General features: G+C 56.8%; 13 protein-coding genes across 19 annotated transcripts; 6 read left to right on the forward strand and 7 right to left on the reverse strand.

The window, feature by feature from the left end:
* The first annotated feature begins 475 nt into the window (after positions 1–475).
* Positions 476–4,179, forward strand: GPRIN1 (G protein regulated inducer of neurite outgrowth 1). The gene is made up of 3 exons (XM_059860321.1): positions 476–559; positions 1,503–1,596; positions 1,800–4,179. Exon 3 carries the CDS (start codon positions 1,840–1,842, stop codon positions 3,229–3,231), a length of 1,392 nt encoding a protein of 463 aa, XP_059716304.1. The 5' UTR covers positions 476–559; positions 1,503–1,596; positions 1,800–1,839; the 3' UTR covers positions 3,232–4,179.
* A 1,093-nt stretch (positions 4,180–5,272) lies between these two features.
* Positions 5,273–14,572, reverse strand: CDHR2 (cadherin related family member 2). The gene is made up of 31 exons (XM_059859995.1): positions 14,514–14,572; positions 14,092–14,157; positions 13,874–14,013; positions 13,592–13,645; positions 13,290–13,379; positions 12,616–12,705; positions 12,224–12,346; positions 11,998–12,141; positions 11,780–11,855; positions 11,482–11,588; positions 11,172–11,402; positions 10,929–11,084; positions 10,538–10,705; positions 10,225–10,286; positions 9,905–10,145; positions 9,559–9,795; positions 9,211–9,280; positions 8,509–9,123; positions 8,204–8,275; positions 7,880–7,929; positions 7,614–7,765; positions 7,316–7,418; positions 7,148–7,236; positions 6,873–6,947; positions 6,681–6,758; positions 6,541–6,601; positions 6,309–6,433; positions 6,036–6,149; positions 5,848–5,925; positions 5,687–5,744; positions 5,273–5,479 (listed from the first exon to the last, which is right to left on the reverse strand). Exons 1-31 carry the CDS (start codon positions 14,557–14,559, stop codon positions 5,360–5,362), a joined length of 3,891 nt encoding a protein of 1,296 aa, XP_059715978.1. The 5' UTR covers positions 14,560–14,572; the 3' UTR covers positions 5,273–5,359.
* A 1,395-nt stretch (positions 14,573–15,967) lies between these two features.
* Positions 15,968–16,986, reverse strand: LOC132334444 (basic proline-rich protein-like). Its single transcript, XM_059860517.1, has 2 exons — positions 16,564–16,986; positions 15,968–16,054 (listed from the first exon to the last, which is right to left on the reverse strand). The coding sequence occupies exons 1-2, from the start codon at positions 16,984–16,986 to the stop codon at positions 15,968–15,970; spliced, it is 510 nt and encodes a 169-aa protein (XP_059716500.1).
* Positions 16,500–34,460, forward strand: RNF44 (ring finger protein 44). 5 transcript variants are annotated; one of them, XM_059860047.1, is made up of 11 exons: positions 16,500–16,690; positions 28,403–28,583; positions 28,967–29,183; positions 29,683–29,850; positions 30,024–30,200; positions 30,388–30,549; positions 30,627–30,751; positions 30,902–30,989; positions 31,132–31,253; positions 31,344–31,443; positions 31,626–34,460. In XM_059860047.1, exons 2-11 carry the CDS (start codon positions 28,477–28,479, stop codon positions 31,686–31,688), a joined length of 1,329 nt encoding a protein of 442 aa, XP_059716030.1. In that variant the 5' UTR covers positions 16,500–16,690; positions 28,403–28,476; the 3' UTR covers positions 31,689–34,460. The 5 variants fall into 5 exon arrangements, with proteins under 5 accessions (XP_059716030.1, XP_059716031.1, XP_059716029.1 ...); XM_059860048.1 differs by lacking the exon at positions 28,403–28,583 and having other exon boundaries at positions 16,539–16,690; XM_059860046.1 differs by lacking the exon at positions 28,403–28,583 and having other exon boundaries at positions 16,671–16,690; positions 29,064–29,183.
* An 817-nt stretch (positions 34,461–35,277) lies between these two features.
* On the reverse strand, positions 35,278–50,104 carry FAF2 (Fas associated factor family member 2). Its single transcript, XM_059860043.1, has 11 exons — positions 49,299–50,104; positions 43,406–43,474; positions 42,864–42,998; positions 42,317–42,393; positions 41,029–41,167; positions 39,652–39,737; positions 39,480–39,571; positions 37,922–38,099; positions 36,978–37,149; positions 36,652–36,795; positions 35,278–36,089 (listed from the first exon to the last, which is right to left on the reverse strand). Exons 1-11 carry the CDS (start codon positions 49,359–49,361, stop codon positions 35,907–35,909), a joined length of 1,338 nt encoding a protein of 445 aa, XP_059716026.1. The 5' UTR covers positions 49,362–50,104; the 3' UTR covers positions 35,278–35,906.
* Positions 50,105–50,179: 75 nt separating this feature from the next.
* On the forward strand, positions 50,180–56,608 carry CLTB (clathrin light chain B). Of its 2 annotated transcripts, XM_059860050.1 has the most exons (6): positions 50,180–50,447; positions 51,995–52,038; positions 53,152–53,269; positions 53,559–53,670; positions 54,038–54,091; positions 54,581–56,608. In XM_059860050.1, the coding sequence occupies exons 1-6, from the start codon at positions 50,264–50,266 to the stop codon at positions 54,750–54,752; spliced, it is 684 nt and encodes a 227-aa protein (XP_059716033.1). In that variant the 5' UTR covers positions 50,180–50,263; the 3' UTR covers positions 54,753–56,608. The 2 variants fall into 2 exon arrangements, with proteins under 2 accessions (XP_059716033.1, XP_059716034.1); XM_059860051.1 differs by lacking the exon at positions 54,038–54,091 and having other exon boundaries at positions 50,183–50,447.
* A 1,466-nt stretch (positions 56,609–58,074) lies between these two features.
* Positions 58,075–58,756, reverse strand: HIGD2A (HIG1 hypoxia inducible domain family member 2A). The gene is made up of 2 exons (XM_059860352.1): positions 58,590–58,756; positions 58,075–58,413 (listed from the first exon to the last, which is right to left on the reverse strand). The coding sequence occupies exons 1-2, from the start codon at positions 58,702–58,704 to the stop codon at positions 58,247–58,249; spliced, it is 282 nt and encodes a 93-aa protein (XP_059716335.1). The 5' UTR covers positions 58,705–58,756; the 3' UTR covers positions 58,075–58,246.
* A 69-nt stretch (positions 58,757–58,825) lies between these two features.
* NOP16 (NOP16 nucleolar protein) lies at positions 58,826–61,098 on the forward strand. Its single transcript, XM_059860351.1, has 5 exons — positions 58,826–58,990; positions 59,128–59,239; positions 59,836–59,905; positions 60,394–60,500; positions 60,735–61,098. Exons 1-5 carry the CDS (start codon positions 58,884–58,886, stop codon positions 60,876–60,878), a joined length of 540 nt encoding a protein of 179 aa, XP_059716334.1. The 5' UTR covers positions 58,826–58,883; the 3' UTR covers positions 60,879–61,098.
* Positions 61,099–61,666: 568 nt separating this feature from the next.
* On the forward strand, positions 61,667–68,684 carry KIAA1191 (KIAA1191 ortholog). The gene is made up of 7 exons (XM_059860350.1): positions 61,667–61,825; positions 61,903–62,093; positions 63,348–63,471; positions 64,627–64,751; positions 65,903–66,009; positions 66,312–66,448; positions 66,898–68,684. Exons 1-7 carry the CDS (start codon positions 61,798–61,800, stop codon positions 67,104–67,106), a joined length of 921 nt encoding a protein of 306 aa, XP_059716333.1. The 5' UTR covers positions 61,667–61,797; the 3' UTR covers positions 67,107–68,684.
* A 660-nt stretch (positions 68,685–69,344) lies between these two features.
* On the reverse strand, positions 69,345–77,809 carry SIMC1 (SUMO interacting motifs containing 1). 2 transcript variants are annotated; one of them, XM_059860349.1, is made up of 10 exons: positions 77,533–77,809; positions 75,547–76,266; positions 75,177–75,397; positions 74,508–74,577; positions 73,965–74,110; positions 73,334–73,498; positions 72,734–72,862; positions 71,604–71,760; positions 71,442–71,526; positions 69,345–70,120 (listed from the first exon to the last, which is right to left on the reverse strand). In XM_059860349.1, the coding sequence occupies exons 1-10, from the start codon at positions 77,752–77,754 to the stop codon at positions 69,900–69,902; spliced, it is 2,136 nt and encodes a 711-aa protein (XP_059716332.1). In that variant the 5' UTR covers positions 77,755–77,809; the 3' UTR covers positions 69,345–69,899. The 2 variants fall into 2 exon arrangements, with proteins under 2 accessions (XP_059716332.1, XP_059716330.1); XM_059860347.1 differs by having other exon boundaries at positions 74,451–74,577.
* A 36-nt stretch (positions 77,810–77,845) lies between these two features.
* Positions 77,846–81,313, forward strand: THOC3 (THO complex subunit 3). The gene is made up of 6 exons (XM_059860187.1): positions 77,846–78,071; positions 78,480–78,636; positions 79,383–79,587; positions 79,909–80,070; positions 80,159–80,259; positions 80,589–81,313. Exons 1-6 carry the CDS (start codon positions 77,889–77,891, stop codon positions 80,750–80,752), a joined length of 972 nt encoding a protein of 323 aa, XP_059716170.1. The 5' UTR covers positions 77,846–77,888; the 3' UTR covers positions 80,753–81,313.
* A 1,007-nt stretch (positions 81,314–82,320) lies between these two features.
* On the reverse strand, positions 82,321–97,920 carry CPLX2 (complexin 2). Its single transcript, XM_059860318.1, has 5 exons — positions 97,787–97,920; positions 93,211–93,307; positions 84,577–84,684; positions 83,913–84,088; positions 82,321–83,744 (listed from the first exon to the last, which is right to left on the reverse strand). Exons 3-5 carry the CDS (start codon positions 84,605–84,607, stop codon positions 83,547–83,549), a joined length of 405 nt encoding a protein of 134 aa, XP_059716301.1. The 5' UTR covers positions 84,608–84,684; positions 93,211–93,307; positions 97,787–97,920; the 3' UTR covers positions 82,321–83,546.
* A 17,123-nt stretch (positions 97,921–115,043) lies between these two features.
* HRH2 (histamine receptor H2) lies at positions 115,044–127,128 on the reverse strand. The gene is made up of 4 exons (XM_059860277.1): positions 126,924–127,128; positions 120,300–121,812; positions 117,079–117,244; positions 115,044–115,321 (listed from the first exon to the last, which is right to left on the reverse strand). The coding sequence occupies exons 2-3, from the start codon at positions 121,418–121,420 to the stop codon at positions 117,226–117,228; spliced, it is 1,140 nt and encodes a 379-aa protein (XP_059716260.1). The 5' UTR covers positions 121,421–121,812; positions 126,924–127,128; the 3' UTR covers positions 115,044–115,321; positions 117,079–117,225.
* Between the last annotated feature and the right edge of the window lie 5,848 nt (positions 127,129–132,976).

Raw genomic sequence — 132,976 nt, forward strand, 5'->3', positions numbered from 1 at the left:
CGGGCTGACTGGGGCGCAGCCCCGTCCCCGGTAATGCCCGGGAGGGAAGCTGCCGTCTCCATCACCAGGTAGGAGGGGGACTGGGCTCTGTGTGGCTGTCACCCCCACGCACGGGACCTACGCTAAGGTTTGGGATCCCCTGACTCTGCCGGTGCCGGTTGTGTGTCCTGCTGTGCCCGAGTGCAGCGGGGAGTGCCGGGATGCTCGTCCCTGGGGCACAGGGCGCGTTGATGCTTTGGGGGTACCGGGGGGAGCTGAGGGACCATGGGGGGCTCCCGGGGCGGGCCGTTTTGGTGACAGCGATGACACCGGGGGACATGCGGTGTGCCAGGACCCCCCCTCCCCGCGCGGAGCCGGCTCTCCCTCGCCTCCCCACTGCTGCTGGGGGTGCCGGGGCGGGCGGCAGCCGGGGGGAGCGGCCCGGGGCACGGTACCGCCCCCGCCGCCACCGCCCTACGCATGCTCGCCGCCGCTGCCGCCGCCGCGCCGAGCCGAGCCGAGCGGGACGGGGCCGGACGGGACGGGACAGGACGGGACCGGGCGGGAGGATCCGCCCCAGGTACCGGCGGCCCCGGGGCGCACGTGGCGGGACCGGGCCGGGCGTTGCCGTCGCTCGCCCCGTACCGGCACCCCCGGGGGGGGGGGGAGTGTTTGGGGGTGGTATGCAGCCCCGGGACGGGCGGCGGGGGCGGGTCGGCCTCCCCCGGCCGGGGCTGCCGCGGGGCCGGCTTTGTCCGGGGCTCGGCCGGGGAAGAGGGGCCGGGGCGTGCACACGCGTGTCCGTGCGTGCGGGTGTGCCCGTGGCCATGTGCTGGCGTGTGCGTGCCCGTGCGTGTGCACACGCGTGTGCCGGGGCTCGCAGCTCCTTCGCGGTGCATCGGTACCGGGCACGGTACTGATCCCGCGGGATCGGGATGCTGTCGGGGCAGGTCGGGGTGCCGGGCGGCGTGGCCCTCCGGGGATCGGGGTGCTCCGTGGGAACCTACAGACGGGGCGAGGATCATCGCCTCCGGGCTCAGCCCTGCTGGGGGACGTCGGTGACTGCCTGGTCCCCGCTCCTGTCGCCTCCCTTTGGGGGAACTCGCTCGGCTCCAGCTGCGTCCGCTCGGCTCTGCCTTTTTTGGACCCACGAGTGGCCGTGTCCGGAGGCATGGAGTGCCCCAGGCCTGCGGGACGCATGTGTTCCCAGCTCTTCAGGGACTCCCTGGCATTGCCAGAGCCCCGGAATGTTTGGGGCTTCCTACCGTGCTTCTGCCCTATGGGGCTGGGAAGGGTTTGGGGACAGCCAGGTGACTCTGGACCGTGTTCCCCTCAGGTGGAGAGGGAAGGGCTTAGGCTGCCCTGTGCTCCTGCCCTTCTCTGCAGCCTCTCTTGGACCCCAGGCCCAGCTTGCTCTCACACCTCACTGTGCCCTGCTTCCCACTGACAGGAGGGGGCTGTTGAGCCCCCCGGTTCTCAGCCTGGTGCCCAGGACCATTCTCCAGCTAACACTCTCTCTGCAGGAGTGCCTGCACCGCGTCTCCCGCTCCACCAGCCCCAGCAGCGCCTGGATCCCGCTCCCGGTCCTGCTGCACTGGGAGAAGGCTGACTTTTACGGTAGGCAGCCGACACTGCTCCTCCCTCCCCATGTGCCTGGGCACCGTGTGCCACCACACAGGCTGTGCCAGGGACAGCGAGTGCTCCAGGTGGCCACCCAGCCCGTTGTCAGGGGTGGCATGGAGAAAAACAGTTCCGCAGCTGAGGTCTAATGGGGGTCTGTGTGCTGCTCGCTCCTCACTGCCCCATCCTCTCTCTTGCAGACCCGTGGCGGGAGTAGCATGGGAGAAGCCTTCCCTGGGCATGGGCAGCGCTAAGGAGCCCGAGGGGCTGCAGGTGCTGAGCTGCCAGGCTGGGGCTGAGGACGCCTGCGAGCCCAGTGCCAGCTCCCCTGGCTGCCCCGTGGCAGGCGAGTGCCTGCCCGGCTCTGGCTGTGCTGCGGGAGCCCGTGCCATGAGGACCTGCTGTGTGGCTGAGGCAGAGTCTCAGGGCACCAAGGCCAACTCAGTGGCAGAGAAGAAGGTGCCATCACCAGCAGGACCAGCTCCTGGCACACTTCTCCAGGACACCAGCACAGAGCAGAGTGTGGCAGCAGCAAAAGGGAGCTGCGGAGGACCAAGTGGTGCTGCCTCTGCCTGTGGTCCCACAGGAATGGGGGTCCCCAACACCCAGAAGGAGGATGCAGCAGCCCCCACTTCCCCTGTTTCTGATCCCTGCCTCCAGGCAACCAGCAAGGACATGGGGAACATGCCAGCTCTTGCCAAACATGTGGCATTCATGGAGTCCTCTGCAAGCACTGGGACAGCTGAACTTCCAAGCCAGGAGCAACCCCAGGACAGCAAAGGGACATCCCTGGGTGCTGCTCCCCAGACAAAGAGCAGTGAGGCTCCCAAGCACCCCCAGGGATGCAAAGCAGACTCCCCCAGCACCAGCACTGTGGGGATTGGGGGTCAAAGTGAGGCAGGACCAAGCTCCACTGCTCTGGGCCAGGGCAAAGCTGAGGGGAGCTCAGTCCGGGATGTGGGTGCTGGGAGCAGCCAGCAGCCCCAAACAGCCAAGCAGCTCTGTGAATCCTACTCCTTTGAAGTGACCCCACCCCAGGACACTGGGACACAAGACATGGGGACGCAAGTGGACAACCGTGTGTCCTTGGTGTCGGTGGCCTTAAGCCCCATGAGTCCCCCATGTGGGGCTGCTGCCTTCACCTTCCCCAAGAGAGAGGCAGCCTCTGCAACCCCACGCCTCGAGCCCTCCAAGAAGGATGCGGAGATGCAGGTGTCCATGCCTGTGGAGACCCGCTCAGTGGCCACGGGGCCGATGACGCCGGTGGCCAAGTCCCCGCAGACCTCGTACCCTGAGGTGCAGGTGAAGGGGACGGTGCCGGAGGTGGTGGAGGAGGAGCCTCCGGAGCCCATCCGGGAGGTGAGCTGGGATGAGAAGGGGATGACGTGGGAGGTATATGGGGCCTCCATGGAGGTGGAGGTCCTGGGTATGGCCATCCAAAAGCACCTGGAGAAGCAGATTGAGGAACACGGGCGGCAGGGGGTGGTGACCCCGCAAGCCACCCGCACTGGCTCCGTCAAGGGCGGGCCCCGCAAGGGCGAGGCCAAGAGGCAGCCCAGTGTCTTTCGGGCTCTGCTGCAGAGTGTCCGGCGGCCCCGGTGCTGCTCCCGTGCCGGCCCTGCCATGGAGTGAGCTGCTGCCTATGCTGGCAGGGTGGGGGTGCCTCGGGGCTTCTCCGCAGAAAGTGGGGATGGGTCACTGCCCTGGCATCCTGAGACACCCGGTGCCAGTGTGCAGGGCTGTGGTGGTGATGGAGCACTGCACACTGGGACAAGGTATCTCCTTTGCTGGGGTCCTCCCTGTCAGCCTGGGGTTCCCCCATGAGTGTAGCCCCATGGAGGTGCCCTGGGACATGAGACTGGTGCCCTGTCTTTGTGCTTGGTGGCTTTTTTCAGCACGAGGAAGCACGTGGCTCCTTCCAGATGAAGGCAGCTGCTCCTGTGTGTCTCCTGCCCGTGGCACGGGTCTGAAGATGGCTCAGTGTGCGTGCTGCTGGCTGCCCTGAGCTCTGGCACCCCGAGCAGCAGCATCACTTCCCATGCTGGCGAGACACTGGTGCGTCGCCCTGCCATTGCTTTGCCTGTCCAGGGCTTGGCCGCACTCCAGCAAGCCCGTGGCTGTGCATCAGTGGGTCCCCACAGCCACCCATGGCAAGCACCAATCCCCCAACTTCCCTGTTCTCTCTGCTCCACTGCCATGTTGTGGGTGCCCTGGAGCTGGGAGGATGTGGCTACACAGAGCACCTGGACAGATCTCAAATGAGAGAGAGACAGGGGCCAACCATGTGTGTGATGGAGAGCTGCTCATCCCTATCACCATGGCTGGAGGTGCTTGGGGAGTCTGTCCCCATGGCCCCCAGCTCCACCTGCCTGGAAGCAGCACATCCTTGCCACGGCTGGTGGTGGACATGAGGCCTGCCCTGCTTCCGGGCCTGTCCAGCTGCCCCAGTGGTGCTGGGAAGGCCCCATGTGCTGGGGACGTGGGCATGTGTCCTGCTGGGCTTGCTGGCTTCTCCTCTCCGATGGCAGCTGGGGACACGACGACTGCAAAACGCTGCCACTTTTTACAGCCGGGGTTTTACAGGGTGGGGGGGAGGGGAGCTTTTATTGAACTGTGTTTGCATTTTTGGAGCTTTTTAAGAGACACTTTGAGCCATGAGCGTCCTGCCTGCCTGGAGCCACCTCCCCTGCGGTGGCCTGTGGGGCTGAGACCATCTTTTCAAACACTTTTCCTATGTTGCCTGTGCTCTGCTAGGCTGAAGAGCATTGGGAGTGAAGGGTCAGTCTGCAGGGGGGTGAATATCCCTGTGGTCAGGCTAACATCCCTGTGGCTGGCAGCACCTCACGGTCCTGCCAAGGTGTGGATCTTGGCCCCCCAGCCTGGCCCCATACAGAGGACCAGCCCCACAGTGCCACAGCAAGGGGGGTCCAGGCCATGTCCAGCATCTGATGGGCAGGAGGCTGCAGACAAGGGGTGCTTGGAGAGCTGCACCATCCCCTCTGGGCAGAAGTGCAGGAGGGCTCAAGGTGCCAGAGTCACCTCTGCAGCTGTTTTCCCTTATTAAGGTAAACTCTTGCCAACCTAAACCCACTGTACATCCTGGGCTTGTTTTGTTCCTGTGGGGCTGCAAAGGGCTTGCTGAAGTGCCAGCTGGCAGCCAGGGCTGTGGCAAGTGCCCACTCAGTGCCGTGGAACTCGCTGGGACCTGGCTCTGCTCAGTGCCTTGGGCTGTGGGACCGGTGCCGCGGCCATGCCAGGGAGACCAGGAGCCCTGGGGCATCCCCTTGCCACCCTGCCCCAAGCTGTGCTCACCTCCAGCCCTGCACTGCCAAACTGTGGCACACCAGCACTGCAGCTTCATCACCTATTTTCTTTCTCTTCATTTCTTTTGGGGGTGGGGCGGGGGGAGGAAGGGCGGGAGGATCAGTCTGTCAGTGTGGATGTTGGGTAATAAAACCTTGCACAAACCTCTTTGGGGGCTGCCTGCACCTCCCTCCCCCGGGGCAGAGAGGGTCCTGGGGACAAGAAGCCCAGCTGAGCCCAACAGTGGCACCTCCCCTCTGGCACCAGCTGGCCCAAAACCAGCACTTCATGCTGGGAGAGATGACTCCAAGATGACTGAGCCCCCCAGGCAGATGGGCTGATGACCACAGGACACTGTAACCCCCGTGGAACAGTTTTATTGCTAGACACTGAACATATCAACACTGAAGCTGCTGCCTGAGTCCTGCTCTGGCCCTGCTGCACCCTGTGAGCCCACTCACAAGTCCGTGGTGGTGAAGGTGGTGTTGAGGTATGCTGTTTTGGTGGGCTCCTTCAGGTTCAGGGCAGCCACCAGCACCTCCTTGTCAGTGGGGTCTGTTGGCCGCATTTTGACCTGCTGCAGGAGGAGAGTGTGGTCAGAAGGGATGGGGACAGAGATGTAAGGCAGGGACAACTGTCCTTCCTTTCTCCTCTGTTGAGGGGTGCAGAGTAAAGGACACAAAGAGTCCATGAGGTGCTGGGGACCACAGCAGAGAGAAGAAGGTGCAGAGTGCTCTGTCAGGACTCCCAGCTGCCAAGCACTGGCAGCTCTTTGCACACTTACCTCGACCTCAAAGTCATCTGCTGGTGCATTTACTGTATTTTCATCCAGGGAATTCATGCTGTGGAGAATGGAGGGTGGGAGGTAAAGAAGGACCCAGGCACTGGAGAAGTGAGGTATGAGGTTACAGCCTGTGGCCTTTGGAACCTGCCCACAGAGCTCACCTGGTCACAGAGATGGAGTCCTCGTGGAAACCCAGGTCGTGGGAGGGATCCAGCGGGTGGTTCAGCATGGGGTTGGCCCTGGTCAGGGATGGGTGGCAGGTAAGTGCTGCCCCTTGGGGCACTGCAGCCCCTGAATGTGGGGACAAGCCTGGTCTCTCCCCACCTGCTGCAGGGAGTCCCTCACTCACCCCTCAGCGTTGTACTGGTTGGTCCCAGGGATGCCGGCTCCCTGCTGTACTGTTGCAGGGTTGAATGTTGTGGCCACCTTCAGAGCCTTCATGGCATTCAACTTCCTCTTGTAGCTGCAAAGCCCAGGGATGGGGAGGATGAGAGGGGCAGGGAGGAGCTGGGCTGTGGGATGGGGTGGGCAGAAGCGGGTTGGAGGACGGGGATGGGTCTGGGGGTGCTGGTGAGGAAGGGGTAGTGGAGGGTGGTAGGAGGGGGTGCAGGCAGTGAAGTACCTCCTGGTGGTGAGTACCAAGACCAGGGTCATGATGAGTATGAAGATGAGCAGGAATGCTGCCAATCCTGCGATAATGCCAATCAGCTCCACCTCCCTGGTGGGCTTTGTCACCTCCCCGGGGCCCTGGCACAGAGCAGGGGTGAAGACACAGTTCCAGCCAGGGGAACCCCTTGGCGAGCCCCAAAGGGGTTGCTGCCCTCTCCCCCTGCCCTTTGCCTGGCTATACTCACAATGACAGCCAGGCCCAGTTTCACCAGCTCAGCCAAGCCCACTGGATCGGACTGTATGAGTCTGCCAAGGGAAGCAGAGGTGTGAGCAGCTGGGCTGGTTCCAGCACGTGGCAGTGCTCATGCACAACCCCAGCACTCACATGCTCAGGTCATTGACATCCAGGGCTGTGCCATTGCTGTACACGAAGTAGGCCTCCATCACTGACTTGGCATCCACGCTGCAGAATCACAGAGATGGGGGGAGTGTGGTGCTGGGGTGCCGGGCATGGTGCCCTGCCCCAGGGTGACCCCCCTGATGCCCCCACCATGTCCCCTTCCCCACCACCACTCACTGGGTGTCACGGGTGTCCTCCACGCTTCGGATGGCCACCACGTAGACTGCTGCCTTGGTCACTGTGGTCAGGGCCCTAAGAGCAAGAGAGAGGGCGGCAAGCTGGGCTGGACATCCTGCTGTTCTGGTCATGGGCACAGGAAGCAGACTGACCCCCTGAAGCCCCCTCCTCTGGTGAGGACCTGCCTGGCCCACCCTGTTCACAGTCCATGAAGCTGAGAGACACAGTTGGTGGGTCCATCCGTGCACCCCCAGCCCCGGCCCAGCACCCCTTACAATTTAATATTTTCGGAGTTACTCTGGACTTCTTCCACAGTTGTCACGAACAGGAGCCGAATGCGGTAGCTCTGATCCACCGTGAAGATCTGTGTGTGGGAACCAGGGGTGAGCAGAGCTGGGCTGGGTGGGTGGTGTCCTGGGACAGAGGTTGGGGGTGACACTCACACTCAGCTCGGTCTGTGCTCTGTGCACCGGTTCCTCACCATCCTCAGCCTCCACCGTCACCTTGTACTGCCCCTTCAGAGATTCATCAAGGTTGCTGGCAACTCTGTGAGGACAGGGACACCAGTGATCCCACTGCACTGCACAGCATGTCCCCTGCCATCCCTCAAGCTCCATCCTACCTCCATGCCTAGGACTCCAGAAAGGCTTTGTCCCCTTTCCAGCCTGTACAGACCCTGCAGCAGGCAGGAGCTGAGCTGCATCCCTCTCACCCCACCCCAGCCCAGCCCCACAGCCTCACCGGATACTCCCGATGTAGACGCCCTTGTCAGGAGTTGTGGAAATCCCAAAGAGGTTCTCGAAGGGCCGGCTGACCCCGCTGTCCTCCACAAGCACCACACTGACGATGGAGAAGGTGATGATTCCTCCCAGCCCTGAGTCAGCATCTGTGGCCTGCAGGGATAGAGCATGGCAGGAGCATGGGTGAGAATGGCTCCTGCCTGCCCACGGTGGGGACAAGTGAACAAGGCTCCATGGACTGACAGATACAGGTAGGCAGCTCCTCACCTTCACAGTAGCCACTTGCAGTTCCACAGGAGAGATTTCGGGGACAACCACTGCCAGGAACAGACAGATGGATGGTGCAGTCATGCTGGTGAGCAGCCAGACTTGCTGCAGACCCCACACCCACACAGCCCCAGGGTTCCAAGCACCCACTGCTGCCCCTTGGCCCCACAGCCTTCATGGAAAGCACTGAGTAACCCCAGCCTGGCCCCTGCACTGCTCAGCCCTGCCCCATGCTTGGGGAAGATCCTCACTGCTGGTGAATGTGGCAGGGCATGTGTGGGTGCAGTGAGGAGCCCACGTGATATGCCAACCCCAACTGCTCACCAAAAGTCTCTGAGATGGCCTCAAAGACCGGTGCGTTGTCATTCACATCAGTAATGATGATCCTCAGGGTTTCTGCAAATGTCCCAAAAGCAGAGCTCTGATCACCAACAGTGCAGTGCTGCAGCACCATCCTCTGCTTCCTGTGGGAGCTCTGTCCTCCCAAAAGGCTCAGGTCAAAAGAACTGGGGACACCCTCCCTCTGTAGCCAAACCACGCAGCTCACAGCTTCTTGTGGAAGGTGGGAGAGGCAGTCCCAGCACCTGCCATGCCCAGTGGTGGGGAAGGAGGGGGCAGTGGGGCCGTACCGTTCTGGCTGTAACGGTTTCCTTTCTCAGTGTAGAGGTCCTCCACCCTCAGCGTGAGCAGGACCCTGTCACACACCTCGTAGTCGATGTCTGAGCTGTTCACCAGCACTGAGCCATTGGGTGCCAGCACAAACCAGTCCCAGCACACGTCCCCAGCACTGCTGTCCCCCTTGAAGCAGGCGACCGCCAGCTCCTCAAAGACCAGCGAGTGGTTGGTGTCAGGGTCGAAGGCATTCAGAGTGCAGATCAGGCCCTGCTGTGTCCCGTTCTCAGCCACCGACACATCCTGCAGCGAGTCTGGCAGGATGGTAGGGGACTCATCATTGACATCTAGGATGTGGACTGTCACTGAGACGTTGGCCTTGTCCCCTGCATTGTCTGCAGCCGTGTTCTCTGCTAGCACTGTCAGGGTGAAGAACTTCTGCTGCAGTGTGTCGTAGTCCAGGGACATCTCAGAGTCTACGAACAGCTGCCCACTGTAGTTCCCTGGCCCCAGGCGGGTTGAGCGGATTAAGAAGTTGCTGGAGCCACTGCCTCTTTCAAGTCGGAATGAAATGCGGGAATTGATCTCCGTCCGGTCGGCATCTGTGGCATTCACATCACCCACAAAGGACCCTGCAGGTGGAGACAGACACTGAGTGGGCAGTGGGCACTGACTCAGGGCCATTGCGGGTCCCACAAACCTGGCCATGCAACTTCTACCTGGAGAGTCTTCAAAGACTGAGAACTCATAGGACTGGTTGAGGAACACGGGAATGTTGTCATTCAGGTCCTGCAGAAGACAAAGCCCATGGCTGTAGCCCTTCCAGGAAACAGGATTCCCCACAGCCAGCTGGGGACAGGAGTGTGGGCACCTGTCTGCCCACAGGCAGGAGCTACACAAGCCCTCTCCTGCCTCCCTGCATCAACTATTCACTCTGCCCCCACAGAAAGCCTGGAGACATGGCACCTCTGCCACAGCCAAGGATTACACAGCCCCACCCTGCCCATCCGTCCCAGTTCCAAACCCCAGCCTGCCCCAGCATGTCCCTGCTTGTGCCCAGGGCTCACCCCCACGGTGATGGTGACGTTCACCGTGGTGTTCAGTGGTGGCTCGCCGTGGTCATACACCATCACTGTCACCACCATCTGTCCATGCTCATCTTCCAAGGCTTCGCGGTCCAGTGGCTCCGTGCTGTGCATCTCACCTGTGTCTGCATTGATGGTAAAGTTGTTGCTGAACAGTCCTGGCAGGATCATGAAGCCCAATTTGCTGTTGAGGCTGTCAGGCATGTCATTGTCGATGGCCTGAAAAGGTCAGCGTTTGGAACAGGGCTGTCGGGCACCTCGGGCACCTCGGGGACAGTCCCTCCCCTCTGACAGCCCTGTCAACCCCCTCACTTCTGCTGGCTCATACCTGGATCTGTGTACTAACATTCTGCCCCTCTTCCACCGAGATGAAGTAGGAGCCAATGACAACGGGCACCATGTCATTGGCATCCAGCACGGTGATCTCCAGCACCGTGGTGCCCACCAGGCCGCCCCCATCCTTGGCCTGGAGGTTGGCGTAGTAGATGGAGCGAGTCTCCCGGTCCAGCAAGCTCCCGTTGTGCACCAGCAGTGCCCCGGTTGTGGCGTTCACCGTGAAGACATTACGGCTGTGGCATACACAGAGCCTTCAGTGGAGCCACTCTCCAGGATGATGCCCTGGTCGTGGCTGGCTGTGCCCTTACGTACATGTTCTCTGGGAACAGCTGGTAGGTGATCTGGCCCAGGACACCACTGTCTGGATCATAGGCCTGAAAGACAGAAGGAACCATCTGGTCAATCTGTTTCAGCCCTCAGAGCAGTGATGAGTCTGGGGCAGTGGCTGGTGGCAGTGAGCACCCCAAAAATGTAGTGCTGATAGGAAAGGGGTCCCACCCTTGAGTACTTCCTGTGTGTATGAAGAGATCAGTGCCCTCAGCACAATCTGTACTAGAAGTGCTAGGTGTGCCTAGTGCCCTTCTTGGGGATATTAGGTGTGCCCACTCCCTGCTCAGTGCCTGACCGTGATGTTTGGGGAGATGACGGTGCCATCCGGGCTGTTCTCCATCACAGACAGGTTGTAGGTGCTCTGGGGGAACTCAGGGATGTGGTCATTGCTGTCGATGAGGTCAATGGTCACGGTGGCTGTGGAGCAGCAGTCTGTAGGGTTCCCCGTGTCATTAGCAACGATCTGCAGGATTGAAAAGGGACTGTGTCTCACATGAGCCCCCAAACATTAGAGAGACCTGTCACACTCCAGCCCAGCTCCCCTGCACCAAACAAACTGCCAGGGCAGAGCCCTGTTCTGCTTTACTCCTGAGCTTGCAAGGGAAGAGCCGTGTCCCCACTGTGCCCCAATGCAGGCAGGGAGCAGGAACTGCCTCCACAGAGCAAGCCAGCCCTACAAGTCACACCTGCACCACCATGACATGGCTTATCTCGTAGTCCACCAAGGATGAGTTTTGCACCAGGATCTGGACTTCCCCTGCGCCTGCAATCATTGTGGGGAACACAGTGAAGGCGTTGGCATTTGGACCTTGCAGGCTCAGCTCAAAGTTGCTGTTGATGCCCTGTCAGGGAGGGACAAGAGCCAGAGTGAGTGGTGCAGCAAGGACAGGCACCGGCACCACAACCCAGCACCATGGACAGGCTCCTACCTTATCTGGGTCATAGGCAACGATGTTGAGGTTGGACACAGGCAGTCTGGTGGAGGAGTGCTCTATGATGTTGCCTGTGAAGTTGTTCTGAGCACTGGCGGAGAAGTTGCAGCTGGACAGGGAGCAGTTGTAGAACTGGGGCTTGTTGTCATTGACATCAGTCACCAGGATTGTCACCAGGGTGCTGGTCTGGGCCTTCTTGCCATAGATATCTGGGTGCTCTTCACGTGCCTGGGGAGGAGGAGAGAGCAGGTTGGAGGGGCCCAGGGAGAGGAAGAGGATGGGGTTCCCCTTGCTATCTCCTACGCACCGTGACGTTCAGCAGCACTTCATCACTTGGCAGCTGCTCACGGTCCAGGGGCTCACTCACAGTGATGGTGCCCGTTGTATTGTTGATAACAAAAGGAACATTGGCATCTAGGACAAGGGGACAGCAGGAACCAGTGGTAGCCACTGGGAAAGACAGGCCCTCTCTCTGCCAGCAGGTCAGACTGGCAGAGCCTGGGTGCCCAGAACCAGTTTCCAGGATACCCCTTGCTGCCTGACCACCCCTCCTGCTCATCCCACTGTGTACTCCCCTGCCTGACCCATTCTGCCCCATCACTCACTGGTGATGATGTAGGAGATGTTATCATTCACCCCTGTGTCTTGGTCCACGGCAGTGACAGTCAGCACAATGGTGCCCTGTGGGGACATGGCCATCAGGGAAGGACCTGTGACATCTCCAGCTGCCCACAGGCCTGGTGGCCCAGACATTTCAGGGCATAAGAGCCCCCTGGGAGGGCCAAGGGCAGGGACATGACACTGGGGCAGGCAGGCTCCTGACCAGGTCACAGTTCTCAGGCACAGAGCCTGAGTAGGGCTCATTGAGGAACCGTGGGTCCAGGTTGGGCACGTCTGTAATGGTCAGGGACAGGTAAGTAGAGCTTTTCTGGATGATCCATTCGTTGTGCAGCCATCCTCCTCCATCCTGAGGAGCAGAGCAGAGCACCTGTCAGTCACACAGCCCTCTTACCTGGCAGCCCTGCACCCCCAGCCTGGATGGTCCCCACCTGCGCGAGGATCTTGATCTGGTAGAAAGTGTTCTTGGCATAGTCCAGGGAACCATTGAGAACCAGACTCCCATTGGTCAGGATGTAGAAGAGCTGGAGGTTGTTCATGTTGTCTGGGATCACCTGAGGAGGGGACATCAGCCTGTGTCACCAAGGCAGGGAGCAGAGATGGGGGCTCTATCCCCATCCTTCTGCCAGGCCTGGCCCATTGGGATCCCAAGCCACCTGGCTCATCCCCGGCCTGAAACTGAAAGCACCTTCCACCCATTGCCCAACACCTCTCTGCATCCCCAGAGATTTGAGCCTGCCCTGGCCATATCACCCAGCACCTCAGCAGTACAGGGGTGGCCCGGGGGTGGGGTTTGACCCACTCCACAGTGCCCTGTGCTCACCTCCTGGATGCTGTAGCTGACTCTGGAGGCGTTCCCAGTGTCGCTGTCGTTGGCAAACACGGTGTAGATGATGCTGTGCACAGTCGTGTTCTGGGCACACAAGGGATGGTGGTGACAGAGCAGGGGGGTGATGCTGGGCCTGGACCCTGCCAGCCCTGCCCTGGCATATTCTGGCCCTGCAGGGCTGCGGGTACTACCCAGTGCCATGGGACACTCAGGGATGAGCTGCTGCCCTCGCTCAGGCTGGGCAGAGGCTGGAACCTCCCCACCCTCCCTCAGCCTCTTGGGAACAGAGGCTACACCCCAGCCCTGGAGCTGCTGGATGGGGGTCAGACCCAGCCCCACGCCCCATCTACACCTTGATCCAGTGTCACGGTGTCCTGGGCTGACAGGTAGCTTGGGCACACCCTGAGTTCATTGCAAGGGCAGAGTCCCAGTCGTCTCAGGGTGACGCAGAGGCTCCCATTGGGAATTGCCCTGGTCACAGAGTGCTCCCAGGTGCTGGCTGCACCATGGACAACTCCACGCCCAGACACACTGTCACCACACACCCAGGTGTGGGCTCACACTGTTCCCAGCCTGTTTTGTCCCACTGCTGGCACACCCATGCCACAGGAGCCACCCAGCACCCCTGCCCTGCTGCCCATGGGAGCTGGGAGGTCCCAGAAAGGTACCTCGGGGATGACAGCATTATATGGCAGGTGTTGGAACACAGGGGCGTTGTCATTGCGGTCCTCCACAATGATGGTAACTTTTCTGGAAACCTGCCAAGTGTCAGAGAGGGCACAAGGATGTGGTTGTGGGAGATGGTGGCCAGCAGAGCTGGGTGAAGTTCTGGCACCCCATGCCCACCCTGGCTAGCCAGCCAGCATCACCCACCAGCTTCCAACTGCCTTCCCACTGAGCCTTGTCCATGGACTTGTCCATGGGGGCTCCCTTCCCCCTGCAGCCACCCAGCCCTTGCCCCAGCACTCACCTCATTATTCACACCATCCCACACTCTGGCAGTGATGGTGAGCCTGGCCTGGAGCTGAGGGGACACAAGGCAGGACTTGGTCAGGGCCAAGGTGAAGCTCAATCCTTGGATGGCTGAGCCCCAACCTCTGTGTACGGCTGAGCCCCAGCTTCTGTGAGGACAACTTTCCTTCCAGGAGCTGGGTTCTGGGGCCAGGAAATGACCCACAGGCTCTGCCCTCCATCCCCAAACCCCCAGATTCCCACTCAGGCAGGGATATCTGACCCCATCCTCTGCCCTCACCTCACGGTCCAGGGAGTTTCTCAGTGTCACTCTGCCTGATTGGGAGTCAACAGTGAAGTAGAAGGCGTCTGCCCCTTCGATTTGGTAGGTGAGAGGGTCATTGTCTAGGTCATAAGCCTCCAGCTGGAAAGCAAACTGGCCTGGGGGCACAGGCAGTGTCAGAACCCCCCAGTCACTCCTCTGACACCCCAGACCCTTCTTGAGACCGCCCTACTCACCCAGCTGCAGGTCCTCAGGCACGTAGAAGATGGTCGAGTTGAGGATGGGGACTGTGTTTCCTGAAACTAGAGGGAAGAGGAGCTGAGCACCATCACTGTGCTGGGCAGACCCACGTCTGGCAGCACCTCCTCAGCTCCAGCCCAGGCTCCCAGCTGTGGTTTGGGTCTCCATGGCAGGCAGGGGAACCCCCAGCCCTTGTGCCCCTGTGCTCATCCCACATCTCCAGACTGTGCTTCTCTTCCAGCTGCAGCCCCCACGCTTTCCCTGCTGTCCAGCCCCGCCCTGCCCTGGATCTCCAGTAGGGCAGGCAGCAGTTTTGGGGTTGCAGCTTGCCCCAGGGAATGGAGAAAGAGTATTGGGGGTTGAAAGCAGCTCCAACACCTCCCACCCACCCATGCCAGATGCCAAAAGGAGTCCTTACCTGTTGCCAGGAGGAAGGGGAGCAGCACCAAGGAATGCCATGCCATCCTTCCAGGATGCCTGTGGGCAGACACCAGGGAACAAGCACCTGAGAGACTGTGGCCTGCCCCCCAAATCCCTCCTGGAGGGCAGCCACAGCAGCCGCCAGGGCAGGAGAGGTGCTGATGGGGACAGTCCCCTCCGCTGAGCTGGGCTGGTGAGCAAACACCAGGCTCCTCACTGCACACCAGGTAGAGGAGGCTGTAGGTGTGCCTGGGGGACCCCAGGAGCCTGTCCTGGGCATGGCTGGAGGCTCCACTGCTTGTGCCTCACAGGGCCTCTCCAAGCAGTGCTTGGAGTCCAAGAGTAACCCATGGCATGACCACGGTGTCTCCCTCCTTGTGCCAGGGTCTGTGGGCAGCTCCACAGCTGACAGACACTCCCACCTCCCCCCCATGCAGCACGGTGCCCGTGGGGGCCGGGATAGGGGCTGACATCCCTTACCTGTGGCTGTGTCCCTGGGGATGCTGCCTCTGCACTCTCATCTTGACACCGCCAGACCTTTGCCTCCTGCAGTAAACATGTTCATCAATCATTAACTGCAATTAAGGGGTGAGAAATCCCTCTCCCGTCTTCCGTATTCCTTGTTCTCATCCCACAGCACCCACCCAGCTCAGCTCCAGGCTCACTCCCCAAAACCAAGTCCCCAGCTCTCCATGCTGGTGCTGTCCCTCAGGATTCAGCCACCCCAACCTACATCCATGGGACCCCCAGCTCCCAGAAGGGGTGTGGAGCCTGCAGGGATGCAGAGGGATCCCAAACGACCCCAGGAGACCAAGGGGGGGGCTAGGGAAATGTCCTGCATCCCCTGGGCTGGGAACACTGGGGTCCTACCAGGACAAGGGGTGGGCACCAGCCTTGTGGTGTGGCCACTGGGGCGGTTGCCTGGGGCCCTCTGCACCCCCTGCCACCCACTCCCCTCCCCAGGAGCTTGGCCCAGCCTCCCTGACCTACTTCAGACCAGCGAGGGACAAGGGTGGATTGTCCAGCTCTGCTCAGGCAGAAGAGGGCTGGGAGGTGGCAGTGGGGGGGCATGGCCAGCCTGTTGGACCCCTGCATCCGTGTCCCTATTCCCTGGGGAGCACACAGGGCCTGGATACTGGAGAAACTCTGGAGTCTCTCCAGACACTCAGCCTGCTCTGAGGTTCCCATCTCACCCTACACCTGGGTCAGAGAACCCCCAGAGAAGGGGCTACAGGGGACAGACTGTGACCACCCTTTAGCAAACCTCTCCTGAGCTGGTCAAGGACCACCCCAGCTCCTGCAAAGGCTGCTCCAGGACATCCTCATAGACGCCCCATGAGCTGCCTGCGGTTACCCCTAGAGTCCTCCAGGGCTGTCCTGGGGTGCTTCCCCCCCAGACTCCTGGGGCTGGTGCTGGGCACTTTCCTGCAAACTGTCCCTTGCTGTCCTGGGTCACTTCCACACCTCCCAGGGCTGTCCCGAGACATCCACAACTACCTGAAAAGAGGTTGTAGCCAGGTGGGAGTCGACCTCCTCCCCCTGGCAACCAATGAAGGTTTAAGCTGGACATCATGAAGAATTTCTTCCCGGAAAGGTTTGCGAGGCATTGGAAGGGGCTGCCCAGAGAGGTGGTGGAGTCACCGTCCCTGAAGATGTTTAAGGAAAGACTGGATGGGGCACTTAGTGCCACGGTCTAGTTGACATGGTGGTGTTGGGTCATAGGTTGGCTGCATGGTCTCAGAGATCTTTTCCAACCTGATTCTGTGATTCTCTAGTTCCTGTGATCGTCCCAGCTCAGTTGCGGTGCCGTTGGTGCGCTGCCGCTCGGAGCATTACGGCCGGAGAGCTCCGCGGTGCAGTTTGTCTGCGCCGCTCTTGTGCTCATTACGGCAGGAGGCGGCGGGAGCGCCCATCGGGGCGGCGCGGGGGGGGGGGGGAGAGGCGGCGCTGCGCGGGGAAGGGTGTGCAGCGCGGCGCGGCCGGTTCCATCGGCGCGGCGGGCGCGGGGGCGCCATGAGGCGGGGCTGAGGCCGGAGCGGGAGCGGCACCGGGACTGGCACCGGCACCGGGACGGACACGGAGCCCGGCGGGCCCGGCCGCCGCGCCATGCGAGCGGGCTGAGGGGCGGGCAGCGCCGGGGCACGGCACCGAGCGCCGGGGGCGCGCCTCCCGAAGGTATGGGGCGCGGCGGCGGCCGCAGGCCCGGGCTGTGCGGGGCAGGGCCGGGGCACCAGGGGGAGGTGGCGGGCAGGGCCCGGGGCTGGGGGAAGGGGAAGGGCAGCCCCGGGGCAGCGGGACGGGGAGGGCGGCGGGCAGGGCCCAGAGCGGTGGGGCGGATGCAGGGCTGCGGGGCCCGGTGCGGCGGGCGGAGGAGCGAGCGCGGCCCGGTGCGGCGGGGGCGGCCGGGCCGGGCCCGGTGCGCGGAAGGGGCGGATGGACGGCGCGGGCGGGGGTGGCGGCTGCCGGGGCATTGGGGTTCGGGGAAGCGGCCGTGAAGCGCAGCCAGGCCCGGTGCAGCCGCAGGGCGGTGGGAGGAGCCCCCGCTGCTGGGGGAGCCCCGCGGGGACAGGGGGGGCAGTGGGGAGCCGGAGCGCGGCTGCCCGTGGGGGCTGTCCGAGCCTGCCCCGGCCAGAGCCGCTTCCTGGGGTCTCCCGCGACCCCGGCCGGGTGGGAGTCAGGGGCTTCTGCTGAGGCTGGTTGTCTGGCTTCAGTTAGGGGCTTCTGACTGGCTGTGTCCTCGTCCCGCTTGACACCTCGCGGTGTCCCGTCCGCCGTTCCCCCGGACCCGGTAAACTGTGCCAGCTCGGGACAAGCTCCGGTGTGGGATAGGGGACAGGAGGGGAAGTGGTGAAACTCTTTGGAAAGTTGTCCCTGGGAGGAGGTACGAAACAAATGAATCCGAGGTGACGGGGTGGGGGTAGTGGCACCCGGGGTGGTGGCAGTGGCACAAGCCGTGCTGCCGGCTCGGCAGGATCTGTGCTGGCACCGTGGGCTGTGTGTGGGACCGTGGCAGCCCTGTCCCACGGAGGACGTGTGGGACCGCGTTGTGGGCAGCTGGGATGCGCTCCAGGGTTTGCTCTCTTGGGCAGGAGTGGAGCTCTGTGGCTAGGCAGGTTCTTTTGCTCCATCTGGGGACAACCCCTCTTTCCAGGAGCGTGGCTCTGTTTTGTGCTGGTGCCTTGTCCACCCGCTCTGCCCCGGCCCCGTGCTCCAGCACAACTGGCTGTGTGTGCCTGCAGCGCCAGACATCATCCCTGTGCTTGCTTCTGGCTGTCCTGTGCCAGTGCCTTGCTCTGTCCCTCTATCACCTGCACCCATGTCGGCTCTTATGGCCCAGGAACTCGAGGCCCCCCTCGAGGTGGGGTCTTGTGGCCTGGGGAGATGCGCAGGGCAGAGCCCGGCGGGGCAGGTGGGTCCCCGGGGCCAGGCTGGAGCCCCGGGAGGAGGAGCAGCTGTCGGAGGAGAGCCGGCTGCGTCTGATGTCACTGCGGTGCATGGTGGGTAATTATGCACGTTGCAATGAAAATAATAAGGCCGGCTCCATAGTGGTGTCTAAAAATACTGCTAATGCGGAGTGCCTGCTGGGCGCCTTTGTTTGTCACCTTTGGGTGTATGCTCTTGGGCTGGCCAGGTGGTGTCACACCCCTCGAGCAGTGGGTTAGGTTTAGCAGGTGAATTGTGGCCCCTCCATTCCCCCCGCACTGGGACACGCTGCTGGTGGAGACAGGGCAGGTGTTGGCATGGGAGGTGAGGCAAGAGGCACCTGTGTGTGTTTGGGAGGCTCCATTGCAATCTCCCTGCATGCAGCCATACAAGGAATCCTGGTGGGATGGCAAAGCTTTGTTCCCCTAGCCTTGCTTGGAACTAGGCACTCTCCAAGTGATGAACAGAAATCTTTCCTTATATCCCCTGGCGAGTACCAGCTGGTTTGAGTACAGATCAGGATTTGGGCCCTGGTGCTGTGGTCTGTCCATCACTGGCATTGTGTGGCCAGGCCAGAGTTCACTGCCGGACCTTGCCTCTGTGGCTGCCACCATGGTGTGTCCTGGCACTGACAGGACTCAGACTGTGGCAACTTGCTGCTTTCTGGCTGTGCAAAGGTGGGAGGGAGGGAGGGAAGGAGGGAGAGATATGCACCTGGAACAGAGGGAGATGATGTGATAGGTGCCAGGGGGCACCTGGGTGCTGGCCAAGGGCTGCCCAGCACTTTGATGTCCACTCCGTGGGCTCTGCCTGGATGTTCTTGGTGCAGCTCTGGCTGCTGCTTTGTCCCTCTATCTGCTGCCAGGGCACTGGAAGATCCTGCTGCAGTGGAGGGAGAGGCTTGCAGGGGTGGTGAGAGCCATCTGGAGCCTACTGGCCTGGCAGGCTGTTAGGGGGAAGGTGTTGTGTGGCAGGGCAGCAGCAGAGGGCTGGGAAGGGCAGGAAACACTGAGCCTGTGTGCCTGGGTCTCAGTGACGAGTCTCTTCCGCTTTGTGTGCAGGGAGGTCAGAGAGGTGGTGGCTGCTCTTGGTTCCCAGCTGGTGCTTGTGGTGGGCTCTGGCTCCAGCTGTCAGCTGTGGGAGCTGAGTCTTGTCCCTCTTCACTGTGCAGCAAACAGGGAGATGTCACCCTGCTGGCATGCTGGACAGCTTTTCCTTTAGGTTCATGGCTGCATTCCTGGGGCCCTTCACTGGAGTGAGAGTGTCGCTGCTGCCTCTGTTCTTGCCAGGTGCTCACTCCAGCCTTTGAAGCCACTCATGTCAGTGGTGTTCCCCTGAGCAGTGAAACACACTGTCCCTGCCTGCTGGGCTGTGTGGCTCCCTTTGGTGAGTGAGGAGCAAGGAATGGGGCAGAAGACTTTGTGAATCCCATTGATCTGCACCATGGAAGCTGCGTGTTTGCATCTGCCTGTCCAGGACCAGGGCCCTGTGAGGGGAATTGATCAAGCTGTAAAACCTAGAGCCAGCTAATGAAATAGGGACTATAGATTTTTATTTTAAATGAAAGAGAGTTTAGGAGAGATTTAATTATCCTTGGTTTATGGACCTGTTAGAGGAATGAAATAACAGCTGGCAGGTAAGGGCTGGGCTTCATCTTGCATCACTTTCCTCCCAGGTTGTCTGCAGAACTGCCCAAGTCCTGCCACCCAGGGTAGAGTAGGGAATGATGTAAAGTCACTTGGAGCAGAGTTAGACAGGATGAAGACCTGCTTATCCTGCTGGGTGTCCCTGCTTCCTGCTGGGAGTACGTGTGCTGAAATAGCAGAGGGGCTGGCCCTGGGCAGTTGGGGCTGGTGTAAGAACAGCTGTCCTTGGTCCCTGGGGCTTGGTGTGGGCCGGTCCTTGTGCTAATGGACAGCAGAGAGTTCAGGAGCCCTGCACTCACTGGGTTGTCTCCCTGTAGGTGTCATTATCCTGGGGCTGTGGGCACTGAGCTCTGACTGACGCTCGTGTACCTGTGCAGTGTGTGGAGTTTGTAAAGAAGAGCTGCAGAGCGCTGGGATTTGCTGGGCTCAGCTGTGTGTTGGACACAAGCTGTAACGCTGTCACTACAGCCACTCCTCCTGTGTGCATCCACTCCACTGTCACGTGAGGCCGGCCTCAGGGCACGGCTCGGGAGGTGCTGGTGGCAGGCAGCACAGCGCTGGTTTTCGGCAGAAAAGCCTGGCTTCTGGATGCTTTTGGAGGTTTCACCTCTTTATTGAGGAGCTGGGGCACAACATTTTCCCACAAAGATGTTCCCCTTGGCTCCCTGCTTGGACCAGTCTGGAGAAGCATGGTTTCTTACCTGCTGTGTGTGGGTAATTGGTTGGCCAAGGGGTTTGCGTACCCACCTTGCAGGCACAGCCTGTATGGTGCCAGTGTGATATGCCCAGAGGCTGCTCAAACATCCGAGGAAGGTGCTGGTGCTGGGGAGCTCTCCCAGAGCCCTCCGACATTGATGCAGGAACTTGGGAGAGCCAAGCCGTGAGTCCTGTGGTCATGGAGCTGCATGAGGATGTTGTGTGGCTCCCTGAGACAGGTCAGTTCCAGAGGGGAGCAGTGTGGATCTGTGCTGTCAGCTCACAAGGGTGTTGGGAGAAGCCAGTCTGCTGACTGTCTGGGCAGCAGAGCTGCACCACGGTGCTTATCCTTTCCTCCACCCTTGCACCTGCAAGTCCTCAGCATTTCAGGGCAGGAGCTGTTTCCTGGAGAGCACAAGCAGACCATGGGTCCCATGTCCAGTGTGGCATGTCTGGGTTTTCTGGAGTGGGGTGGTTTGGGAGGGCTCCACACTTTGCTCTGTGCATGGTAGAGCGTGAGGTTGAGCAGTGTCGCCAACAAACAGCGCTCGTTGCAGGCCTTGGGAATATTATTTTCTAGCTGCAGGCTGGTCCCTGGAGACCTGCTCTCACTGGCTGCAGAGCTGTAGTTCTGGGTCTTCCATGGTTACCCTGGAAAGTAGGATTTTAGCTCAGCCATGCAGAGCAGAGGACTGGCCTGCAGTACTGTGTTTTAGGAGCTTTCTCTCCGGTGAGCCTGTGTCTTGGTGATCCAGGCCTCTGGCATCTCTCGCTGTTGCCCCTGGGAAGGGAGGGCCCATGTTCTGGTCCTTCTTCCCCCAAGCCTGGCAATGCTGAGGTGCGGTCCCCTCCGGCAGGCTGTCTTTCCCCTGCTGTGCTGGTGGGGCTCCCTGGATGTATTTGCATTTTGAGACAAGTGTCTTAGTTGGTTTTCTCTCCATGCCTGTGCTTTGGGAAAGTGGTGAACAATAAAAATCTGCCGTGGAGAGCTGTAGCAGAGGTCAGGCAGCTCCTGTGCCCCAGGCTGCTCTCTTGTCACCGCAGTTGTGCTTTGCGCACGGGGGCTGTCAGCTTGAAAGTCATGTTTTTGCTCTTAAAACCAACCTCAGGCACTGGTTTGGGGTTCTCTGAGTGATGTACGGGGACATATTGCAGCAAACCTCCTCTGCACTTAGGGTAGTGGTCACTCCCTGTTTTGGTGCATCTTATAAGCAGCCTCTTGGCAAATTTTTAATCAAGGACAAAGGAGGGTGAATGGTTGTTGAAAATCCTTAGTTTCTCTGAGCTCCTTTCTGAAATTGATCGTTGCAGGTTGTCCATGTCCCTGCAGGCTTCTTAAAATGCAAAACAAACCACCCAGCCCAACTTCCTGACTGTCACTAGTGCTTTCAAGAGACGCTTCGTTTTGCTGAGTGGTAACGAAACTGCTCTTCGCCATCTACCAGCTCCTGGCTCTGCCTGTATCCCTTTACAGGAGCTGCTCTGACTGAGAGCAGTGGGGAAGGTGTCTGGAGCCTGGCCCCTCCTACCCTCAGCCACTCACTTGGCAGATGCCAATTAACACTGTCCACAGCATGTAGACAGCAGGACTCAGAGAGATGCTTGTGGAGAGGTGGCAGATGAGGTGGGGACTCCGGGGATGCTGTGTGCAGAAGGAAAAGAAGGGTGATCCCTCCACCCTGTGCTGGATCTGTCTCAGGAGAGATTGGGTCTGGTTTAGGAAAGGCTGTCTGAAATGAGAACTAAAAGTGAAGGGCAGAGGAATATGGAGTCCTGAAAAGCAGTGTCTCGTAGCAGGAAGGAAGGACCATGGAGGCTACCCAGGCAGCAGGTTGGGGAGGGACATGATGGCATTTGCTCTTTTCCTGCCACCCATGTGCAGCTGAACTGTGGAAGTGGCTGCTGCAAGATGCCTGGACAGACAGAGGTGTGTGTAATTCAGCATGCTTCTGTTCAGGGGAGAAGAGGCCACCCAGGAGAGAGGAGGATACAACCCATTCCTTGATGCTGCTGAGCTGCAGAGGTGGCCAAGCTGGGCTCAGTTGCTGTACCTGCAGCCTTCTGGTCATGCTATTTAGGTTGTGCTGGTGTTTCTAGGGCAAAATGAAGGAAGGTGGAGATCTCTGCAGATTATTTACCCTGTTCTAAGGAAATAAAGGCTTGTTGCAAGCTTACTGTTTATCTGTGTTCATTCTGCTTTGAACTTGCTGGATGGTGTCAGTTGGGGTAGGTGTCAGGTGTGGATGCTGCCTCTGAGGTCTTGGCTTGCTACAGGCTCTGGCTCTCGGGGAGGAAGGTGCTGCTAGTTCTCCCTCTGCAGTGCAGCTCAGCCATGCTATTAGACATCAGAGAATCCACGTGGGAGAGATCGACAGGAAACTGGGCGTTATCAGTTCCGCTGCCTGTGCAGCTACTCGCTCCTCATGTCAGCATCCTCCACGTGTGTGTGGCTGGAGGCGTTTGATGGGAGTGCTGTCAGCCCGGGGGTGGGAGTGGGTGGCGTGTGATCACGGCAGAGGCGTCCTGCCTCCACTGCCAGTGAACTCAGCTCCACTGGGTGTGTGGAGCAGGGAGGGAGCTCCTTGCTCCCCCATCTCCACAGTGGAGAAGTGCTTCACCGTGCTGATGTTGGGGTGTCCCCTGTCCTCTGGTGCTCGTCTTGGGCCTTGGATAGGGTAGGGATACTCCCACTGCTCCTCCCTCCCTACAGTCTGAGAGCTTCTGTGTTCTTGGTGCCAGTTTCTTCACACTTTTTTTCTAGGCCCTGGGGAGAAAAGAGTAGGATCTGGGGCCTCTTTCCCTGGACTTTTGTGAGAGGCCCAGGAGAATGTGGAGATGAAGCATTGGCATGCTGAGTGTTGGGGAGAGCACAGGGCACATCAAGCCTCCAGTGGGAGATGTGCTCTCACCACTGGATCACCCTGGCTAATCCTGTGTCAGACCTGACCTATATATGGGGTGAGGGAGGTGGCATGTCTGTGGCAGCAGATGGTCTCTTCAAGAGCCTGGGCTCAGGGAGACTTTGTCCTTCTGGCCCCTGGCTATCCTGAAGGAAAGGATGGGCCACCTGTCGGCTATAGAGCATCCAGGTTCAGCCTGAGCAGCCCCTGCACGTAGAGAGCTATCTAAAGCTTACGGGCTGTCCCATTGACCAGGGGTGTCACAGGTCTCTGTGGCTGGACTGGAATCCCTTGTCCTGGCCCAGAAGCATTGACCAGCATTACCAGCCTTGCTGTAGCATCCTTTGGGCCCCTCACATGGCTTTTCAGGCAAAGCTCTGTACTTGGGACAATGTGATGTTGGAGACTGTGTGCATGGCTGTGTCGCTGAGACAGTGTGGGCAGAGCTGTTTCCACATGCTCTGATCCTGTGGCTGGATATGTGGTGCCCCATCCTCACTGGGCACAGCCATGTGCAGTGTGGCTGTGCCAGGGGAATGATCTAGCCTGGCTGGGCAGGGAGCGTGAGCAGCGTATGAGCTGTGTTCCATTGATGGCTTCTCCTGGTGCCGTCCTGAGGACATCGATAGCTGCTGCCCACGGGGAAGCTGGTGATGCTGGAGCGGGTCTGGAGGGAGTTTCTGCAGAGATATTCACCATCTGTGGCCTCTGCCTGCTGCCAGTGCTCTGCCCAGGATCAGACAGTGTCCTGGCAGTCTTGTCAAGGTGCAGTGCTGCCTCTGCCCACAAACAATGGCAAGGTCAAAGGACAGAGTTTTCCTTCTCTTCCCTGTAGTCCCCAGCTCCTGAATCAAAGAGGCTGTAGTGGAACAGACCCGGAGGGTGGTTGTTCAGGTTTGGGCTGATTCAATCCTTTGGCTCTTCCTGCTGGAGTTCTTGCCGGAGTGCGTGGCTCTGACACCATCATAGGTCTGCCCTGCTGTGCTGCCTTCCTGTCCTGTGTGTCCCCTTCCATGGGGACAGAAGCAGTTGGTCGTGGTCCTACTGACAGTCATGGTAGAGGGATCTTTCCCCAGAGTGCTCTGCATCCCGGAGGATCCTTGAGCCTGGTGTAGCTCCTCCTGCACGCCTGGATGTGGGGTGAAGAGGTGAGAGCCTTGAGAAGGGGCCTGAAGGGACCTGAGCACAGGGCTGGAATCGAGCAAAGCTGAATCCGACTGCTCATCGCAACAAGAAGATACTGAATTGTTAAATCGTCAATCTGAGGTTTTCTTTGAAAGGGGTGATGCTACAAATTAATTAGCTCCCTTTTGGTTGTTAGCACTTTAAAGCCCAGCTGTCAGGGGAGGGCTGGTTTATAGGCATTACATCAGGGCTGCCGGCTGGCTCGCTCGCCTACCTGGGAATTTCTAAGTGTGCGTTGTAACCGGGGGAAATTTGGCTCAGATGCAGCATCTGGCGCTCAGTGAAGCTGCTGCGATGTGCTGTCCTGAGCACGGGGATTTGACTGGTGCCTGAGCGGTGCTGCTGGGGCACACGGGGAGCCGCTGGCTCGGCCTCTCGGTGCGCAGCTCCCGGGGTGGCTCTGCCTCTCGGCGTCCAGCTCTCTCAGCGTTAGCCACCAGCCAGGTGACTCGCTCAGGTGAGCTGGAGGTGTGCAGATGGTCCGAGTAGTTCCTGCTTCTTGCTTAATTAACGTGAGAGAATAGGAGGCTTTTCTGAAGCCAAAGGGGCTTTTCTGGTGTGTAAAAGTTTGAACCGGCCACAGATGCCCTGGGAGAGCTGTCGGTGCGGGGAAAGGGTTCGATGTCCTAAGCGGGACCGGAGTAGCTCCTCCATGCTCCCGTCCGAGCGCGGAAGGTGGTGGGGAGCCGAGGCCCTGCTTTCCCACCCCGGTGCTTTCTGCCCACCAGCAGAGAAGCACGGCGACTGCCATCCCCGCGGCCCACCGGGCCCATGGAGCTGCCAGCCCGGTGAGCAGGGGCCCGGGAGGGATGCGGGGGCACAGCCGCAGGTACGGTGCCACCAGCCTTAGGGCCTGTCCCAGCGGGGCGAGGTGGCCGGTAGCGGCACCAGGCCACTTAAGAAGGGCGGTGGGTGCCCTCGGTTCTGGGCCCACCCCGCTGGTTCCGGACGGGGGTCGCTGCCCCGCGTGGCGGCCCCGCGCTCCAAGATGGCTGCGGACCGTGACACGCCTGGTCACGTGGGACGCGCGCGCGCCGCGCCGCTCCTCCCCCCCCGGTGCCCCCGGCCGCCCCCCTCCTTCCCCCCCTCCCCCCCCCCCGCAGCAGCCGCGCGCGCCCCCGGTGCCCCCGAGCGCTGTGACTCGGTCCGGTGCCTCCCGCTGCTTCTTAAAGGGACAGGCACCCCCCGCGCACCCGGCCCGCCGCGGCCGCCCCGCGCCGCGGAAAACAAAGAGGCACCGGAAACAGCGGCGGCGGGGAGGGGGCCGGCCCGGCGGGAGGCGGGCGAGAGGGAGGGAGGGGAGGGCCGGCGGCGGGCCGGCGGGGGGGGGCAGGCCCGGGCCCGGCGTCGGCGAACAAAGAGCGGCGGGAGGGAGGGGGCGGGGGCGCCGCAGCGGCACCGGAGCGGCGGCCCAGGCCATCGGTGCAGGTACGTGCGGGCCGGGGGGGGCGGGAGCGGGGCGGGGGCGGGGGCCGGGGCCGGCCCCCGGACCCCCGACGGCACCTGCCCCGGGCGGCGGCGGCGGGGTCCGGCGGCCGCCTTTGTTATTGCTTTTGTTTGGCGCCGAGCACATGGCCCCGGAGCGGCCGCTCTTAAAGCCACAGATCCGCACCGGCACCGGCAGGGCTCCGCGACGGGGGGCGCGGGCTGGGGTGCGCTCCCGGCTGCCGGTGGCCGCGGTGCCTCCCCGGGGTGCTGCACGGTGGGGCGCTCCGTCGATGCGCTTCGGGATGTGCTGCTCGCCCCGCCGTGCGCCGCCGTCCCGGACACAGAGGGTCGGGTTCGGGTCGGGTCTGGGGGTGGGGTTGGGAGTCGGGGTCGACCTTCCGAAGAGGCTGCCGGTGCGGCGGGGCCAGCGGTGACCCCGCTCCCGGGGGAGCTGGCGGCGCCCGCTTGGGAACGGCGGGGAAGGGGCTACGGGAGAGCTCGGGGTGCCGGGACGGAGCCGGCGGTTGGTGGCGGCAAGGTGGCAGGACCCTCAGGGCGGGCGGCAGCCCCGGAGCCCGGCTCTGCCCGAGCAGATGGCACCGGGCGTGAGCGCTGGCGCGCTGCTAACTTTGTTCTCGGCGGGGCTCGGGAGCCGCCTCCCCCCGCCCCTCCGAGGGGCTGCGGGACCGCGATCCCCTTCGTTTCGGAGCTGCAGTGGCCTCCGCGGGGTCACGGTCACCCTGCTCGGTGTGGCTGCTGGCTTCCAGCCGCGGGTGCGGAGGGAGCCAGGTGTGCCCGCTTGGGACAGGAGGGTGGGTGCTGCTTGTGGCAGGACGAGGGCCGGGCCAGCGCTGTCCCGCAAGTCGGGGGTGCCCTCCTGCCTCGGGATGCCGTCCTGGGATTCCAGGACCGCAGGCAACCGTCCGCTCTGGAGGTCTCAGGAACAGGCGAGCTCCTGTGTGACTTCAGTGTTCTTCTGTGGATGTGCTGCCCATCCCTAAGCCCACTGCTGTGGTGCCTGGTCTGGAAGGTGCCTGCTGGATCACACAGGGCCTTGGCACCACATGTGGTCTGAGAGTTAGGATGTGGAAGTGGAAGCAGTAACACCTCAGGGAGGCTTCTTCAGAGTGGGGCTGAACCTGGGTTATTGCTGCATTCTGGCTCCCAGCCCACTCAGGGGCATATTGCAGCCGGGCAGAGCTTCGAGGTGGACAGAATAAACTCCCTGTGGAAGGAACCTCCTGGTCAGGCACACCCCCTTCCCTGGTGACAGTCACAGACAGATTCTGGGAGGGCTCAGCCTGCGGCTTTTGCTTTTCTTCCTTTTTCCTACCAAAACAAAGAGAGAAATTTGCTTTCAGTTTCCACAGTAGTGTGGAGATGAAGGTGAGGTTAAGAAGAGACTTGTGTGTGGCACAGGACTTGTCCCAGTTGTTGTTGATACCCATCACCCAAAAGTGACATTGCAGCTTCTCTCTGCTGGGCTGAGATCCCCCAGCTGAGCAGCATTCCCCAGGCTCCAGGTCCCCGGTGTGTCTTTCCTGTCCCGGGCGTGTCTTTGCCATGGGCCCTGAGGAGGAGGTGGAGCTGAAGAAGCTGCTTTGGGGGGGACCTCACCAGCCTGCAGTGAGCTGGATTTAGGGGCGTGTGGGCTGTGGTGCCAAGCCATGGCTGCTGCCGTGTGCTGGCCTGATGCTGTGGAAGCTGAAGGAAGCTGGGCAATGGAAGGGTATGCAGGGAGGGTCTTGGATACACATTAAGGCAAGGAAGGCCGTTTTGGGACCTGGGAAAGTAGAGCCTGGGGAAACCCAGCCCCAAATGCAGATATCTCCTCTGTGCAGTGCCAGGGTTGATTGGGGGTGAGGGGTCAAGCTGTGTCCTGGGAAGGGGCTCTGGTGCAGGAACACCTGGGTGCAGGAGGGGAGATGGGGCAGGGCCAGGGCAGTGTTCCTACTGCCTTGGTGAGCATCTGGGGGAGCAGAGCTGCCTCCATGGCTTCAGCACAGCCCATGCTTGTCCCCTGCTCTGTGGGGATGTGTGGCTGCACCCTGTTTGCAGCAGGGAGCTGACAGAGAAGGGCCATGAGCCCTGCTGCCACCACTAGCCCCTGCACCGGTCACTGGAGTAGCAGTGTCACTCCAGAATAGGATGTGCAGGAGCTCAGCAACAAACAGCACCCCCCAGAGCAGCATCAGGGACCTGCTGGAAACTCCCCATGCCATGCTTATGTTCCCTGTTGGCCGGTGAGCAGGCTGGGATGCTGCCACAGCCACAGGGCTCTTCATCACTTTCTTTCCTCTGTGCCAAAACTAAGTGCAAAAATAAGTCTCTCTCTCTCTCTCTCTCTCTTTCTCTCTCTCTCTCTGTCTTTGTGTTGTGCATGGGAGGTGACTCTGCCCATGAAGGGGAGGAACAGTAACAAGGGAGTTTGGAACAGGCTCTTCCTAGCCCCTCTCAGGGCCATATGCAGCCCCAGGAGATGGGGTGGGTGCGGCTCTAGGTGAAGGAGTAGAAAGAGCTCCAGCTATCAGCACCACCATCCTTGTGAGGATGGAGCAGCAGCCTGAGCGGTGGCGGGACAGTGCCATGACCCGCTGTCCCTCTTGCAGAGTTCAAGGTGCTGGTGTCTTGCCCTGCCTGGAGCCTGAGGTCCCGTGTGCCCATCCGCCTCCCGACGTCACCAATGCGACCATGGGAACTGGCAGTGAATAGGCGGCCGCCCTCTGCCCCTTTTGCCCAGCGCCGTTTCTCGGGGGGACCCTGCAGCAGCCCCGACCACCTCCGGCGAAGGTACGGGCTGCAGGGCGGTGTGGAGCCCTGTCCCTTGTGGCACATGGGGTTCTGGGGCCGGTTATCTGGTCCTGCTGGGGCAAGACACTGTCTCCCAGTGGGGCTTGGGGGGACGTTGACAGGGAAGCACATCCACCTGGCCCAAATGAGGGGTCCCTGGGGAGCAGGGGTCCTTTTTATGCTGCGGACACGGAGAGGGCACTTGCAGGGTGAGCAAGCTGGTTCTGGAGCTGTCCAGCCTGACATGGCCTGGCACAATGCCCTGAGTATCTCACCCAGGGCACTGGGCTGATCATCCTGTAGCCATCCTGCCTGGGGCTGTGGTGCCCCTCTGGCCGGGGGGGTCACTCCTGCTCTGTTTCTCTCCTGCGGTGGCCCCACAGCCCCTCTGCCAGGCGTCAGTGGGGACGACGCGATCGACCTCTGGCAACCCTGCTGGGCCAGGATGAGCCCCAGGTGCACCCTGCCTTCCCCCAGCAGCCGCACGTCCCTGTAGATGAGCCCCGCGCCTACGCTCTTCCCAGCACGCCGCCACGAATGCTTCACCCAGCCGCTCACCCACCCCACCAGAACCCATTCATGGTGGATCTGCATGATCAGGTAGGTGCTGCAGCCCCCAGCCCCACTCCCAGGTGTGATCCTGTGGTGTTCCTTGGGCTGTTGTCTGGAGTGGTGACTTGTCATTGGGTCCCCTCTGGCCACTTGCTGCTGGGATCACCCAGTCCTGAGCCTGCTGGTGCTCTGATTCTCTGAGATTTAAATCTTGGGATCCCTCTGCCTTCTGGGTATGTCCAGGGTGATCCCCGCTCCCAGGGGCTGGAGACAGTCCCCTTGTAAGTTGTTCATGTGACAGCTGTCATCATAATCCATGGAAATGGTGATGTGTTGGAGGCTGTGTCAGCCTGTCTGTGCGGAGGAAAGAAGGACTCAAAACTCCCTCAAGTTGAGCCTTCACTCAGCTTGTTCCTCTGGCCACACCAGCGGGATGGGCATGCCAGTCCCAGTGCTGAGTACCCAACGTCCTGCTATGACCCTGTCAGGACAGGGGCAGCTCAGACAGGGCTGTACCCTGACTGTGCCCTCGGCACCTTGTCCTTAGGTGCACCAGGGACCTGTCCCTCTCTCCTACACGGTTACCACCGTAACGACGCAAGGCTTCCCCATCCACGCTGGCCAGCACATCCCTGGGTGCAGCACCCAGCAGCTCCCAGCATGCTCAGTGATGTTCAGCGGACAGCACTACCCGCTCTGCTGCCTCCCACCCCCGGTGAGTCACAGCGGGGGACGCCTGGGGACAGCCTGGACCGTGAGTGCCCAGAGGTCCTGTGGGTACCTAAGCCCATTGTAGTGCAAGTTTCAGGGAGTACAGGGTCTTTTGGAGGCCCTGGGGAGGGGGCAGGGGTGTCTGACCCTTGTTTTTCTCTCTGTCTCTCCCCACAGCTGATTCAGGCATGTGCCATGCAACAACTTCCCGTCTCCTACCAGACATTCCCCCCCATCATCTCCAGCGACCATTACATCCTACACCCACCCCCACCGCCAGTGCCCCCCCACCAGCCGCCCCACATGGCCCCCCTGGGGCAGTTCGTACCTCTCCAAGCCCAGCATCCACGTATGGTGAGTTGAGGTGGAGGGACAGGCTGGGGACATGATGCACCCACCACCTTGGGGTCTTGTCCTTCTGCAACCCCTGTCGGTCTAAGCTGGGGGTGGTGGGTAGGGTGCCCAGTGTGCCTCTGTCTTCATAATGTCGGGGAGGTGTAATTTGGGATGCTCCTCCCAGCCTCTAACTCTTTCCCCACAGCCTCTGCAGAGGATAGACAATGACGTGGACCTGCGAGGGGAGCAGCACCCCATCGCAGGCTTCACATACCCTCCGTCTCACCACGCTCCCACGCTGTCGCCCTCCATGCCGCTGCATTACCTCCCCCACGACCCGCTGCACCAAGAACTGCCATTTGGCGTGGTGAGTCCCCATCCTGGGGAGGGGTTGGGAACGCTGTGGGGCTGGCACGACTCTGAGTGCCCCATCTCTCCCTGCAGCCATACCCCCATATGATGCCCCGGCGGCTGAACACCCAGCGGTACCGGCTGCAACAGGCGCTGCCCCCACCGCCACCCCCTCCGCCGCCTCCTCCGTACTATCCGAGCTTCCTGCCCTATTTCCTGTGAGTATTGGTGGAATATTCTAGGATGCGTGTGGATAGGGGCCACAATGGCAATGTGATGGCCCCGGGGTCTGTGCCCCCTGGTAGGTGCCAGGATGGACATAGGGGTTTGTGGCCCCATGCTGACTGCCCTGTCCTTCCCCCCCCCAGTTCTATGCTTCCTGTGTCGCCAACAGCCGTGGGGCCCACGATCAGCTTAGACCTGGACGTGGATGATGTGGAGATGGAGAATTATGAGGTGAGTCTGCTTGGCTTCCTCACAGTTATAGGATGGGAGAGCTGGGGGGGTTTGCTGATTGCTCTGCTGGGAGGGGGAAGCCTGGAGGGGTGCTGTGCCAGAACAGGAGATGAGCTGTGCCGGCCTCTGCATCTCCCTCCAGGCACTGCTTAACTTGGCCGAGCGGCTGGGGGAGGCCAAGCCACGGGGACTCACCAAAGCAGACATTGAGCACCTCCCGTCCTACCGCTTCAACCCTGAGAGCCACCAGTCTGAGCAGACCCTGTGAGTGAGCTCGGGGTGCACATGGGGGGCCTGACAGGGATTGGGAGCTGTGGCTGGCAGTGGGGCTGTACTGATGGCTGCTTCCCCCAGGTGCGTCGTGTGCTTCAGCGACTTCGAGGCCCGGCAGCTTCTCCGCGTCCTGCCCTGCAACCACGAGTTCCACGCCAAGTGTGTCGACAAATGGTTAAAGGTACTGCCTGTGCCCGCTCTGGGGAGCGGGGTGACTTCTTGGGCTGCTGTGGGTATGGGGTGCTCCCTTTTGGGTGGCCTCAGTGCACTGCATGCCCTGGGAGCTGGGGCCAAGCACTGTGCAGGGCTCCTGGGATGTGGTTCCAGCCTTGCTCACTTGCTCCTATCTCTGGTTGCCCGCAGGCAAACCGCACGTGCCCGATCTGCCGGGCGGACGCGTCGGAGGTGCAGCGGGAGGCGGACTGAGGCTGGCGGGCGCTGTGCCGCACAATTCGCTAGAGGACAAGGACGCCGGGCTGGGGCGGGGGCTGCTGCCCGCTGCTAGGGCCTGACCCTGCGCTTACCCCCCCTCCCCAAAGCCTCTCCTCGGATGTGGTGAGCATTGAGCAGTCTGGGCTCCCGGCCAGCCCTCCTCCTCCCCGCCGGGGCACGGACTCAGCCGGACGCCTGCCCGCTGCGCTCCCAGGGCCCCGAATCGTGTTGTGCTGGAGGCGGGAGGTGCGTGGCCGTGCCCTCTGCGCTCCAAAGACGCTGTTGTTGCTCCATCACTTTCCAGGTCGTTGTACTCTACTAGGGAATTAGTGGTTTTTTCCCTTTGTTACTAATTTTTTTTTTTACGATAGTTTTTTTCCCCCTTATTTCCTTTTCATTTCCGTCATGTTTTTAGTTCCTTGGCCGTTTGCCCTAGGGGCATGCAGGCGGCTCCTCCCCTCAACGTTGCTCTCGGAGGACGCAGGGAGGAGAGAGGAGGGAGCGCTGCGGGTTTGATGCCGGCAGCACCCCGGCCCCGGGGACAGCCGGAGAAGGAGGCTGGCGGAGTGTGGCCAAGGTGTTACACCAGCAACCCCCCGGCGTGGCTGGGGCAGAAAGGCAGGAACACAGGAATGCCTCTGTCCCCACTCCTGTGTGCAGCCTGGCACAGCCTCTCTCCTGCCTTGGCTGCCCTGGGGAGCCCCAGAGGGCTCTGGCTGCTTGGGGTGTTTTGCCAGTGGGAGGATGGTGCTGGCGCAGCCCTGGCCCCTCTTTCATTCCCTTGTGCCTGGCCAGCGCAGCTCCCGGGGCCAGGCCGTGTGGCATCCCACAACGCAGCCAAACTTGAGGAGGGGACACCAACCCTGTCCCTAGGGCTTTGGGCATGTGGTGTCCCCGGTGTGCTGCCCGGCCCCCGGCTCCTGCTCGTATCTCTGTCCCGACGACGTAAATCAAGGTAGCCCCGTGCCCCGTCCTGCTGGCTGGACGACGCGGTTTCCCCGGCCGTGGGCAGTGAGGGGCCGGCTGGGCTGCGGCCCCCAGAGCGGGGGGGTTTTATTCATAACTTCGTGGAGTATTTTCAGTGCTACCCTGGCCTTGGCCCGGCTGGTGCGGGGGAAGCTGTGAGCGGTCCCCTTGCCACCGTATCCCCCCTGCCCTTGCAGGCGTTGGGGGAGAAGCCGCCACGCCGCCGCCCGGCTCCATCAATCCCGCGTGGCCGTTGTTTTGCATGATTAATTAGCGAGGAGGGTGACGGGAGGCGGTGGCAGGGGTGGTGGTGAGAGCACCGCCCTCCCCTCCCGGCGCGTCGCTGACGCCTGGGAGCTTCCGAGCGGACGCCAGCCCTATGTAAATGTTCACAAATATGCATGCATGTCTGACCAGCTTGGAACGTGGTCTTGGCTACGTCTAGCCGGCTGTGGGGTGAGGGGGGTGGGGAGAGGGGTTTTTGTGCTCAGCTGATACTGCCATGCACTGTACTGCACATGTCCGCAACGCCACAGCAGGACCGTGAGACTTTCAGGGCCGTCCCCGCGGGGTCCGCGCCCGCGGCGGCGGCGTGTGCAAGGGACCGGGGTGGGAGGGGGCGGCTCCCCGCGGGGCGGGGGGCAGGCGTGGGGCTGGCCCCCGGCGGTGGCTCGGCCGGGTGCGAGGTGAGGGGCCGCGCCTGGCACATGGGTGGGCACGGTGGTGTTCCCCACGCTGAGGGCCAGAGGGCAGTGCCAGCCACCGGTGGGCCGGCCCCGGACGCTGCCCGGTCGGGCGCGGGGGGGGTGGTGAGCGGTGGGGGGCTACGGGCCGGCTCCCCCTCGCCGCCCTTTCCCACCTCTCCGGCTGCCGCCCTCTGTGCGGAGCATCGAGGCCAAGGGCCCCGGCCCGGCGCCACCCGCTCCGCCGTGGCTCGGGTGCCGGCACCGCTGGGCTCGGTGCCCCTTGGGCAGGACCCCGGCCCCTTCCCCGTCCCTCACTCAGTGACAGATAACCAAAGGAGTCCCCGGCTTCGCGCCCCCGGAGACGCCCCTTCCTCCCCTCCCGCCCTCGCGGTGCCCAGGGAGCCAGGAAAGCCTTACGGTCCTTTGACGGCGACTCGAAAGCTCACAGCTCGTGTGCTGCAGAATTTATTCCAATGAGCAGCTAAAAGTATCATTTAAAAAAAAAATAACAAAAAGAAAAAATGACAAAAAAAATACTAAAAAACAATTATTTAGGGTGTTTGTGATTGCTGACTGCGCTGTAGATACCACTGTTTACCAATGAATTCCTGTGGTGGGATAGTGGACTGTTTACTGTTCTATTATACCAGTCCCCGGGCCCTCCGGTGGGACCCCCGCGTTCCCCGCGGCTCCCCGGAAGGTGCTAGGACGTGTGTTCTGTGTTAGAAAGTTTTTATATATATATATATATATATAAATATATATATATAATTTTTTTTGCTCTGTTACTTGCACATTTTACAGTTACCTCATTTTTCCCATGTATGTATTTGAAAAAAGGCTAATATATAGAAAAAAAGGTTCTTAAAGCTCTAAAAGTGTTTGTTTTTTTCCATTCCATTGGAATCATATTGGTTTTGTAGCATTTAACATAACTAGTATGTTGTATTATATATATGTGTATTATACTGATTGAAATTTTTAACAGATTTGTACTTTTTTTAAAATGAAAGTTGCTAGTTCTGCTTGACCAAGTAGTGCAATCATTATTTTTTTTAATGTTGTGGCTGATTTTGAGAGGGATATTCACTAATAAATGTATGATGTATACCAACACGCTGGGCCCAGCTCTTGTCTCCATGGGGGCTTGAGGGGAAGAGTGGGGACCAGGGATGGGAAGGAGCTGCTGCAGTTGGAAGGGCCCTGGAGAGAGGCTTGGAGGAGAGCCCAGGAGAGCCTGAGGGTGGGAGCAGGGACTGGTTGGCTGCTTTGCCCCCAGCAGGATCTAGTTTTGAGCAGCACCACACACCCCTTCTTCTCACCTTGCGACCCCCCCAGCTTGCACCGAGATGGAAAATTCCTCTGGCTTCTATCCTGGGACAGCAAAGCTCCCTGGGTGGCTCTAGCCACAGCAGTGGGACACCTTCCACCTCTCCTCCATCCCAACCCTCCACCATTCCCATGCTGGGCTAGGGAAGAGGCTTTCCTCTGTTCTTGCCCATGACATACGTGTGCTTTGAGATTCCTTCCACCCCCAACCATTCCTGGCTCCAGGACAGGTCACTGCAGGAAAAGGCTCCTTACCCCTCTGCCTTTGGGCAGCTGGTGGCATGGCGCCACAGCCCTGGCTGCACCTCTGGCAGGGACCAACCTTACACTCACCTCGCACCTGCTCCACGAGGGCTGACCCAGCCTCATCAGCTCCCTCCCTCCCTAAGCCCAGAGCTGATGCCACAGGAGGTGGCACAGCAGCAGCCCTAGCCCTGCCATCCCCTGTGCTGGGCATGCTCTCCTCTCATGCAACAGCTCCATGGGCACAAAATCACCAGTGTGAGACCAGAAGCTGAGTGCACCCCCACTTCTGAGAGCCACAAGTGGCAGAGCAGCTGACCCCCTCCCTGGGGCAGGGGCAGAAAGCATCAGCACAGACATGCTAGAGGCAGAGTTTATTACACTACGCAGGCTAAGAACCCTGGGCAAGGCCCCACATGGGTAAGAATTGAACCAGCTCTTTATCAAAAAGTTAATACTATAGTCAACCCCAATCTCCTTTGGTCATTACAAAGCAAGAGAAATATTAAAAGAACAGTATTTATACACAGAGGGAAGCTGAAGAGAGTCTGTCCAGCCCTTTCCCCCCACCCCAATCCCAGCACGTTCCAGTGCTCGGTCTTGTGTCTCTCAGGAGCAGCAGAGTATCAAATCTTCACAAGATGTTGGGTTGCTGGGGTTTTATTATTATTGTCATCAATAAAAGCAATAATTACCAAGAGCTGCCATTCCTGTTCCTCCCCAGGGAGAGCGGAGGGGCAACACCAGCTCCCCCCTGTGTGCCCCCCGGTGCAGGGGATGGCCGTGTGCAGGCGTCCTCTCGCCAGTGCGCACACACAGCACAGCTGGCACGGGCCATGTGGTCTCTGATCCCTCGTTTGTACGCAGTCTTTTAAAAAAAATATTGTATTATAATAATAATATGAATTTCTCTTTCCGTTTTGTGTCTTCTGGAAAAAAAAAAAAAAACGAAACAACAAAACAAACAAAAACAAAACCAAAAGAAGTGTCAATCGTCCGTGAGGTCCTGCACAAAGAGGACTTCCGTGTGGCTGAGTCCCGCCTCCTGCAGCGTCGGGGGGTTGGGCCACTCCTCTGTAGGGAGGCAGGGCAGGACACGGCGAGGGAAGTTGGCCTCAATCTGGAACTTCTCAGGGCTTTCTTTCAAGGAGAACAGGAAGTCGTGGATCACCTGGGAAAGGAGCACAGAAATAATTGCCAGCTGGGGGAGCAGTGACACAGCCAGAGTGAATCGCTGGCATCTCGTGGGGGAAGGCTCCCAAATTTGCACCATCACTGCACTGTAGACCTGAGACAGCCATTTCCTTGGCACACAAGAAACTGGGCTTGGCACAGGGCACAGAGCACTGGGGAGACCAGACACTGTTTCTGACTCTTCCTACACCTTTATTTCATAGGGAGCAGTGGAATTATAATAGAATATATATATATATTCTATATAATAACCAAATGTTAAGGGTTGGAAAGGATTTGAAATATCATCTCATCCCACCCTGCCCAGCCAGGGCAGACACCTTCCAGCTTTTCAAGAGGCAAAAAAAGCTTCTGCCACTTTGTTTGCTCTTCCAAGCTGGTAGAACCAGGCCCTATAGCACTCTCCTTACCAAGGAGCAGCTCTGCCTGCCAAGGCTCTCAGCAAATGTCACCATGTGGCATGTCCAAGGGAAAAAAGCCACCTGCAAGTCTCTTCAGCCCTTGCTCTGGAAGGCCCCTCAGCTCTGCCCCAAGCTCACCGTCAATGACTGTGTGAAGTGGAATCGCCGCTCCACTCTGGAATCGTTGGGCAGCTTGAAAATGATCTTGACGCTCTCTGGGTCGTCGGGATGGGGCTCTGGAGGAAGGCATTCCGACTTCCTCTCCTTCTCCTCCTGCAGTGTCTGCAAGGCAAGGAGGGAGCAGGAGCAATGGCTTTGCACTCAGCTGACCTTTGTGCCTGTGCTCTGCAGCTGCTCCAGGAGCCTCGGGAATGCTTAAGCTCCAAGCCAGACAAGCAATTCCTACAGCAGGCCAGGCACCCCACAGGACACTGCAGCCCTACCTGCAATCCCTCTGCTCTCACCTGCCGCCGCCTCTCTTCTGCCAGTTTTTGCTGCTGCACTTCCTCCTCCTTCTTCTTCTTCCTCTCCCTTTCCTCCTTCTTCTTGCGCTCCTTTTCCTGGTCCGCACGCAAGGATGCCAGGTATGCCTCGTCCTGCTGCTGCCTCAGCACTTGGGTTTGGTTCCTCTCTTCCCTGCAAACACGAGTGGGAAGTGGTCAAGGGCTAAGTCTGCACAGTCCCTCACAATTAAACTGCTTCCCAAGGGTGGGGAAAATTGAACTTAAAAGGCTTTTGAACCCTTGCAGCTTGACATAGCTGACAGACAGTACATGAACAGTGCCCAGGATTCCTGCCTCATATTTGAGATTCTTCCTGGTTTCATCTCCTTCAGGTAATCCCTTGCACATTTCATAAACTGGAACGTGTTACTGGTCCTCACACACAGAGCGTGGGGTAGAGGAGGGACAGATAGAAAGTTAAATGGTAGGATCCTGTTTTGGTTGCAACCTGTACATCCCTAAGAGTCACCAGGGACTTGTGAGGCCCCACCAGAAAAGCAGCCAGAGCTCAGCACGGCCAGCCCAGGCAGCAACACACAGCTGTGGACACCAGCTCTCCTGCCTGCAATGCCTTTGCTCCCACTTGGATCCTACTGGTTATTGCCCAAGCTTTCCCTGCAAAGCTCCAGCATGCCAAAGGTGTGCTCCAACTGCAGAGAACAGAGTACTCACATCCACCTTTCAGTGGTGGGATTGTGTGTGCAACACATCTGGCTCCCTGGCTAGAAGATGGCCTGAATTTATGGACTGATGATGCCCCTGGTAAGAGGAGAGCCCATGGGCTGTGTTACAGATCGGGAGGTGCTGAGCTAAGTGCCTACACACGGTGTCTGGAGGGAGGAAGGGGGCAGAGCAGAGCCTGCCTCAGCACGGTTCGTGCTGCTGGAGCTCTGGTCCCACCCTACCTTTCCAGGCGCTCGGACACCAGGTATGTCTGGTTGGCATCCATGATGAACATCAGCTGGTTGATGAGGTCATCAGCCTGGATGAGGCCCTCCAGCCGCCCAACCACGGTCATCCTGCGGTCCTTGAGCATGATCACGGCCAGGAACGGGTACGTGTTCTCCCGCAGGGCCTGCGACACTGGGAACAGGCACAAACGTCACCACCCCAGACACAAGGGCCACCAAGGGGTACAGCACAAGGGTTTCCTGTCACTGAGGGCCAAGGAAAGCACCTTCCCCAGATATTCTCTCTTCCAAGGCAAAAAAGGCCTCAGGATCCACTTTGAAAATCAAACCCTGTAAGTTAGCAAAGGGAGGAAATGACTGATGGGTAAAAACCCAAGCTTTCAAGTAACCAAAAAAGGCTCTTTTAACTCAAGCAGGAAGGAAGTAAATGGCCCTGAATGCCCACTGAAAATGGGACAAAGCCATGGGTTTAAACTGCAGGAAGAGAAAGGACAAGTACATGTAAACATCTGCTCAGGTGATTAGGGATGGTTGGACTCTGGAAGAAACTGTCATGGGGGGCATGGAAGTATGTCCACATTTCTGAACAAATTTAGGTTGGCTTTGCTAGAGGCAGGCTCTGTCTGAAGCAGGGAATGGAACAGATGATGTGCTTAAGTTACTGTTCATATACGGCTGTTGATTCCCTCCTTGAAACACACATGGTACATCATGCAACTTGGAGCCTTTGTTACCAATGGAGCCCCCCAAACAAAACCAGAGCAGCTCAGGGATTTAATGAAAGGTCATGATCCCTTCCAGCTCTGCTTCCCAGGCTGTGACTCCAAAGCACTGCAGCAATGAAATAGGAATAAGTCTAAGACTGTCTCCTCAGAGAGCTGTTCTCTCAAGCTGTTGGTAACTGGGAGCAGAACTATGGAGCCAAGAGTGACTCAAATGTAGCATTTTCCTGACCATGAAACAGAAATGGTGGAAACAACACAAGAGCCATGAACAGAACTTTGGGGAAAGGCTCCACTTGCAGCAAATCCTTACCAAACTGCTGTCTGGCCAGGTAACAACAGCTCTCAAACACTGTGGGCTTTTGAGGAGACACAGAGATTGGTTGTGGATTAAGGTGACTGTCTCAGAAAGGGAAAGAATGCACCTAACAAGTCCTTCCTGGCCTCAGGCATCACAGGAGCCAGGGTTAAGGACAGATCTAGTTGGATACTTGTTTCTCCACTCAGTTTATCCCCAGCACACACCCACCAACTCCCACTGACAAGACACTGAAAGCAGCCTAAATGCCCACAGCAATCATCACAGAACTACAACTGCCCAGAAACACACAGAATGGTGGAGGTGAAGATCAGAATGTATTTCCTTGGCATCCAAACCTTTGAGAAATTCCAGGAAAACAACATGTGTATTTCCCCATGCAATCCTGAAATCTGTTTTATTTTGTGCAAGTAGACAAGAGAGTGTTTTACATGTGTAAATCTGTCAAAGAGCATCTGGCTTGTTACAGAGACAGGAGGGGACAGGTAAAGCCCAGGAGGGACACACTCACCTCTGTATCCCTCTGGTTTATTGGTTGAGCAAGCCCAGAAGAGCATTCTAGTGTTGATGAGGGTGATGACCTCAGGTGCACACAGTGTATTGCTGGGGGATGAGAAGAGACCATGTGAGTGAAGCTGAATTTCAAATACAAAGACAGCTGTTTGGGAAATTCTCCTACCTACCGGCAGAACTCATCTGTGTCTTGGTGGTCATCCCCGTGAAGATAAACCAACAGGAAGCGCAGCTCCCGCTTGGCATCGTTCAGTGCCTTGGCATAAGAGCAGAGCAGGTAAAGTTACACGGTCTCTGGGCAAGGGGAATGCAGCACCCACAAGGCTGGTGTGACCCAGGCCTTTACTCTGCCACTAGAGTGGTTTGAGTGAAGCAGCAGTGGAGGATGAACCTGTCAGACCTTCTAAATGAGCCTTTATTTAAGAAGGCTACAGTGGTGTTCTCTCATATCCCCTCAGGATGTGGCTTTGAGGAACACTGAACTCAGAGTGAAACTGGGTAGGCAATGACATGGACTGACACCTCAGCTGCCTCACCAGACTCAGCTAGCAGTGAAGAACCTCCTTCACCCCCTGGACTCAGAGTGGCCAAGGCTGAGCTTTCCCTTGAGCCTGCACAGGACACAATCTTCAAATCACACCAAATGAAAATTCTATTGAAACAGGTAATAATAGTGCTGCAGGCCTCCCAAAAACCAGACAACAAAGAAAAGAATCCCTCCCTTTCTACATCTATAGTGTCTGGATTCCACCCACCCAAGAGCATTTTTAACAAGACCACAGGATAAGTGCACAATATGCTCCCTGTTTTACTGGCACTGAGCTTTGGTAGCCTAACCATTCCACAATTACTTGAGTTTGGATTCCAGGAATGACAGAGGAGCCTAAAAGAGCTGCAGAGGCGGTGAGCTCCATCACTGTGCAGTGTGGAGCAGACAGGCACTGACAGTTTTCCCCCAGGCACTTGGGAAGCAGTGCTGATCAAACTGTCTAATGGGATGCTCTGCAGGTGACCCTTCCCTTGGCCAGGCTGAGAGAAGCTGTGCAAGAGGCAGTGTCCATGGGGATATCCCTCTTCTACAGAGAGCCCCCTCAGATTTGATATATGGAACACTCACCTCCCATAAATTCTTAGGGGCTCCCTCTCAATTTTGAGTCCCTGAGCTGTTGTGAAGTTGCACTGTGATACAAGCCCAGGCAGTTAATCCCAATTTGGTGAACAGAAGGACAGACTCTGGCACAGCACACCAGTTTATAAAAACAAAGGCAGGATTACAAAGAAAAGCTGTCGGCTACAGAGTCACACAGACGGTCGAGGAACAGCCAGAGTAGCTTTGCTTTCCAACTTTACAGGCTTGGCAAACCATCAAGCCTGGCAGACACTGGTTTCCCAATACACTTGTTCACTAGCTCTCCATTACCCTGTTAAGAGAGCTTGGGGATAAACGCTGGGCTTGTAGATGTAAAACAATTTTGTCATGGAGGCCCTGATACCATGTGGCAAAATCACCACTCCCCAGGACCTAGGCACCAACACATGACACTGACCTGGCTGTAAGTTCCCTGGTAGAAGACAGGGTGTATCCTCCCATATTTTTCCTCAAACATATGAATAAACGAAATAATGTCACCCACTGGGTCGGTGACCCGACTACGAGGATCAGGGCGTATAAAACGCAGAGCAAACCTAGGAAGGAAGCAAAGGACACTGGAAATTCAGCTCACTGACTTCTTGAGGCACAGGTTTTCTTTTCTACAGATAGTCACTGGGATTCATAAAGAGGAAAAAAGTCATCGCTGAGACCCTTGAACATTTATAATCTGAACCTAAACTGGCATTCTGCTCCAAACTGATACCACTGCTACAGAACCAACCCCCAATGAAGATTCATCTCATGTCAGGGATCAGTAAGGATCCGAGTTCTGTGTGGTTAAACAGTTTCAGCTTCCTCTGAAGCATCAGGCATAAGCCACACCAACAGTAGGAGGTTTGAAGAATTTAGTCAAAGATGGGCTGTTAAAAGCCACACAGATTTGTCCAGATAACTTTGAAAACTGCATTTCTGCTAATCCAGAACTAACAATTCCAATGTACAAAGAGTTGCAGAAAGAGAACATTACACTATGAGTTCTATGAAACTGTCATTCCTCTGAAGCTGAAACAGCTTCACTGCAAGGCAGATATCAGTGCTGTTTAGTTCTACTGATGCACAGAAGATACACTGAACTTTGGAAATGTCTTTAATGGGGAAAAAGAGTAATACAACAGGGAAAACTGCCAAACCAGGGCAGATGGCAGGACTGCTGGCTATTTACCACCACTACCATCCCCTTCTCCCTCTATCAATGCTGCAAAGGAGACAAGGAGAATTAGTGCTTTGGGGCACTAAAGGGAGAAGAGGTAATAGACAGCAAAGGGAATAAAGCAGAGTTGTTTACAGTTTGGGTTTTGCCAAAAAACATCCAGGAATTAGGGCAGGTTAATCTTCAGCCCAGCCCAGTGGGACACGATTCTGGTGTTTGTCCAAGAATACCAAACAGCTGGACACTGTTTTGCAACCCCTTTGTGTGGCACTCTGTAAGGCTGAGTGGAGTTAGACATCCAATTAAACACTTCATTTACAGAGCTGCAACGTGCTCTTTTTCTCTGCAACAAGATTTATTTCTTACTAAACAGCAAAGGAACTTTACAAGGCCACAGATAATGCCAGTTAAGGAAACAAATGGAAAATCTGCCATGAGGCTTAAAGATCTAAGTGACAGAGATCCAGCCAAATCCGAGCTAGTGTGTTCCCTGATGCAGTCAATAAGTGAGTCAGCACAAACAAGGACTTACCTAAATATATCAAGTAATGTGTAATAGGTGAATCGGAATGGAAGCATTATGAAGTAGTAACCCCATCCTAACAGGCCCTGCAATCACAAATAAGGAATTAATTTTCTTAACTATACAAAAAGACTAACAGCACCAAGTCTTACAGGGGCTCATGCAAATTTGTTTGTAAAATACTAAGGAAAGTAATACTGTATTCCAGTTAATACACATTTAAGGGGGGGCTCTAAAAAGAAAAACATTATCACTGCCACATGGAGGGGACAGTCCTTTGTTCCAATTCCACTGATCAAAAGGCTTTACTACACCACAGCAAGACAGTCTATGACAAAAATAAATGTCCTCATACTGTGAATCACAGCGTGGAGAAAATCTCCACAGCAGTAACAGAAACTGAAGGAATAGCTCTACATTTTGTTTTTGTAAGATAAAATATTTAGAAAGGAGATAAGAGCATGCAAAGAAAACAATTTCTTTCCCTGCTTGCAAGTTCTGTATTCACAGAGAGTCAGCCAAGAAGCAGGACAAAATCCACTGTAAGATAACTTGCCCTTGGCTGTGGCCTTGAGACAACGTAGCTGTAGATCCTGTGGTCAGCTGTATTGACCTGCAACGGCCGCAGTGGAGGAGGATTAAAGACACTTGGGACACCCTCTTGCTCGTTCAGTCGGTCCTGCACAGCTGCCTTTGACATAAGAAAGAGCGAAGGGAGGTTTCAGGCATTGTATGTATTTAACTTTGGACAGTGACAGTGGGTATTACTTGTCCACAGCCCCAGGGAACTGGATAAGCACAGCTCCTGACAAACAGCAACCCCCCTCCACGTGGAACGCCTTCTCCACGGCGGCCAGCACACAGGCTCCATGGGAGGCCACATCATGCGCCAGTCAAGGGACTGTTCACAGCCATAACGACTCTGCTGTGTTTGGCTGAAACCAGCTCTCCAGATGTGTGGAGATACAGCTCTAAAGAGCTACTTGGGTAAGTCCAGGGGGGGACAGATTAATCTTACTGGTAGGCCTCCCCTCCCACAGAGGGCTGCATTTAATCCAGGTATTTGGAAACTGCTACAAGTCTCATTTTCAGTGGTACCTCTATGTTCCAGTTGTGCTGCTCCAGTGTGTGGCGACATTGGTCCATGGACTCTATGCCAGTCAAGTCCTAAAGAAGGAGAATAAAAGCAGATGAGTGCTAGAAGCGCTGCATTCTGACTGCTCTTAACAAGGCATGAGCACATGGTGGGAGTTACCACAACACATTATCACAATGCTCAGTTTTTAAGTGCCCTGCTCTAAGTTTAAGAGCAGAGTGACCCGTAAACACACAGGAAGCCTCAAACAGGCCTTTGCACTCTTCCAGCACCAGCCAACTCTCAGTGTGCCCAAGGTCTGTCACTACAACAGCACTCAGCACAGTCAAGGGTTTAACACAATACTGCCCACAGGCTCCACTCGGAAAAGATGTGCTGGGCCAATGCCCTGAAACATCATCTTGAACTCAAAATACAGACAAAGCATTTCTGAAAACTCAAGATGACTGTTACTCCACTCACTGCCAGCACAAACAGAAACTAAAACCAAAATGAGCCAGGCATTACTGAAGGTGATGTTCCCAGCACCACAGGGGAAGTAAAAAAGCATAGTAAATAGTGTAGTAAAAAAAGCAGGAACAGTCCAACACGGGGCCCGAAACAGAAAAAGTCCAAACACAGTGACAGACCTCAAAGCCACTGGGTGTATTTTAGCCCTGTGCCAATCAGAATTTCTGCACAGGAGATCAAACAATCGTGTCTGTTATTACAGGAAGCCACATCAATATCTCCTGAACAGAGACAAACGCTTGCTGAAAGGAAACACCCCTGTCACTGTGCCACAGAAACATCTCTCCCCACTGCACTTGCTTTAAGGTCTGAGCAGATGTTTTCCTTGCTTTCGTGAAAAGTCCCTGAGAGACTCCTGACAGGCTGACCAGTTAAGAATGCACTGAATTGTTTTTTTACTGGAGAAGGATGGTGCATCTATTCCTCTCCCTGCCCCCATTCATACATTCCACATGCCACTTCCACCAGAGTAACAAACACTGTGGACAAATGCCCTATTCAATCTCTGTGCTCAGTTCAAACTTTTGAGCATTTCTTGGCTTCTTTCTCACAGTGTGTCCAGATCACCACCTTCTCTCCAATCTACTGGGCAAAAATCATTGTTTCATTCTGCTGCAGAGATCAAATCAGACTGCTTAAAGCACTGTGACTGCAGAAGTTCAGAAAAAAAAGCACTTCAAGTCGCTGTTCAGTGGTGTATAAATATTTATTAAAAAGTAAGTCTGCCACAAGCCTTGCAAGGGAACGCTGCAGAATTGGATTTCATAGAAGAAATAAAGCTCAGTGAATTCAACTGTTGCTGCTAGAATACCTTTGATTATCACTCAGTTTCATCATTTAATGTTTTAGTTTAGCTATCTTTTTTTAAATATGTGCTTCACAGAGTAAAATTTAGGGTTTGCATTCTGACTTTATTTTTTAATTATTTTTTATTCAATTTATTTTGCATTCTGACTTTTTCAACCCGAATTCCTACAGCAGGCACTTCATTGTCTTTTTATAAGGACACCATTAAAGGCACCTGCAATCTACTCAATTAATTGATTTTACAGTGGAGTCACAATGTGTTTATTCCAGAGCCTTGAAAGTCTTCTGATCATCACTCCCCAATATTCTGGAAATTCTGCTGGTGTTTACAAAGTTTACAAGATTCAGAAACTCATTTACACCTTTGTCTCTACATGTCTGGATTATCTATGAGCACTAAGGACACCACAGAGCATTCCCTCCTTTTTAAATTACGCAAAATTCTTCTGCAGTTTTAGGTCAGAAAGCAGCAGAGCTACCAACAAGCATTTAACGAGCACTGAAACACTGCAGCATTTGCAAGACCATCTGAGTTCCACAGAGACACCAGAGCCAGCCAACTTCAGCCTTCCTGACCACCACCACAGTGACAGGCAGCTCTAGCCACTTCTCAGTCTGCCACATGAGCTCTCCAGGGAGGTGAATTTCCTTTCTTTTTTCTTTTTTTTCTTAGCATCTTAATTCAGCTGCTCTCAACTCAAACCAGAAGTGACAAAGCCACTCCAAGCAGCGCAGCGCCGAGCGCTCCCGCCACTTGTCTGATCAATGAGGCTTCACAATCAAACACTGCAGGAAAAGCTGCTGGGCAAAGGCAGCTTTTAACACTCAGCACCTTGCTGGCTGTTACCCTAACGTGCTCCACTGGATACACCACAGCTCCACCATGTTCTGGGAGACACACCAGGGCTCAGAATGACCCACACCCGATGTAAGGAATGGCAGGACCACAGTTCAACTGCCACTTCAGACAACTCTTGCTGGCAAACACTGATACTGGTCATTATCACCCCCATGGCATTCCTACGGCCCCTGCTTCACCAAGTCATGGAAACAGATCAGAAACTTGAAACTCCGCATTATTTCCACTGCCTCAGCACCTCTGGTGAACTCTGATCAGCTGCAAACTTACACACATGGCAAACCAGCATATTTTAGTATCATCAGGGCTAAGAGAATAACTGGCATCTTCAAACCTTGCTGCTCTGATCTCTTATTAGCTGTCTTTAGGAGCATGGATCTTACAGACATAATAAGTAGTTAAAATTAGTCCCATTAAACCAGCACTCTCAAACCTTCAAATAAATCCAAGCTCAACATAGTGGCCAATATTTCAAAAAACAAAATATTAAATTCCACAAATGCCAGAGAAGTTCAATAGTGCCTTCTCAACCGCCACACAAAGCGAGAGTGTTATAGTAAAGCATAAGGAAGCTTTTGCTGGAGGTAATTATTTGTATCTCTCACCTTTGAGACTGCTCAGAATCTTCTCAATACTGAAGCAGTGGAAAGTACAATTTCATGCTTCAAAAGTAGAAGGAATACCCTGAGTGGACAAAGGTTGTAAACTGGACTTACGAAACCGTTGCCTCTACAGATCCACTCCGATGTTGAAACACAGCACAGGAGATGCAAATCCATAGGACTAACTGGCACTGCTCTTACTTCCCAACCCACTGCCAAATCCAGAGAATTACTTTCCAAGGGTAAAGAACATCTGAGTTCTAACTGGAAAAATGCCTTAACCAAGAGCTTCTCATTGCATATTACAGCAAATGCCTTTCTGAGGGTTTTGATTGATTCACTGAGTGGGAAAGCTGCCTGGAGTTTCATGTTTCCTCCTTCCCCTAAATCAGAGCCATATCCAGCCTTGAGCATTCTGTTTTCCCCAGCTGAAGTCAGAGATTATATGAGTGCCAACTCTCTTGCAAATAACACTCCATTACTTTACATTAGCATATTACAATATCAGACATCAGCCCAAGTGTAATGGGCACAGATCAATAACCAGATCCTAGAAAAACTGCTCTGCTGTTTCTTCCATCTCCCAAATGAATCACAACTCCACAGCTTTCCTAAACTGTTCACAGTAAACTTCCCTCTCCAAATGTCAGGACAGTGAGGTCTTGACAGATGAAAAATTTAGATGCTTTTATTCCCTTACATTATTAGCCAGCTCTCTGGCAGTAAATGGGAGGCTGAAAGCATGCAAGAGGCTTTGTTGCTTTCATTTCAAGTTTATCCCAGTTCTCTTTACTGTTTTTTTCCCTTTACTAACCTGCCCCAGCATGGTGCAGATAGCTGCCCTGTTCCAGCCCTGCCCACAAGAAGGAAGCTGCTGGTTTCAGCTTTCTGCCAGCAAAGCTGTTTGTATGAGCACTACAGAACCCAGCACACAAACAGCAGCAGAATTAATGCAGAGCAGGCACTAACACAGAGCTGTGCCCAACAGCTCAGGCCAGGACAGGACAGCACATTCACCTCTGCCTGGAAAGGTGCATTCTCCAGCAGAAGTAGAATAAACAGTTTAGGGCAACTGTATCTTCACCCCAAAGAGCTGTTTGCTAGGTGAATGCTTCCCTCTATTTGGCTCCCTATTTCACTGAGGGGCTCCTACTATTCCTTACCTCATCCTTGTCATCCTGCCTTCTTTCCTGGTCTGCTCTGCTGCTCTCAGCACAGTGCAGTGGGATATAACCTTCTGTGGAAGTGCAGTGCTCTATCACCGTGGAATGCTGTACAGCCTACTTATGATGGTACATCACAAAGCGTGAAATTATCCTTGAAAACACTGAAGTGTTTGTTCCCTGCAAAGTCAGCAGGGATCCCTTGAAGGCTTTCCAAGCTGACTTGTAGCAATGTACAAATTATTTTAATGACACTTACTTAATCTCTCCAAACACTTCATTCTTCCTATTGGAGTCTGAGGAAAAAAAAAAATCTCTTCCAAGAGGACTGATTTACTTTTGAGGATACAGCAGGACTCACACCCAAGGCCTTCTCAGCTAGGTGGGACACATCAGAGGGGAAGGAATCACCAGTGGGGTCTGTCATTAGCCCTGGAGAGAGCTGATCCAACACACCCCAGAAGAGGGAGGATCCTGGCTGGTATCCAAGCCTTCTGTACCACAACTTTCACATCTGGCTCTGCACAGCAGTGGTCTAAGTAAAAAAATTTCTCCTTTTACAGCCTGAGGAGTGTTTCCCTGTGCCTCAAACCAGAGCTTGACAGAAAAGTATGAATCCTTCCTTCTGGTCCCCTGGCAGCCCTCTGTCCATGACAACACCAGGGAGCATTGGGAAACAGGATTATTTCACTTCACAGCTGCCCACAGGGGTTTGCAAACAGCAGCAGAGTCAGTGGTGAGAGCAGCTGGTGCTACCTGTCTAGATCAAATACATGAGCAAGAACCAGGATTTCTCACAGCAAGAGAATGGGACGTTTACATGTGCAAAACCCTCACCTTCTCACCAGGCACCACAGGGACAGCAATGGCTATCACTGCTCTGTGCCTTTTGTCTGTATTTAATTTGACTGTCCAAAGAGCTCAGTTTGCAGTAGACTTAGAGGGAACGTCTATAAAGTAAGTTTCCTCCTAGGTCCAGTCATGAGAAAACACCTCAGCACGTTAATTAAGTCAGGGGGCTGTGAATCAGGTGAAGGCTTGGGAAGTCAATGAGTGCAATGATGAATACCTGCACTGTGTCACCTGGGGAAGGCAGGGCCAGATGCCTCTGAAGTCCCTTTAAATCTACAGTTACATCACACCAAACCTTCAATGCACAGCCTTAAAAAAAATCATGTAAAGCAACAAATGCAGACAAAGCACTCTTAAAAGTGATCACAGTATTTGTAAAAGAACTGCAATCCAAAGGATGCCACATGGTGTCCTACAGCTCAGAAACAAACCCCATACACCTGAAAGTAATTTTCATTGCTCAGCACATTTAGTTACTCATCCCCAGCAACCCTAAGAATTTCAGCTGCCCAGCATTGTTTTCTCCCCAATAAGCCACATCTTCAGACTGCGTTTATGATCATTCATCTGCCACACAGCCCCAGGCCTCGCAAAGCAAAGGTTAAGCGACCTTGCCTGTGTTGTGTAGCAGACACAGATTAGATCATTACAGTCTCCAGCTGCATTACCCAACCGTAAGGGGCAGGAACCATGTTCCACAGCAACCCACTGGATAACTCTGCCTCGGTGCCAGGAAAGGCTCTCCAGCTACAAGGAAAATTTTCAGACTAATTAAAATGGCCGGGACTTACCAAGGAGTTTTTCCTGCAAGGAGTGTACTGAGCAGCCACCCCTCAATTAGCGATGACAGAACATCGCCCCAACGAAGCATTAGGGGCACGGAAATCTCACTCACCCAGGCCAGGACTCGGCCCACAGGTGTCTCTCCTCTCACCGTCCCCTCATGTCCAGCTCGACACCCCACTCCAGGACGGGCCTATCCGGCTCCGTGAGCCCCGTACCCCCCAGCGCCGGTGGGGCGGGCCCAGCTCAGCCCGTTCCGTGTCCAGGCACCGCCTCCCCCGATCCCACCGGCCGCCACGGGCCCCCCGGGACGTGGCACCTGGAACTGCAGCAGCTTCTCGGTCTGTTCCGCCGTCAGCTCCCGTTCCTCAGGCGCCGCCATTTTGCTGCCGCCTCTGACCCGCCGCTCCGTCACTCTCCGGAAGTGACGTCGCCCGCCCACACTTCCACCCCAGCCCCGCGCGGCGCTGCCAATGGCTGTTTATCGGCCACCGCCGGAACTGCCGGGCCGCATTCCGGACACAACCGAAGTGCTCTAGGGCCTGTCCGGAGATGCCCGAATCCCATCGGCGGCGGTGGCCGCTCTCGAGTGTCCCCGGTGGGCGCACGTAGAGTTCCGAAGTGTGCCGAGCACCTCTCGGGTGTTCCCAGCGGACAAACGAAGAGTTTCAAAGCGTGCCAAGGGCTGCTCAGGAGTTCCCGGAACAGGCCGGGGATGAGGGGGCAGCCTGTTGCTGTGGGAGCGGGCCCTGAGCCCGAGGGAGGCGGGGGGATATGAGCCGAAGGCCCCCGGGAGCTGGCTGTGTTCCCGTCACCGCAGGGGCTGCCGGACACCGAGTGGGTCCTGCCCAGGCACCTCCAGTCCCGTTGGGTGGGTCCTGCCCGCTACCTCCAGTCCCGCCGAGTGGGTCCTGCCCGGCACCCCTCGTCCCGCTGGGCCGCCCGTGCGCCGGGCCCAAGATGGCGGCGGCCGCTAAGATGGAGGAAGCTGTGAGGGGCCCCCGCTCCCACCCGCAGCTACGAGCGCCCGCGTGAGGGGTCGGCGCGGCGGGACCGCGGCCAGTCGAGCCCCGGGGGAGGCAGGCGGGCAGCCCCGACTCCCCGTGCCCGCTGCGGCTGGCGGGGAGGAGGGACGTGCCCTCGGGCCCGCCCCGGTGCTGATGTCAGCGCGGCTGCCCCGCCCGCCGCCGCAGTGACAGCGACAGCTCCGCCCAGGCACAGTCGGGCCCAGCCCAGCCGAGCCGCGCAGCCGGACCGGGAGCGGCGCGGGCTGGCCGGTCGGTCATGGCCGACGACTTCGGCTTTTTTTCCTCATCTGAGGGCGTTGGCGCCGAGGAGGACCCGGCCGCCGCCTTTCTGGCCCAGCAGGAGAGCGAGATCGCGGGCATCGAGAACGATGAGGGCTTCGGGCCGACCGACGGCGAGGCGGCCGCCGCCCCGGGCGGGCAGGCGGCCCCGCCGGAACAGGGTGAGCACGCCTGCGGGGGCCGCCCGACTGCGCTCCCGGTGGGTGCGGGCCGGCTCCCGACCTTGTGGGGTAATGGAGGGCTGTGCTCCCTTCTGCCCCGAAGGCAGGGAAGGGTCCTCTCGGCCGCATCCATACGGGGCTTGGGTCCCCGGGGTGATGCACTGCATCCCCGGTGGGTGATGGGGTCTGTGCTGCGTCTCATGGGCCGGTGGCGGGGTGACCCTATGGGCCAGGCTGGCATCCTAGGGTCGTCTGGGCCTGTGTTTGTCCCTAAAGGGCTCCTCGAATCTCGGGGATGTGGGGTAAATCCTGAGCTGGGATGTGCCAGCCATGGGGCGATTCCTCCCCCTTGTGCTGGGTTTTCCGGGTTGGATGGACTCCCGACTCCATGTTTCAGTGCTCCCAGCTATGGCAGTGTAAAAGGCATCCAGGCGGCACTGAGGAGCCATGACAGCCTTGTCACTGTCCCCACAGACAGGAGAGCCCTTTGGGATGCAAAATGGAAGACATTGCCATTGGGAACGTTGTGGTCCCAGGCCCTGCAGGTAGAATGTGCTAATTCTGCTCTCTTGTCTCCAGCCTGCAGGGGCTTTGGCGTCTGCTCTCTGTGTGGACATGGGGGCACTGTTGCCACAGGGCTCTGACTCTTTCCCCTAACCCAGCCCCCCAGGGTCTCCTCATGCTGTCTGTGGAGCAGTGGTTTCAGAGCTCTGCACACAGGGCCATGGAGGCAGATCTGGGCCTGGAGAGGTGTTGACAGCCACAGTGATAAATGCAGTTAGACAGGCTGGAGCTGGGTGTAGTCATGGGGCTGAGCGCTTTGGGGACAGTGCTGGCCTGAGCTGCACTGTGTCTGTGCCTGCAGCTGGCTGGCCAGGAGAAGCCCTGTGGTCAGTTGGGGAAAGCTCAGGGCCTGGAGTGTGACTCCTTCAAAGCCTCTTCTCTCCTGGCAGCAGAGAGCCCCCTGCCCGGGCTGGCCTTGTTACCCAGGTGTGCAGCTCTCTGGGGCTGTGTGGGTAGATGGGTGCCTCATTACCAACCCTGACCTTGCAGCTCATCACAGGTGGGCTCCCAAGGACCTCGGCCTGCAGGCATGCCCTTCTGTCCTGGTGGAGCACAAGAAGTGTTTCTATGGGCTGGGTCCCTGGAGAGTTGCCTTGGCACTTGGCTGGCAGCTCTTGGATCAGCTGTGTCCATCTGCACGTTGGGGTTGGTCAGGCTGTGTTTCTACAGTCAGAGCAGCAGCCTGTGTCAGTCTTGTGCTGGAACAGTTTCCCTAATCTTCAGATAAGATTAAATAGCAGTGAAAACACCATAAAGACATAAATGCTTGCAGAAGTTTGTGTGGGAGAGTGAGCGGTGCTTGCTGAATCCCACCAAGGACAGGACACTGGGAGGGTGTTGTCCCATGGGTGTGCTGGGCTGAAAAAGGCACAGACTAACTCCCAGAAGCTGATCTGATGTAGTTTCATGAACACCAGCCCCTCTGGATCACCTGCAGCTGCCATAGTTGTGTTTTTCCTTCTCTCTTCCTTTTTCTCGAGCAGGTTTCCAGAATGGAGGAGCCACTGTCAATGGAGATGTCTTTCAGGTGAGAGCTCAGCCTTTTGTTGGCCCAGGGCTGCTAAGGAAGATTGGGTGGGTATGGAGCCAGCAATCTGTTGTTCTGCCCCCAGCATTGACTGGAGTTTGCTGTCCAGCTGCAGAACAGCTACGGTGCTCCTGGAAAGGTCTGGGTCTCCCGTGGGAGTCCTGGCTGCTCCATTCTTTTTGAAGAGAAGATGTGTCCCACCTGCCATGATCTGCCCCACATCTGTTTGCAGGTGGCTTGTGCCATGAAGGAGTGCCTGGGCCCTAAGAGCAGGTGACAAATCGTCTGTTCCCCAAGAAGTCCCCTCTCTCCAGCCTGGGTAGCTTCTAGAGGCCTCTGGGGCAGGCAGGAGCATCTCTTGACAGAGGCCAGAGACAGGATAGGGCTGCCATGGGACTTGGATCTCCCATGAAAACCTCTTGCCCTGTGGCCAGGGGACTCTTGGAGGGACGCACCTGGGTCTCAGATCCCTTTGGGAGCCTGAAGCCCAGCTCTGCTCTCAGCAGTGCCAGCCTTTCACAAGCCCTTCATGCCGCTTGGTGCCCAGCAGTGGGGCATATGCACTGCCCAGGCCTGGTTTACAGGATGATAATCGCATCAGGAATGGGACAGACTTAATTAGATTGAGGATCTTGGAAGAAAGCTGTAATCCCATTCTCGAGCTTGGTGTCAGACTGGGCATCTGGCCAGTGGAAGGTGTTAGGGGAGGTGCTGGGCCTGGCAGGGCCCTCAGCTCAGATGTGAGGGAAGCAGCTCGGTCCTGGAGCTGCCTGGGCCCCAGTGAGGGCCAGGGAATCCCTGGGGAGCAGTTCCAAGGCCAGTGTCTGCCCTGTGCAGTGAGGCTGCTCGGAGGATACAAGAGCTGTGATGTCAGCGAGCAGCAAGTCAAGGAGGGAAATGCTGGGAAGGCTTTAGGTGACAGGGCCTGAGGCTGGGAGAGCAGCTTGAGCAGCACTTTGGGAATACATGTCCCAAGCTGTCACCCTTGCTACCTCCTATCTTGGCTTGTCAGTGCTAGGAGTGTGGAGTCCTGACTGCTTCCAGCCCTTGGAGGTGGCTGGGCTGGGCTCTTGGAAGCAGTGGTGCTGATAGTGAGGTGCTCATGTGCCGCAGGAGTCCAATGGCCCCACAGATGCCTACGCAGCCATAGCCAAGGCCGACCGGCTGACCCAGGAACCCGAGAGCATCCGCAAGTGGAGGGAGGAGCAGAAGAAGCGCCTGGAGGAGCTGGGTGAGACCCAAGGCCATGTGTAGCCCCCTGTGCTTGTGGCGCCTTGTGACATGGCAGTCAGGGCCCTTGGAGTCTCTCACCTCTTGGTGACCCTGCTACATCCCAGAGAGGTGTCTCGTGCCCCTGCCAAAGATCTGATATCGTTGGGGCTGTGGTGCTTTTTGGCCAGTATTGGTGGGGTCTGGGGACAGGTCTGAGAGGCTGCAGCTGTCCTGCCTGCCAAGGGGCTGCTCAGCACACCCAGCAGGTGCCAGTGTGGCTGATGGGCTCTGTCTCACTCGGGCCTTAGATGCGGCATCAAAGGTGACTGAGCAGGAATGGCGTGAGAAGGCCAAGAAGGACCTGGAGGAGTGGAACCTGCGTCAGAATGAGCAGATGGAGAAGAACCGAGCAAACAACAGGTATGTCAGGCTCAGCATGGCCAAAAGGACTGTCTGCCTTCCTGGGATGTCTGAGGGCCTCTTTCCCCACAGAGGGGTCCAGCCCTGCAGGGACAGAGCCTTGCCAAGCAAGGGGAGAGTCCCCAGGTCTTGGAGTGGCTCTGGTGGTTGTGCAGAGCCACTCTGGCTGGAACCACCCTGGGATCTTGGTGCCTCCTGCCCCTGCATGGGGCTCGCAGGGGGGGCAGGGTTGGGCTCCAGGTTCTCCTGGTGTGCTGAAGTGTGTGGGTCACTCTTTGGGAGAACTAACCCCCTCTGTTCTCTCTTTCTAACCCTCTGCCTGCCTGTTGCTCCGCTCCACTCTCTCTCTCTCTGTGCCCGGGGCTAGGATCGCTGACAAAGCCTTTTACCAGCAGCCGGACGCCGATGTCATTGGCTACGTGTATGTGCCTCTTACAGACCATATCCTGCCCCAAAGGCTCTGGGGGTCTTGGCCCCAGCACTGCCTGCCCAGCCAAGGGAAGGGGGGATGCTGGGAGGTACTGGCCTGGTGAGGTACCAGAGGGAGGATGATGCAGCTGAGTGTCTCCAAATGGTGGAGTTTTAGGACATGAGTGGAGCTCCTAGAAACGCCTCTGTGGGAGCTGGTTGAAGATACAAAGCCATGGGCTCTTATGCCTTTTTGGGGATGGCTCTGTGGGGGTGAAGTCTTGGGAGCAGGCAGATACTCCTGCACCCCTGGATGAATGATGTTTTGGGTGAGTGCAGCCAAAGGCAGACTTGAGCATCGCGTGTTGCTCGGTCCCAGAGGACGCTGAGCTCATCAGCTGGAGGAAATGTACAGGAAGCAGGGACACAAGGGTTTTTAAGACAGAAGGAAGAGTCTGCTTGGAAAGGGGTCTGCCAGTGACAACCCACAATATCTTTGCAGGGCCTCGGAAGAAGCATTCCTGAAGGAGTCCAAGGAGGAGACCCCAGGCTCTGAGTGGGAGAAGGTGGCCCAGCTGTGTGATTTCAACCCCAAGAGCAGCAAGCAGAGCAAGGATGTCTCGCGGATGCGCTCGGTGCTCATCTCCCTCAAACAGACACCCCTGTCCCGTTAGCTGTGCCTGGCACAGCTGGGAGCACAGCGGGCATGGCTGGGCTCACTGAGCCAGGTGGCTTCAGGGGCCGGCCCAGGAAGGGCCTCCCACTGCCTGCTCCGTGATCTGCGCCTCGGCTGTGCTCGAGTCACTGGTTGTATAACTCTCCCCATGGTTTTCCTTTGCTTAAAAGGTGCATTGGTCTCTTTTTACACTTATTTATAAATCACTGTGGCATTTCCCCGGGAAGCGGCACTGGGTGGCAGAGCTGAGTTAGTGGGGAAGCCCCAGCCTAGGCTCTTCAGGAGATTGTGTCTGAGGGCCTGGCTAAATGAGCAGGGAATATCCCATCCTGTGTTCCCCACTTCAGCCCTGTGCTGGGAATAAACCTGCCTGCAGCTGTCCTGCAGCCCCATGTCCAGGCTTCAGTCCTAGCCCTGAGGCAGGTATCCCAATGGGATCCTGGGCTGCTGTCTTCCTTTCCCATGGGATTTAGATCAGATCTGGAGCAGGGTTGGGAGGGTGGAGAAACAGCCCTGGCTTGTCTCCCCACTGCTGGGTCCTGCAGGGAGCGTGGCTGCAGCATGGCATTGCCAGACTGGCAGGGACTGAGGAATGTGAGTACAGGTGCCCAGGTTGGGCCTGGACTGCCAGCGGCTGCCCCAAGCCCATCAGAACTCTGCCCAGCCTGGCCATGCCCCAAAAAGTTGGTGCAGCTCCAGTGTCCATGTCCCATCCATCCTGCAGTGCTGGCAGCACAGTGGTGTGGACCACTGGGAGGGACTGTAGGGGGAGCATGCAGGATGTTTCCTGTCCTTCCCCCATGAACACCAGCAGTTGGGAATGTGGGATTACAAGCTTTGGGGGACCCTTGGCTTTGCTCTGCTCCTTCCCTTGCTACCAGAATGGGAGATGGAGGCTGTGTAGTTGCAGTGAGGTAGGAAGGTCCAGCTGCTGTGGGGCAGGTCAAACCCCCATCTTCCTAACCCAGGGGCCCAGAGCAGGGTTGGGCAGAGTTCTGGTGCTGGGGCTTGTACTGGCCCTGAGAACAACCTGCACATCTGTCTGAAGTTGCTCTGCCCCCTGGATTTGCCCACCTAAGGCAGCGTGGGGAGATGCCTCAGTCCTGCTCCCCGCTCAAACTTTTTCTCCTCTGCTTGGCAGGGATGGCACCAGTCCTGGGAATCTGCACAACTCCTGGGTAGCAGGAGAGGGACAGCCTTGAGCTGGTGCTCTGGGTCTGGTCTGAAGGGCTTGGGAAGGGCTTGCAGCAGCTTGGGGGCACATGGAGCAGAGCCCACAAAACATTCACTTGAGCCCCTCTGAAGAGCCCTGCTCAGCTGGAAATCCAGTGTGCAGAGCTCTCCTGCCCTGCAGCTGTGGCTTCAGGGCCAGAATGTCACCAGCTGCTGCAGCTGTGGGGGGTGCCTGGGCACCCATGGCTCTGGGGCATGATCTCACCAGTGGGCTGGAAGGTAAATGGGTGTGTAGGGAATCACTTGCTATTGTGTGTTGGGACTGTGCCCCCTGACCATAGGCCTGATCATTCCTGCCTGGCCCCCTGAGCTCCAGCATGCGTAGGCAGCTCTGCTGTGCTGCAGGACACCTGGGGACTCGGCTGCCTGCCTCAGCCTTGCATTGCAGAGCAGCAGGAAGCACCCCTGGCTACTTGTGGGGAGACAATGTGCCCCCCTGTGCTCTGTCCCTCCAGGCCACACAGGCAGCTGGGCCCCTGGGTGCCCCAGCTGCCATGTGCTCCATGTCAGGCCGGGGCAGCTCTCGGGGAGCCGTGCCCACAGCTGTTCTACATCCCCTCGGCTTTGGTATCTGTGACTGTCCAAATTACCTGTTACAATAAACCAACATCTCCAATCCTACAGGGCACTGTTGTATTTCTGCGGTAGGGATGCGTGCTGTGTTTAGGAGAACCTACAGCCATGAAGCCTCGTGTGGAAAGGATGGGGCTGGAGGAGGAACATCCTACAGGAAAAAAAAGGAGTGAGAGGAAGGCCAGAGGGTTTGTGCTCAGATGGGACCAAAGCATTGGCAGCAGGACCCAGGGCTTGGCTCTGTCCCCAAGGAATTGCAAGCTCTGGCTTGTCCAAACAGGCTGAGCTGCTCCCTGGCCACTGCACCTTTCTCCGGCTGCCAAGGGATTGTGCTCATGGATCTGCCCACCTGCTGCTCCTCACACTCCTGCCCCAAGCTGGCTGGGCTGGAAGTGCCAGTGAGGCAGCCAAAAGCAGTGTCCTCTGGGAAGGATGTCCTGTGCAGCCAGCTGTAGAGAGTAGACAGGCCCTGGGCTCCTTGTGCTGAGGTGGAGCTCACCCTGCTCAGCACTGGCAATGTCTTGTTGCCCACCCTCCCTACTCAGAGATCAGCTCTGGTGAGCAAGAGCCTTCCCTCTCTCCTTGCCAAGGCCTACCAGCACAATTCCCTGGACAATCCATGTGCTTGTTTGCAGATAGAGGGTTCACCCCTCAGCCCATCCTTACAAGAACTCAGGGCACAGGCACCAACTCCCAGAACAACACCTGCAAACAGCCCAGGCTGCGGAGTGAGGTGTTTCAGCACAGGCAGAGGTGTCTGTGCCCCCTCCCCTGCAGGTATGAGCTGCTGCAGCCACAGTGCAATGTAGAGAGATTGTGGCCCCACGTCCTCCCAGCTCTGTGGCCCTGGCATGGGAGAGCAAAGCCTCGTGAATCACCAAAGCCCCTGGTATGATCCAGAGCCAACAGTGGGATCATGTTGGTCAGGACACAGGCAGGGCAGGTCCCCTGGAGAAGAAGATGTTGCTGACTCCCCAGCAAGAACAGCCAAAGCAGCAGCACATCCCAGAGAACACAGCCAGACATCCTTTCAGAAAAGTGAGTTCCCTGATTGTTTTCACAGGGAGTTTTATGTCTTGTTTCTTGCATCACCACAGCTTCAAGACAGCCATGCCCACTCCTTTTTCTCCCTGCACTGTTTACTGTTATGGCTTCTCAGTGCTCTGCAATCCAGTATCAGTCAGAATCTTGCTGCAATTCACTTTATTACACACCAGTTTCAATTGCACAGCTCACACAACCTCCCAAACTGCCTCCCCCACTGCCTAGGTACTCTGTCCTGCCAGGACCAAGCCATAAGCAGTGGTTCCCTCCTCATGGGCAGCTCATTTCTCAAATGCTGGTCACTGACTACAACCACACCTCAGACCACGACCAAGAAGACACAATTTTATCAGCCTGTTACAGCATCAAGCAGGGACAAGAAGTCTGATAGGAGTGGTGAGCCTCAGTGCTGCAGGAGAGCTCTTGGGGAAACAAAAAAAAAAAAAAAAAAAAAAAAGCCATAGCCTGAATTACATGTTAATCACAGAGTGTATTCACCCCATTTCCAGTGCTCCAGAACTGGCTGTACCGAGACATCACAACAGTCTCTCAGAAAACCCCGTTCCCCGCCAGGATCCACCCTGCTAGCCAGGGCTGCTGGTAGACACTTGCCCGTGGCCGCAGCTTCGCTCTTGTCCGATGTCACTGTCGGGATTTGAAAGCCGTGGCCGCCATGCCCCCAAGCAGGGCAGCGAAGGTGCAGCCCTGGGCTATGACACGCGCCCGCATCATCAGCTGGGAGCGCCGAGTGTTGCCTTTCTTGAAGCAGATGATTCCGTAGACCAGGACACTGACGGTGCACAGGCAGCCTGCGGGAAGGACGGGGGCTGTGAGGCGCGGCTTCCCCCGCACTCCCAAACCCGAGTCGCGCCTCCCCGGCGGACAGCCGGCCCGGGGCTGAGGGACCGGCCCTCACCAGCGGCCATCGCGCCGGCCTGCGCCCCTCACCCAGCCTCCGTACTGCCACCCCCCTCCCCACCCTCACCGAGGGGCACCAGGGGGTTCTCGCGGGTCTTGCGCAGGAACTTGTCCGCGAATCCCTCCTCAGGGAACGTGGGCAGCGGGCTGGGCTCCAGCTGGGGGGGCGGCCCGGCCGCCATGGCCAAGGTGACAGCAAGGCCCTTTCCGGCTGCCGTAGCCCCGCCTCCGAAGCACTGTATGCCGGGGGTTGCAGTCCGACGCGCTCACTTACCGCGCGGCTCTGCTGCCTCGGAACTACACTTCCCGTGGTGCCCCGCGGCGCTCGCGGCAGCTCCGTGGCCAGCCGCGAGTGTCCGCCATGCCGAAGGCCAAGGGGAAGAGCCGGCGGCACAAATACTCCTACAACCTCAACCGCAAGCGGCTCTACCGCAGCGCCCGCCGCCGCGCCGCGCCCCGCATCGCCTGGTGAGCGCCGCGGACACGGGGGGCCAGCGTGGGCTGGGGCAGGGCGGCCGGGAACCGCTGCACGTGTCGGTGGGGAGGGGGACGCGCACCGCCGCGGGGTGGGGGACACGGCCGTGATGTCGCTTGTCCCTGCGCAGCTCGCACATCCGCCATGCATGGGACCCGCACAAGTCGGTGGCGCAGAACCTGGCCGAGATGGGCCTGGCCGAGGATCCCAACAAGGCTGTCCCCATCCCGAAGAAGCTGCTGGTAAGGAAGGGTTTGGCCCGGACCACTCCTTTGTGGGGGGAGGTACCCTGGCAGCCCTGGGCGGGTGGCTTTGGATAAGTCTCTGGCAGTGGACACATTTCTTATCTTGATCTACACACTTATCTCACCAAGATCCTGGCGTGGGAACGAGCTACAGCGCTCCGGAGACATAATGGACTTTAGAACAAATATAAAAAACGTCAGTCCGGGGACTTGCCAGAGACAGGGGGGGTTGGGAACGCTGCAGCCAAGTTGTTCCTTATAGCGAAGAAGGGCTCTTTGTGTACAGCAGTGCCAGCCTGGCCCATCTGCGTAAGAGGGCAACGCTTTCAGGTGAAAGGTGGCCCCAAGAAGCTCAAGGAAAGTTGGAATGACCTTGTTTGCCATTTGTCTCCATTCACACAGCGTTTCTCAGCTGACTGCCTCGCCCACAAGCCAGTTTAATGGCACAAGTAAGGCTCTGCTTAAGCCAGCTGGGATTTCCTGCCCCTTGCAGCCATGTAGAAGCAGTTTGGAGTTTTGGGAACAATGTGTGAGGACACAGCACTCTTCCAATTGTGCTTTTCTTTATTTGTCTTTTCTCTGCTATAATTCAGGGGATGGAAGTGGAAAGTGATGGACAACAGCCAGGAAAGAAAATAGTGCGGAAGCCGTACGTGGTGAATGGTCAGTGCTGCATTTGGGGTTCTCCTGAGCCCCTGTGGGCTATTTTGTCTTGCTGTGCTGTGCCAGGGGTAGGGAAGGGTGTTGTTTCTTATCCAGCCTTGTGGAGGAGCATGTCTTTTCCACAGTGTTTGTCCCTGCAGCCTCAGGAGGGCTCTTGTCACTGTGAGAGGTGCTGGTGCGTGGCTCCAGGGTGACAAGAAGCCATGGAGGCAGTACCTGGTGTTTCAGTGGTGAGCTGGGCAGCTCTGAGCGGTCACTTTGCAGCCTGGGCTGAAAGGGTCTGCTGCTCCTGTGTGAGCTGGAGAAGAGCTGCAGTGCAGGCCTGGATGTTGTCTGGGCCATTCTCTTGCAGCAACATGCTGGGAAGCACCCTGCATGCACCAGCAGCCAGGCTGTGTGGCTGGAGTCAACCTTGGGGGAATGTTGGGGGCCTCTGAGGTGTTGTTGCTTCCTTCCCCTCCCTCATGCTACCTCTGCCCTGTGCCTAGAGATGGAATTGGAGGCCAGCCTCCCTGAGAAGAAGTCAAACACGCTCTCACGGGACCTCATTGACTATGTGAAATACATGATCCAGAACCACGGGGAGAACTACAAGGTACATTCCAAAGCAAGGGATTCACTCCTGGATCTTCCCAACAGCAACATGAGAGCTGCTAATCCTCTCTGTCCTGGATCCTGTTTTGCAGTCAGCTGATTCTTAAGGGAAAAAACCACTTTGAACTGTGGCCAGCTCCATCTGAGTCAGGCAGTGATCACAGTGGTGTGGGTGGGCTGTGTTGGTGTTTGCTCTTGGGGCTGTTCCTCTGACTTACCTTCTCCTTTGTCACAGGAAATGGCTCGGGATGAGAAGAACTACTACCAGGATACTCCCAAACAGATTAAGAGGAAGATCAATGTGTACAAGAATTTCTATCCCGAGGAGTACAAGAATTTCATTGCATCACTCAAGCCAGAAAAAATGGAAGTGCAGTGACTCCTCTTTTTCCTCAGGTTTACCTGCGAGTGCAGGCTTGACATGAATATTTTCCAAACTGAAACAGCCTCTGGTGATGGAGGAAGAGCCCTCACTAGGCAGAGAGGGTTTAACTATCCATGAAAGACTGTAGCCACTGGCGCTGACTGTGCTGTTCTGCTCACTTTCTGTGTGGCAGCCAGCATTTCTTTAGCTTTGTTAAAATAAAATACTCTTTCTAGCTGTTTGTGATTGTCTTGTTTGTGGGCTCTGGCTTGGTGCTGTCCTGCTTTGGAGAGCTCCTGGTGCCAGCCTTTGTGATGTTGGCCTTGGGCACGTGTCCCCTCTGGTGACAGGGTTGGGTGTGGGCAGCACTTGGACTTTTGCTGATTGTCCTGTAGGCAGAGTAAGTTGGAGCAGGGCCATGTGCTATGGCTTTTCCCTGTACCTGCAGCTTGGGAGAGCAGGCTGGGGTCCCTTTCGTGCTGAGGAACTGGAGGGCAGCAGAGAGGTCACCCTTTCGTTGATAGAGGGAGGAGCAGCTGTAGAAAAGCTGTCACAGTGAGACTGTCTGCCACATACTCCTGTTCCTGATGGGCTTGCCAGCTTCCAGGATTGGTTTTCCAGGACCTAGCCCCCTGTGGGCTGACCCAGCAACCTCCTGTCTGCAGGAGGACGGGACACGTGGGCAGGACACGACCCCGACCCCGCCACCGGGGCCGTGGGTGCGCTGCGGACCGGCAAGTCCCGCCTTCCCGGCCCGAACTACACCTTCCAGCGTGCCCCGCGCCAAAGCACCGCATCTCGCGAGACCGTGCCCCTATAAGAGCACCCCCGCAGGGGTAAGCAGCCGCCGGCTGAGGCGACTCGCCGCGGTTCCGCTATGGCCGCTCCGGGCCTGGCCCTGCTGTCCCTTGCCGAGCCCCGCTGAGCCCCCGCCATGAGCGCTGGCAAGTCCGACGCTCCCGGTAAGATTCCCCACCCGCTCCGCGCCGGTCTCGGTCTCGCTCGGCGGTGGGCGCTGAGCGCTGCGCTCTCTCCGCAGCGCTGGAGCCGGGCGGCGGGGCCCGCTCGGGCAGGATGTCGTTGCCCCTGGGCGTTCCACGCCGCGCCTTCAGCTACGATGATGCCCTGGAGGACACGGCGCCCATGACGCCGCCGCCCGCCGATCTGTGCGCCAGCGTGCTCTGGAAGCAGCCGGTCATCCCCGAGCGCAAGTACCAGGAGCTCTCGAAGGTACGGCCCCGGCTGGCCCCGGCATGTCCTTGGGTGCCCCGCAGCTCTGGCACCCGTCTCCTGGCATCCCCCCCGTCCTTATTCCCCTCCTGCCTGGCTGGCGCTGCCCCCCTGCCCGCACAGCAGGACCCTCGGCAGAGGCTGGGGGCAGAGCCCGGCGCTGCTGGCTGGCTTTGCTCTGGGCACATGGAGGTGTGGATGCGACAAACGTGTGCTGAGTGTCTCCTCCGTGTTTGTGGTTAAAAAACCCCCAGCGACCAGGTGTAATTAAGCTGGAGCTGGTTTAGGTCGGATGTAAATCCTTTACAGTATGGGTGGTGAGACACTGATACAGTCTGCACAGAGAAACTGTGGCTGCCCCATCCCTTGAAGTGTTCAAGGCCAGGTTGATGGGAGCTCTGAACAAGCTGCTGTACTGGAAAGTGTTCCCCTACTGTGGCAGGGAGTTGGGATGGTATTTAAGATCCCTTCCAACCCAGACCATTCTGGGTTTCTATGCTTTGAGTGTAGGACCAGCCCTTTTAAATTTAGAGGCTGTTTTCTAAGTTTGAAATTAAGCTAAATGTTGTTGGATGGAAGAACTTAGTTCTGTATTCCTTTGAACTTAACCTCTACTTTAAACCTCCTCGGTTTTTAAATCTCTTGTGAGAGACAAACAAAAGTTGTGGTTTGGTACAAAAAATAAACTCTCCAGTAGGGAACTCCTGTGTTGGGTGGAGGAAGTCAGTGTTTCACAGGATACTTTGTTTTCTAGTGTTTCTTTGCTGGGGTCTAGTGGTCGAACTATGACCACCAGACACACTGAGCAAGAAACATGTAAGGAATGAGGCAGGAAAACAAATTGTTCACTCCAGGCTCTGCTTTGTGACTGCCATTCTGTGAACAGCTGGTGCTTGAGCTTGGAGTGGAAGGTGCTCTTGGTGCTTTTGCCCAGTTGACCTTGAAATCCAGTTTGCATTTAGGAGAAGAACAGATGTTCTGGTTTCTTGCCTGTTGACCTTGTTGTACTTGGACTAAAAACTTGTTTGCTCTGAGTTTGGTAGGTGCTCAGATGTTGAATGCAAGTCACTTGTTCATTGCCATGAATTCTAAGGTTCTCACCATTCCTGGGCTGCAGTGTGCACAGCCTAGGGATTTCTCCCATGGGATGCAGGCTGGCTGCCAGAGCAGCATGGCTTTGTCTCACCTGTGTAGTTACAGTTAGGTGCTGGGATACTTCCCCATCTCAAACTGTCCCCTGCTGCTTCCCCACAGGATGAGGAAGGGGATGCCAACATGAAGCCTGTCATAACTCCTTCATCATCCACTGAAAGTGTGAACAAGGTGCCTGTGGTGAAGGCCAAGGCCACTCACATCATCATGAACTCCCTCATCACAAGTAAGAACTCAGCTCTCACACTCTCATATGTGGGTTGGGCACTGAGGGGGCTCCAGCTTGGTGATGCCAAAGGGTAATTTCTGGAGAACTCTTGGGTTCAGACTGGGTCTGTTCTGGTGCTGTGTGAGTTTGTTTTTTTCAGAGAATGTTTCTAGAAGGAAGCAAGGAACTGGGGAATAGGCCACATGTGGTGCTTCTGTGTTTCCAGGGGTGGGGTAGGAGTGCAGAGTTTGTTGTTTGCTGCAGTCCATGTTGCTGGAGTGCAGAGGCTGCTGCTGCTCTGTTTGATTATTAACTTGCTATTTCTGAATGACAGGCAGAGCTCTACCATTAACCCAAGCAGTGAGGGGAGCTGACACACTGTGCTAATGGAGCACTTGCTGGCATTGATGTTGTTAATAGCAGCAGCTGCCTTGCTAACTGCAACACTTCTAAACATAAATCATGATGCTTTAAAATAAAATTGGGTCAGTTATGTTTGCAGAGAAGATGTGCCCTTTTGCAATAAGAGGAATTATTTTTGTGTTAATCTGTCCATGCTGCCTCTTCTTTCAGCAGCTACAAAAACCAGGATTGTGATCTGTTTTAAAGAAGACAGTAGGCTTTTCCCTTAATCTTTTTGTGCTCTGATTCCTTTTGACTTTTCTCCTTGTTCCACCAGGGAATGAACATCTTATGCTGGGGTTTGGAGGAAGTGCTTATGTTTTTTAGAACTGAAGTTGATATCAGGGTATTAGATGCTGGCTCTGTGTCTGGCTGAAATAGCTTATTTCACCTGATCTAAAATCACTGTGAGTCTTTAAAACATGACCTGCAAGGGTCCCTTGAATGCAGAGGGCCACCTAAAGTGTCCAACTTATTGAGTTCTCCTGGATTTATGAAGTTGTGAGTAGAAGTGATGCAGTGTCAGGGGTGAGATGGGATTAATTACAGGTGTTGCATTTGTGGTATGTCTGGTGATTTGAGACAAATCACTGCTCATCTCACTTAGCCCTGTGTCTCAGCCTGGTTGTCACATCAGAATATCTCACCAGCTACATCTTTCTGCCTCAGCTTGTTACAGTGTGTGAAGGATGAAAAAAAGGGGTTTGCATTCAGTTGCTAGAACTCCTTGTGGTGGCATTTCTGTACCATTTGTGCTCTTGTGTGTTCCAGAGCAGACTCAGGAGAGCATCCAGCGCTTTGAGCAGCAGGCAGGGCTGAGGGAAGCTGGCTACACACCCCACAAAGGCCTCACCACTGAGGAGACCAAATACCACCGAGTGGCTGAGGCAGTCCATGTAAGCCTTGTTTTCTGTTGCATTTCTCTATGTAGGATGGGTCTGGTTTAACATTTACCTGGTCCCATAACTTTTGGATCGTGTTGCTAAAACTTCCCTTATGCTGTTTCTGCTGAAGGCTTTTAGCTCATTGTGTAGTAAAGTTTACCCACTTTTATTTTAAAGTTAGCATTAGCCTTTGTAGTTTTGAAACAGCTTTTTTTTTATTCCCAAATCTGTCACATTTTACTGTCATATCAGACTATGACAGTTGTCTTTCCAAGTGGGGACAACCCTACATAATTTCTAATTTCTTGCTTTACTTTTGAATGGTGCCCTGCAGTTGAATTCTTCAACTATGTGTCCAAAGAGAACTTGTAAACTGTACATTTCCATTGTGGAAGTTACCAGATGTGTCTTACTGAAAATAAAAGTCTTGAATGAGCATGTTACTGTGGGCTGCTGAGCTCTTAAAACAATTTTGCAGTTGGAGTTTAATAGTCAACTCTTGCAGTGTCCTCCCACGAGGCCAAAGTTTCAGTAACTGCGTCGATGAATTGCATTAGTGTGGCTTGAATAGCCACAGGAAACATTACAAGGTACCCTGTGTATTTTGTGTTTGAACTGTAACTGCCCTTCAAATGACTTCTTCAGTTTGTACTGTCCAGCTTGTAAATAACATGGTTTGCATACACCCAGTTCCTGTTTATTTTGTGCCTAGGTTCATCTCTGTTCCAGGGCAGTGTTTCCATCCTGATGTACACTAATTACTTCACAGGGTCTGGTATTCCTGTGTATCTTGTACCTTCTGGGAGAGCTGGTCTCACCCTTAAAGAACTGAAAGCTTTGTTGCTCTGATAAATGCTGGAGAAAAGTGGGTGTTGTGGCACTTAGACCAGTTACCAGGTAGCTGAAGTGAGCTCTGCTGCATCCACAACCTCCCTATGAGTGCTGGTGTTCCTTTCTGTAGCCGAAAGTGAACTTGAAAAATGCTAATATTTGATGTGAAGAGAAACTTAAGGGTGTGTACACAGGTATTGTAATATTGGATACAACTTTAGGTGTGGTGACACTTTTTCTTTATCACTTGGGTTTGGTGATAAAATGGGTGTTGTTCCTTATGTCCAGTATTTAAGCTGTGTTGCTTCTGTTTCGCTTGCCTTTCCTGACAGAACCTAAAAATGCAGAATGGAGAGACAACAAAAGATGACAAACAGAATTCTTCTGCTCAGTCCACTCCAAGCAGCACCCCCCACTCCTCTCCCAGGCATAGAAACAGGTACTCTGCCTCCTTTGGTTTCCTACAAGCTGCTGGGGTGGGAGCTGTTACAAATAACCTTCCTAGCCTGTGAGGGACTGCACAGGGTGCAATTTAGAGCCTGGTGAGGATTTGTGTTGGGTAGATCCAAGTGTTGGAAGCCTGTGGAACTTGAGCATGCATAGCTTTTCCTGGGTGGTAACAAACCTATTAAGATTTCTTAAATTGCCCCTTTTAGCTACATGAAAAGTTCCTGGCATAGTGGGGTCACTTGAAGTATTTATTCTCATGTTTTAAACATCTCAATTATTTTTTTTCCTTAGGGGTTGGTTTAGTCAGGGATCCTCTACTTCTATCACTGGCTCAGACTTTGCTATGGAAGGTGGTGGGGACAGATTGTCATCTGAAAGATGGAGCTTTTTTGGACCCAGAGCTGTCCAGAAATCAGCCAGTGATGCAGGTATGTTCTTGAAAATCTGCCTTGCCAAGGGGGGAACTGTCACACAACAGACTTGCTGGCTCCTTCTGGAGTTTTATCCTGCTTGCCTTGTTACTCTCCAGGACCACCTTGGGAATGTGTGTTAGTCATATAATTTCTGTGCCTAAATATAGAGCAGTTGGGTAAAACCTGTGCCAAGGATCTGGAGGTAGAAATAACTTGCAGTGAGCTTCAGTGGGAGGGGCAGGGTGTGAAGGTGACAGCTTTTTACTCTTTCTCTGATATGTGATGCAACCAAGCCTGGAACTGCCCACCCCTGATGTGGATTAGGCTTCACATGATATAAAGCTGCTGGAATTTGCATAGGCTGTGTGTGGTGCTGAGTGTCAGTGACACTGCTCATTCTTGGCAGCAGTAGGAAGAGGATTTGACTGGTTTTCCTGGTTTTTACTGTGATTTTTTTTCATCAGGAGGATTTACCATTCAGTCCTATAAGGGTGCCCAGAAGCCATCCCCAATGGAGCTGATGCGTGCTCAGGCTACAAGGATGACAGAGGATCCAGTCACCTTCAAGCCACCCAAAATGGACATTCCAGGCACAGATGGGAGGAAACAATCTCCACGTTCCCACAATATCAAACCTCGGGATCTGAATGTGCTCACTCCCACTGGGTTCTAGAGGAAAGCTTCCAGTGTCTTTAGCAGGCTACAGGGTGTTTTAGGCTGTGCTTCCCTGTCCTGTGTGCTGCAGTAAAGTAGGAAAGTCTCCTTTTCCAGCTCTTCATCTCAGAAAAAGAAACCGTCGTGATTGTCCTGCTAAAGCCAGTCTTGGAAAAGCTCCTGCACTGTCCTAAAGCAGTGAAACCATCCTGTCTGCTGCACTGCACTGGCTTGGGCTGCCAGGCTGCTCTGGATGTGCTTCCCAGTACACCACACCAGAGGGAAATCCTGAGCCATGTTTTTTTTTGGACAGGATTCCATGTGGTGTGTGAGCACCTGGCTTATATGCCTGGAATCTGATTGTCTTGTCCTGCTCAGTGCTGAAGGACCCACAGGAGGACTGGTTCTGTCAAGGGATCAAGCAGAAAATGATGTGAACAAGCAAGGACTGAAAACTGGACCATTAACTGCCGGATGGAAGATGGGGTATGTGGTAGGTCAGTATAAATGTGACACTCCCTCACTATCCAGTGTGACCATGTTTTTTGTTCTTGGAATGTTTTTTAAAGGGAAAAGGGACTAGTGACCATTCTAAGATGCTCTCATTGGAAAGGCAGGGAGCAGAATCTATTGGAGCTTTGAAGTAATGAGGAAGAATTCCTTTTCTTCCAACTCTTCATGTTCCTCTAAGAAGGTGGAAGTAATCAAAGCTGGTGTGGCTTGAACCAACTAATCCTCATCTCTGTTCTGCAAAACAGCACTGTCCTGTGTTCTAGACAGCAGATTTGCACATGTTCTGGCACTCTGGATGCTGCTTGATTTGTTTTTGTTGGTTTGGGTTTTTTTTCCCTAGAATTGTGTAGAATGTATTAGACACTGGGAACACTTCTCAGACAGGGTATTTTGTTTTATCAGCATTAAGTGTGTTCTGCAGGGCTGGGGGAGGACTGAGGGCAGACCAAGGCTGAACATTCCTCCTTGCTAAGGTACAGCTGGATGTGATCCTTGACGAAGTCTGAACCAGTTCCTGGGAACAACTAACACCAGCTTTCAAGAAAAGTGGAAGGAATTCCTGCCTACCATCTAATCCCTTAAGCATGATAGGCAGCATTGCTCTGGAATCCTCACCTGTGCTGTGGCAAATGGGTCTCCTCAGGTCTGCACTAGATCTCACAATGGTGTTGCAGAGTCCCTCAGCCAGCAGCAGCCTGGCTTCCGTCTGGAAGGGGAAGCTTCTCTGTTGCCAGGACATTGTACAGAGGTTACTTAAGAGGTGGTAGCTGTTGAGCTCCAGGGTTTCTAACTTAAACCAAACACTCTCCCTGGAGGGTGAGACAGGGTTGGCTTCCTTGGCTGGCTGCTGGCCCCTCTGAAGCAGCACATTTTGTAGCACTGCTTTCTCTCAAGCTTCAGCAGCACTGCCAGTGATGTGTTGTGTGAAAGTCCCTCACCAAACCAGCAGTTCTGTCACCACTCATTTGCACCTTGGCAATCAGGCTCTCATTTGACATTAATTTATTTGTTGACTGTATTCATGTCTTCTAATGTGTATGTTTGTTTTGTTTGTTACAGGACAATAAAATCCTTGTGGAATGGAGGTCCACAGTGTGTGTTGGTGCTGGCACAGTATCTGGGAGAAATTTGGGGCTGTCCAGTGAGCATGGGGTCAAGGCTCTGGTGGATAAGGCTCTGGCAGCACCTCACTAGGGTGAAATATTTGCCCACAAACTCCCCTTTAACAGGGAGATTAGGTTTACAGCCAGGCTCAGTTCTGTGTTAGGGCTGGTGCAGATGAAACTAAACATGACATCTTTGTTTTCTTGAGCAATCCAGATTCATGTTCCTGAGATTTTGTCTCTTGTTGCTTGTGTGCTGTTTCCACCTGTACTGTGGAGGTGGGGACAAAGTAGGAACTAGGCTGGTGTTTCCCTAGAGATGTCCAGTTCCCCTCTGGAAAGTCGTGGTTTGGTGCTGTTGTAGTGTTTTTAGCTGCCCTTTTAAAGTGCTGCTGATGGAGGATGATTCACCTGGGCTGGGGAAGCCTGAGCTCTGAATGCTGGTGCTCCCTGTGCTCCTGGAGTGTGAGCTGAGCTCAAAGTCATGGAACAGATTCAGGTACTGAGGTACAGGCTGCTGCTGTGATTCTGATTACACAGGTGAATCTCACAGATTGGGAAGGCTGGGGTTTAAAGCATGGCCTTGTGGTGTGATCTGACAGAGCTCTGGACTTTGGGCAGTGCTGGCACCAAGATTAAGATTCTTAGCAAACATGAAAAGAATTTATTTTTTTAAATGTACAAAGTGCTTTGTAAAATTGCATGAGGTAAACTTGAACGGAAATTCTGAAATAATGTAAACCAAACATCTTTCAAAAGAACTGTATAAACCAACCCCACGATGCTGAGATTGCAGTCTGAGATGGGGGGGTTTATATTGAGAACACAAAGTTTTGTCCCCCTTGCTGCAGTGGTTGTCTCCATCAGGCAGCAGTGACAGTGAAGAACAACTCTTGCAGCTTGAACAATTTCTCCTGGATTTGTGGGGGCAAATACTTCCTCTGGGCAGTGCTGGCATCAAGACAAAAGTGTCTTGGCAAACATGAAAAAAACTCATTTTTTAAAGTGTATAAAGTGCTTTGCAAAACTGCACAACAAGGCAAACTTGAATGGAAATTTGGAGACAATGTAAACCAAAAGTCTTTCAAAAGAACTGTATAAACCAACCCCATGATGCTGACAGTGCAGTATGAGATGGGGGGGGTTTATATTGAGAACACAAAGTTTTGTCCCCCTTGCTGCAGTGGTTGTCTCCATCAGGCAGCTGTGACAATGAAGAACAACTCCTGCAGCATGAACAATTTCTCCTGGATTTGTGGGGGAAAAGGCTCCCCCAGGGTCTTCTGCATTCTGGTGATGAAGTCGTTCATCTTCAGCTGAATGTCCAGCTGGCTGATGTCATCACTGTCCTGGAGCCTGGGCTTGGCTTTCTGAGCAATCAGTTTCATCCGGTCACTGACGGAGGTCCGCAGGTGCTCTGCAAGAGGAAATGCTGGTGGGGAGAGGCAACACCCAAAGGGCTGCCTGAGCTGCTGGGGTGGACCCCAGTGTGCCACAGGCAGTGCTGGAAACAGGACTGATCCTCTTGTTATCCTTGATGGTTCTGCACAAGACTTTGGGTAGAAGGAACTGGCCCTTCCTGGAGCTCATTTGGCATGCAGAGAGAGCCCAGGAATGGGGAAGGGGCAAGGCTTGTATAATCCTTGTCTTCTGTGTGAATGGCAACATGGGCAGCTGCAAAGGAATCTCCAAAGAGCCCAACAATAGTGATTATTATCTAGGACTTCAGGGAGAGTGAGACTTTGCATATATGATGGTGGATTCCTCTGCATTCATTCATGACAGCCTTAACCCTGGGCTAAAACACCTGAAGCTGGAAGAGACTTCTGGCAAAATACAGAGTTTTATATGTTTTGTGACTCTGCCACTCTCCTGGGGTCAGAATTGCTGCTGTTTCCATGGCTGCTGTGGGTGGTGCTCTCTGCACAGTTTACTAAGTGCTGAAAGTGTCTTGGCCTGCCCAAAGGGGAGCTTCAGAGATGGTCAGGGGTCTAGAGGGGAAGCCACATGAGGAGTGGCTTAGGTCACTTGCTGTGTTCAGCCTCGAGGAGACAGATCAGACCTCACTGGGGTCTACAGCTTCCTCAGGAGAGAGGGGCAGCTCCATCTCTGCTCTGTAGGACAGTGACAGGACCTAAGGGAATGACTGGAGATGTGCCAAGGGAGAGTTTGGTTGGCTATTAGGAAAAACATCTTCCCCCACAGGGTGGTTGGACATTGAACAGGCTCTCCAGGGAACACTCATGGCTCCAGAGCTCCAGGAGCGTGTGGACAACTCTCTCAGGCACAGGGTGGGATTATGGAGTGTCTATGCAGGGCCAGAAGTAAAGTTCAGTGATTCTTGTGTCTCTCTTCCAACCTGGGATATTCTATGATCCCTTTGCCTTCTGCTTTTCTTCCTAAACCACCCTATTCTTCTACCCACTGTGCAGCAACTTAGACGACAGTGGGTACAAAGCACCCTCCTGTGCACCATCCAGTGCTGGGAAGTGCTTCCTTCCTTTAGGAAGAAGACTATTTTGCAGGGGCTAAACTTGGCAAAGCAAGGTGGGTGCTCTGATTAATGCAACATCACTTCTTTGACTGCTGGGAATAGTTCCTATCATGGATGGAGGCCCATTGTCTTTCTAAGATTCACTGGCCATGAGTCCAGTAGTGATGAGAGGCAGAAGAGGAATTTGACTGTTCTACTGCAGCCTCTTGATGAGACTGTTAATGCCAGAACAAGCACTGCTTACCCAGTTTTACACTATGGTAACTCAGCAGCAGCAAACTCAAGTACTGCAGCATCTCATCCCACCTTTGCCATGTTGCTGTTTCATCCTAGGACAGAAGACAGTATTTGGTTGTTAAAGTTTTCTCAGAGGAAAACAAGTCAAAGGAGAGGTTGGACTGGATACCTGGAATTGTGGCAGCACAGAGGAGTGGCTCAGGAAATACAGAACCTTGTCCAGAGACATGGCTGAGGTTGTGGGCATGTCACAACTATGCTGGAATAGCAGCTCCAGCAGTCTGCAGCGCAGGAGCTGGTTCTCCATGGTGTTTAATAAAGCTTCCCTGAAACACAAAAGGAATTTACTTTGTTGAGACAGCACAGCTTGACCAGAGACAACTGTTCCAGCATGCTCCTGCTGTCCTGCTGACCTAGTGCAGATGTGAGGTGACTGCAGGGGCCACCCAGCCATGCCCTGGAAGGAAGACCACCAGATGTGGTGAGAGACCTTTGTTATAAAGCTTGGCCATGGCCATGTTTTCATCCTCAGGTGTGACCTGCAGCAGCTGGAAGTTAGTACAGTTGCTAAAGCAAACTGAGCTGCTTCACTTCACCCTGCCCAGCAGTCTGTGTGGCAGTGGCTCATTCCTGCTGACGTGCAGGGAGCCCAGCCAAGCAAGGGTGATGTGGGGTCAGGGGTAGAAGGATCTATTATCTGTCCTGGGCAAAGTGACAGCTTGGTTAAAGTCAGTTTGCCTTGGTTTATACCTGGTGTGTGCACAGAGTTCTGCTGAAAGGATGTGATGGGCTGCTTGCTGGGCATTGAAAGATGGGTTTGAAAGATGCTTGGGGGCCTAGTGGTCTCTTGCTTACAGCAGAGCCAGACACGCCCTTGTGCTTCGGCTTCAGATCTGCATTTCTTAAAGAAGCAAACAAAGGATGTCAAGGCAAAGCTGCAGGAACTGCATCATATTTTTGACTACCTGGTTGCCCATGGGAATCAGTGATGTCTTTGCCAGTGCTTGGCTGTGCTGCACAGTACTGCTTTTTGGACTCTCTTTACAGTTTTAAGGTTACAACTTTAACAAGTGGGAGAATTGACTGTTCTCAGCAACACACCACCTGGGTGTGTTTCCATCAACACATCATCTGCTCAGCTGGTGATGTTGCATCTCCATGGGAGACACAGCCATGCTCTTGCTGGCTGGCCCATCTTTCTATATCCTGTAGAAATTTATGCATTCAGACTTGGATGTAAATTGGGAATAAGACAATTGATCACACAGGCAAATGCTGCCTTGCACATGCTTGTCTCACCTTTGGCTCCTCAGGGGGATATTCAGTATGAACGGGAAAATGTCGTCTGCAATCTTACGGGAGCTGCAGGTGGGAGATCTGTCCACTTCCACTGCCATGGCCAACATCCGCTGGAGCAGGAGCATCATCCTGGGTGAGAGGGGACAGTCAGCACAGGGGGGACTCTGCCCCTCAGCTTGCCAAGCAATGCCTTGGGGATGGCCCCTGCTTCAGCCTTGTGCTGTGAGGGCTATGGGAATACAGTGGGCCAGGTTTGGTGTCTCCTGAATCTGATGCTTTTGCAAGCAAAGCTCATCCCCAGATTAACCCTCGGGAGGTCTTGGTGGCTCTCCTGAGTGTTGGAGCAGCATGGGGCTGCCTGAGCTGTGGGCCACAAGCTCCAGCCTTACACTACATGCAAGAGGATGACACTGAGCCAGTTTCCTACCAGGTGAGAGTCTTTTGCTCACCAAGTCTTTAACCCAAAGAAGAACCAGCAAAGCTGGCCACAGGTACAGACAGCCTGGCTTCCCTGAACTGACAGTGAAAGAGTGACTCTGGCTTCTGCCTGACTTGGGTCCATGATAATGCCAGCAGGGAGTTTGGAATTCTGGAGCTTACTTTTGGACAAAGAAAGCTGTCTGGGCCTCTTCTTTCTGAGCTGTCTTGGTGCTGGCCAGCCTTGGTGAAGATGAGCTGTGTTCAGCCCTGGCTTCTTGTAGCTGTTTCCGGGGCTGGGAGAACCCAACTCCTGTAACTGCTGCCACCAACCAATTGACCACTTCCCTGGAACAGAAACAAGAATTTTATTGGGGATGTGCCTTATTTTGCTGTGTTCTGACTTCCAGATCCACTTAGAGCTGGAGGAAAGGCCCTGACAATGAACACTATGTTCCACCCACTTGGATGGGTTAGGGAGTAGCTCTGTTGAATAGCTCAATAAAGGAGCTCTCTTGATTTATACACTTGCCTGCAGGACGGCCTCCTTCTCAGTCCTGTCCTGAGCAATGCAAATCTGACCTCATCCCTGGGAAAAGCCCGCTCTGTTGTGACTGGAAAGGCCATACATCGTCTGTGGTGGTTTGTTTTTGTAAATCTTTTCCTAGTCTCTATAGCTGGCCCTATGCTTCCCTTCGTCTCCCAAGTCTGCTTCTGGGAAAAGTCTGAAAGTTTGACTGGAGTCCTGACAAGTGTTCCCTAAGCCCCTGCCTCTCAGCTTCTGGTTAGAGAACAAGGAGGAGGTGGTCCTTACTTGACATTGTTGAAGCACAAGTCACATGAAAGCACTTTCTTGGCAATTGACTTCTGCAGCTGGTAGGACTTCAGATTGTGCTGGAAGTCATCCTCCAGGGTCTGTACCACGTACTGCAGGAAGAGGAGCCAGCCAGGGGGCTTCTCCTGGAGGCAGAGGGAGAGCACATGAGTCTCATGGGGCCACAGGCTTAGGAACACCAGGGAAGCTGGCTGTCTTGGGAGTGTACTGGTGTACATACTGAGGAGTAGCTGTATGAGGAGCTGCCTGGCTCAGGCAAGATCCTGAGAGGCATTGCTGGGCATTGCACTAGTGCTGTGACCCAGAGTTTATCTGTGCCTTCTTTAGTGGGATGACCTGCCTAAAACTGTGCAGAGGGTTAAGGGAGCACTGTGGATAAATGTGGGATTCCCAGCCAGCACTCACTGTTGGACTGGCTAGCTCTGCAGCAGAGCACAGCCACAGGAAGCACTTAGGAACACTCACCCTCAGGCAGCGTGTGCTGGATGATCCCTGCCCCATGACACACAAGGTGCCAAGTACCTGCTGCTCCATGATGAATTTCACCAATGTCCAGTCCCATCCCACTGTGGTGATGTTGGCTGGATGGAGCCTGCAAGGACAGCCATGTCCATTTGTGCTGAACTGCCTGACCATCTGCTTGAAAGCACATCAGCCTCTTAGCTCTTCCCCAGCCACTCCCAGCCCCACTTGCTCAGGTGCCTTCCCTGCCTTCTCCTCTCCATCTTTGCCCTCACCCCTTCTCCTCCCCATAACACATTAATTCTTTGGAAGTACCTGACAGGGGTTATACTCCAAGGAGATGCCCAGGACTCCTACATCTGTGGCCTCATAAAACATTGTACCTCTCTTTAGGAAGCCTGAGGAAACTGAGGGAGCTGCTCCAGCCACTACTGGCACTGCTGCAGCCCAGGGAAGGCACTTCTGCCATGTCACAGCAGTGAAAAATGAGACCTGTACTTCAGGGCAAGACAAACACACTCTTCTGTCCTCAGGGGCTCCCTTGTGTCACAAGTTGTCCCTGACCCACCCTCAGAGAGCCCAGGGTGTGCCTGTGTTGGCAGGAGGATTATCCTGGGTTATAGGGAAAATTGTTCCCTGTTCTGTGAGTGAGCTCCACAGAGAATAACCCTTAAGCTGGGCAGACCCCTGGGAGCACCTAGCCAGCCCTAGGACAAGGGGAACACATACATTTGGATCTTCATCAGCAGTGTGTAGATGTCATTGAGGATCTCCCCTTCGTAGGTGTCCAACAGCATCTGTTTGATCAGGTGGCAGATGATTTCTTTGGGGGGGCGGTGCTGGCAGGAGACAAACTCGTTCAGGAAATACAAGGTACCCTCCAGGCTGTTCTCCTCCATGGTGGTGTGCACCATGCTCAGCTTCCCCCTGGGGATGAGCCCAGGTTTTTGCTGTGTACAAGGCAAGACAATGGGTGAAAGCTTCCTGGACACAGAGGAACCCAGCTGTGATGTGGGGCCCACTGTGAAGGGAACTGCAATAACCAGAGCCCCCAACTGCCTGGCAAAGGGGAGCAGGGGCTGCTCCAAACCCTGTTTACCTTCTGTGTTTCCCTGTTGGGTGCTATGCCTTGGAGGAAGAGGTGCTGGATTCCATTCCTGCTGAAGTTGTGCAGTTTATCCAGCAAGGCCTTGCTGTCAGCATCAGTCATGGCTGGGGTGGCTTGCAGGATTGGTTGGTGTGCTGGGAAGTCACTTGCTTCTGGCAAAGACCTTTGGGCCTTTCCTGGTGTTATAAGAAGGGTTGGGGCAGGGCTCAGCCTTGGGGGAAGGTTCCTTTCTGGGCAGGGCCGAGGAGGATCCTCCTCTGGGTCATCAGCTCTCATGCTGCTGTTGCTGTCCAGGCTGGGGGGAGATGGGGACTGGCAGTCTGAGTCTGACTGTGAGTCCAAGCTGCTGTTAAAGGCAGTAGTGCTGTAATCCTGCTCCAGGCTCCAGCTGTGGCGCCTAGAGTCAGGAGAAAGGCATCTGCAGTTCTCCATGGTTTCTGCTGTGACCATGCTGGAACTGAGCTTCTCAGAAGCATTGTGTAATGCTGGTGCAGGGCTCGGCTCCGGCACTGCCTGTGTTTCTTTTTCTACAGTGGGGCAGAGTTGGGGATGGGACATGTGTGCAGCTGGGGCAGCATTTCTGGAGTTCTGAGCAGCACCAAGGGTGGACTGGAGAAGGCTGCACATGTCCTCAGTCAGGTCAATGACGGCGAGGCTGCTTGACGGCGTCGGGTATGTGTTTGCATCCTCACAGGTCAGGTCAATGATCTCCTGTGGGGACAGAGCAGCAGTGTCAATGTCCTGTCCTGTAAGAAGCCTCTGCTATGGTGGCACTGTAGTCCCATTCCAAGCGGGAAAAAGGCCACCAGCCTACAAAAGGGGCAAAGACCCTTCTGCCTGTCCAAGGGGTCCTGTGGCCCTGAGCTCTGCGATCAGCCTCCTCTGGCAGCACAGCTGAGCCTGAGCCCAACCCAGACTCTTCCCCACTCCTCTGAGGGCTCATGTCCTTGTGCCTTGGCTCAGAGCAGACCTGGCTGCCTGCTCAGCTCCTTCCCACGACAGGGAAATGCCAGTCCTGCTGGCATGTCCAGGGAGGGCAATGGAAGCACAGGGAGCTCTCCTGTACCCAGGCACTGGCAGGAACAGCGCCGGACCCAAACCCTGCCACCTTTTCTGTGTCACATCACCTGCTCTGGAGGACAGGAGTGGTAGGAAACAAAGCTGCCTTTTCATCTGCACCAACTGGAGTTACAGCAGCCCTGACACTTTGGAGACTCCCATCAGAGCCTTGCTGGGCAATGCAGGGTCCGAGGGGCAGCAGGAGCAGGCAGGTGAGGCAGCTGTGCCTGCGCCAGCAGCAGATTACACACTGCACTTCCCAAGCTTTTGGCAGGCCCAGGAGGAGTCAGAGCCTGACTGCTCTTGGGAAAAAAAATCTCCCTCAGCACCTCAAAGCAGGGAACACGTTTAGCAGAGAATTTAAATCCACTTTCCTCTCCCGATTCAAATCTGCTGCCTTCCCCAAGGAGAGGGCAAAGCCCAGCGGGCTCTGGGACGCAGAGGAGCTGCAGAGGGAGGGAGGTGCAGGGCTCCAATCGCCTCAGGACCCGGGACAGCGGTGCGGGGCCGGACCGTTTCCCCGTCCGGGCGTGAGCCTCGTGCCCGGAACCGCCGCCACACGGCCTCACCGGCCCCGCACCCGCCGGCGGAGCGGGACAGGGCCGAGGAACGGCACGGGGAGCAGGGGCGGCAACCGCTCCACCGCATCCCGCGGCCGGGTCCCGCCGGGGGCTGAGCCCTGCAGGGCCGGATCCTTCTCGGGTTGCAGCGAGGGCACCGAGACACATTATGGCAGGCACCGGGCTCTTTCTGAGGGTATATGGCCAAGGAGGCTGGGATCTCTGCAGGGAGCGGGCTTGTGGAACGGGGCTCTGCTGGTGGGAGGTACCCGCGGCGACCCGAGCCCGGCTGGGAACAGGGTGGGAGCTCCCCGAGGACGCGGCTGGAACGGGACGGGACCGAGGAACGCACGCCCACCTCCTCCACTGCCCCCGAGGCTGCTTGTCCGTGCGCGCCTCCCGTCCCTGCCCGCCATGGCAGCGCCGCCATCTTGTGTGCGGCAGCGGCGCCGTGCCTGGCGGGAGCCGCGGGACTCACGGCGGGGCCGGGCAGCGAGTGGCGGGAGCAGCAGGGCTGGGGCGGCGGCGAGGGGGCGCCCTCCGAGTCCGAATCGCTGACGAGGACCACGTTGTTGTCCATCTCGGCGACGGGCGCCGGCTCCGCTCCGCCGGTGGGGCCGCGCCGGGCGCGGGGGGGCGGCGGAAGTGGCGTCAGGCGCGGTGCCGGGGCGGGGCGCGCGCGGGGGTGGCGGTGCCGGTGGCGGCGGCCCCGCCATGGCGGTGTCGCCCTACGTGCAGGCCATGCAGGAGCTGTTCCGCGCCAACACGCGGAGCCGCGAGTTCCCGGCGCACGGCGCCAAGGTGCATTCGGTGGCCTGGAGCTGCTGCGGCCGCCGCCTCGCCTCCGGCTCCTTCGACAAGACCGCCAGCGTCTTCCTGCTCGAGAAGGACCGGCTGGTGAGAGAGATCCGCCGGCATCGGGCGGGCGCGGGCGGTGCGGATCGGGACCGGGAACCCTTGGGCATCCCGGCCGCGGCTGCTTGGGCTGGGGTCCGGAAGCGGGAGAATGTCCCGGTGGTCGGTGCCGGGCCTGGGGGTGGGTACTCGGTGAGCACCGGAACAGGAGCATCGCCAAGGGCAGCGCAGGCCGGATCTGCGAGCTGGGAATGGAGCTGGTGGTGCCTGGCGGGGTTCTCCATCCTGCCTGGCCGTGGGCGGGAGCTGTGACCATGGTGGAACTGGGATGGCGGGGCGCCCCGGTGGAGGCTCCTGATCTATCCCAGCGGGGATGCAGCGTGCTGGGATGTGGGCTGGAGTGGGAGCAGAGCTGGGCACAGCCTCACGTTGTCTGTCCTCTCCCTCTAGGTGAAGGAGAACAACTACCGGGGCCACGGAGACAGCGTGGATCAGCTCTGCTGGCACCCCAGCAACCCTGACCTGTTTGTCACAGCGTCAGGGGACAAAACCATCCGCATCTGGGACGTCCGCACCACCAAGTGCATCGCCACTGTCAACACCAAAGGTGAGTCCTGCCTTCCCTAGGCACCTTCCCAGGTGTGTCCCGGCAGGAGCTCAGCTATGTGGGACCCATCTGCAGTGGCACAGAGCTTTGCACCTTTCCTGTGGTTATTTCTGGTTGGGACATCTTTGCTAACTGCATTATATTTGTGTTGCACTCATCATGTGAGAGCTGATTTACTGTGGGATCAGGACTGGTAGGACTACTGAAATATGCTGCTGGCTGTTAAAATGTCATTTGTACTTGTCTCTGGAGTCAGTGGGCTGTGGGGCTGGAGGCTGGGGAAAAGCATGTTTACAGAGCGCTGTGGTGGGAATAAAAGTTTGTGTGGACTCAGAAAAACAATTTGAATTTGTGTGATGCTTAAGCCAAATACCATCTATGATCTTGGAAATGTCCAGTTTTGAGTTGTTTGGGCTGGGAATGGCACTGTAAAGTTGTGTAACAGCAACTTGCCATGTTCTTACCTACATTCAAAGGTATTTATTTTTGGCTTCTGCTTTTTCTGCATCTCAGAGATGTCTGAATTCAGAGGAACTTTGGCATGACCTTGTTTGGTGATTGTTGTGGTCCCATCTTGGCTGAAATGGGGTGTGGCGTATTATCTTCAAGCTGTACTTCTCTCAAGTTTGGTTTTGCTGGATAGCTGCTGTGCAGGGTTTGTGTGTTAGACTGAAGAACTGGCAGTCTTTCCCATTTGGGAATGGTTTGGAGTGGAAGTGGGACCTGCTGCCTTTCTGTCCTTCCAGGTGAGAACATCAACATCTGCTGGAGCCCTGATGGACAGACCATTGCCGTGGGGAACAAGGATGATGTGGTCACCTTCATTGATGCCAAGACACATCGCTCCAAAGCTGAGGAACAGTTCAAGTTTGAGGTGAACAAGATCTCGTGGAACAACGATAACAACATGTTCTTCCTCACCAATGGGAATGGCTGCATCAACATCCTCAGGCAGGTGCCCCTGGCTGCTGGTGGGCTGGGCTGGCTGCAGTCATTTGCAAGTGCCTTTGCTGCTTTTGGGAAACCTGAGCCCTACATCCCAGCAATGCCCTCTGGTGGGAATGAGCTTGCCTGGAGCTCAAGTTGCCACAGCTGTGGGTTGGGCTCAGCTCCCCAAGTGGTCCCTGATGCTTTTCCTCCTTCACTAGACACTCAGTGAGTCCTGCCTCGGCAGGGTTTGCTTCCAGTCCTGGTGTGCCTCATGCCTGCGCTGCTCTAGGGAATCCCTGTGCTTGTCTCACTGCTCCCTGCCCTCTTCCTTCACCTCCACAGCTACCCAGAGCTGAAACCCATCCAGTCCATCAACGCCCATCCTTCCAACTGCATCTGCATCAAGTTTGATCCCATGGGGAAGTACTTTGCCACAGGCAGTGCTGATGCATTGGTCAGCCTCTGGGATGTGGATGAGCTGGTGTGTGTGAGGTGCTTCTCCAGGTAGGTAGAGCTGTCCCAAAATTGTTTTCCCCCTCTCTGGGGACAGTGGTGGCAGTGCCTCACTGTCTGCTCCCCTGGGTTGCTGCAGGCTCGACTGGCCCGTGCGGACGTTGAGCTTTAGCCATGATGGGAAGATGCTGGCCTCAGCATCAGAAGATCACTTCATTGACATTGCCGAGGTGGAGACAGGTAATGGTGTTGTTTTGGGGAACAGTAAGGAGGGAATTGGATGGAGAAGTGCTGGTGGAGCTGGGAGGACACAGGGAGAATCCGTCTGCTAAGGAAGAGCTTTCCTGTGGAGAGCAGAACGCCATGAGGGGGAGCCTCTGCCTCAGAAGTCTGTGGCAGACATGCCTGTCATGTCTGTACCTTGTCACTGGGTGACTAAACGGCGCTGGAGCAGCGTTTGTGCTGCCTCTCCCCTTTGCTGAGGGAAGCAGCAGGTGCTTGGCTCGGGGAGGTGAGCAGCAGAGGGGGCTGGAGGCTCTCCAGGCTGACGTGGCTCCTTTTCCATGCAGGAGAGAAACTCTGGGAGGTGCAGTGTGAATCCCCCACCTTCACAGTGGCCTGGCACCCGAAGAGGCCGCTGCTGGCTTTCGCCTGTGACGACAAAGATGGCAAATATGACAGCAGCAGGGAGGCTGGCACTGTCAAGCTTTTCGGGCTCCCCAACGACTCCTGATGAAGCTGCTGCACCCAGCAAGGCAACACCTGCCTGCCCTCGATGGTGGGAGCTTAGCATAGGTGGGGCAAGGAGCTGGCTCATCTCCTTGTCAGCCTGGCAGGGCTGTGACCTCGGGCTCAGCTCGGTGTGTCCTGTTCTTGGGAGCTTTATAAACAGGCAGCTGTGTGCTGGGGAGAATGGGGGGACTCTGGCAGGGCCCCCCTCTGCTGCCTCGTTTCTGGGGCGTGGGGGGCTTGTTCCAAAGGCAAGTGGCCAAAGAAAATCAGTCACTGAAGGTGGCTGCTGTGGAGCCTCCCATGGGAGGTGCTCTGCTTTGATCAGGCTCCCCAGCAGTGATGAGATACGTGACTGTCCCCTTGTCCCCAAAAGCCGGGTGGCAAGGGCAGCTCTGGAAGCACAACCTGCCTTTCCCCCTCCCAGACATCCCATGTCCCTTCCCTGTGCTGGGGCAATGAGGGGAGGGTGGGGGGGTTTGAACTGGTAGATGTTTTCCCAGCTGGGGCTTTTTTAAAATATTTGTGGTGTCTTTTTCTAATTTTGATAAATCCTCTTCCTTAACGAAGGTGCCTGTGGCTATTTGTAGGGGGAAAAGGGGGGTGCTGAGCTGCTCTCCCTTCCTCTGCCTCCTTCCCTTGGCCATAGCAAGGCCCTGGCAAGGGGTTTGCCGGGGATTGTCACTTTTGTCCCCTCTGCCTGTCCCCGCTCTCTGTGTCCCCTGTCCTGCGCTGTCACCACACCAGGGGGCGCTGCGTCCCCGCGGTGGGGACAGGTGACAGCGGGGACACTGCTCACATCGGGACATGGAGGAGGCTGCAGGTTCCATGCCACGGCCGCCAGCCCCGGGCAGAGCCCTTCCCCTGCCCTGTCCCCATTGCCCAGGGAGGGCTGTGGGGATTTCTCCCTGTCTGCACTGCCGTGCCAGGTCACAGGGCACAGCCTGCCTGCGGTGGAGACCTTGCCTGCAAGATCTCTGCCGTTCTCTACCCTCATATTTCCTTCTCACAGAAGCTTTTCTGGGTGACTGCTCTGCTGATGCCTCCTGGGTAACAGCTGAGCTCTTTGCTAGTAAATGATGGCACATCAGTCAGAGCTGAGGCTGGCACCAGGCTAAAGCCTCCCAAGCTGTGCCAAGCCTGGGTGCTGCCAGGGTGTCTGCCTCAGTGTGAGAGCATGAGGTACACCATGTCCACAGCCTCATGCTCCTCTCTTGGAGTGGTGGAATGCTGTGACCCATCAGAGACAGCCCTTGGACCCCTGAGTATCACCAGTCATTCTGTGAGGGAAGTCCTGGATTCAAGGGGAAGGGGGAGAAACCTTCGTGCCATGTCTATGGGACATCCCTTTTGTGTTGTCCCCAACCCCAGAGGACAAATGCCTGTGGAGTAGGAAGGCAGCGGGAATGAGCAGGACTCTGGGAGCCACATGTGGCTGCTTCCTGCACCTGCAGAGGCCTGGCTGGGGGCCAGCCCACGTGTGATGATCTGCCAGATTTCAACCCTGAGGTTGATGGGGTGAGGGAGCTGACATGGGGGCCCAGGAAAGCAATGGATGAGAAGAAGCCGGAGCAATGTACAAATCCCTTTATTTTATTAGTTTGTCAAAGACTAGTTCGAGCAGGATGGTCACAGCATGTCTGTGGGGCCCCGAGCTGCCCGCCACCTCCCGGGAGGGCCCTGGTGAGCGGCTGGGGGCCGTGGCTGAGGAAGCACAGGGAGGGGGAGCACGGTGTGGCAAGAGACGGGCTGGGATGAGGGTGTGCCCCTGCCTCCCCACGTTGGGGTGCAAGCAGCGGCTCCTGGGACATCCCGGGGCACTTGCCCAGGGATCCCTTCCCAGCCCGGGGACCCACGTGTCTAGCGTCAGGTGAGGGCAGCCGGGTACCCCCAGCCCGGGCGTGGCCCGGCAGCCCTCGGCCCCGCGCTGGCTTTATTGCAGGGGACAGAGTGGGGGTCCCGGCAGCACGGCGAGGGGCGCCGCGGGTGGCCCCCGGGGACAGTGGGGACTCGGGGGTGGGAGTCTGAGCAGCGGACACGAGGACGCATGGAGCGACGGGGCGCACCCTGGCACAGAGACACTAATGCGAGAACGGGGGCCAGCGGGGCCAAGACACAGACGAGCGAGCGGCGGGGACGGGGGACGGGGCAGGGGGGCCCCTGCCCCGCGCGTGCCTTTGTACACGGTTGGCGGAGCGCGGCGCCCGCTGCTCCCGGTGCTGAAGTATTGCAGTCTAACTGATATGGCTTTAACTATGGGGCCAGAGATGCGGGGAGGGGGGTCCCCTCCAACCCCCCGATGCAGGAGCACACCGGGCAGCCCCGGGGGACCCCCGTGCCCGACGACCGGGGATGGGGGAGCTGCGGGCAGGGCGCCTGGCTTTGTGCTTTGGGCTTGGCCCAGGGCGGGAGGGGGCAGGGGGATGGCAGTGTTGGGGACGGGGGCAGGCTAGCAGAGGCCTACTGGAGTCCCCTGGGAGAACAGAAGGGGCAGGGCAGGGGGCACGAGGAGCCACCCCGGGGGGCCGGTAGGGCCTGGATGCCCCTAGCCTGCCGCGAGGTTACATCAGTGCATTTGGTCCCGGTTCGCCCTGTCCGGCCAGGGCTGCTCCCCTTTGGCGTGATGGGGGGGCCCTGCCTGGACGGGACGGGGCGGGCTTTTGGTCTGGTTGGGGGACAGGGCAGGAGGGGATGGGAGGGGGTGTGGGGACCCCCTCTCCGGGGCCAAGGGAACTGATGGAGGAGTTGGAGAGAGGGCGCCCATGCCCCAGCACCCTATGGCAGGGTTGACGGTGCTGTTACTTCTTGAACATATCCTGCAGTGGGCCGGGCAGGTACTTGAGGACGGTGTCCAGGATGCTCTCCTCCTCCTCCTCTTCCTCGTCCCCACAGCCTGCCGGGATTGCCTTCTTGGGGCGTGTCAGGCTGCCCTCACACGGCTGCTCCAGAGCAGCTTTCTCCTCTGCTTCCTTCTCCTCCTTCTTCTTCAGCCCGTACTGAGAGGACACAGGCTCTCAGCAGGGCAGGCAGTGGGCACTGCCTGCGCTGTGCCCCGTGCCCATCGCCACCGGCTTGGGCCACCCTCCTCCCGGCCACGGCTCCCTGTCCCAGCCCCTCCCCGGCTGCCGCGGGCAGGGGCGGGCACAGGGGAGGTGTGTGCCCACCTTGTCACGGATCTGCTGCCGGACTTTCTCCCGCTCCGCTTCCATGCGGGCGTGCTTGGCTTTCCGCTCCTCCTCCTGCTGGCGCAGAGCTTCCTGCCTCTCCTCCTCCTTCTTCTGCGCGTCGGGATCCTTCTCCTCCTCGCCCCCCAGCATCTTCCCCATGTCCTTGGTGGCCCCTGTGCATAACGAGACCCTTGGTTGGTCCCCAAGGGTGCTGCAGCCTGGTGCTGCTGCCAAAGCCCCTGTAGCAGCAGGGAGGGCAAGGAGGTCCCTAGCAAGGAGGACCTGGGACATCCCCAGGGCCACCTGTGCTGAAGCAGCCTGCAGACAGGCTCGGGAGGCTGTGGGGTTGGGGAGTACCACGGGCTGACTGTTCTGCCCTAGTTCAGTGTCAGCTGGGGGAGATGCCAGCAGCTTCTTCTTCAGCACCCAGGGGACCTGCTGGGGAATCCCACTTAGCAGCAGAAGAGCCAGGATTCCCCAGCCAGCCGCTGACGGCACTGGAAATGGGAAACCCGGAGGGCTCCAGCAGCAGCTCCCCACTGCTGGTGACACTCTGTGTGACTCTGTCCCCTTGCCATGTCCCTCCCACTGTGCTACTGGGGTGCTGGGCCAGCATTGCTCCCGAAGGGGGGACCCTTGAGGGGGAAGAGCTCCCACTCACCGCCCAGCGCTTGCTTCATGACGAAGTCCATGGTGTCGGTGTGTGCGTGTGGCTAGGCCAGTGCCCAGCGCTCATCCACCGCTCTCCGGGCTTGCTGACCTGGGCCACCTGTGCAGGCAGAGACAGACAGGTTGGGGATACCATGCTAATGTTCTCTGCTGCCCAGGCTGAGGGATTGAATGACCTCTGGGGCTGTGCTTTGCACCCTCTGCATCATCAGCCCAAATGCCTGCCAGGTTGGGTAGAGGGAGGTTCTGGGGTCTGCAGGCAGAGAGTGACCTGTGCCTGCTTCCCTCAGCCCCCTCCCTACATCCCTTCTGGCCTTGAGGACCTGTGGAGGCACCAAGGCAGGGTCTTCAGAGGGATGTTCCACCTCAGCACTGCCCTTGGTGTGGCATCAGGAGCCCTGGTGTTCTGCTTGGGGGCTGGTGGGATGGGGACCCACCACACCACCATGCACCTTGTGCCCCTGCTTTGCAGGAGGGGGTGACAGAGCTTGTGTGGGGGTGCTAGCGTGGCACAGCCGGACCCGGGGTGCTGTGTGTGTGCGTGTGTGTCTATGGCAGCGCGAGTGCTCTGCAGAGGGATGGGGAAGAGGCTGTTGGCGGGTTGCGGCAGTGCTTGGGGGCTGCAGGGGTTGCAGGCAGCAGCCTGTGACTGTGTGTGTGATCCGTGCGGGTGCTGCGGGTGGGTGACATCGTGCAGGGGCACTGCCTGTGCAGGACGGAGCGGGTGCGCGCCGTGCCTGCACACGCTGCGCGTGAGCTCTGAGTGCAGGCTGTGTTTGCTCAAGAGGTGTGTTTGCGGGTGCCTGCAGGCTGTGTTTACATGGGGGGTGCGTGCACACACGCGTGTGGATAAGTTTGTGGGGCTGCAGATTGCGCGTGTCCCCGTGATGTGCGGGTTTGCAGCCTGTTTGCAAGCTTGGAGCGCGTGCGTGTGCGAGTTTTGGGGTCTGCGGGCTCTGCGGATGTGTGTGCACGCAGGGTTGCGGGCTGTGTCTGCCTGCTGGGTGTTTGTGCTGCGGGTGTGCGTGAGTTTGCACACTCGGGGGGTGCTGCAGGCTGTGTTAGTGTGAGTGTGGGGGGGTTGTGTGTGCAGGTCCGTGGGTTTGCAGGCTGCACGGGGGGCTAAGCACACAAATTTGCAGACTGTGTCGCGTGTGTGTACGTGTGGGGGTGTTGCAGGCTGCTTGTGTGCTCTGTGTGTGTGTGTGCATGCGGGGGACTACAGGCAGAGGGTGTGTGAGGGGGGTGCCCGTGCCCCCCACGTGCCCCGTGCGAGTGGGGTGCTGCAGGCTGTGCTCGGAGCCTGGGGGTGCAGTTTGCAGCGTGTGTGTGTGTACGTGCTCGGTGGGTGCTGCAGCCCAGCAGGTACCCACACCCCGGCTCCCTAGAACCCCACTGGGACTGGGAGGGCTGCACGAGCTGTGACCCCGGGAAGTTTGCTGCTGCCAGCTCCGGGGCACCCCGCAACAACGTGGGGGGGCTCCTCCGGGCAGTACAGTGCTGAGCCGTGGGACTGCAGCGGGGGCTTGGGGGGCACCGGGGACGGGGGAACACCGGAGAGCGCAGGGACACCGGAGTCGTAGGCAAGGTGCAAGGATCACGGGGAGCACCGGAGCACTGGGGTCGCGTGGCCGGGGGGCTCGTAGCGATAGCGGGGTACGTGGGGCACATCGGGAGGTGCACGGGCGACGCAGGGGGAGCACAGCAAACGGGGGGAACACCGGGCACCGGGATACCGGGGCTGCAGAGACGCAGGAGACACGGGGGGGCGCCGGGAAGGCGGGGGACAGCGGGGACACGGGACGTAGCGGACACCCAGCATGCGGGGGACACCGGGACCGCAGCAGGGTGCGGGACCCGGGGGGCGCGCCGCCGTGGGGAGGGGGGGGAAGGTAGGGCGCAGGCACAAGGACGACGAGGGGGGAACCCAGGTCGGGGAACACGCACCGGGGGCGCAGGGGATACCGGGGAGGAGGGGGAACGCGGGGACACGGGGAAGGCGGGAACCGCGCGGGGGGCGAGGGTCGCGCAGGGGACGCGGTGCCGCGGGGACCCCTCTCCCCCCCACCCCATCCCGGGGTCTGCGGCGCGGGGCCCCGCCCGCCGCCCGGGGCCGCCCGGTGCCGCAGCGGCGGCGCTGTCCCTTCAGCACCGGCACTCACCGGCTCCGCCGCCGCTCGCCGCTGCCGCCGCTCCGCCCCGCCCCGCCCCGCCGCGGCCCGGCCCCCTCCCGCCCCCGGCGGCACGCGTGGGCCCGCCCGGAGCGACACCCCCCGCCACCGCGCGGACCGGCCCCCGCGGGGGCGGCGGGATGCGGGACCCCTCCCGGGAGACGCCGCACGATCCCCGGGAAACGTCCCGGGGAGCCCCGCACCGCTCACCAGCTTGCGGACGGGGCCCCCTCGGACACAACCCCGCAGGGCAAGCGCCTCCTGTGCGGGGTTAATGATTCACCGCCGCGGCAATTAAAGGGCGAAACGAGGCATTCATCAGCCGGAGGTGCCCCCAGTCCCGCATCCCCCGGCTCCCTCACTCGACCCCCCGACCCGCAGCTCCCCGGCCTCCTCTGCAGCGATGCGGGGCGGCTGCGGGAGTTTAATTAAAGTCCCTGATAAATCATATCCCCTTCCCTCCCCCTTCCGCCAAGAGCTGCCGCTCGGGGGCCCTAGCTTTGGGTTTTGGTGCTGCTCCCCCCGCGGGGCTCCCAGGGCAGGTTTGAGGTGCTCAGGGAGAGGATGCCAGAGGGGTCTATGGTGGCATCGAGGATATGATGCCCATGGAGCTCAGAACCCCCTTCAACGAAGGGTTCCTGGGTAGGAAATGGGGTGCACCACCCTGCCTGGCCCCCCTGCACCTGCCCGAAGACAGATGGGCTCCTGCAGCCTTCTCTGCAGTGCGGGATAGGACTCCCCACCCTTGTCCCGATGCATAGGGACAGTGTGTGCTCCTCAGAGTGGCAGCCGGTGCCTCCTCATTAATCCAGCCCTGGGTTCTTAGAGACAAGATGAGCCCTGAGCGAATCGCATCAGTGGTACTTGGAGCCGGGCTTTGGGATAGCCGGTGTTTGATAGTGAGGCTCTGGACTAGCAGCCTGCGGGGGCCCGGAAGGGCGCTGGAGAGGGTCGGGGTGCGCGGTCCTTTCAGGTATGGCCCCCCCCTAAACGTGGGAGGCTGCAGGGAGCTGGGACAGGCTGCAGCTGCCCCTACAAGCCCCTTGGGGTGGGCTGTGGAGATGCTGCCAGTGCTGCCGGGCGCTGCTGGGGCTTCTGTGGGAAGGCTGGGGGTGATGCAGGATGTGGGGCAGAAATGGGGGGACATCTCGCTGCCAGGGGGCCAAAACTGGCTTGCAAATGCTATCTCCAGAGAGATGCACCAGCAGATCTGTGCATGAGCACCTACTACCAGCTCCTGCTTCAACGCATGGCTGCTGCCACGGACAACTCTCAGCACGGGGACAGCACATCAGGAATTTGTCCCTCTTATTCACCCGCTCTCACTGCTCCCAAAAACACCCCCTGGCACAACCCATCTCCACCAGCCCCGAGCCCTCAGCCTGGCATTGACCAACAACTCCTTTTTCCACCTCCAAGGTAAAAAAGCCTCCTGCCCTAGTGCCCAGCCCCACCGTGCCTGCTGGCAGCTGGTGGGACGGGCATGTGGGTGGAAAGACAGGCCTGTGCTTGGCCCGTCCGTCTGTCCGTCCGTCCGTCCTGCGGCAGCCCTGCTCCGGGCGTTGACGTCAGCGCTCCCGGCAGCCGGGCGGTGGGCGGGCGGCACCGCTCCTATTGTATTAAAAATAATACAGCGGAGCACAAATTCATTACAGATAAGTGTGACAGCCAGGAGGAATTAACGAGCCCGTCTCTCAGCGCCTGACAAACGCCTCCTTTTGTTCCTGGGATGGGTCCTTGAGTCTTTCAATCTTTGGAGATGCCTCGGCTCATTAAGCACATCCTCCTCCAGTAGATCCCAGTGTGCCAGAGAGGACTGCTCCCAGTATCAGCTGAGGCCAAACTGGCAGGGACATCCCTTGTGCCAGTGCCCAGTGCTAAATCGGGCTTGCCTTTCTTGGGAGTTAGTGACCTGGAGTACTGTCCTCAAGCACTGTCCCCACGTGGGGTGTGGGGTGGCCGGGGGGGAGGTGGGCGAGGCAGCCCCCGTCCCTGCTGCTGCGGGAAGCACGAGGCTCGTGTGAGCTGAGGCCACCCGCCCCAGCACTGCAGCTGCCAGTGCCGGCAGTGCCACCACAGCTGTTGGGCTGGGGGGCACCCTGCTCTGCCCTGCTGGCCAGGATTCCTTGGGAAGAGCAGCCAGCAGGCCTGGGGATCGGCTCCTGCCCTGCACACCCCTGCTGTGGGATGGAAATGGATCCAGGGGACCCCCACAGTGCCAGAGCTGAGCTAGCTCCGGCTGGTGTTTGGGGGCTGCTCCTGGTGCTCGTGCCCAGTGCAGGCACTCCTTCAGGCCCTGCTGTTCCTTGGCATCATCCTGGGCAGTGTCACCTGCTGGGTGCCTGCCTGGAGCTGCTGGGGGAGGCAGGAAGGGAAGGGATGCAGAGAGGTGTGAGGGGCTGGGTAGCAGCACCGTAGCCAAATGGGGGAGGAAGCTCTCAGCACCACCAAACCCTGCAAACGCCTCTGTGGAGTCAGCACAGGTGCCAGGACCCCAGCAGTTCCGTGCTCCACTCCATGCTGGCATCCAGGGAGGGAACGGGGCTGGCTGGTGCCACCACATTGGCCACAGCATCCGCTGTCAGCAATGCCTGAGTGGCACCTGCCTGCTGGCATCGTCCCCATTGTCCCCCGACAGCCAGATGGGGACCCTGCAAGGTCACAGCCTCTGTGGACCCTTTCAAAGCCCACAGACAGAGGGAGTACCTGCACCCATCCCTGCAGCACTGCCAGCCTAGCCTGCTGTCACCCATTAGCCCAGGGCAGTTATTTCACTTATCTGCCCCCCAACATCTTTGCAGAAAATAATTATTGGTCCTTCTCATTGCACCGAGGGATTAAAAGTGGTTAACTCCATTTCCAAAGGCTTTGTTATGTTGGTTTTCCCTCAGCTGCTGCACAAGGCGATTTCCACAGTGCCACTTAGGCAGCTTTTATCAGGTTGTCTTCTGGAGGTAATTGGGTTTTTCAGGAGCCTGTTTAAAATTCGTAACTCAGCCTCTTAAACAAAACAAAAACAGCAGCACGGAGAAGAGGAAGAGGCAGCACGAAACATGCAGCAGCTGCAGCCTCTGAAGAGCAGCTCTGGTCCCTTGGGGCTGGCACCCGGCAGGGGCAGGGACAGGGACAGGCACCAGCCGTGCTGTGGGATCAGTCTGGAGACAGCCCCTCCAGCTCAGTGGCTGAGCACAGACTGCTCGGGGACAGCGGGGACCCGGCGTCACTCCCTCATGCTGTGCTCAGGGCGAGGAGACTCTGTGGTGCTCAGAGCCACCCACATCCAGTCCCTGGGGATGCCGGGGCCACCGCTCTGCCCCTGCAGCAAGTCACAGACCCCCCAGCACACATGGGAGAGACCCCAGCACCCACTCAGCCCTTGTCACACCCATGTCAGACACGGGGTGCAAATGTCGTCTCTGTTTGCTCAGCACTCACCAGGAGCCCTGGGGCTGGTGGGGAGGGAGGCGGGCTCATGCCATAGCCTGACCCCCACTCCACCATGAAGCTCCCAGCTGTGGCAGGGCCCCATGAGCTCACCAGAGAGGGACAGAGCAAATGGGCAAAAAACCACCCTTACTGGGTAACTTCTGCTAGCCCAAGCCCTGGGGCTCTCCCTGGCTCTGGCCTTTGCTGGCTGGCTTAGGGGGGATCCTGCTGCCCACCCTGTGCACCCCTGCAGCCAGAGGGGCTCTGGGCTGACACTGCAGCTGTTGCTGCTCCCCTGCATTACTGCCCATCTGCATTGCTGCCGCAGCCCTGTCACTGTCACTCCGGCTGACCTGCCTGGCCTCTCCTCGCTGGACAAGGGGTGCACTGGGCACCCCCAGCCCATCCCTGCCCCCCTCAGTGCCACGAGGTGCAGAGTGGTTTGGGGAGCAGTGGGTGGCAGTGGGCTGCCACAGCAGATGGGCGGTGGGGCCGGATCACGAGCCTGCTCCTCACAGGGCTGTCCCCGGGGGCCATCCACAGGAGCCGGCTGTGAGCTCACCCCTGCCGGGCCCCATCACACACCTGCTCCTCCCAGCCCCGCCTGCGGGCCGGGGAGGCTGCGGCTGACCCGGGGATGGGGCGAGGAGAGGACCGAGCCCGTAATTCCAGCTGTTCCCAGCATGGCGGTGTCCCAGGAGGGTACCAGAGAGAGAGGGGTGCTGCTCAGCCCTCCAGAGCTCCCCAAAATTGCCATCTACACCTACATCTGTGTCACACAGTGATGCAGGGGCTGAATCTCCCAGCAGGACCTCCCAAGGGGACAGGGACTCAGCTCCAGGCTCCAGCTAAGAAGACTCTAGAGTGGCTGGGCTGTCAGCCATGGTGTGACCGAGCACCTTGGCTTTGCCACCATTGCTCTGTGCCCTCTGCTCACCCAGCCCCAGTCTTAGAGCCACTCAGAACCCCAAGGAGTCCGAATGAGCACTGGGGCACACTGGGATGGACCTGTGAGTGCCAGGGGGACCCTGCTGGGGTGGACCTGTGAGTGCCAGGGGGACCCTGCTGGGGTGGACCTGTGAGTGCCAGGGGGACCCTGCTGGGGTGGACCTGTGAGTGCCAGGGGGACCCTGCTGGGGTGGACCTTGCCACTGGAGTGCTGCAGTGGTGACTCCTCATGCCCGCAGCTCCCGGCTCCCTGCGTGTGTCCGGTGCCTCTGTGCTGTGCATTATTAAACAGAGGCACTGCAGCCCCTCGCTGTTTATCCTGGTGTGGCTGCACGGGGACAGGCCGTGGTGGCTCTCTACAGACTCAGCTGCCCGATTAAGGCTCACTGCAGCTCTGGCCAGCTCCCCAAACAGGTTTATGACCCCTGGCCTTACTCACCTGGCTGCTTCCAACCCCCCATCCGTATAGGATGGCTCCCACTTCCCTGTGGAACAGACACTGTGTTCACCTTGGTGCTCTCACCTAGGCTGTGCTGCCCTGCCCTCGCAGCAGGGACAGCTTTCCATCCCCACGGCCTCTCCAAGGGCACGCTGGCGCCGAGTCCACCCCATCAATATTTATGGCAGGCACGCACACCCGCAGCTCTGCAGGGGCCGGTGCGGAGCCGGGCTGGGCACAGCACACCAGACTCTGCTTGGGAAGCAGACAAAAACCCCCTGGGCTCCTGTGCTGCCTCCCCAGCCCCTCACCCTGTGCATACACGGATTTTCATCCTTGCCACACTGACAAGGCCCCTGCAGGCACCGCTGAGGTGGTCAGGACAGTGGTGGGTAGTGGATGCACAAGGATCATCTCCTGGCTCTGTGTCAGCACGGGATTTGGGCACCCACTCCCCACAGAAAGCCTCAAAGTGGTTATATCCACCCTCATTTCACTGGCAGGAAAAAGACACCAAGGACAAGGGCATGATTGGCTCAAGGCTGGGCATCCAGGTCAGAGCAGAGCAATGGCAGCCCCCACCTGTCCCCTCTCCAGCCAAAACACCCTAAAAAATGAGACCCTTGGCACTGCTCCCCTGAGGTTCAGCCTCATGCTGACAGAGTGGTGCTATTGTAAAGATCCTGTAAGCTCTTTGGGGCACCTGAGTTGAGGACAGAGACTGGGGTGCTTTAACCCCTCTCTGTACCACCAGTGCTGGGGAATGGGAGGAAGTGAGGAGCAGGGATGCTTGACCCAAACTCCCAGCCTGGCTCTGGGAGAGCACCTGCCTTCTGCGTGGGAGGGCTCATTGTATCCTGTGAGAGGGGAGATTTGGGAGCCCAGAATGCCCCATGGCCTGGGCAACAGAGCTGGATAAGGGGGACAACACCAGGGGCACCCTGATGGCAGCAGATGGCTGCATGGTAGGGGGCTCCATAGCAGCGTGGGGGGACATATGGGTGCCTGGGCTTGGGCCAAGCTGCAGCTCAGTGGGAGCAGTATGAGCCTGAGCTGCCCTGGCTGGGGAGGTGGGGAGGGGACACCAAGGAGTAGCTGGGCTGGGTGTGGGGCTTGCTGCCCACCCCAGCTGCCTGTGCTGGGGGTTTCTGCTGCGGCGTGACGCCGGACAGGCACCGTGCTGCTCCAAGAGCTGCTGGGGCTCGGGCCAGAAAATTCATTCTTGGCTGCTTTCAGAGGGGTTTGGCTCGTACCTTTCCCATCTGGGGGCTTTCAAATGGAAAAAAAAAAAAAAAAAAAAAAGAAGAAGAAAGAAAAAAAACCCTGGCCCTGTGCCACCTCCACAGTCACCATCCTTGCCATGGTCTCCAGGTGGGACTGTGCCCAGCATCTGCTGAGAGCCTGAGTTGGTCCTCACTCCCACGGCCTCTGCCTGCTCCTGAGCTGCTTCAGGTGCCTCTTGCCTGCATCAAATTGTCACCGAGATGAGGCCCCACCCCATCTTGGGTGACCTGACTGGCTCTGCTGAGGCAGCAGGTGGTACCTCTGAGCCTCCCCATCCATCCCATGACTCTGCTGTGCCCCCCATACCGTGGGGAGTAAAATGGCCCCCCAGCCCCCCAAGAGCCACAGCGCTGCCTACCTTGGTGTGTGCAGCACCAGGAGCCTGCTGCTTCAGCACCTAACGCAGGGGACAAGGACCTCGTGGGGGTGGCTGGGCATCGCAGGGAGAGCAGGGCCTGCAGAGACACCAACAGTGAGAGCATGAGTGCCTTGGAGGGGCCACAGCACCAGGTGGCACAGACAAAGTGGAACCACTTGATGGGGGACAGACAGAGCACACCACTGCTTGCTTCTCTCTCTGCCACCTGGGTGGGTCTGTGTGTTCCCTGCATCCTGATCTCCAAGGATGGAGCAACCTGCTGCCCAGAGCCACCATCTCCCTGCAGGTGGGAGCCCAGCAGGGTGTGCAGAGGGTGACAGGCGGCAGGAGGTGGCAGCTCATCACAGTCTTTGGTCCTCTCCTGGATCAGGGGCACCCACTCTGCTGCTGGCAGAGGGATCCTGGCCATCTCTGCAGGTACCTGGCAGCTCGGATGCCTTCATTAAAAATTTAGAGGGCTCTCAACTCTTTAAGGGTTTTAAAATTTCACATTGACTCTGCCTTCCTTAGCTTGCACATGATGAATTTCTTCATTGGAGAACATAATGGCAAGTTAAAGCAAGCCACCAGACAAAAGTCCTTGCTCAGACTCAGCAACTGGAGGAAGCCTGATGCTGCTTTGGGCTCCCCCCTCCTGCTGGACCTCAGGAAGCTTCTGTCTGGGGATCTCATCCCTTCCTGAAATGCCCTTGAAATCTCCCTGTGAGGCTTGGGGAGATGCAGGGGGAGGCTGGCCTGGGCAGGGGCTGTGCAGGGAGCTGGGTACCAGTTCTGGGTGCCACGCTGGCAGTTCCTGGGGTGAGCTGTCCCTGTGGTGTGGCTCATGTCACTGTGACATGTGTCATGGGCGCGATTTCTCCTCTGCAACTCGAGGAGCAGGTTCCTGGGGAAGTTACAAATTCATCCTGACTTTAAGCAAAGGCTTTTCCTCCACCCTGGGGAAGGAGGGAAGCTTTGGCAAATTGGAGATAAATATATGACCCAGGGGAGCCAGGGGAAACACTAACGCTGTGGAGGAGCAGGGGCTAGGATGATGGAGCCTGCATTTTGAAAAGCTTTACAGAGCAGGGATGCCTCATCCCAACCCTGAGAGCAGGAGGCACTGACAGCGCCTGGGAACAGGGTTTGGGGAGGTTGGCTGTGGAAAGAGGCAAAGAGTCCCCAGTGGGACCTCAAAGAGACCTCAGAATGGTGCCTGGTGCCCTGGGAAATGCAGAGAGCTCAGCCTGCAATGGGCTCAGCAGCAGCATGAAGGTGACCTTTGCTGGGGACAGCCACTGCCTCCTCTGGGATGTGGGAAGGCTCTGGAGCAGGGTGAGAAGGGCTGCAGAGAGCTGCAGGGATGTGCTCCTGGGGGCGTCTGGTTTCCAGACAGCGCCGTGCCAAGGAGACAGCTGGGCTGGGACAGAGGCAGATTGGCTCTGCTGCCATGGCCTGGGTGCACATCAGCAGATATTTGTTTGCAGAAACCCCAGAGGGTGGGAAGAGCAGGAACACTCTGCCCAGGCACCTGAGAGAATGCAGAGAGTCCTGAGGGGTGCTGCTCTAATCCCTGCAGGATATTTTTTATTTCAAGCAGATCAAAGAATTTTTTAATCTCCTTTGCAATAGGCAGAGCCTGGCAGTTCTATGAAGATGCATCTCACCTGGACAGCTGCCCTAGCTCAGTCTGTCTGTCTGTCTGTCCAGGCAGCCAGACACCAACCACAGCCAAAGCAGAGGGCAGGGAACAGCAGAGCTGGGCGATGGTGCCAGAACACCCCCAGCTCCAGGGACAGCAGTGCCCCCAGGTACTGGCAGGGATGTTTTCATCCAGTCTGGACACAAGACACAGTATCCAGGGAAAACTTAATGCTCCAGATGAGACATTAGTGAGTCCACAGCTCTTCTGCTTTGAACATCCAGCTCTCAGCACCCTGCTTGAGTAGCTGAGCTTGTCCCAGTGTCTGAGAGGAGGAGGGGAGGCTGGGGAAGGAGGAGGGTGAGCAGTGAAGTGCACGGGCTGAGAAACTCAGGCACATCTCAAAGCACTTCCCCTGCCTAAGAGAGATGTTCCTGGGGCCTGCCTTGGGTCTGGCACCAGTTTCCTGTCTGGGCAGCAGGTGAGAAGGAGGGTTCAGAGTCACAATGCTTGGGGACAGCCTGTGCTGGCAGTGTGCTGTCCTGGCTCTCATGCAGGGGTGCAGAGGACTCAGGGTGCCATGCCACACTGAGCAGCCCCCAGAGGCATTCCCCAGTTGAGGTCTGTACCTGAGCTGACCTGCCTTGCCTTCAAAAAGCAAAGACCCTCAGCCTCAAACATCTCAATTCCTCTGGCACAATTCCTCTCACCTCAGGCTGGGGCCAGTCTGGGTCGCACCATTGTGGGGCTCTGGGATTTCACTGAGATGAGCAATGTTTCTGAGCCTCTGGTGACTGTCCCAGAGGGGCTGGTGACCCCACTTAGGGAGGGATGGACCTGCTGGTCTGGCTGTGTGCGGGAGGAGCAGGGTGGTGCAGAGCAACACAGCAAAGGTGACAGTGGCTCCTGGCCAGGCCCAGCCTGGAGAGCCCATAGCTGGACAAGGCAGCTGGTCGGGGTCTCTGCAGGCAGGAAGGCTCCGTGGGACCAGGAGAGGCAGAGGGGAAAGCTCCTGGGACGAGCGAGCGGCGAGCGCTCAGGCGAGAGCAGGAGCAGGAGCACGGCTTGTTTACCCAGGCTGAGCAGGCCTGATTGCTCTCTATAAATACACCCAGAGAATAAACACCAGGGAGGGAGAGGGAGCGTTTAAACTCCAGGATGATGCTGGCATAAGAACAAATGGGAAGGCCTGGCCAGGAACACAGAGGCTGTGGGTGAGAGCAGAGTTCCTCTGGCCACGGGCAAGATCCTCTGGGTCCAGCCCTGGCTGCTGGGGAAGTGTGTGATGCCCAAGGGCTTGAGCTTGGTGCCATGCAGCCTGGGCTGCAGTGACCATGCTCTCCTGCCGTGCCAGACCTCCAGAGCTCCAGGCCACAGGGGCACACTGGTGCCCAGGGGTAGGAATGGAGATGTGCCACATTGCCAGTGATCACCGCCTCTTCCCCAGAGGGGTTTTCCACGGGGACTTCTCATCTCCAGAGCACAAACCAGGCTGGGAAACTCAACACAGCTCCCCCTGGCTCCTGATATGGGCCTGGTGGGCTTTGCCTGGCAGCAGCCCCTGCAGAAACCCAGGGAAGAGCCAAGGTGTGAACCGCAATCTTCCTCCAGGGCAGTGAGGTGTTCTGAGCTCTCTCTGCTCGGGGTCATTTCAATACTAATGTCATCAAGCAAGGCAATAGAAGAAACAAACACTCGGCCCACAGCCAAGTGAGACTTTGAGACATTTTTCTATGCCAGTTTGTCTCAGCTGAGCCATCTCCAGTTTCCCCAGGAGGGTGAGGGTCAGACACTGTGAGCAGTGCTACTGGATGGGGACTCAGCTCCTTTGTTTCCATGCAAGAGCCTGTCCTGGCAACCCTTGGGGTCCTGCAGCCTCTGAGGCACAAGGGCAGGTTTGGCAAGGAGGGCACCTCTCTGTGCCCTGAGCCCAGCCCATCCTTCCTCATCCTCGATTTGCCAAACCCAGCCCCTCAGCTTGACTCCAATCACTCCGGTTCCTTCACCAGCCCTGGCCAGCAGCTGGTGGAGCCTGACTACGGAGCATGGCTGGTTGCAGGGAGAAGCCCTGAGCCTTGAGCCCTGTTCTGAGCGACGGTGCCAGCCCTGCCTCTGTGCTCTGACTCACTGCACTGCCAGCCTCGGGCAGTGGCTGCCCGGTCACGCTCGTGCCATGCGGGTGGCACTGCCACCGCGTGCTGCCAAGGCCTGGATCACGGCAGCCACCTGCCCGTGTGCTGCAGCCGCGGCGCTGGGGACACGGCGGGGACAGGGGCTGGACTGTGGGGCTTAGGAGGTGCCTTGTAGGGACAGTGCAGAGGGGAGAGGGGTTGAATCTCAGGGGACTGGAACGGTGAAGCTGGAATGCTCCACGAGTGGTTGGACTTAGCCGTGGAGAGCAGGGTGGAGGAGGGAGCCTCTGATGGAGAGGCACGGGAAGAGCCCGGCAGGTACCGGAGATCCCCACGGCAGAAAGGCACACGGAGCCTCCCGGCTGTGGGCAGGGGGTGATGGCGGGATCAGGTCGCATCCTCTCCCTGCCCAGAGCCCCGCTCTGCGGAGCCCCCCCGCAGAGGATGGCCGGGCACGGAGGGGTATCCAAAGCCCGGTCCGGGGGTGACAGCCCTTCCCTGCACACCGGCGTGTCCCCCCTCTCCAGACCTGCGGGTGGGCAGCCCGGGGGCGCGCCGCTCAGCTCTGCATCTCGCACCCGCACCCCGCATCACCTGCATGGCTCCCCGCATCCCGCACCACCTGCATCCTTCCCCGCATCCCGCCCCGCATGCCGCATCCCGCCGCTCCGCGGCCGCCGCCCCGTTATATAAGCCGGCGGCCCCGGGAGGCTCGGCGGGCCGATCCCCGCGCCCGTGCCCGGCCCCCCCGGGCTCTGCGGCACGGCGGGCCCGGCCCGGCCCGGCCCGGTCCCGCACCCACCTGGCTGGCTCGGCGCGGCTCCGGTGCGCCCCGTCCGCCCCCGGCGCGGAGAAGGAGCCGCGGCCGGAAGGGAGGCGGGAGCCGTAGCGGTACAGGGGGGGCCCGGTGCTGGCTCCCCCTCCGCCGCACGGCCTCCCGGGCGGGGCCGCCTCCGTGCCCGCCTCCGGACCGCCCCGCGCCCCGGGCGGCAGCCCCCGGCCCGGCCTTCCGCCCCGGTACCGGGCGGGTTCCCTCCGGTACCCAGCAATTTCTTCTCCGGTACCGAGCGGCAGCCCCCCCTCTATTCGACCATCCGCCCCTGAAACCCGGCTGTGCCCCCCTCACCCCGCATCACCCCCGGTACGAAGAGTCCCTCCTAGTAGCGCTTGTGCCTCCAGTGCCATGACAGCCACCCCCAGTGGCCGTGTCTTCCAGTACCCCATTTCTTGGCCACCCGTTTCTCCAGTGCCCAGCAATTCCCCCACTCCCTGGCCATCCCTCTGGACCCCTGAACCTGCCAGTTTCTCCCCATCCAGCAATTCCTTCTAATATCTGCTCTCTCCCAACAGGCCCCAGTGCTTCACTCCCCCCCCTGAGTTGGTGATTCCTCTCCCGTGGCACTGCCAAGCCCTCCAGAGGAGGGGTCTCTAGACAGGGCACCTCTGGGTGTCTCAGGTGCCAGCAGTGCTCCCCAGAGGAGTGATCCCTGCTGCACAAAGCCCTTGCCCAGGTTCTCTTACAGGGTGTCCTGAGGATGGGGGAGATGAAGAGCCATGAGCTCAATGGAGCCTGCTGCGCTCACAGAAAAGCCAGGGGGGAGCAGAGGAGGTGGGGAGGCTGGAGCAGGGGCTGCTCTGGGAGCTGCAGAGCTCCAGGATGGGGACATGGCCAGGCTGGCCACACGCTGCTGCATGGGGTAGGGAACAGCAGAAAGAGGGAGTGTGAAAAGAGCAAGAACTTGTCCACAGAGGCTTTAAGACAAAACTCTGGTTCAGGAATTGCTGCAGGGCATGGTCAAGAGGACTGCAAGATCCCCACTGGCCTGAGGGGCTGGAGCTAATCCTCCCCCTGCCCAGTCCCTGTCCACAGGCTGCTCCCTTGTGTTCCTGGCTGGCAGCTGGGGCCCTTTTCCCCCCTAGATTTTGTTTTGGGTTTGTGGATGCTCAGAACAGCTCCCACCAAGCCCTGGAGATGCTCTGGGGTTGGTGCTTTTTGAGGTGGGCTCCTTGCATTGCAACTTGTCTTTGCAATCTGTTTGGCCATTGGGATCTCTGATTGCTCTCTGAACAGGGGGGTCCTGTCTCTCCCTCCTGAGAAGGGGGTGCAAGACAGCTGTGTCTTAATGCCCCAGGAGGGCTCAGCACCTCGGCCACAGGGGAGATTGCTGCTCCCATTTTCCACCCTGGGGAATCCCTCCTCCACCAGGCATCCCGGCAGGGTCACATGCGGGTCACCCGGGAGCCACCTCCTGTTGTCCCTCCCTGCTCCCACCGTGCTGCTCGTCACATCACGCAGCAGCAGCTCACTGCACCACTCCTTCTTGCAGGGCTGCTGCGGGATGGAGAGGCTGATGAATAAATCAATCCCCTTCGGTGCTGAGGCTGCAAAACTTGGATGCGAGCAGAGCAGCAGCGCCGGGGCCGGCGGCCTGACGGCCGGGGTGGCACCGCTTGTGAATTCCCCCCATGCAGCCGCCGCAGACAGAGCTGCTGCTGCAGCCAAGTGGGCAGCTCTGATTGCCTTCCTGACATGTTTTATTTATCAAAGCGCTCAATATGCAGCTCTCTCCTGCTGTCCCACATTTCCCCCAGATTCTCCCGCCTGGAAATGGGAGCAGCGGTTTGGAGAGGAGCCGTGGGGTGCTGCTGGCTCCTCCTGGGCTCGGGGGGCAGTGGCCTCGTCGCCTCCCCACCGTGGGCTCCCGATGGCCCTGCCACACGGCTGTCACCAGCTGCCACCGTGCTGAGGACAGGGGTGCCTTGCTGCGAGCGGAAGGACAGCACTGTGCTGGCCCTTCCCGAGCCCAGGGAACACTTTAAAGAGCAGCCAGGCTTTTGGTCCTCCTCCTGTGCTTTGCCAAGAGCAGCGGTGCCCCAGGCAGATGCCAGGTGCCCCAGGAGGCTGCTGCCATGCCTCCGTGCATGGCAGAGGCTGGCTTTGACCCGGTCCTGGCCAAACTGGCTGCTGTCCCTGGCCCATCCTGGCTCCTGCTCGCTTTCCTCCATGGCCTCCAGCTGCCTGTGCCCGAGGAGCAGAGGAGGGAGCTGCAGGGTGCGTTTCTGCTGCCTCGCTGCTAATAAATAAACCCCAGTAATGAGTTGGGCTCTGGCGGGCGGGCAGGTAGTGGCAATAATCCCCCAATTAAGTGGATGAGGCAGACAGTTAAGTGCAGAAAACCCACAAATAAACAAGAAGGAGAATAATATAGGAGCAGGGAGGAGCTGGTGTCTGGGTCCCTCAGCCTTTCCCCCGGCAGTGCCAGGAGCACTCTGGGAAGTGTAGTTCTGCCTTCATCCTCTGCCGACATCCTCCTCTGCAGGGACGGAAATCCCGAATTTTCAGCCCGTTCCTCCGGTTGCACCAAGGCTGGGCGCCCCATGGAACACCAGGGCAGTCAGCCCTGGGAATGTGGAGCAGGACAGGAACGAAGCTCTGACGGGAGCCTGTGTGCACAGAGCATCCCTGCCGAGATGGGAGCCCCCGGGTCTCCGAGAGAGGAAGCCCTGCCAGGCAGAGACTCCTTGGGGCTGTCTCCATGCCACCAGTGTGGAAACTGAGGGATGGAGAAGCTGCAGCTGTGGGATAGCTGCTTTGCCTTCTCACCCCTGCCATGCACGTGTGAGCATCCCTACCCTCGAGCTTCCTCCGGGTGGAAATATCAGCTTGGAGAGCTTGACAGAGGGTGCACTGTGGAGGATGGAGCTGTGGAGGGGCCGTGCTGGAGGCTGGCACCGCACAGGCTTCCTCCTGGAGCCCCAGACGGACACAGAAACCTCAGTGAGAGCAGATGCCTCCCCGGCTCTATCGATCCGGCCGTGGGCTGTGCGTGCCTCATGCTGGACTCACGGTGATGATCAATACTCGTTTTTCTCCCCAGCCTTCACCCTGCTAATGGGAGCCACCAGCCCTGCCACCAGCCCAGAGCTGCCAGGAGGAGATGGCCATGGGTGGGCTGGAGTTGGACCCACTCCTCCTTTGCATTCTTAGGGTGAGGGTCCCCAAGAGCTGCGCTGCTGTCACAGCCTGGGGCTTTGCCACCCGGCACTGGTGAGCTGCTGGCTGCCATGGCTACAGGGACAGTGGACACTGGTCCCCAGCTGGCACTGGGATAGCTGTGATTAGTCATAAACAAACATTTTGGAGCAAAGGTCCAAGGGCTTGTGGCGTGCTGGGAATTTGCTCCCTGCAGGGACATGTTTCACCCTCCTCAGCAGCCGGAGGTGGCTGCGCAGGTGCAGTGCAGGAGGAGATGCTCAGCTCCTCAGCTCTGCCTGTGCCACTGCAGGTGCCTGGGAGGATGTTCCCACCGTGTGTGGGTGGAACAGGGAAGCCCATGGTGCCAGGGGCCAGGCTGCAGTGCCAGGGGACACGGTCCCATTCTGCCTGGTGGCAGGGCTGCTGATGGTGGCACCACGGGGGTTTTTCCTGTGCTGGCAGCAGAGGGGGGACTCATGAGAGGCATAATAATAATAATCCCCACGTGAAGGATAAGAAAAGAAGCTATTTCAGTATTGCCTCCTCCGCCTGGTGAGCCCACAGCCAGGCCTCTATCAGCAAGGGAATGCAGATAAATCAGCTATTCTCCTTAGGAAGATGAGCTTATACCCCGCACGTGGCACCAAACCTTGATGGGAAAAGGTGCTGGTTCCTGGTGAATGCTGAGGTACAGCTCGTCACAGACACAGACACAACCTGCCCACAGTCCCAAAGGTTGGGCAGGAAGTGCCTGGCATCAACTCAGCTGCCTGGATCCCTGTGATGAATTTCCCAGAGAGAGCAGCAATTCCTGGAAATTTTCTTCTCTGTGTCTGTGCACGCAGTATCTGGGAGCTGAACTCCCTCAGTGGAGAAGGGAAAAAAAAAAAAAAGACCAAAAGGAAATTGAAGAGATTGGGGTTTTGATGCCTTTTCCTTTGAACACAGGGGCTTGCAGAGCTGGGCAGTGATGGGTGAGGGGCTGTAGGATGGAGCATGCACACTTTACACCATACACATTTGGGAAAGCCAAGCCAGCCTGCATGTGCCCTCTGTCCTGTTTTGGAGGGCAGGAGCTGCCCTTCATGGCAGACTGCAGAAGATTGATGTGTTTTTGAAGGCAAACCGGAGTTTTTGCCCTGAAACGGTGCGGGTGCCTGCTCCGAATGCTAAACAGCTCCTTGGAAAGCAGTTTCAAAGAACAAAGGGGAGCAGGATGGGGGAGCAGAGCAGTCAGCCTCCTCCTGTGGCCCCTGGAGACTACACTGTCTCTTCCCAAAAGTCACAACAGATAATCAAACTCATAGGAAAACCCCCCCAGGAAGTCTGGCCCGTGGTTCTGGGGGTCTGGCTGGTGGAATTCCCCCCTCAAGAGGTTACAGCCTGTTTTGTGGTGGCCAAGATCCATTCCTGGAGGATCATTTTGGGGGGCCGTGGATTTATTTTGCAAGCAGCTGCCACTAGTGGGACATGCTGTGCTGGTGGGGGACCTGTCCCAGGGGTGTCACCAGCTGGAGCCCTCTGTCATGGCTGCTCCCCCCAGCCACCCCAAAACTTTCACAGTGTCAGCACCATCCCAGGCGCCCTTGTTGGGGTGGCACAAGAACATCTCCTGTGCCCCCACGCTGCCACCCCATGCCCGGGGGGCTTTCAGGGCAGAGGATTGGGATCTGCACAATCAGCCCTGAGGTGCTCTCTCCACAGATCCTCCCACCCGCCTCTGCCAACTAATGGAGGTGATTTTCACCTCCTTTCATCTGGAAAACCGCCGGCAAAACTCATCTAACAACTTCCCTGGCAGCAGGAGCGTTGAAGAGGTTTCTCTCTCACATTCACAGCAGGTGATTCTCCGTGCTGCTCAGAGGAGGATCGCTCTGGCTCGGGATGCAGAGCAGCGCTTGGGAACCCCTGTGACCCCGGCTCACGCTCAGCGGGGCTCTGGGACGTGCAGCAGGGGCAGACATTACCCCCCCCCCCCACCCGTCATTGCTTCTCCTCCATCCTCCCTTGTGCCCTGTGAGAGGTGAGGGGTGATGCAAAAATAGCCAGGGTCATTCCGAGACAGCAAACATCCCAGGGATGATGTGAAGAAGGGTAAAAAGTTGAGGATAGGGGATCTCCCCTGTACTGTGCCTGAGCACGACCTCTCCTGGTGGTGGAGATGCCTGTGAGCATCCACTGATGGACACAGCTCTGTCTGTGGATGGGAGCATCATCACAGTGAGGTGGATGCTGATATGGGATCCTCAGGAGCTGCTGTAATCTCATTCCAGGAGCAAATCACATTCCCAGCAGCCAAGGACATGTTAGGTCTTAATAAAAATGGTAATTCCCAGCAGATTGAGTTGGGAACAGGGAAGGTGGCTCTTGCATCCCCTTTCAAGCCTTCTCCAGTGCCCATGGGGAGCGTGGTGATGCTGGAGGAGGCAGAGGGCTGCACTGAAGGATGAAGGATTTGGAAAGTAGGAGCAAGAGGTTTCTGCAAAACCCCAGCTCCTCACATCCTCTGAGATCCGGCCTCAGGTCCTTGTCTGCCTAATCCCTGCCCTGACGCTCACCCGAGCTGCCCAGCCATGAAAGCCAGAACTGTTTGTTTGCAGTTTCCTAGGAGAGAAATCACGTTTAAAAAAATTAATTACACACCTGAAAACAAAATCTGGCTGCTCAAGTGCACATCAGGGATAAATGGTGTGCTCCAAATTAGACAATTTACAGCTTGGGTAAGTAATGAAGGAACCCAGCCAGGCGTGAAAGCAGAGGGGGAGAGTAACCCTGGGGGAATGTGGGGTTCTTTTCTCCCTGCTCCCCTTGTCCCCCATTTCCTTCATCCCTCTGACCCCCTTTTCATTGCTTCTTGCTGAGAAACCCCCATTTACCCAGCTCTGCTGGCTGGAGCAGGTCCTTGTGGCCCCAGCCTCGGGAGTTCAGCAGGGATTTTGGATGAGCATGAGCCCTTTTAGAGCTTGGAGATAGGAACGGGCCAGAGAAAGGGGCAGGTAAGGAGCAGAAGGATGTTCTGTGCAGCCCGGGGAGCCAAAGGCTGGGTGGGACGTCTCTCCCTGAGGTATCCCAGTGGGCAGAGGTGTCCAGCATGGGGGTCCCTCGCTGCCCCCCGACCCCCCTGGCATCCCCCAGCCCCCGCTGGCCTCTGCAGTGCTCGCTGTGCGCTGCGTGGGCGGGCTGGCAGCGCGCAGCCGAGGAACGGGCAGCAATCCAGGCTTGCTGGCGAGAAGAAAATAATTTCTTTGCCTTATTTTTCCCTTTACAGTGTCCCAGCCCAGCCTGTGAGTGTGGGGATTTAAAGGGGCTGTGTCCCAGGGCCGTCACGCTGGTTTGGTGGCAATGGGAATGGTTGATGTGGCTGGATCTATGAGGTGGAGCTGAGCTCTGTGAGTGGGCTGGTGGCCGTGGGTGCTTTCTGACTTGCCTGCAGCAAAGAACCACCCATGGGGACTTTTGCTGCCCCGGGGCAAAGTTAAAGTGTGGGCAGCACCCGTGATGGGTGAGGAGATGCCCCGTGCCTCTCACACTGCCCGGGGGAAGCCTGGAGCACTGTAGCATCCCAGGAACCCGTAGGAATCGACTCCCTCCTCCACCCCCGCCCCTCTCTGTCCCCCGTGTGCTGCCCACCAGCTCCGGCAAGGGGCAGGATCCTCCCAAGCTCCCCAGCCCGCCCACATGTGATGGTGCGTGGGGATGGGAGCAGCCTCCCTTTTCCCCTCTCTGCTCCACTCCCACCTCTGCTCGGTGCCGGCTCGGAAACCAGCCAGCTAATGATGTGAGCTGCAGAGCAGATGGGGGACCTGACGCTCCCCTCCCCGGCAGCGGATTAGGCATGCAAATGGATGTATGGAGACGCGGAGCCTCCTGGCCTGCATCCTCTCCGCCCCCACCACTCGTATGGCGTTTCAATTCGCAGCCCCCAGGCCCCCACTCACAGCACCCCCGGCCTGGCCTGGAGCCACATGTGGAGGGCAAGCATGGACGGACAGACTGACACGGGGTTGTGTAGGGTCCGTGCAGCCCTGCCTGCGTGCGGGATGGCCCCTCCTTGACCTGTGAATGCCGCCTGTCCCCGTGTGATAGCGGCAGTGCATTAGCTGCATCGGCTGCATCGCTTCCTCCGCCGCCTCCCTGTGCTCCTCTCGCAGCCCCAGCGGAGCTGCTGTGCCCCGTTTGGGGCGAGATGCTGTGCAGAGAGCTGGGAGCAGCGCTGGGACAGTGGCCCAGCTGCTGCAGTTGCCCAGCTGTGGGGGATGAAGTCCTAGCAGCAGGGATGCTCTGGGATGACGGCAAAGCTGCTCTTGCCCCGGGCAGCACCAAGAAGCATCAGTTTAGATCCTGCAATGCCTGTGACCCCTTCTCAGCCTAAGAAATGCTGCGAAATGTGAGCTGGCAGAAGCAGGACAGTCTTACTTGGTCCTATGCCACCTCCAAAACCGGTGGAGAGCTGGAAAGTGCAGGAAGGTTTGGGGTTTCATGATGCCCAACACAACCACGTGCCCGGGGGGGACTGAAGCAGCCCCAGTGGAAACCAGTTCAGCTGGGAGTGGGAGCAGAAAGGACAGCCCTGTTTAGCCAGCCCTTCAGCTGTAAAACCAGCTCCAAGAGGACAAAAAATCTGCCCTTCCTGACATGGGGATGAGACTGTCTGCACCTGCAGTATCACTCCCTCAGACCCTCTGTGCCATTGCAGCAACGCTGTTATCTCTAATGCCTGGGAGCGGGAAGGAGATTAATATTCATCACAAGGGAGTGGAGCATATGGAATATGAATAATGCTAATTGTGTCTGTATAGATTTAGTGTAAGAAGCTTCCATGCATTAAGGAGGGAGGGAATTAGTTCTCTGAACCGTTTCAGACTCATTTCTGGCAAAGGAGTGCCTGCCTGCCTGCAGGTTGGGAGACAGGGGTGAGGATAAAACTTGAGTCCCGTGCCTGAGTGCGGGAGAGGCTCGGGATGCAGGGAGGCTGTGAGGGCGAGCACAGGCACCCTGTGCCTCCCAAAAACCAGAGTGGTGGAGCAAACTCAGTCACTGCAGATGCCAAGGAGGAAAAGGGGCTGCCTGTAGACCTGTGAGCCCCACAGCCATGGGCTGCTGCAGCCAGAGGCACCCCCAAGTGCCAGTGCTGGAGGTGATTGTAAGCCTGCTGTGCCTGGGCTGATTTTCCTTGTGTGTGGCCCCACTGGGCTTGGGTCCCTGGGCCAAGAGTAGTGCAGGGCTGGCACTACTCCTGCCCTAGGTGAGTTTATCTGCCCCCAGGCACATGGCAGGCAGGGAGCTGGCAGGAGGCAGTGCCCTGTGCACCGGGGGGTTGGACTGGTAACGAGGTGCTGGGGGCCAGAAAACTTCATGCCTTAAACATTCATCCCATTTGCCTTCTGGGGACGAGGGCTGGTGCCCCGTTTTAATCGAATCAGCTCATGGCTTTAATGAGGTGAAGAGGAGAAGGCTCATTTGCTCAGCCAGGCAGGGAGAGCAGGCTGGGCACTGCAGGTCCAGGGCTTTGTAGAGCCCCCCCAGGCCCTGGCGAGTGTGTTCCCTCCTCATGTGGCATGGGCTGACTCGTGGCAGTGTCGCCTTGGTCAGGTGGGACTGGTAGGAACAGCAGGATCAGGCTCTCCTCCCTGCAGCTGCGCTTCCCCCTGTGCCCCAGCACTGCAGACGGGTTCAGGCTGGACACCCCTCTTCTGCTGTGCTCCCCAGAGATGGCCCTGTGGCAGCAGACAGCTCAGGAAGGGTTGGGGTCCTCCCTCTCCTGCAGACTGGAGCTGGTCAGGGAGATTTGGCAGCTTCAGGAGAGGATGGAAAACACCTGGGGTCCAGCTGCTCCCTGAGATCCCTTCTGGCATCCCTGCAGCTGTAGTGGGAGGATGCTCCATGCCTTTCCCCACGCTCTCCAGGGCCAGCAGCTGCAATTGTCTCAGGCTTGACCACTGCCCTCTTCCTCCCCTCTCCTCCCATCCCTGAGAACGTGATTCCTCTTCCTGCACTTTGATCTCTCCAATTTTTAGCTCGTTCTGGCTGCTTTATAGGCGCTAATCCCTCTGCAGGCACTGGGGAGAATCCACCTACACTCCATGCAGTCTTAAGTCTTATTGTGTAAACAAAATCTCAAACACGAAATCCCTAATCCTTAATGGTTGGAGCCTTGGATACCTGTTCCCCCGTGTCCTGCCCGATGGAGGCTGGAAGAGGGGGAAGGTCTCTGCCATGTTTGCTCCCATCCTCAACCTCAGCACAGATTAAACATCTGTACATGCTTTTAACCTTGGTTTCTTTTCCCTTTCTTCCTGCCTGTTCACACTGGTGAGCCACCCTGGCCCCCTCCTTGCTCCACTGCATTTGTTCAGCTTAGGGGATCAAACTGGGTGACATTTGGAGTTGGGATATTTAAAATGCAAATTTCCGTTGGATAGATAAGTGGAATTTGCTCCCTCTTATGAAGGGAATCTCTGGGGAGAGCCGAGCACTATGGCCAGTCTGCTCTGAATGCGAAATGCAGCCTGGGGAATCCCTGCCTCCCCCCAGCCTGGCAATTGTGGGCAAACACTGGTGCAATACCCACCCTCACGGCCACAGAGAGAGAGAGAGATTTCCCCCAAACACAGTGAGAGGTAGGAGCTGCAGGGCCAGCAGAGAAACCTGTGGTGTTTCTGGATTACAGCCAGGGAGGGAGAGATCTTGGTGGCCGCTGGTGTAATCCCAGAATTGATGTTTTTTCCCTCTGCACCCAGGGTGCTGCTGATGTATTTGTCTCTCCCTCCCAGCTCGGAAATTAAAGCTTTCACCACTTTTCTTGCTGCAGAGGAACAAATGTGCGTCTGAGAGGGAGATTTACACTTTGCTTTCCTTTCTGGAAATGGAGCGTGATTTTCCAGTGACTGCAGATGCTGGGCCTGTCCTGATGCCTTGAGAGGAGCTGCTGGGTGGGGAGAAGGAGCCCCCCACCCATCCACCCTCCCTGCCTGCTTCAGCAAACCAGGTGGGTTTACACCCCAGAGGGTTTGGATGAGAGGGCTGCAGTCCTGTGTTTCCCCCTCTGCACTCACATAACTCCTTGAGCCCCCCTCTTTCCTCCCCCTTCCCGGAGCAGGCTCCAGGCTGGGCTGATTCACCTCCTGGCATGGCTGCACTCAGAACCTGCTAAACCCCACGAAGGGAGGAGTGCAGCATCTTTGGGGAAAAACACTCCATTTGCTGCCAACCCCATCCAGGAGGAGACTGCAGGCACCAGACTGCACACGGGGGGCAAGGGGGTGTGGAAATTACAGCAGGAGAGGAGCAACCCTGGGCTGGGGGGAGTTCCCCTGGAGCCACTCGTGCATCAGCTTCATCCCTGCCTGCCCTGCCTGCCCACAGTCCCCCACTCATGCAGCAACAACTTAAAGCAAAGGGGAAAACCATAAAGCAGAAGAAGTTCAGGCAGCTCTTTGAGCTGGTCCCGGGCTCCTGCAGTGACTGGGGCTCCCCACAAACCGTGATGCACCGAGGAATATCTGGAAGGTCATAAATACACCCTGGGAATGAAGGAAAAGGGATTTGAATTTCAACTTTGATGCATAATGTGCTTTCTCTAAAAAAAACCCAGCCTTCTTGGCAGGGACCAGACGACTTCACACTAAATCTCCTGCAGGAGCATGTTGCCAGTTGCAGAGATAAAACCTCAATGAAACACAATTAGTTTCCACTTGGATTAGCCAAACTCTCGTCTCTCCTGCCACCCAGACACCCCGGCAGTGGGATGGGGACCGCTCAGTGCCAGCTCCCCGTGTCCCCAGCCCGGCTGGGAACGGGACGGCTCTGCCCCAGGGGGAGGATAACTCTCTTTTCACGGCTAAGGGGAACTGACAAGTGATGAATACACAGAGCCGGAGCGCTGCAGGGCAGCTCCTGCCAGCTCACCGAGGACGGAGCTCATCACGGCCGGTTTGCTGCGGTTCTCTGAGGTTTGGAGGCTGGTGGGGAGCCTGGGGCAGGGTCTCCATTTTATCCCCTACGGTCCAGCCAGCTTGGGGCTGGGGCATGGCACTGCTGCCTCCTCACCCAGCTCAGTCCTGAAGGAGGGAGGACAGAGGGGACATGCTGGTGGCAAAGGTTGCTGAGAGATTTTTTATTTTTTTATTATATAGTCTCGAATAGTGTATTTATTTTTTTCTTAAGGTTTATAAGCTGTTCTCTAGTCTTGGAGCTTTAGGTTTAAGCATCACTCATGGTGGCAGTGTCTCACCCCTGTTTGCCCCTGACTCCTTGGTGTCACTCTGAGCCCAGGCATGTGTCAGGCTCACTTGTGCTGCAGGCACATTTTTGGAGCAGGCTCACGCCTTCAGGCTGGGTCACGGTGCCCCAGTGCCAGGCTGGCAGGAACAGATCATGGAGGAGGAAGGAAAAACAGCCCGGAGCCATCCCTGGGACAGGAGCACTCCCCCGGCCCTGCGGGTTCTGCCCTGCTGGAGGCAGCTGACAGAGGCACCAAGAGCTGCTGGCAGGGCTCTGAGGGGAAATCAGCCTGTTAATTAAGAGCTTAATTACCCAATAACGAATGGTGGCCTTAGCTCAGCCTCGAAGCAGGCCAAGCGAGTGAAGTGCCCTCGGGGAGGGCCAGAGGAGGTGAGCCGAGGGCAGGCTTTGCCTTCTGCCGTGTTTGGGAATATTCGTGATATCTGTACTTGGAGAGAACAGAATCCTGCAGCCCCCTCAGTATCTCTGTCCCTGCTGTCTCCAAGGTGCCATGGGAGGACAGGGGTGAGGATTACTTGTCCCTCCAGCAGTACCCCAGGCAAAGGGGGCACTGCAGGGTGCCCATTCCTGCTGGTGGAGGAGGGAGGGGAGTTTGCAAAGGGAGAAGAATTTCCTTGGCTTGGTGTGTTTTGCTGCAGAAAGGCGGTTTCAGCTCCAAGGGTAAGGGAAATGAAACAGAAAAATGCTTCCTATTAAGCAAAAGGGATGGAGAGCCCTGCATAGCAGTGCTGTCTGCAGGGGCTGCTCGCTCCGCAGCCGCAGCCAGCGCCCGCAGGGGGCCGGGCTAGGGCAGAGGGACACGGGGACAGCCACGTCCAGCCCCACGGGTGGCAGGCGGTGCCCGGGAGAGGGCAGGTGGGTGCTCTCCACACAGATCCCTGTGGTTCCCTGGGCAGGTCCCATGGGGAGACGGGGATGCCTCAGCCCGAGGTGTGGACTGAGATGGGTCTAAGGAGCTGCTGGAGGGCGTTTGGCCAATGCCCACAGCCCGTCCTGAGGGCCTCCTGACTGCTGGGACATGGGCAGTGCCAGCACATCCTCTTGCCCTGCCTGCAACCTCATGGATCCAGAGAACAGCCCCAGCAGAGACCCCAAACCCAGCAGGCACCCCTTGCCCAGGGCACGGTGGCAGATCTTCATCAGGGATGTTCTTCTCTGCTTTTAGATTTTTTTTAAATCTGAACAGACCTAGCGGTTTTGTTGGAAGAACAACATTCATTCTGGAGCTTTCCCAAGTAATTCATCCTCTAAGAAATTAATTATCAGCACCGGGGCTGTGTTTAATCAGCATCAGTCTCTGTGTGCCCGGGGTCGGAGGGCGTTGCTGCCTCTGCCTCCAGCAGCTCCGGGCTCCTGCCGGCAGGGAGGGGATCGGCTGCTGCCCGTGGGATGGGAACTGTGAGCAAAGAGAGCAGATCCATCCCTGACAGCTGTGCAAACACCCCCGGGGTAACAGCACCTGCCAGCTACGCCCAGGCTGCGTGGAGGGACGGGGCAGCCCAGGGGCTGAGAGCGGCTCCGACACCCACACAGAAGTCCCAGGGTGCTCATTGGGCTGGGAACAGGAATACAGCTCTGGAAACAGGGCTCTGTGACCCCCCCATCCTGCACCGAGGACAGCTAACCTTGGAAACAGAGCTCTGTGACCCCCCCATCCTGCACTGAGGACAGCTAACCTTGGAAACAGAGCTCTGTGACCCCCCCATCCTGCACTGAGGACAGCTAACCTTGGAAACAGAGCTCTGTGACCCCCATCCTGCACTGAGGACAGCTAACCTTGGAAACAGAGCTCTGTGACCCCCATCCTGCACTGAGGACAGCTAACCTTGGAAACAGAGCTCTGTGATCCCCCCATCCTGCACTGAGGACAGCTGACCTTGGAAACAGAGCTCTGTGACCCCCCCATCCTGCACCATGGACAGCTAACCTTGGAAACAGAGGTCTGTGACCCCCCCATCCTGCACCATGGACAGCTAACCTTGGAAACAGGGCTCTGTGACCCCCCCATCCTGCATCGAGGACAGCTAACCTTGGAAACAGAGCTCTGTGACCCCCATCCTGCACTGAGGACAGCTAACCTTGGAAACAGAGCTCTGTGACCCCCCCATCCTGCACCATGGACAGCTAACCTTGGAAACAGAGCTCTGTGACCCCCCCATCCTGCACCGAGGACAGCTAACCTTGGAAAAAGAGCTCTGTGACCCCCATCCTGCACCGAGGACAGCTAACCTTGGAAACAGAGCTCTGTGACCCCCATCCTGCACTGAGGACAGCTGACCCACACAGGTAGTGCCCACACGTGGGTGAGGCTGTGTGGCACACGGGAAGGAGGATGTGACAATGTCTGTTTGCTGAGGGACACGGGGACATCTGTCCCAGCAGAGCTGCCTCTGGCAGCTGTTTCCCTGACAAATGGTGTTTGGTTTGGTGGAGGAGCCTTAATGAAAGTGGTGGTGGCTGCAGGAGTGGGAAGGGGAGAGCCTGCCTGAAGGACACTCTGGGGAGGAAGGAGAAGGGAAGGACAGCAGGACAGAAGGACGTTGGACACATCCCTTGGCAATGACAAGATGGTTCCTTGCAGGACCCACACCTTGCTGCCTGGCCAGGGGCACCCAGATCTCCATGGCCAGCTCTGCCTGGCGGGGTCCTGGGCCTCCAGGAGAAGGTGTGTTAGTGCTGGGGGTGCACTTTTTGGAGGTGGGGGTGCTGAGAGGTTTTGGGGACCTCTGGGACTCTTGAACCGCAGAGGTCCCTCCATGTGGGGACGTGTTTCTGTCATACTTGTGCCCTCTAGTGGCTTTGTCCCCTCTCTCTGGTCGCTTGGCCACCGTCCCAGGGACACCACCATGCTCCTGGTCTCGTGGCCACCACCCTGCGGGGGCCGGGGTCTGCCTTTGCCTCTGGCACTGCCAGCCTTGGCGTTCTTGGTGGTGGGGAAATGCTGGGCAGGAAGGGTTTAGCTGAGGCCAGGGAGGCACCTGATGATGCCTTCCCCATGGTCATCTCCTTCGTGCTGGAAGGGAGTGCTTGTCCTCGCTTTCAAGATGCTTCATCATGGAAATGTGATTTTTAGATTAGTGGGGAGGAAATGGGTTCCATAACCTTTCCAGAGGCATGATTCCCCAGCCAAAACTGTTGGGTGAGTGACCCCAAAATGTATTTTATTCCAGAAAATCCAATCTTGAGATTTCTAACACAAAGTTTCTCATTTTCCACTGCTCGGGGCTGTTCTCTACCTTTCTGTTTCCTCTGTGTTTAATCACATGACAGCCTGAAAAAAAAAACCCCAACACAGTTTTTTTCTCATTCTCCTGATGTTTCTCTTTTATCTAAAAGAAATAAAACGCTCCTTTGCCTCCGGCCTGTGGCAACCACCACATCTCAGCTGTGCTCCTGGGGGACAGGATGCCTGGATGCCCTGCAGCTGCTCCTGCCTTCCCTGTGCCTCTCTCCTTCCCTGTGTCTCCTCTTTGCAGGTTTTTGGACCCTTCCCAGAGCTGTGGCAAGGACAGGAAAGGTGGTTTGGTGGAAGAAGCCCAGGCAGGCTCTGTGGGTCCCTGGGGTGGCTGCTGGAGCAAGGTGAGGATTGGGTGCCACATTTAGGGCAGTGGAGCTCCAGTGTCCCCTGCAGGGACAGGGGGGTGGGGATGTCCCCGTGCACTTGGCAGCCAGCCCTGCCTGTGCTCGCTCCACTAGCAGGGGATATTTCCTATCTGTGAGAGCAGATGTTGGTTAGGAGCTTCCTAAGCAGTTTCTCTTCCCTCTCAGAATTGCTGCTTGGCGAGAGAATTAAATTCTCTTTTGTTGTCAGTTTAGAGGAGAACAAAACCAAATGTCACCTGGAGAAATTCTTGCTGCTGCACCCCCAGGGGATGGAACCAGGACCAGGATTAGCCCATCGCTGAGAAAGCCGATGGTCCCTGAGGGGATTAGACAGATGATCGATGCCGGGATTAGTTTGTGTGGTGGCTGCGGTGACAGCAGCCACCCAGAGCAGCAGCTCCACCCTGCCTGGGCTTGCACCGAGCCAGCCCCACCCCAGCCCATCCCCAGGGTCTCTGGGATGGTCCCCGAGCAGTGTCAGCCCAGCGAGGAGGGGCTGGGGGCAGCGCTCCTGCAGCCAGCCCTACCACAGATGTTCTGCATTTTGGATTTCTTCCCCTTCCAGCCTCGTTAGTATTGAAATGAAAAGCAAGTGTTTGTGAATTGGTAGCTGTTCTCCAAGACCCTAATTAGCAAATCTCTTCATCCCCTGGGGCTCCAATCTAATAATCAAAAAAAGAAAACCGAAAAAACCCAAAAAGCCCAGCACCCAAACAAGCCCCAAACCTTGTTTGATGGATCGGGAGTGCTACTGGAACAGTAGGAGACGGCTCTTCCTGCTTAGTATGGTAATTAAACACTTCAATTGCAATTATTTTTGCAATTAGATAAGCCTCTAATTGTTATCATAGGTGGCAGGGGTTTGGGTGTGTGTTTGCCAGTTCCTCCCGGAGCTGGAGCAGAGCGCGGATGCTCCGGGCGGCCCCGGCCCGCTCCTGCCGGGTTTGTTTGGGGAGGAGAAGGGGAAAGCTCCCCGCAGCTCCTCTGCAGGGGCCCGGCTCCTGCTGCTCTGCAAAGCTGCTGATCAGGCAATTTCTCCATCTGCTCTGGGGGCTCAGCCCGGTGGTTTCATCGCTCCTCACCCCGAGGCCACAGGAGGGAGGACCACGAGGGGACCCTGCCAGCCAGGGCATCACCATGCTGGGGAGGTGTCCCTGCCCGGTGGGATCTGGCTGGGTGCTGGGGGGCACTGGGGCTGCAAGGCTCCCCCCTCTGGGCTCTCGTCGCTCTTTGGGAGCCAATGGCTCTCTGTAACCCCTAATCAGCGGTGGAAGGGTGATACCCGCGGAGGTGCCGGTGGCAGATGCTGGCACCCAGCGCTGGGGGGGCTCGGGGGGTGTCGAGGAGTTGGGGAGTGATTGGGGCGAGCTGTGCCTGCTCGGGGAGCCCGGCCCCGCCGTGGGTGATGACAATGGGTGATACCCACGGTGTGGCCGGAGCTCGGGGCCGCTCCGCGTCCGCAACAAGCAGGGGGAGCTCCGAGCCGGCGGTGCCGTCCCTGGGGGATGGCAAAGTGTCCCCTGCTCCATCAGCTCAGGGACCAGGGAGGGATCATCTGGTGGGTCCCACAGGGCAAGATGTGCTCTGGGGGTGCCAGCCTTGCCCAGGGCAGCTGTGCCTGTGTCTCAGGTGTTTGTGCTGTGTGTCCAGGTTCTACCCCAGCAGAGGGATGAGGATGGGACAGCAGGATGGAGCAGGGCAGGGAGACTCTTCCCGGGACAAAGCACACCCACAGAAATCAAGCATGTCATTTTCCTTCTGCCTTAAACAGATTTTTTTATACCGCTGATGATTTCTGCACAGGCTCAGGGCAGAAACCTCCTCTTTTGGGAGCCTTTGTGTTGAGCTTCTGGGGAGGGCAGAGCCCTGGGGCAAACCCTGGCTGCTCAGTGCCTCCCCAGCAGGCTCCAGGGCTTCTCTTTGCCTTGCAGTAGTGCTGGGACAGGGGCTGTGGTGTAAGGACAGCCCCAGGGATGGGAAGCAGCCTTGCCACAGCATGGATGCTGAGGGACTGGGATGTCCTGTGCACAGACATCCAGCACCTGTGGCTGCCAGCGTCCACCGCGCTGAGCCCTCCTGCCATGTCACCCCATCTACCAGGGCCTGCCCCTCTGAGGGGTGGGTACATCCCTAGGACACCAGGGAAGGTGGTGCCTGTGTTGTCTTTCTCCATCCTAGGCTGCTCTGCCTGGCACCAAGACCTCAACAGCAGCCCCTTCCCCTGCAGCCTGACCCACTGGCATGGCTCTGGAGAGGGCACTCCCAGCCCAGCCCTGCCCTGCCCTGCCAAGGGCATGCACTACTTCCTGACCCAGCTCCCCAGGCTTCTCTTCCTGCTGCTGAGGGGCTTGATGCTGAAAGTGTCACTGCCCAGACAGGATGGGGAGATGTTCTTCTGCAGCTCCTCCGAGGGCTCTTCTAACCCAGCACTCTCCTGGGAAGAAACCTGGGTGGGCAGAGGCCTCTCCAGCAGTGTTTGGGGATGGAGTGATGCCACGTGCCAGAGCAGGGATCCTGCAGGGGGACACAGAGGGTGATCAAGATGCAGATGGGTCCATTCCCCCCCTCTCCTGCTCCCCAGTGCAAGGGGTGCTGCATGCAGCACCTGCTGTGCCTGGGAGGGACTGTGATGTGATGCTGTGAGGATGCTCTCCGCAGCCCTGACTAAATGCTGAGTGCTGGCATTTGGGCAGAGCTGAGCAGGTTTGCATCACCCCAAGACCCATCACCCAGTGCCCCTCTGAGCAATATCACTCTGCTTTGTGGCTTTCTCTGCCTGTTCTTCCTGTCCCTCAGGCCAGCTAGCAGCAGCAGGGCTGAGTTGTCAGAGTTGTAGCCTGACAAAAGTTGATGTCCTGGAGCTGGCACTGCTCTGCTCCTGGGTGCTGCTTCAGCCATGGCCCCTCTCCCTGCTCTGGGTCAGGGGAATTTTTTAGTCAGGAGCTCTTTGGTTGGGTGTCCTGTATGAGGTGGTATTTCCGGTCTCCACCCTCATTGTGCACAGAGGAAATCTGTGGTCACACCAGGACCTCAGATCTCCTGCAAATCTCTCCCCCAGACCTCTGCTTCATTCTGCTGATTAGATCAGCAGCCTCTCAGGGGATGGCTGGCATTTTGCTTTTACCTCACAGAAACTACATGTGTCTTAGAACATATGCACAGAGACAGAAAGCATGAAGCAGAAGAGCTGGAATTGGCATCTCCTCTGCCCCTGCTGCTGGGCAGTGACAGCAGCAGAGATGACTCTGCCTTGTGTCTGCACTGTGCCTGCCCTGGGGACCTTCACTTTGTGCTTTGTGGTTTCCAGACTGGAGGGCTCACTCTGGTCCTGCTGCAGGGCAGCAGTGATGCCTCCCCAAAGAACAGCATCTGCAGCCTCCAGTCCTCTGCTTCTCCTTCTGCTGATGGGCAATGGCATTTCCAGGGTGATTCACAGGGGGTACCTCTGAGGGGTGCAGGTTTATGGTGCACCCCAGGGCAGGGGGTCCCTGGACCCCAGCTCTCTCCCAGCTCTGTGTGTGGACACACAGCACCAGCTCCTGTTATTGCTGTGACCTTGGCTGAGGTTAGAAGTGCTCAGGGTGCAGCAGGAACAAAGTGTGCCCAGCTTCCAGCACGTGGGTGACTATTTCCCCCCAGGGCACAGTCAATATAGAGAGCCCAGGTTATCAGCATCCAGCACTGGAGGGGAGAGCACGTGGAGGTCAGAGTGACCTTGCCTGACTCTTCCTGAGAAAGACTGCACAAAGTGGCTCTCTGGAGCTGAGAGGGATCCCCATGCATGGCAGTCGTGGCCTCCAGCCCAGCACCACTTGGAGAGAGCAGCAATGCCTGGTGCAGCATCAGCTCTTCACCTCGGGAGCCCTGCCAGCACCTCCGCCAAAGCTGCTGGCAATTTCTGTGGATGTAGGCTTGCATGAAAATGAAGTGTGCTGGAAATTCATGGTCTGAACGCAGCTGCCTCTGCAGTGCATGAGGAGCAGGCAGTATGCAGCATCTTTCAGGGTATCTCAGGCTGATTCTATAATCCCAAAACTCCAGGGCAGCCACAGAGGGGGGCCCAGCTCAGTGCACCTCCCCTGGGCTTGGGACTTGGTTGGGGAGCGACCAGTGATGGATAAAAGAGTGAGGATTCATCTCTGATGGTGTCACCCTTTGCACCAGGTACCATCAGGAAGGGATGCCTGCACCAGGAAAACTGCAGTGGATGCCACAGCAGGGAGAGCTGCCTCCTTCCCCATTTTCACCAGCAGCCCTGGCCTTGTACTCACCCTGCAGCTCTTGCCTCTGCTGTCGAGTTTTGTGCTGAGGAAAGCTGAGTGTTGTCCTTTCAACCTCACAGGCAGGATTTTGGAGGAGGGCAGCCAGGAGTTGAAGGCTGGGAGATGTGGGTCCTAGGGCAGTGGGCTGGCTGAGACTCACAGGAAAGCTCCAGTGCTGGAAAGGTTAAATTGCACATTAAGAGGGAGAGAAAGAACAGTCCAGTCTGCCAGGGCCAGCCTACTTGAGCCTGGCTTTGCTCTGTGGAGCACCAGGCAGTGTCTGCCTGAGGCTGGCAGCTGGGGCAGGTGTGTTGTGACCAGGACAGGGACCCTTTCCAGTGGGAACTGGCTTCTCCTCAGCCCATATATTGTGGCCATGGTCCTGTCCCATGCTGCTCTAAGCACAGATGGCTTGCAAGAATGGGATCCACAGCCACTCATTCAGCTCCAGGGTTTTCTTGCCCAGCATATCCCTGTTAGTGCTGAATGCTCCCTCTCATGGGATTTTAATCTCTATGAACATCAGGGTCTCCTCTCAGAGCCTACAGCCATGAGCAAGCCAAGCACCAGCTCTCTTCAGAGCCCTGTCCCACTGCACTGAAACAGGTTCCTGAGGTCCTCTGGTTTTCTTTATTGGTTTTGTGTGAGTTGCCTTCTTCTCTGATGCCTGGTGTGGAAATGGGAGTAGCTTTCTTCTCCTTGCATCTCTGCTTGGTCCTGTACTCTCAGCCCTACCTGGTCCTCACTCATGGAAGTGCCCTCCAGCCCCCAGCTGCTGTGGAGGTCCTGCAGCTTTTGATTCCCTGCCCTGCTCCTGACTGAGGCTCTGAGTGACCCTTGAGACTGGCTGCAGTTCTCCAGTATTTGCACTCTTGTTTGTTAGTCTTTTCCCTCTGCCTCATAACTGAAAAGAACATTGTTATTAAGGGCAACAGTTCAAAATTCTGTTTTCCCTTGAATGATCCCACGGAGCTTCTCTGAGCAGAGCTCTTCTGAGCTCTAGGTGTTCTTATCTGGGGAGGTTATGAGTTTTTGGAATGATTTATGTTGGTCTTTCCCTGTTAACATGTTCAGGGCAGATGAAGATTCTGAAGACTCTGCAGAGAGGAAGCAGCTCGGTTTGTGCTGTGGGTGAAATTGGCTGACAGGTTTTTGGTGAACAGGTAAATCCTGTGCTCACCTGTCTTGTGTGGCATTAGTTGATCCTGATCATCTGCCAACAGCAGATCTTTGTGTATAGGAAAAAAGGGCTGGAAGGGGACACATGGACACATGTGATCATTGGTGCATGATTGCTGTGAGGTGAGAGGGCTGCGAAGAGAAGGAGAGAAAGTAAAAGCAGGTGCTTGAGCAACTCTTATCTGATTGTGAGTGGAAACCACAGTGGTCATACTGTGTAGGATGGGGTGGAGCTCACTGGATTTAGAAAGGTCAGGAAACATCCCCTTGCTTGAGTGTTTCCTCTGGGGAACCAGGGGAAGAATCTTTTCTACCCGAAAAATCTGAGAGGGTAAAAGCCAGGAAATCAGTGACCCTGCCCTCTGCCTGAGGAACAGAAACCCATTTTCCTTCCCCTTTAATCTCCCTCCAAGGCAATATTGTCCCTTTGTGGTAAGCCAGCATTTTGAGAATACATGATATTTATATTCTGTTCTCTCTTGGCTGTGCAGGGAAATCCCAACAGCCTGTTCCCCCCTGAGCTCTCCTGGTTCAGCTGCAGAGCCTCAGCGCAGAGCTCCTGGTTTGCCCAGGGGCTGCACTTCTGTGTGAGTAAACAGGATAGCTCTTTGTCTCTGTATGTTTGCAGAAACACCCCCACCACCTTAGACAGGTTTTCCATATGTTTTTATACACAACCTACAATTTGCCAAACGCTGTAACTTTGGGCTCCTCATTAATTCCTTGGAAATGGAAAAAGGCAGCCCCAGGACCCGCATTCTTGTATTTGTTCCTGTTAATCCATCCCTCTGTTCCTCTTTTTCTGCACCCCTCCCTTGGGTACAGTCACATTGGTGCCCTGGGGGAGGCACGATGCTGGATCAGCCTTTTGGGTGGTTCTGAACTTTGGTTCACCTCCCTGAGTTCTCCGTTTGGTGGCTTAAGACTCTTTCTGGGGCAGGATCAAGGGCACGTGCTGCGAGAGCGCAGGAGCGCGGCTTCTCTGCTGGCACGCCGGGAACAGGGAATCAAAGGACTCCTTATCTATGGATGGAAAGTTTCTGGGCTGCTTATCAGGCACTGCTTAGAGGTTAGATTATCTCAGGAGCAGCAGACTGACAGCCTGCCTCTCCGTTCTCCTTGTGCTTGGCTGGGTGAACACCTTGGAGTGAGGCAGTGAGAGGGTGGCACAGCCCTGTGGGGATGTGGGTGCCCAGGGAGGGGGCTGGGGAGACAGCCTGGCCCTCTTTGCTTCCATCCTGCTCCCTCACCACATCCTTTTCTGGGGCTGACCCTCATAACACGCTTGGGGTGGCAGTGAGGGAATTTTTTGCTTTAACTTTACATGGGCACTTGTATTTCTAAAAACATCTGCCAACCTAATTTGGGCTACTCCTGTCCCTTTCCAGAGATGGGAATGGAACTTGCTGTTGGCTGAATTCACTGCTGATGCAAACTGGTGGCTGAAATGCTGAGAGTGCATGGCTCAGACGGGGAGGGAAGCGGCCGAGCTGCTCTGCAGGGAGCTGGGAACCCAGACCTTGGCTCCTGCAGGGACTCCCAGCCTGGCTGCAGGTGCTCTGACTATGCCCCAGGACTAATTCCCATCTTTCCTTCTGTCACCTTTCCTGGCCCCTGAAGCTCTGCTCTGTGCCCAGAATTTGCTGTCTGTTCCTCACAGGGACATAGCTGATTTTGGGGAGTAGCCCCAGCTAAGAGCTTCACCCCATTCTGTACAGCAAATTCTGATGGCAACTGTCCCCATTACCCAGCAAAGCCAGGGGACATTTTGTGCTCCCTGTGAATGTTGGCAATTCCAGGGGAGGCCCAGCCATGTGGGAAGCTGGAGTACCTGGAGTTGTGCTGCCAGCATGGAGGGGATGCAAGCTGGGTTCTTATGGGTGGTGAGGAATTTCTGAGTGGCTGAACTTAGGAGTTGCCTGCGCAAGGATCTCCAGCTGGGGCATCAGTTTGTTGCTTAAAAGTCCATGGACAATGTGGGGTCCCCACCTCTGCCCTTCTTGCTGGGGACAGACCTACCATCAAAGTCCCGAGTGCAGGAAGGCTCTTACCTCTTGAGGGCTCCATCAGTGAGCAGAGTCCCCTTCTCGTTCCTCACCTCCAGCTTCAAGGGTTTACCCTCCTGCCTGCCCTGGCCCTGCCTGCCCCTGGGCTGGGCCTTCTGCAGGGGAGGCAGGTGGGAGTTCCTGGGGTGTCCCGTCCTCCAGCAGCACAGCAAGTGCTGGTATGCCACTCGGAAATCCTTGTTGAACGTCCCGTAGAGGATGGGGTTCAGGGCTGAGTTGGCATAGCCCAGCCAGAGCACAATGGACATGGGGGTGCCTTTGACCTTGCTGTCCCCCCACATGCCCCGGTAGGTGAACAGGGTGAAGTAGGGGAACCAGCACACGATGAAGGCTCCCAGCACCACTGCCAGCGTCACGGTGGCTTTGTGCTCCTTCACCATGGGGGGCACGGGCGCGTTGCCCCACGTGTGGTTTATCCTCTTGGCTTGCTCCCTGGCTATCCTGAGTATCCGGTAGTAGGTGATGCACATGATGACCAAAGGGATGTAGAAGGTGAGCAAGCTGTCCACTAACCCGTACACGAGGTTCACTGCCAGCGTGCACTCCTTGCTGCAGGTGGGGCCTGTGTTTTGCACTGCTGTCCCCTTGGTGTTCCAGCCCAGGTGGATGGGTAGGAAGGAGACCATCAGTGAAACGGTCCAAATGACAGCCAAGCCCATGGCCACTCGGGAGGGAGTGACCACCTGGCAGTAGCGCAGCGGGGTGGTGACAGCAAAGTAGCGGTCCAGGCTGATCATGAGGAGGTTGAGGATGGAGGCCGTGCACAGCATGACGTCCAGGCTGGTGTAGATGTTGCACAAAACGCTGCCAAAGGGCCACTCCTTGGTGAGCTCATAGAAAGCAGAGAATGGCAGCACCAGCAGCCCCAGCAGCAGGTCTGTGATGGCCAAGGAGACGATGATGCGGTTTGTCAAGCTCCGCAGCCGGCGGTCCAGGGTGACTGCCAGGCAGACGATGATGTTACCACAGAGAGTGATCACGATGAGGATGACCAGAAAGAACCCGACCAGCACCTGCTGGGGGAGGTCCATGCTTTTTTGAGAGCTTGTGTGGTTGTAACATGGATCCATGGTGTCACTGCAAGGATGGAGCAGTCCTGCTCTCATCAGCTCCAAAGCTGCTTGGAGTGAGCCTGGACCAGGCAGGCCTAGAGCCCTTCCCAAAGAGACCCTTGTTCTACAGAGACCTTAGAGAACATTGCAGAGTCACTTTACACCTTCAGCCTTGTGTGCTGAGAATGACATGGTCTAGGAAAGATGTGGCACTGCAACTCATTTGTGCCTGCTGGTCCCCTCTGGGAGCTCAGTGCTGGAGCCGATGCCCTGTGGCAGCTGCTGGTGGATCTCAACTGCTTTTTTTCTCTTCTTGCCTTCTCCTTTCCTCTGAGTGACCATTGGGTCAGATCCTATGGGCTCTCATGCCCTCTGCATGTTTGGTTGGTGACAGTGGTCAGCAGTGCTCCAGCAGGGACAGAGCTTTGCCACCTCCCAGGGACAACCTGCAAAAGAAAGTGTCTGGTGAGGCCCTGGCACAGATTGCCCAGACAAGCTGTGGCTGCCCCATCCCTGGAAATGTTCAAGTCTAGCTGGATAAAGCTCTGAGCAACCTGGTGTTGCAGAAGGTGTCCCTGTCCTTGGCAGAGAAGTGGAATGAAATCTGTAAGATGCCTTCCAAACCATTCTGTGAGTCTATAAAAGCAACAAGTCAGAGCTGCAGTGGGCAAAGACTCTCTGAACTTCCCCTCACACCCCTCCAGAAGCAGGGTGTTTGTACCTCCTGGCTGCTGCAGCCCACTTAAACCCAAATTAGAAAGTCCTTTGGCAGCCAGGCACCCGTGTACCAGCCAGCTGGGCTCTCCCAGCCTTAGGGGTGCCCGTGTAATGGAGGGATGTTGAGAGAAGGGCAGAGATTTTAAAATTGTCATGTTCCTATAGGCTTACAATAAACGTGAGAACGAGGAGGATATGAGGAAACAATTTTCCTGAGATAGCAGTTCTTATGCAATTCAGCAAAATTAGTCACGACTACGTAATTTCTGAATCTTGGCTGCGGCTGCCGATCTCATTAAACTTTGTCCTTGTGTCTGTGCTTTGCAGCAGCCATCCTGCCATCACAAATCACAGCAGCTCCTGTGGCCTCTATGGGAAATCCCCAATCTGCCCTGGCTTCTGGGAGGGAAGAAGAATATCCCTTGCAGACTGACTTTTTCTGGCTGATTTCTGTCTGGATGCAAATAACAAAATGCCGCATGTTGCCAGGGAAGAAACAACAGAGCAAACCACTCTAACTTACAAATGAGCTGCTGGTTATGGTGATCTCCAAGACCCTGCCACTACTAGATTCAAAGGGACCTTAGGTCCTTGATTGGAAGCAATATCCCTGTTGGGAAGATACCTAAAGGGGAATTGAGGCAGTGCAGGGACAAGAAAGAGGGCTGGGGATGGCTGAGGATCTTGACTAACTTGATGACCCTCATGGATCTGCCTGTACCAAGCTGTGGTCTCCCAGATGATTTGAGGGGTCTCCCTGTCCTCCTCAATGTGCTGGTCCCTGTGGGTGGTGCAGGACCCAGCTCTACAGGCTCCCTGCACCCCGTGGAGCAGCAGTGAAGCCTCCCTAGCGGTTCAGGATTGTGCAGGAAGGCAGAGCTAATTCTCTGCAGAGCGCAACAGGCTGCAGAGATGGAGCAATCAGAAGAAACTCCGGGAAAGGAAAAGATCCAGCCTTGTCAGAGGACAAAGGCGAGATTTTAAACTCCCCCTGCATCAACAAGATAACACCTGTGGTGCAGGTTGAAATATTCTTCAGATGATTTATGTCTTTGATGGAAGTCTAAAGGCATGGGGGCCACAGGAGGGAGTATACCAGGGAGACTGCATGAGTAAACAACCACTGATTGCCAGGAGCCATACAGGGGAGAGATTGGAACTGGACCACTGAGATTAGAGGCGATTCCCACAGCCCTGCTGCTTCTAAAGGCATGGAAAGCAAACAATAAACCATGAACCAGCCCATGGGAAGCCTTTTGCTGAGCAGAGCAAACTCACTGGCAGACAGGAACCCTCTGAGTTTGGGTGCTGGGATTGAGGCTGTTGGAGAGGGATGCGATGCTTTCAGCCACGGCAGCAGCCGCGTGTGGAGCAGTTCCTCACCTCCAGCTGCAGCACAGGCTCTTGCCATGGAAGGCTCTTTGTTCACTCACAAAAGGAGTGTGGAACAAGCTGAGTGCTGCCTGCCCACTGACGGCAGCGAGGAGAACAGGTTGTTCCCACAGAAGGGTATTTCCAAGTGAAAGGGATGTGTTTTCATTGCTCCCAACATATGGAAATGGCAGATTAAATTATAGGGGGAGTAGCACACTTAGAAAATGCTGTGGGTGGATGGCAGCCTCCTACGTGGCTGCTTCACCACACACCAACATCCTTCTCCTGCCTCTGGCTCTCGCAGCTCACGTGGGCTCTGCTGGTGGGACCCAGCTCTGGGCACTCCGGCTCATTCAGCTCCTGCCACGGTGCCAGGGCAGCTCCTGGTGCAGCCCTGCCCTGCTGATGTGCCCAGAAGGGGTTTTGCTTCTTATTGCTTTTTCAGATTAGCTCAGGGCAAGGAATGGACACTTGCAAGGGGACAGAGGTGTCCTCATCCCCGCAGAGGAGCTCAGGTAGTGCTGGGGACCCCGTGGCTCAATGTGGGCTGCAGGGCTCAGCTGCCTGCAAACCCTTGGGATGTTCCTCCATGGAATGGGGCAGGACCTGCCTCCTGTCAGCTCAGATGGGTGATGCTGCAACCCTAACTGTGGTGGAGGTGCAGGACACCTTCCCATATCCCCCAGCCAAATGGTCTCATGGAAATACTCCCCCAGGTGAGCATTGTCTCTGGACATGGCTTTGCAGGGAAAGCAGGCTGGAGGGTGGTACTGCTGGGGGGCTGCCAGCTCACTGCCAGCAGGACACAGACCCCGGGATGATGCATCCAGCTCAGAGCTCTCTCCTGGAGCATTGGCTCTCTGTGACTCCACATACAGAGTGAGTTGATTTCCTCCTTGATGTACGAGTGGAGCAGCTGTTTCCCATGGCAGTCTTTCCAGCAACAGCCGGAATAAATGATACCTTTCCAGCCCTGTCCCATCAGGCAGCTTTTACATTTACCTGATTATCCTCATTATCACAGCCTGGACCTGTTTGTGGTTCAAAATCACCCCCCTGACATTGAAGGAACCAGAGCAGGGCGCTGCTTCTGGGTCATCTTTCTCATGCCTTTTCTGTGGCACCGGTGTTCTGATTGACACTATCTCTGCTGTGAAGACTTCTCAGGTTGCATTTGTTGTTGCACTCATCCTGGGGTTCCCCAAAAGTCTGATATTTTTCCTATGGTGTTTTCAGCGGCTTAGAGTAGCAATTTTTGCTTTTTGCTAAGCATGTGAGCCTGTGCCAGCCTGGTGTGTTTCTATTAATCTTCAGATCCTCTGGTTCTTCTCCTCTAGTACTTAGTCCCTTGTCCAGTGCAGAACTTTTCCCAAGTTTCTCACCAGTACATTTCTCTTAAAGAAGCCCTAATTTTCTGAGCCAAGATCACTAATGAAAACCATTAAATAAAATTTACCTCTAGGCTGATCTTTAAGGAACTCTGTTAATAGCCTTCTCTGGTGCATTAATGATCTTTCCTCTGTAATATCCTATCGTCTCCCCATTATCCTCTTTACAATTCTCATAGTAATTTCTGCTTTCTCTTGCCTGAACAGATATTTTCTGCTCTGTTGCAGTCCGTGTTGCATTTGATCTGCTGTTTTCCTCTTTAAAATGGCATTTATCTCCTCTGGGGAGGGGGCTGTGATTTATTAATGGGAAATCTCTTGCATTTTACTTTTTTATTCCCCTTCCCTACCTCTCAGCATCCTTTACTCCAACATCATTAATTCCAGCACTTGGTGCACTTTTGCAGTAAGATTAATGGGATGCAGTGCTGGCTCTGGCAGGGAATGCATTGGCTGCTCTCCCTTCCTGTGCTTCTACTTCTGGCACAACAGGTTTGTTTTGAACCTGTTAAAAGCCCAGGTACATCAGCACCATGAGCAGACAGACGAGCGGAGAGGAGCACTCAGGAGGTGCCTGAATGTGGCAGCCTCTCTTTGGGAAGTCTTTCCCACTTCTGGAAAGGACAGAGGTGGCTGAGGGCTCAGGAGAAGCACCGCATGAAGCCTTTTAGCTCTGTCCTAGGGACAGGAGGGTTGTGCCCTTGCAGACCTGAAATGTTCTTCTGTCTCCCATGATAGCTTCTTTCCGAGAACAGAGCAGACAGAAAAGTGCTTTGCACTTGGGAGCAAAGTGCATTCCCCTGGCCATGCAGAGCTCACAGCAGAGTATCATGGCTTTTTCTAGAATTATATTCACCTCCTTCCTGAGATTAAACATCTGGGCATGCTGGGAGAGGTATTTCAGCCAAGAGACGGGAAGGAGTGTGGGGGATTCTTCTGGTCTGAGACAGGATGCCTGAGGTTTGATGATGGGAATTGCAAAGCTCCCAAGCTGGGAATGGGCTTTTTGAGCCCCTGCCAGGCCCATAAGCCTGATTCACAATGGGACAACAACAACTTTGTCACAGGTAGGACTTGAAGGCAATGTGGGAGAGGACAGATGTGAGGGGACGCTGCTGTCCTGCCTGGCTGCATCCCCAGATGCTTCTGTCCCTGTTCTTTGGACTTCTCCAGAGTTTGGTGCTCTCTCTGCCCTATTCCAGTGTGATGTCTGATACAAAGCAGCAATTATTGCCTCTGGCATGAGCAGAGGGGTTGGGGAAGACAGGACAAAATTCCCATCACTGCCACCAGCCCTCCATCATGCTTCCCCAGGAGGAAAGGGGCTCTGTGGGTAAGAAGCTGTTCAGGACCCCTGAAATCAGGAAGTGTGAAGAAGAATGTGGAAGTGCACAGAGCAGTCAGCATTTTGAAAGTTTGCTCAGCAGACAGTGTCCAGGAAAGGTGAAACTGAAAACAGAGGAGTTGGGCTCAAGGGTGTGCTTGGAGCTGCCTGAGTTTCTGGGATTCAGCCTCCTGCTGAAGCTGATTCTGTACAGGGACAGTGACCACTGTGCACCCCTGGGACTGCCCTCCCCTCTTGTGCTACAGCCCAGCCTGGGGGTGTCCTGCCCCGCAGATCTGACCATGCCCTGGGATGGGGCAGCAGCAGATCCCCCCCAGGGTGTGCAGGGCAGGATGGAAGGGCTGGAGTGCCCAGGGAAAAGGCTCGGGCAGGTCAGTGTGAGAAGTCAGCAGCAGCCCCCGTGGGGAGGCTGCTCGGGCAGAGAGGCTGCACACCACAGATGTGCAGGGCTCTGCCTCTGCCCTGGCCACGCTGCACCCATGTCCTTCCCCTGAAGTTCTCGGATCCAGCTGTCCCCACCAGCAACAGCCAAAAAAGTCCCCAAACTGGCGTCCACTCAGCCACCACAGGATGCTGATGGCACCAGCATCTGACGAGTGACACCCTCTCACCTGACCCAGCTGTCCCAGTGCAGGATCCCACTCAGCAGGGACCCACCAACCCTCCTGAATCTCACCTAAAAAAGTATTTTCGCAGGGTAACAACTCAGCAAGAAGTAAGGCAAAAACATTACCTGGGAAGGGTGCTGCTTTCTCAGAGCCCCTGGGCGTGTGGGAGGTTTCAGTGGCTGCACCGACTCCAACTTTGCCCCGGTGCCGCGGCTGGGTCGCGAAGGCAGCGGCGTGCGCGGCGAGCGGCGCTGCCTCGCTCCTCTCCGCTGCTCTCCTCCTCCCTCGCTCGCTCCCTCCTCTCGAACGAGCCTCTCTCCCTGCTCTCGTACCAATACCCGGGCAGCGGTGACTGCAACATGAGTCAGACCTGAAGTGGGTGGGATCAGAGCTGCGAACTCAGACACCGAGGTTATCATCCGGCAAATTTGAAATGCTGAAAGCGAGCCCAGCTCCGAGCGCGCGGCGTGTCGGGCTCCGCCGAGCCGTGCCTGGCACGGAGAGGGGGGTGGGATGCCTGCTGCCTCCTGCTGCAGCTTTCTTGAGTGATACCATCACCTTCCTCACTCACCTGAAGATTCAGGGCCCTTGCTGCTGGTTTGCCATGTGCTAAGGTTCCTTCACTCCCTCCTGGCTCTCTCCTGCAGGTGCACACTTGCCTGCTGTCGGGAGACCCGATGCTGTCACTCATTCCCAATTTTTGGCTTTGCAATTCATGTGAGCCCCCTGAGAGCAAGCACAGCTGAGCCTGGAGTGGGATATCAGAGGTGGCCCAGGGAGGATGGTGACTCTCGTGTTGAACTGGGGGTAGATAAGGATGAAGGTGGGGTGACTGTAGAATGGGTGGAGGGAGCTGGAGCCCAGCCAGCTCTGGGGTGCAGATGTGCTCCTTGTGCAAGGGGATGTGGCAGGAAAAGCCTCCACTGTTTCATCTTTCCCTCGAGCTGCACTCACCTCCCCTGAAAGTTGCCTCCTTTGCGTGCATTAGCAGGGAGGAACCACAGAATGACAAACAGGCAGTGACAGCCTTTCATGTCTCTCAAATCTTTAATCTGCGGGTCTCAAAGCACTATGCAAATATCAGCTGCTGGGCCAGCTGTGTGAGGAGCTGTTTCCCCTTTTAGCTGTTCCTCCTGAGCAGAGACGATCCCGGGCTGGCAGCAGAACTCCAGCGAAGCTTGGCCACCCCCTGGCTCTGCAGGGCTGGGGAGAGCAGCCGAGGGAGTCCTGTGAGGGAGGTGCTTCAGTTCCCACCAGCTGCTTCCAAGTTCCCCATGCAAATAGCCAGGAATGGGCTTATTACAGTCTGGATGTGGCCCTGGGCACACTCCCTGCTGCTCCCCCCACCGGGCTGAGCTCCCCAATGCCCTGCACTGGGAATGGAGAGCACATCCCAGCCTCCCTCTCCCAGCCAAACAGGGATACCAGCGGCACTGGCACACAGACCAAAATGCCTTTGATCTGTTTATCTCTGCAGACCAAAGCACAAATCTATCTTTAATAAGCTTATGATCTGCTGGAACCAGAGAGTTTTCCTGCTGATCAGCAGCCCTGTAATGTGTCTGGGGTAGCTGAGCCATGGACTGGCTGCCAGATGCTTCTCCAGTGGCTGGGGTGTGCAGAGTGTGGATGTGGAGGGATCCCTCCTCACAAACAAGATTTAAATCTGCTCAGGAATGTCTGTGTCAGCCGAAGTCTCTGGGGTGCTGATTTTTTACGGGGCCCCTCGCTTGGCTCTGCTCTACGAGGGATCCTTCATCAGGAAGTCTCAGGGTGGGAAGTGCCATGGATGGACAAAGCTCTCTGCTTATTGGGGCAGGATTCCCTCTCCAGCCCCCTTGCACTAATCCTTCTCAACAAAAGGCCCCTGCTGTCCATGGGGCAGGCTCTGAGTTCAGCATGTTCCATCTTCCCAAAGCCTCTGGAGGAATTTGAGGGTGCATTTTGGGATGCAGTGGTGGAGCAGCTTTAGATATGCAGGGGCATCTGGGTCACAGGGAAACCCACCACTTCTGCAAAGCCTTGAGCACAGGAGAGCCTCAAACCCTGACCCTGTGCAAAGGCTGTGCAGCCTCTGTGGGGCTGTATGGGGGCATACCCTCCATGTGAGTTTGCTGGAAAGGATGCAGCCTGAGTGGATTGTGCTAGGAGTGTGGGAAAGCGGCTGGATCTCGAGCTGAAAGAGTGCAGGGGCATTCCTGGAGGCATGGACTGCTGTGCTCTGTGCCTCTGCACCCTGGGAAGTGGCAGATGTGATACCTGCAGAGCCTGTGGCTGGAAAACATCATTGTTGGCATGCTCTGAAAAGGAAGGAGGCACTGGAAACTCTTCAGACCTGATGGCTGACCGGCCACAGGGCCACCTCCACCAGGCTGGCGGGGCTGCACAGGGCAGGGAGCAACCAGGGACACTCAGAAACTGCAGCATTCCCTGAGGGGGCTCTGCAGAGCCAAGGAGTGAGTAATGAGTCAGGAAATGGCAAGAGGTCTCTGACATTGTGAGTGTACATGTGGGTAAGAAGCAGTTATTAAAGGCTACAATGCTGGGAGACGGGAAAGTGCAAGAGAAATCAGGGAAAGCTTGGAACTCCAGGAATGTGAGATTTGGCAAAGACAAGAGCTCTGAAAAGCCTCAGATGGTGAAGATATGCCTGGAAGGTAGCAGCCAACTTGGGAAATACATGAGGCACCTCAGCTCCGAGAAGGGCTCAGAGGTGCAGCTCTGTGCTGCTCTCCCCAGCATGAGCTGAGTTGGGAAAAGGCAAAGGAGGAGGGGAAAGAGGGGTAGAAAATCTGTAGAAAACAAAGCATCTGGATGCAGAGCAGCTCCTTAGGCAGTGCAGGCTGAGAGGAGGTGGTGATGTGTCCCCTTGGGGTTTAGAGACATTTGTGTGGACTCTGGTAGAAGATTGTGAATTAGGAAATAGACTTGTGCTGAGTTGTTTCCTCTGGAAAAATCAAAAGTAAAAAGCCATGGAAAGGTACTGACGCCAGCACAGGCTGCTGAACTTCCTGGCTAGCAGGCAGAGGCCAGTAACTGACTCAAATCATCTGAATACTTTGATTTCCAGTAGATTATATACAAGACACAAATAAAGGACAGAGAACTCCTCGATGTGCTAATAAACTTTTCTCCTTTTTAAACAAATAATTCCCAGTTAAATCCTACCCTGGACAAAAGGATATGAGAGAAATCTCTGATATTCCCTGGCAGGGACTGTGTAAGCCACTGTGGGAAATAAATATTTCAGGGAAAGGACATGTTAAACATCTGGGGCTGTGCAAGGAATTGCTCCTGCCTGCAGACTGGGCAGCTCCCCAGGGTGGTGGGAGACCCTTGCTGAGGTGGCTGAGCTCCAGTGCAACATCCTGCTTGCGTTTGCATTTCTGGCATGCCATTAATCCTGGCTATTCCAGGAATACCTCAGTCCAAAGGCACCTTTCCTGCACGGAGATGTGTGTAATGGAAAAGAAGAGGGTGCTGGGGCCTTTCCCACCCTTTTGTTTTCTGCAATGCTGATCCCAAGGATGCTTAGCAGGATCCCATCTGCTGTGATATAGTGTCAGACTATAGACACAGCCTGTGACATATATATTAAGCTTCTCTGTGTGCAGAGAGAGGATGTTAGAGGTTTATTTCCAGGTTGTCGGTCTGTTTGTGTTACACAAAGCTCTCCAGGCTCTAATGAGTACTAGAGAGTGCTGCTGGCTCCACACTACTACAGAGCTCCTTCAGGGAGGTGAGGGCTCACGTTTTCCAGTGTGTCCAGTGTCAAGGAGGGTCCTCTTCTCACAGGGGAGAAACAGAACTGTTCCTAGATTAAAACATTCCAGGGAGGAGCAATTTGTGGACACCAGCACCAGGGTTTTCATCTCTCTGGTGCACTCTAAAGAGAAAAGGATCAGCTGAGCTCTGTGGGAGGAGGTGGCAGTCATTCCCTCCAAACCACAAGGCTGTGAGGGGAGCAGGAGGTGACCCACCCCTGGTGCACAGAGCTTTCCTTGGAAGGGAGCAACTGGCTCTGGCTCCCATGAGTGGATCTTTGTGGGTTTTATCACTAATCCTGCTGAATTCAATTGTGTGCATCCTTGTTTTCCAGATAAATATTTAATCCTCCTCCAAACACCACTGAGGTTGTGGCCTGGGCAATAAATTTTGGGTGATTTTTTGGGGTTGTGCAGACCTGTTGCTCTGTGTGTGTGGAGGAGGCTGAGCTGTCTAGGAGCAGGGTGGGACAGTGGAATGCTCTACATGTTACCCTGCTCAGACCCCTCCCAGCATTCCTGGCCCTCTGTCAGGAAGATCAGCCAATTTCTGAGGGAATGAGCTGTTTGGCTCTAGCCTGGGAAGAGTTAAATCTGCTCTGTGTACATAAGGGCCTGGTCTGAGGCTGTTTGGGTGACTTAGGAGCCATCAGGGCTGAAAGGTGGCTCCTGCCCTGGCCACTTCACAGGGAAGGATTCCTTGCTGGAGCCCCAGGTGCTTCCAAAGCCTTTCCCTGCAAAGCTGGCAGGAGGCTGTGCTGCTGGGCACGGGGCAGGGATGGAAGGATTAGCAAAACGCTCTCCCGTGGGGCTGGCAAGGAGCACGGGCATGGGCAAGGAGCTGGCTGCAGGCATTGCCCAGGCAGGCTGCTGGCCACCAGCTGCCACCCAGTGCAGGGACCCTGCTGTGCCCCTGCTGAGCTGCCAGCACCAGCAGGCAGGGCACAGGGGAGCCCTGCCAGGACCGAGGCTGCAGAGAGACCAGAAAGCCACAGCAGGGCTGGGGTGCTGCAGGTGAGATGAGGAGCTGGACACTGCACAGCACCAGCAAGGTGTTTGTCTGTGCCACCTCCATCTCCTGTCCCACTGCTGGTCCCTCTGTCAATACTGGGGCTGTGCTGTGGCATGCTGATCCCTGGGGCAGTGGTGCTGCAGCTGCAAGTCAGCTAGGACTGGGTTAAAGCAGAAGATCTCTCTGCCCTGAACCACTGTGTGAATGTCCTCTGCTGCAGGTGGGAATTCTCACAGTCCCAGCCTGGATTCCAGCTGGCACCAGCCTCCCCCCTGTCTCCCAGGGACCTGGAGCATCTACCAGGGTGAGCAAAGCCAACACTGCCCATCCTCTTGATGGAGGCTAAAAAGCTCTGAGGGTGGTGGTGGCAGCCTGCAGAACAGGTCCCCTGAGAAAAGACTGATGGGATTTTGACAGAGCAGGTGTCATAACCTGCTCATATTTCCAGTTTCACCACAGGGAAATGAGTTGGAGCCCCGGTACCCCGGTACTACTACCTACTGAGTAGCAGTCCGGGGCTTAAAGTGCAAAATCTAAGATTATTTTAGACTTACTCATCAAGAGGATAGTCATGCACTAGAAGGAATTTCCTAAGGAAGTGTAGGCTGGACAAAGTCCTGAAGTCAGGGGTTGGAGCACCTGGCAAGAGGCATGGCTAGCAGCAGCCACCCCCATGTCTTTGCAGTGCTTTCACATCTCCCATCTCCACAACCCCCTGTACCATGAGCTTCAAGGGACCATCAATGTGGGAGTGGCTGTAGCTGCCCAGAGCAACAGATCTGCTGTCTAATAATGATCACCTATCAAAAAAAAAAAAAAAAAAAAAAAAAAAAAAAAAAAAAAAAAGAAAGAAATTAAAGCAGGCAGTGAAATGTACCTGGAGACTTCCCCTGCAAAACACAAGCTGAGGCTTGTGACAGGCACTTGGTGACAGCCACGCTGTGCCCAGGATGGGCTCACCTCTGGACTGGTCCTGCCTTGTGCAGGAAGTGTGAGAGCCAGCATTGTGAGGCAAAAAACACGAAACTCTTTTTTTTTCACCCCTTACACAGCCTGGAAGGAGGCCAAAAGCGTAGGGCAGGAATCTCTCTCCAGATAATTAATTATTACAAAGAGACAATTTGTTAAGCAAGAGAGGCTTTTAATTTGTAAGAGCTCATCTATTCTTATTGTATCTTTTAAACTGAAGGAAGTAGCGTTGATCAAAATAGTCTGGAAATAGAAGATTTTAATTTAGAGGCTGTGTTCAATGTGCTGACAAAAATAGGAAACAGCTCTCTCAGAAGAGCACACTCCCCCTAAAACCCGGCTGGAGTGTGCAGGGCGTGCTCTAGAACTGCTCAAATCATGACAAATATGCTCAGAAATGTTTTAGTGGGATTTAGCTGGACTTGCTGAGGAA

Source organism: Haemorhous mexicanus, chromosome 15 (assembly GCF_027477595.1).
Source record: "Haemorhous mexicanus isolate bHaeMex1 chromosome 15, bHaeMex1.pri, whole genome shotgun sequence".
In the NCBI taxonomy this organism is placed as follows: domain Eukaryota; kingdom Metazoa; phylum Chordata; class Aves; order Passeriformes; family Fringillidae; genus Haemorhous; species Haemorhous mexicanus.

Bases quoted from the DNA above. Each gene is read 5' to 3' on its own strand.
- RNF44 (XM_059860047.1), top strand. From the start codon at position 28,477: ATGCGACCATGGGAACTGGCAGTGAATAGGCGGCCGCCCTCTGCCCCT. The intron at 29,851-30,023 runs GTGAGTCACAGC...CTCTCCCCACAG, and splicing joins TCTGCTGCCTCCCACCCCCG to CTGATTCAGGCATGTGCCAT. The intron at 30,990-31,131 runs GTGAGTCTGCTT...ATCTCCCTCCAG, and splicing joins TGGAGATGGAGAATTATGAG to GCACTGCTTAACTTGGCCGA.
- GPRIN1 (XM_059860321.1), top strand. From the start codon at position 1,840: ATGGGCAGCGCTAAGGAGCCCGAGGGGCTGCAGGTGCTGAGCTGCCAG.
- FAF2 (XM_059860043.1), bottom strand. From the start codon at position 49,361: ATGGCGGCGCCTGAGGAACGGGAGCTGACGGCGGAACAGACCGAGAAG. The intron at 37,150-37,921 runs GTAGGGTGGGAC...TCGTGTTTGCAG, and splicing joins GTGTCCGAGCGCCTGGAAAG to GGAAGAGAGGAACCAAACCC. The intron at 36,090-36,651 runs GTGAGCTTGGGG...CTCCTTTCCCAG, and splicing joins ACTTCACACAGTCATTGACG to GTGATCCACGACTTCCTGTT.
- THOC3 (XM_059860187.1), top strand. From the start codon at position 77,889: ATGGCGGTGTCGCCCTACGTGCAGGCCATGCAGGAGCTGTTCCGCGCC. The intron at 78,072-78,479 runs GTGAGAGAGATC...CTCTCCCTCTAG, and splicing joins TGCTCGAGAAGGACCGGCTG to GTGAAGGAGAACAACTACCG. The intron at 78,637-79,382 runs GTGAGTCCTGCC...CTGTCCTTCCAG, and splicing joins CGCCACTGTCAACACCAAAG to GTGAGAACATCAACATCTGC.
- KIAA1191 (XM_059860350.1), top strand. From the start codon at position 61,798: ATGAGCGCTGGCAAGTCCGACGCTCCCG. The intron at 61,826-61,902 runs GTAAGATTCCCC...CTCTCTCCGCAG, and splicing joins TGGCAAGTCCGACGCTCCCG to CGCTGGAGCCGGGCGGCGGG. The intron at 66,449-66,897 runs GTATGTTCTTGA...TTTTTTCATCAG, and splicing joins GAAATCAGCCAGTGATGCAG to GAGGATTTACCATTCAGTCC.
- HRH2 (XM_059860277.1), bottom strand. From the start codon at position 121,420: ATGAGAGCAGGACTGCTCCATCCTTGCAGTGACACCATGGATCCATGT.
- CPLX2 (XM_059860318.1), bottom strand. From the start codon at position 84,607: ATGGACTTCGTCATGAAGCAAGCGCTGGGCG. The intron at 84,089-84,576 runs GTGAGTGGGAGC...CGTTATGCACAG, and splicing joins CATGAAGCAAGCGCTGGGCG to GGGCCACCAAGGACATGGGG. The intron at 83,745-83,912 runs GTGGGCACACAC...GTGTCCTCTCAG, and splicing joins GGCAGCAGATCCGTGACAAG to TACGGGCTGAAGAAGAAGGA.
- CLTB (XM_059860050.1), top strand. From the start codon at position 50,264: ATGGCCGACGACTTCGGCTTTTTTTCCTCATCTGAGGGCGTTGGCGCC. The intron at 50,448-51,994 runs GTGAGCACGCCT...TTTCTCGAGCAG, and splicing joins GGCGGCCCCGCCGGAACAGG to GTTTCCAGAATGGAGGAGCC. The intron at 54,092-54,580 runs GTATGTGCCTCT...ATATCTTTGCAG, and splicing joins GCCGATGTCATTGGCTACGT to GGCCTCGGAAGAAGCATTCC.
- SIMC1 (XM_059860347.1), bottom strand. From the start codon at position 77,754: ATGGACAACAACGTGGTCCTCGTCAGCGATTCGGACTCGGAGGGCGCC. The intron at 71,527-71,603 runs GTATCCAGTCCA...CTTCTGTCCTAG, and splicing joins CTGTGCTGCCACAATTCCAG to GATGAAACAGCAACATGGCA. The intron at 70,121-71,441 runs GTAAGCAGTGCT...TTCCTCTTGCAG, and splicing joins TTACCATAGTGTAAAACTGG to AGCACCTGCGGACCTCCGTC.
- HIGD2A (XM_059860352.1), bottom strand. From the start codon at position 58,704: ATGGCGGCCGGGCCGCCCCCCCAGCTGGAGCCCAGCCCGCTGCCCACG. The intron at 58,414-58,589 runs GTGAGGGTGGGG...TCCTTCCCGCAG, and splicing joins GAACCCCCTGGTGCCCCTCG to GCTGCCTGTGCACCGTCAGT.
- NOP16 (XM_059860351.1), top strand. From the start codon at position 58,884: ATGCCGAAGGCCAAGGGGAAGAGCCGGCGGCACAAATACTCCTACAAC. The intron at 59,240-59,835 runs GTAAGGAAGGGT...GCTATAATTCAG, and splicing joins CCATCCCGAAGAAGCTGCTG to GGGATGGAAGTGGAAAGTGA. The intron at 60,501-60,734 runs GTACATTCCAAA...CCTTTGTCACAG, and splicing joins ACCACGGGGAGAACTACAAG to GAAATGGCTCGGGATGAGAA.
- LOC132334444 (XM_059860517.1), bottom strand. From the start codon at position 16,986: ATGCCCCGGCAGCCGCCACCCCCGCCCGCGCCGTCCATCCGCCCCTTC. The intron at 16,055-16,563 runs GTGCCGCTCCCG...ATTGGTTGCCAG, and splicing joins CGGTGCCGGTGCCAGTCCCG to GGGGAGGAGGTCGACTCCCA.
- CDHR2 (XM_059859995.1), bottom strand. From the start codon at position 14,559: ATGGCATGGCATTCCTTGGTGCTGCTCCCCTTCCTCCTGGCAACAG. The intron at 8,276-8,508 runs GTACGGCCCCAC...GGACATTTGCAG, and splicing joins AAACCGTTACAGCCAGAACG to AAACCCTGAGGATCATCATT. The intron at 6,602-6,680 runs GTGAGTGCTGGG...TTCCCTTGGCAG, and splicing joins GATGTCAATGACCTGAGCAT to ACTCATACAGTCCGATCCAG.